We start from the raw sequence: 144179 nt of genomic DNA on the forward strand, positions 1-144179 counted from the left end.
CTTGAGCCAAATGTAAAACCAAAATTCATTTGTCTATATCGCATACAAAGACAAATGAGACAAAAGGAAACGTCTTTGTTCTTGAAGCTTGGGACAGCGGTAAAACAAAGGGCCTTTGGTGATTGACACATCCAGAGAGTCCCCTGCCAATCTTGCACACAATCCATTTCCTCAAGCCAAAGTGTTCTCTTTGTGTGTTGAATATGTTTTGGAACATGCCGGCCATTGATTGACATGGGCGCAGGGGCTGGTAAAACATTACTGTGGTGTGAAGCAAACAACAGTCCGTCTGTCACACTGCCTCAGATGTTTGGCCTGGGGGGGTATTGGTATAATAGTGGTGCAAAAATCTGGACATTCTCTCTTTTGCCCCCGTTCTCTCTCCTTCCTTTCCTTTAACTCATTCATGCTGGATTCCTATTTATATTTTTGACCTTAATTTACCTTATGACTCTCAACCAGGTCTTCTGGCTGCCTGCACTGACATCTGATGTATGTCTTTTGCTCACTTTTTTATGTTTCAGCATTCACACATTTGGTTTTCATATTTCCTTCATGGTTAATTTTCGTGAGCTGATTTGGCCAAGAAGATGCTTTGGTTTTGGATTTGGATTTTAAAGCACATTGGCAGAGATGGCGGCCACCCAAAGTGCTAGCCATTACTCACATGCATCTTGAGAAGTGGAATTATACCAGCTCCTCCGATCACTTTTCCTAAACAATCGAAAATTTGCAATAGATGCAACCTCTTATTCTCATGCATCCACATGTTTAGGGGCCTTCCTTGCAACACTGAAACAGAGATTCTCTGCTGGGCATGTTGCATGAATCTGTTTAGAAGAATTGACACGAACAGTTAATTGGTTGTCCTTTGGCTCAATAACAGCCATTCCATTACATGTTGTGCAAGTCTAAAAATCTATTTGGATAGTATGCAACTTTTTGCAATAATTCACTCCAATTGCCTGCCCTCTTCTAGCCAATTGGCATGAAAACAAGCGCACACCTTCTCATAAACATGACCTCCATGCCAAAATGTCAGCCTCCTCGGGCACAAACTGTGGCTGCAAGGGGAAATTTTTGTGGATGAACCAACAAACAAACGGACCAATGGTTGCAACCTATATAGCTGCTGGTCACTGCTAAATCATCTTGTGGCATCTTTAACCCATAAGAACCCAGACCCAGTTATCCATAAATTAAAGTTATGGGGGATATATCACAGACCAAGTGAACCACGCAGAACATATTTATGATTTGTCTTTTTTTTTTTTTTGTAATTTTGTGTCTTTTTTAAGTAATTTAGTGTTTTTTCAGTAATTTAGTGTCTTTTTTTGGTCATTTTGTGTCTCTTTTTTAGTAATTTTGTGTCTTTTTTAAGAAATTTAGCTTTTTCTGTCATTTTGTGTCCTTTTTTTTGTAATCTTGTGTCTTTTTTGGTCATTTTGTGTCTTTTTAAGTCATTTTGTCCGTCGTTTTTGTGTCTTTTTTAAGTAATTTAGATTTTTTGGTCATTTTGATACTGCCTCCAGCGGCCCCCAGGTAATTTGAGTTTGAGACCCCTGTCCTAGAATATTTAAAGTGTTTGTTACATGGGTGTCACCGTGGGTTCTTATGGGTTAATAATGATCACCACAGTGATGTTGATAAAACCACAGTGATGTGGATAAATACTATGTACAACGATGATAGTGACGTATTCATACTTGTTTAGGATATTGAAACTTCCTTTTCCCCCTTCAAACAGTTGGAAGGCATAGTAGTGACACCCAGTGCGAGTCACCACCTTGCACCTTTCTCTTTCAAAAATGAAAACAATAGAAAAAATGCTGTATATATAAAATGACCTGGTACTTGTGTATTTCCAAAATGTCATATGGATTGATTCAACACTGGCATTACAATTTTAATCAGCGGTGTAGAACCAGGTGTTAAAACGCATGCGGCAGCCCTCCGGGCCATAAGAAATTGGACAAGGCACCAGGAAATTGTGTCTCCTCCAGAAACAAGTGTTTTGTGATTGTTTACCCCATGTCTTTAAATTGCATTTCTTCCTTTTTAATTTAAGCACCTCAGCTATGGGATTGAAGGAGGGAAGGGGCTGTAGGAGGAATGGGGGGAACCTTTTCCACTATTTTTTTCCTCTTTTTTTATCCCTCCATCTTCTCCAGTATTAACCCTGTCTGATGTGATTCCTGTCAAATGCAAATGTCACGACCTGATATGGTCAGCCCACAGGGCACTTTGACTACATGTTCCACACCCAAATTAAAATATGAATTCGAATGGTGTGTGTGTGTGTGTGTGTGTGTGTGTGTGTGTGTGTGTGTGTGTGTGTGTGTGTGTGTGTGTGTGTGTCTGAGCCTGCAAAATGTGCATGCCGCGTGTTTGTGCACATGTGTACGTTTGACTCGGTGTTCTTGACACACTTGCAATTACAAAAACCATAAGCAAAAACATGATTGCTGAGAAGACAGGGAGAAATCAAGTGTGATAAATAAAGTACAGCCTCTAAAATACAGCAGCTTTGTTCACACTGCATGCTTGAGTACCTACTGTATATGAACATGTAGTCCAATCAATAGGTTTGTGAATGGGGGACTTTAGAAACTGCTGTGCACGCACAAATCAGCTTGTAAACAGTAGAGTAAAGGACTGTAGTAAAGATACTACATGCTGCTTTTTCTTTCTCTTCAAAAAACTTTTGTTTACAAAGAGTCATACTTTCTAGATCTATAGTACTTCAGTATAATGAGCACTTCATCATATATTTTACTAGTTCATTACTATTTCAGGGCCACAATCAAGGCCCCCTGTGTCTCAGTGTGTAATTTTTCCACTGAATTATTATTATTTTTTTGTTTTTACCTTTATTCTCATCTGTTTTTATACTTGTTTTTATCCTGGTATACTGTAAAATCTGCATCATTGTAAAAGATGCAAATAAAGGTTAATAAAGGAAAGGGTATTAATAACAGACCACAATTGTTGTGGAGTGGGTAAAAATGTACTGAAAAGTGGAGTGTATGGTCCAGAAGAACTGTACTTGTGTGTGTGCATGCATGTGAGTGTTGGAACATATGAGTGAGTGAGTGCAATGTCCCACTTATTATTTTTTACTTTTTTATTTTATTAATTCTGAAGCCTAGCACACCTGACTGTACTATGAGCTTTTCACCACTAGAGGGAAGCATTTAATCAGTTATGAGGAGCCATTAAATTGATACGAGATATAATACTAATGTAAGTTATGACAAAGGGTATCAGGCCTCTGTAAGAGATGAGTGCAACATTTTCAAGCGTCCTAAGGACTATTTATAGTATAATAATTAATCGGCCTTCCATAGGTTTAAAACCATAGTGCTGAATGCATCGATATTTTCACGTAGTCTACACACATTTGCTGTGAAATTTACCTGCAATATATCAAAGTCAAATGCCTAAATACTTTTTTGACTTATTTATTTCTCCTTTTTTAGTTTAGAGGTTTCATTTAATTTTTTTTGTGGTTTTCACAAAGGCTATAACCTCAACACTCAATATAGGCCCATTCTGTTGTCCACATAACTTAACTCAATTAAAGTGATATGCATTTGTATTAATTCAGATACAAATAAGCTAAGCTTTTAGACTATATTAACCTCTGATATCCTTTGGACAGACTGTATATTGCCCTGTGTGAATAAATGATAGTGATAATGATAATAATAGGCTGTTGCCTTCATGCATCAGTATACAATTTACAGTTCCCACAATTATGCAACAATGACATATAAATCATCTCTAAATATATATCAGTTATAAATATAATAGTGTCAATGTGTCATGTCATATCTGGCTGTTGTGAGTCATTTCACAGAGTCAGTGACTGCACTCAGAGCATCACACCCACTCAGTTTACTTATGAGTATGCATGCATGCACACGCACACAGACACACATTCACACATTCACACACTAAGGACAGATATAGCACTAATAAACACCAACTTTTAGGACGCCCACTCTTCTGCTACATGAAGAGCTGGACACCAATTCTAGTCCACTATTAGGTTCGACCTTTCCTTTTGTTCAATGCAAAGCAGGTGGTACTGCCTCCTCATTTGTAGCCTTAGCTAGCACTGTGCTCCATGGATGGATGGATAGATGGATGGATGGATGGATTTCCATTGAGACAATAAAGTTTATTTTAATCCAAACTTTATTTTTATAACAGTTAAAACTTCACACAGCAAGGGCCTAACAGTCCTTTTTTTAAAGTATGTTTTTATCATAATTTTTTTCAATATCGGGTTTGTAAAGGTGTTTATTTTACAGACATTGTACGCTCAGTGGCAGTTCTACACAGGGGCCACTGCCCCTGTGAAGAAGCCCTTGGCTCCTGCTGTGGCTCGTCAAAATAATGATCGATTTAAAAAGATGAACGACAGAACAATTCTTACCTATTTTTTGTTCAAACAATATCTAATTGTACACAAAAGGAACCCAGAATGTGTACATTATATTACAGTAAAATTGGTCTAGAATCGCCACTGTGTACGCTTATGTAAGCTTTTGTGTATGAGTTGTTAATATTTTGTCCATTCCTTCCGCCAGTAGTAGGGAGGTATTGCAAATCATAACACTTTTAAAATAATCACCTAAGTCATTTTTTGTCAAAATTGTTTTTTTGCCAAAATCATTTCCTCATGATGCCGGCCACCTATGATAAAATCACCTACATCCTCAATTGGTCAGATCAAGTGATTTTACCCCTTTAAGATAATGGCCTATGTCAAGTGTGTGACTTAAGCGGAATATTATGCCTAAGTCAAAATAAAATGTGACTTAGGCAATTTTTTGAACATGCCTTTGTGACTTAAGCGAGATATGGTCACACTTTATTTTGAAGGTGTCTATATAAGAGTGACATGAGCGTGTCATAAACATGACATGGGATGTGTCATGAACATTAATGACACTTTGAAGTAACATTAATGCTCATGATACTTGTCATGTCATGTTTCTGACAGGCTTGTGTGACTCTTATGTAGACACCTTCAAAATAAAGTGTTACCATATCTTGCTTAAGTCACAAAGACATGTTAAAAAATTGCCTATATCATTTATTTCTCTTAAGTTACATAATTTACACACAGTGTTATTACTATGCCAATAGCCATCCTTTGTTACATCCTTTTTTAGTGAAATGATCAATAAATGTCATATGTTACACTTTTGGTGAAGTTTTTTGTGTTTCCTGCAAAACTTGAAAAAAATGAGTTAGGCGATTATTTTAACAGGGTGACGTTGGGATGTTGTAACTTTAAAATTACGATATTTTGAGCGGTTTTGAAGGCAGCATCAAATCGTTCTAGGCACAATGATAAGAAGGATGTGCTGCGCATGCGCCCTGTCAGAAGAGCGGAATCGTGGCTCCGTTAGCATCCAAAGCTAGCGGACTGGTTGGGGGAACACACGGTGTGGAGGAAGGCGTCCTGCGCACTGTAGGCAGAGATATATCAGCGACTTCAAATATCCCCAGCTAATCCTTGAGCTAACCATTATCCCTCCATGCTGTCCGAGGGAGGAAGATAACAGTAATAACCCTGCACTGCCACCTGAATTAGCCACCGTGCGAGACTGATAAGGGAAACTGCGTTTTGCGTGAGGAGTCAACCTTTCAAGCAGAATCAGTTTTCTGTTTGGAATATTAGGAATATAGCTGCAACCTCGACCAACGTGACTTATTGTTTGTGAGAATGAGGTTACCGAGTAACAGACATTGTGCGATGGAAGGAGACGGAAAGAAGATGGACCAAGCTCCTCCGTTCAGAAACCCTTTTGTGCACGTCTTGAAATTCACCCCTCTGGAAAAGGCAAAGGTAACGTTTTGTTTACAGGCAAATGCTTCTCTCCTGTACAGATATGTTAACATGTTGCTGTAGCAGTTTGCAGAACATTAACACTTCAGTGCGACACAGTGGAGAGGCTGTCACCATCATTTAACTTGGCAGTTTTTCCTCATTGCATGTAGTCAGCTGAGCTAGTGTTAGCTAGCCAGCTAGCAGTAGCCACATACATGTTGCTTTCTCCATCCTGCCTTGTTGCCTTCTGTCTTGGTGTTATGCTGGTGAAAAGGGCTGATCGTATTTAAAAAAAAAATAAAAATAAACGCTTAGCTGCAGCAACAGCATGCATTTAACGCGAGTATTTAAAACAAAAAAATCCCAACACCTCTCACCCAGGAATCCGCTAACAACCCACTAGAATGAAATACAGCTATTTAAGCATGGCCGCCTGTCCAGGATGGGCCTAGCTTGTTGCTCTTTAACTGTTGTCATAGCTATCGCAAATGAGCATGCAATGTGGTAGCTTTTACCAAGCTTTGATTTAATTTTCAATATGCCATTTATTGCAAGCCGCCGTATTTGCTTCCCTTGCATTTTTTCCCATGCTTTGTTGGTTATCAGTGCCTCCCATTCAACCATCAACCAACACGTGTGTATGTGGAGAATGGGATGGAGAACTGACAGTCATGTTTGTTTTTATCCCCACCATAACTTAAATATATTTCCCTAGTTGTTGCACGTTTAGCCCTTAGTCGCCCCATAGTTGTTGTTGTTTTTTTTTGCAATTTTGCAGCATAGAGCAGATGCAACCCAGCAATTCGTCGTTGATGTTGATAATCAGATTTAGAGCTTCAATGCTTTTCTGCAGAGGGAGATGACTTGTAGGCAGAAACCAATTTTATAATTTTGAGTTTCAGTGCTAAAAAAAACAAAACATGAAAATGTAAGTAGGATGCAACCTGCTGCAGAAAAAAGACTTATTTAAGATTGTTTTTTTTTTTATCTGATTGATATTGCACACTTGAAAGTTACATTTTGGTTTCTCCTGCAAATGTTGCAACATGTTGCATTAGATGAAGGAAACCTCCACTCATCATGTATTCTTGTGAGCATTATCTTGCTCTTTCAAACTGGGGCTACTTAAATTTGGAGGCACACGAGGAGCCCTTTGTAGTTCACCTCGTATGATCTCTTTGAACAGCTTAAATTGTGAGGGAAGAGTGTGTCTCAACTCTGAGCCATGGGTAAGCATTACTTAGTGTATTGAATTATAAATCCTGGTTCAATGAAACTTACATTTGTACAGCAACATATGGGTTCCGATGAGTATTTATTTTTTTTGCATTGAGTCCATGGGCTTTTGAAGCTATATATGCTACTACTTCTTATTGTATTTGAGTGTGTAGTACATTCACGCTAGAGAAAGTGAAACCAGAATGAGTATAATTAAATATACCTGCATGCTTTCTAAAATAGTTTGAGGTGAGTGCATTGTCTCGCTCTAAAAATAAAAAATAAATGAATGTAATAAATCTTGGCAAAACCAGTTTGCTTTCTCTTTAAAAAGCTTCCAGATTTGAAATTGGAATCAGCTTTTCAAAGTTGCAGTTTGATTGATTTCCAACTGAACATATTGTATTATTTTTTTCCTGTAAGCACAGAACAATATCACATTATTTCTTGTGTCTATTACCTGTCTGATGGTTACCATAAAGATTACTACATACTGTTTACTGTAGAGTGTTAGTAAACAGTGTGGAATTGGGACACAGCTGTGAGGTATTTTCAGTAACAAAGTTCAGTCCAATGGGAGAGCCTCAGTTTTATGAATGGCGCTCCTCTGGCATAGCAGGCATACGCCAGTATCTTGTTACAAGTAAGAATAGTGACCTAGGGAGGTTCACACACAGTTCTTTCCTTCTGGCTTTTTCAACAAAGGCAACAAGGAGAAAGGTATCATGTCAGGTGGATCAAAGCCAAGGGAATAGGCAGGTTTTCAGGTTTCTCCTGAAAGACTGACATAACCAATCAAGGAAATTATCAACAGAGCTATATTCTTAATTTGTTTGTTGACACCAGTTACAAAATCTACTGCTGTTTATTGTTTATTGGATCCCCATTAGTTGTCCCCATGGTGACAACTATTCTTCCTGGGGTCCCTAAAAAGCAAGACACATAACTGTAACATTCACATGCATCATGCATACACAGTACAAGTATATACATACATACATAGTACAAGCACCTACACATACATACTCACACATATACACAGACACATTCAGAGATCAGTAGTGCTGTAAAAGCTTGTTCACTCTGATTATATAGTGTGTGCAAATTACAGTTACAATTGCAGATAAATGCAACAGAGCTTTTTTTTTACTCCTGAAGTACTCTTACACATATTGTAACTGTACATTAAATACATTAAAGTTACATAAAAGTGGTTTCCTGTAAACCCTAATTGCTGAAGCAAAAGTGGGTCATGAAATGATGGAAATTAGTTTCCTCATCCGTCCTAGTTGTTCTGATGGAACTAAGAACTGTTTCCAGCATGTTGCACTGGTCTTGCTTTTGCATCCGCTGCAACATGAGGAAGACGTAATCTGAACTGAAACACTGACTGGAGGAAAAAAAGTGATAGTTCTGCCTTCCAGTTGTCTAGCAGACAGACAGACGAATCCACCAAATAATTTCATGAGTTCAAAGCAAAAAGGGATTCTTGTATGTGTGCCTTATCTGTTGTAAAAATGATGGTGCTGTGTGACAGACTGTCTTTGAATGGCATGAGATGACTCAAGATTGTTTCACCAGCTATTCAGTTACTGTAATGAAACCTTGGCCAGCGATATAAAACACTGTCCCCAAATTATAATTGCATTGTATTTGTAAGATCCTCCACACTCTCCACTATGATCCGACACCATAACCGATACCAATAGAGTACTTAATTTGTTAACTTTTTTTACTACTGACGACTACTACTTCTACTTCATTAGATACCAATCATGTGAATAGAAGCTTTTGGTTGCATAAATGCCATCACCACTCCTCCTCATCATCCAAAAAGGTTTCATACAAATGCATTACATCATGAACTGACAAATCGGTCAAATACATTACAGTTGACTTCTCCACAGCACAGACTGTATAGGTCAAAGTTACCGCTGTAGTGGGCGAATCACATGTTGCATTAAATCGAAAAATGCTTGCAGTGATTGAAAACCATTCAAAAAGTAATTTCTTCATGATCTGAGTACAGAAAGAATTGGCAGGTAGGGACCATTTGACTTGAGAAGCTTCAACACTTCTACCCTCCAGATTATATTAGGAACACAGAGTTTTGTTGGATTAATCCATGCCATGAAAGTTTGCTTGGTTTTTAGATCATGAAGCTACATTACTTCCTGTAAGGACAAAGGCCAGAAAGCTAATAGGCTGTACTTGAATTAAAAACGATCCAGTTTGTAACAAGCCAAATTGGCATTATTGCTCACAGTGCATGAGTCTGTGTGCATTCGACCTTGAGAGGAGTTGGAGGCTTCTATGCTAATCTGTGAATTTTAGTTCTTTCTGTCACATAGAGGGGAAACTACACAGAAAAGAGGATATAGGTGATAAGTAGGATATGTCTGACTAACGGGCACATTAGTCAGTTGACCCAAATCTTAGAGAAACTGTGAAGACTTTGAGATTCTCATTAGTAGGCATACAGTAATTCAGTAGCCTGACCTTTCAATCCATATAAAGATGCTCTTGCAGTTTTGCACCTTGATGAGCTAATTAATTGATCTCCAGAGTTGATTGTCATTGACCTAATGTGAGAACATATTGCAGTGTTTTTGTTACCAATTTAGGTGTATCAGCAAACATTCCAGTCCTAATCTAGCCTTAAAGCCCAAAAGTTGGCAATGTGTCAGAGGGCAAGCTACAAATGTTAGAGTTGATTTAATTCCCAGCTTAGGTTAGACAAGCCTAATTTACATTCCTTGTGCGATTTATTGGGGAACCCCACAAAGACGTAAATCTGTTTTGATCCTACCAAAGCAGCAATGAGTCAATAGCTTATCCCCACACCATATAGATCAGTATTTATATGCACTGGCATCAGAATTGGGCAACTGATGCGTTCCTCAAAAGAGTCGTCATACATATTTATCAGACACAATTTTAAGGCCCAGTTTGCTCAGCTTAAAGCCCAGGGTGAAAAGGGGTATTGCTCGTCATTGAGATCTGAGGGTGTGCTGTTATTTTTTCAATTTCTTGTTTATATGTGCTACTAACGCACAGAACAACCTTCCAATGAATCTGTGAAACTAAACCCTGTCATGCAACCTCTCCATGACCTTAAACCTCAAAAGCGTGAAGCGTCTGCATTCTGAAAACAGGAAGTGCATACACGTGTCTCGAGTAGAGACTCTCTACTACCAATTAGTTCAAGCTTTCTATCGGTTTTGGGTTTTTTTGGCTTCATTTTAAACAACTTCCTGTTACAGTGTAGATTAAGTCGAGAAAAGAAAATAAGACCTCATAGAAAGCATGATTTGTAGCCATTGGAACAGCAGAAAAAGTAGGATAAATGGCGACCAAACTAAAACTCTTGGTTTGATAAAGCAGTCGGAAATAAGTAATACACATAGTGTACTTGTGAAACTCAGTTGAAACAGATGCTCGTATCCACAAATAGGGTCTACTCTCATAACCCTTGGTTGCATATTAATAGTTAAAACGTGGCCTGGTTTCAACCTTACAGGGTCTTCTTCATCAGTGCAGAGATAACCACAACAGACTGGGAACATCTGGTTTACAATTGACTGCAGTTGCTGCTTTGCATATTGTTAGCAATACTGACAAATGGCTACACTATCAACATAGAGTGGAGTTCTGCTGTTTTAGACTAACCTGTGATTTTAATATAAAGAAGGCCAAGTTCATTTACAGTATTGTTCTAATGTAGGCTTAACTTGGCAGGTACAATTTAATTCCCAATTTGCAACATTCCACGAGAATGTTTATTTTGTTTTCACGTTCACTTTTAAGACCGTGACAAGCCTTTATTGCATGGTTTTAGAGATGCCTTTTAGTTCAATGCCTAAATTCACTCTAACCCCTAAAAATCTCTCTGCTTTTGTAGCATTGCCTTTATTTTAATTCCAAGTGACATTCATGCTTTCTCATGCTTTGGGTCTGAATAAATCTTTCAACAAATGCATTATACAGTGGCTCTCACGCATTCCTGGCAAGGCCCCTTTTATTATAAGAATAAAAAAGGTGCTGGTACTTAGTTGTTTGCTCGTTCTTAAGCAAAACTGTATACTTCAGGTTTGTATAAAAAGAAAACTATGTGTGGGAGATGCGTATAATTAATTCATGTGTCTTAAGAGGATCTTGGGAAAATAAACAGTTTGGAGGACTATGGAAATAGAGAGAATCTAGGGGTTGTGTTGCTGCAGTAACAATAGTAGAATTATTGTGTCATTTTGCTGCTCCCTTACCCAAAATTCACGCAAATTACATCTATAATGTAGATAATGCCATCATAATGTAGTGATGGTTGTTGCATAGACCAAAAGTATGTTTTGGGGGAAGAAAACGTGTTTTATGAGAATGACTGGTGCAGTCCTCTGTCAAAGCATTCCCTATCTTGCAATGTTAATATTCTGACTCATGATTTTTTTCAGGAACCTAACACCATATGAATGCAACACAATTTTTTTTGTATCCACTTTGTGATTCGGATCCTCTCCAAAATTTAATAGTTTCTTCCTTTGGCCCTGCTGCACCCTTCCACCAGGTTTCATGAAAATTGGACGAGTAGTTTTCCCATTATCCTGCTGACAGACAGACACGCAAGCCAAGCCTAAAACATGATCTAAAAGATTAAAAAAAAGTGTTACTATAAGACAAACTACTCTCCAGTTAGTCTTCAAATTGTGTTTGCCACTTATTGTCAGGTTGTTTAAAAAGCGAGCTTGAAATTGATTGATTTAAATTGGCCATACTGTCAGACAAGAACTCTCTCTGGATAAGATAGTGCTGATAGGCTTTATGCTCCCCAGTAGTGGCTGCTATCAGGACAAATGTTGACAGAAGATAAGCCCGACTATCAGGAACTCATAAAAAGCTGTAAAGTAAACAGTTACCACAAGACCCAAACACAAAAGATTTTTTTCAGAGCTTTCAATGATAAAGAACAATGAAAAACATATGCTCTATTTAGCATTTACATGATTAGAATGTATCTGGATAAATGAGGGACATATTGTGACCTGAGGGCAGATCCACCATCTGATTTAAATGTTCTAGTACATTTAGCACACACAGCTCTTCATGCAGGATAGGTGGTGTTTTGTATTGCTGGCCTGCCAATGACCACTTTGATCAGAGGCCATGCTGCAGGCCTGTATGCTCCCTCTCTCAACTACATGTCCTGTTTTTTATTTCTTTTACCAGATGCTTATAGTTAATTGCGCCTAATAAAACAAAGCCATCAGTAGATATGTTGCCATTCATTTATTTTTATGCACATTTGAAGTATCACATTAGAAAAGCTGAGTGGAAACAACATCTGATAAAAACCTCAACTGCACCAAAAGTTTTTATTCTTGCCCTAGGTCGTTTTTTGCAATTTTTGAAGAGCTGATTTGCTACATGGGATATGGAAACGCTTTTGCTGAATTAGTTCTGACAGCGTACATTAAACTCACATATCTGATCAGCTGTTCAGCTGTTGCCACCTTTCTAGATAATGCTTATTTGTCTTACTGGCAGGTTACAGCCATGCTGATGAAAGTACACTGTAGTCTAGTGTATTAGCTACAAAACCGGTTGATGGAAACACATTGATTCTATATTCTTTTTCGCAACGTTTTAAAGGTTTGCTTAAAATTTGCTTCACAATTGAATGGAAAGACATCAACTATCTTCTGATGGGCTTTCTTTTATTGTGCTTTTTTGAAGATGTGATACATTTAGCTATGTTCTTGCATTTTTCCACTGAACAAAAATTTTAACATGTCCAGTGTTTCACCTACCACCAATTAGAGTGGTGCCCGCTACAATTCTCCTCTGGAGGTGAGCACACTCCACACCACCAGCGGACAGAGAGCATGCATCTGAAATTATGTTGCCTCAATCACCTGAAAATCAAAAATATTGAAAGAAATGTTCCAAGTTACTTTTAAGGGAATCGTGGTGTTCATGCGAGCTGTAAACCTAGGGGAAACACTGATGTCTTTTAGAGTAAATAGCGGCTTTATACTGTGAAGACTAAAGTCAAGCTGAGACTGTAACAAGATGGTACCAAGATGACAACTGACAAAGGGTTTACTGTATAATTTGGGTCTGTTTCCTCAACCAATTCTCTTTTCCTCTGTCTCCCACAGATTGCATTAATGACAGTCACACTGTTCCCCATCCGTCTACTCATGGCTGCATTCATGATGCTGCTGGCTTGGCCTTTTGCCTTCCTGGCCTCAGTCGGGCGCTCGGAGACCACCGTCGAACCCCAGTGCCTCTGGAGGAGGTTGGTGCTTTGTAATACATTTATGTTCCCGCCTGTTTGAAGGTTGATTTTTATATTTCAGGAAGCACTATAATTAGTACAAACAAATAATTTACCTTTTCAGTATACATAGAACAGGGATGGGCAACTGGAGGCCCAGGGGCCGCATACAGCCCGCACCCTCACTTGAAGTGTCCCTCAGTACAACTACATGCATTTGAGCATGGAATCTTAAAAGTGCAGTGTAAAAATGCACAAAATTACTTCTTGCGATTAATGTTGGTCTGCTGTTCTTGCACTGAAAAAAAAAGAAATCACAGTGGTTATTTTTTATTTGCTTCAATCTTTTTGTATTCCTATTTATATGGTTATACATGCATTTGAGCATGAAATATGTTAAGTTACTGCACTGAAGGGCAGTGCCATTTCAAATATGTTTACAGTCTGTAAACATATTTAAAATGGCTGTTTCATCATATTTGGTTAAATGCACGGTCCTATATGTGGCCCTGTGGTAGTTTTGGATGAAAAATTGTGGCTCCCTCCAGCATTTAAGTTGCCCATCCCTGACATAGAAAATATCATGGCCCAAAAATGCTACTTCATCGGCCCATCTATTGATTAGTTAATTTAACAATCTGTTTCTAGTAGACCTTTACACCTGTGATTGTACAAATGCAACTATGACAAGGAAGCAGACATTTCTGGCATGTCAAAATTTGAGTTGAAGGTTAAAAATAAAATCACTTTAATAGTCAGCTTAACATATCTTTAAAATTTCCACTTCCCCACCCTCTGTCTCAGTGCTACATAGTGTCTGATTGTGTAAAATTCTGTCCAAAAAACTCCCACAGCAGCTACAGGTCTTCACTTCTTAAACACTTGATTCAAAAGAAAGACTAAAAATACAGCCTGAAAGGTTAATGAACATGCAGGTGAATAATGTGATATTTTTATAGTAGACCTGGGTATAGATGATGCTTTTAATTTGAATGTGTGGGTGGTTCAGTGAGAGAGGTCTTTTTTTTTTAGACCGAGTCAAGCTCAAGTGGGCAAGACAAGAGATGAGTAAATGACATTAGTTTTTTGTGTCATATAAATGACACAACAAAAAGATAGTTAGAAACCAAGTCGGAATAGTTAAGAATATAACTGTTTATGCTGTGTTGTTGGGCTTGAGCCAGCAGACCAATCTTCATCAACACTGAGTGAAGTTTATTTTTTCTCCATTGCAATTTTGCACATTTTTAAGTTATCAATGCCCCATGGTTCTTTTAAAACTAGCAGCTGCAATTGTCAGAGCCATTTCAGTGCTGATGCCAGCAATTTAAGGGCATTCTGAGTAAATCCAAGTTCCTGTCCAGGATGTCCATTGGTCTACAGTTTAGCTTGTGACTTAATTTGGCCACAAAGAAAGCAGAGCATCCAGTGAGGTAGAGGCAGAACTGAGTCAACAGGGTAACCACACTTGTCTTACAAATGCAGTGGAAAAGTGCCTCAGAGGCCGTTGGGCAGTGCTATTTCTCACGGTTAAACGGGTCTGTTTTCACTTTGTCAGTACTTACTGACTCTATTGATTTTTTTATACCACAAATTAACTCAAACAACCCAGCCATAAACGTCTATTCCAACTATGTCAAGGCATTGCATCTGTTTCACTATCCAGTGTAGGAGATCTGTCCCTCACATACGCATGTTCTTGCTTCCAGACTGGTGGACATAATCCTGAAGACCATCATGCGGGTCATGTGGTTTGCAGGTGGTTTCTGCAGTAACAATGGTAGAATTATTGTGTCATTTTGCTGCTCCCTTCCCCAAAATTCACTCAAATTATATCTATAATGTAGATAATGCCATCATAATGTAGTGATGGTTGTTGCATAGACCAAAAGTATGTTTTGGGGTAAGAAAACGTGTTTTATGAGAATGGCAGTCTGAGAGTGCAGTCCTCTGTCAAAGCATTCCCTATCTTGCAATGTTAATATTCTGACTCATGATTTTTTTCAGGAACCTAATTATTCCAACACCATATGAATGCAACAATTTTTTTTTGTATACACTTTGTGATTCGGATCCTCTCCAAAATGTAATAGTTTCTTCCTTTGGCCCTGCTACACCCTTCCACCAGGTTTCATGAAAATTGGACGAGTAGTTTTCCCATTATCCTGCTGACAGACAGACACGCAAGCCAAGCCTAAAACATGATCTAAAAGATTTTTTTTAAAAAGTGTTACTATAAGACAAACTACTCTCCAGTTAGTCTTCAAAATGTGTTTGCCACTTATTGTCAGGTTGTTTAAAAAGCTATTGATTTTTTTATACCACAAATTAACTCAAGCAACCCAGCCATAAACGTCTATTCCAACTATATCAAGTCATTGCATCTGTTTCACTATCCAGTGTAGGAGATCTGTCCCTCACACACGCATGTTCTTGCTTCCAGACTGGTGGACATAATCCTGAAGACCATCATGCGGGTCATGTGGTTTGCGGGCGGTTTCCATTGGATGACTGTGAAAGGGCGAAGGGCATTGCCTGCAGAAGCACCCATCCTCACCCTGGCACCCCACTCGTCTTACTTTGATGCCATCCCTGTCACAATGACAATGGCCTCAATTGTCATGAAGGCCGAGAGCAAGGATATACCTCTCTGGGGCAGTAAGTGATCTCATTCTTCATGACAGCATTACAGAATCTGTTTGAACCAAGCACAGTATCTCTATGTATCTCTGTGCTCTGTGCACAATTATTACCCAAACCTCATATATTCACATTCTAGAGAAGGTTCAGTAAACGGTATGCACTTGTGTTGTAATGTACTGTTTTGTAAAGGGCTGGTTCATAACAGTTTGCATGATGCTGCTGATGTTTCAGTAGACTGGGGTTGCCTAATCTACTTTGCAGAATTTCTTTTGTTGTTTTTGAGCTGAAGCCAAGAACCGCTTGGCAAATGTTCACAGTAGTGACATACCAGGAAATGTGTAAACACAAAGAATACACATGTGTTGCTGTAGTGGAAGCGGTAGTTTTTTTCCAAAAGTAAGACCCGTTGACCTCATCTCTGACTCAGCAAGTTATTCTGTAAATTCTTATGACTTTTCACCCTCCTCCAGTATTGTTACATAGTCCTAATGGGGTTGTTAAACTCCCAGTATCTTCACGGTATGAGGAAGCCGAAATTATTGTATTTCTCTGGATAAATGATTACACCGATCGGGAAAGAAAATAACCCAATCGTAACCCACAACATCCCCAAAAAACGAAATGCTATGGATTAAATGATTAAAGGTTAACTCATCAGACAAAATAACCAATAATAACAAAGAATGATTTTATGGGGGATGGAACCTTGCAGTCTTCACATATTTTAACTCTGACTCAGTTCCTACAATATTTAATGTTACAGAATATAGTATCTCAAATAAAATCATCCACCTGCTGTTGCTGCCACTAAACAGGTGAAGGAAGACTTAATTGTGACGACTATCCAACATGGTCTCACAGAAATCCGTGAAATAGCCACGGATTTCGCTTAACTCACGGAATCGCTCAAATTTCCGTGAAACTGACACAGATTTCGCTACAATGCAAGTTAATGACAGTCATATCCCATGGCTATTCCAACATACAAAGTGATTATGTACATTCACTGAGTGAATATTTAGAAAATAAAACATATATTTCTCGCTAGAAATGTGATCAAAATCCATTTTTATGCAGAAACTAAGTCAAAATATTGATTTTTCACTAAAAATGAGAGAACTGTCCGCCATGTTTTTTGTTCTGACCGCTGGGACCTTGAAAGTCACGTGACTTGGAACAAACCAATAGCCACGGGATATGACTGTCATTAACTTGCATTGTAGCGAAATCCGTGTCAGTTTCACGGAAATTTGAGCGATTCCGTGGCTATTCCACGGATTTTGAGTTAAGCGAAATCCGTGGGTATTTCACGGATTTCTGTGAGACCAGGTTCCGACTATCAGTTGTTGTCCTATCACCACTGCCAGTGATGTATCCCTCTGAGTAGCACCACCATTCATAAAGCTAACTGGAGTTTTCATCTATGTACCACTTGAGGCCACATACAAAGATCAAGTAACCTTGCAGTCAGTGCACACACTAGTGTAACAGCAGAGCCTATTAACTAGCTTGCAAGTTCAGTTATCTTTCTAGTTGCCAGATTGATCTTATGCCCCTGGCAGCAGGGCATGCAGTAAAAGGCCTTGGTGTGTGCTATTTTAACCTTCCTTTCACCACCTCCTGCTTTGGCTACTAAGTCAGTGACTGGCCACTTTGTTCCCTCCAGACCAAGGTTTATAGTTAACGAAAACTAACAAAATAACGAAAACTAGAATTGAAAAACATTTTAGTTAACTGAAATAAAAATAAAAACGAGTTTTTTGAAAAACGATAACTAAATGAAACTGTATTTTGTGGTTATAAGACTAACTAAAATTATAGTGAAAATGTCCTTCGTTTTCATCTTTGTCAACTTTTTTCATACGTAAACCTTTTTGGTTGATATGAAATCTATTTCATCTATCTGGTTTTATGACTTAATAAACTTATTGGGGCTGAGATGGATCAGACAAAGGAAATAAAGGAAACATTTATTATGACCTTATTTTGAATCTCGCACCCAACAAATACCCCATTACAAAAAAAACTAAAACTAACACTAAAACTAATAAAAACTAAACTAAAACTCAGCATTTCCAAAAAATAAAAACAAAAATTGACAACGAAATTAAAAATAAAACTAATGAAAAAAACAAAACTATTATAACCTTGCTCCAGACTGAGTAAAGCCTTACTTGCTTGCATTGCAGGATTGAGACCATATTTGGACATGTTTGTTTAGTTTGGCAGATTGTCATATTTGTCAGTGTGATATTTTGAAGAAATACAGAAGACTTACGTTTTCACAATTTATTTTATTTTTTGTTAAGGTTATTCCGTAATGTCACTGTTCAGATTTAGTTTGAGCAGAAATGCTGGCCTTCCAGGAGGAACCAGGCACCAATGCCCGGCCAAGCAAGTGGAATCCAGAATAGGCATTAAGACCTGATCAGCCACAGTGACGTGTGTAGAGTGTCTCTCAGGGTACCAGCTCGAGCACTAATCCCTTCCTGTCGGCAGACAGCTCACAGTTGGAATCAATTTCTTCTTCTCATGCCCTCACTCTCTCCTTTCTCAATTTTATGTTAACCCAAATTCTTCTTAACTTGTTGGGGTTCTCTCTTTTGTTCTACTCTGTTTTTTAGGGTTACCAGAAACATTGTTTTTAGTTTAGTTTAAAAATGTATTTACTGGGGGTTTCCATGCATAACTCAACTATTGAGTCAGAGTTAGCTATGTAGCTAAATTGGATCTTTGGTCCCTGGGCAGAATATGATTAACAAACAATACAATACCTTAGAAGCGATGCAATATAAACAATAAAAACCCAAATAGTTTTACAAACACTACATAAAATATGGGTCATGTTATAAGTGTTGTTTTAAAGGTACTGAAGCTTGTACACTCTTTGACATGGGCTGGAATTGGCTCTTTGTATTTTTTTCAGTGTATTGATGAAGGTGCCCTTAATCTTTAACTTGAAATTCTGCACTATGCAAATATATCTTAGTTGACTTCTCACATAATGCACTGTTGTGCAACGTTGTGTTAATTGCATTACTCTGTCTGACCTTCTAATAAAGTGTTCTTGGTCCAGCACAATCAAGTGGCTAGGCATTGGGAAGTGAAATTGACTGTAGTGGTGTCACTCCAATGAGAACCTTTTGTTTTTTTTTCAGAAAAAAGTTCATAGTGGTGAGCGTGCCACTATGTCTTAAGTTTCAAACATTCAGAGTTGTTGCAGTGTTATTGCAATGCTGTTTTTTTCTGATCTGACTTTTTGTTGTCGGATTGTCAACAGTGTAGCTGTGCCTACCTTGTTCATAATCTCTAATCACAGAGGGAAGCCAGATATTTCTTGCATTTGTGATCAACATGAGACTCATTTAACACCCAGCCTCAAGGAACACATAATCCTGTGTTAAGTACACAAGATACAGCATCTATATAAGACAGTTTTGATTATTTTTTCCCACATGAGATGGGGTTAGGTTGGCTGCTTAACCCTGCTTCCAGTCTTTCTGTAAAGAATATAATGATTGTTGGCAAGCTGTAAGCTCCAGTATTTCCTGATGGGTTTAGGTTTAAACTATCCTACACAGTTTTAATAAAACATTGACTTTAATATCAGCTCTTGCCTTGTTTACTTTTCAGTATTAAATAAATTGTTATATTGAGATGGATAAGTAAACATTTATGGCTAATGTTGTGCCCTCATCAACAACAGTTTCCAGATAACAGACTTTATTTTCAACAGTGCTTTACAGGGCTGCTCATCCAACTCTGACTTTGACAGTCAATATTGAAAGTTAATTCTAATACATTTTTATATAGTCTAGAACTGCATATAGGTAGAAAGTGCTGTTTCTGTCCACTGCAACGCTGCAATGTGCGCAGATCAAGGAGGCGGTCAATGGGTCAAATTATGTCATAATTTGGGTACCACACGCGCTGTGTAACTGGAGCTGCAGGGGTGGAGGGTTACAGCAGATGGTGCTACAAGTAAATGGATGGTTTCAGCTTCGGTGCTCTTTGGGTGGCCTCAGCCTGACAGAACAGAAAAGGTGTGCCATCTATTGAGCCTTTCAGCAAGTGCAGACTAGATTTTATATGATACCATTTGGCCCTTTGACTTCTCTTTTCGTCTCCTTGGCGCAGATGTGGGAGATCCAGAAAAACTGAGAGCAGACTGGGCTTTTCTGTAAGGGTAACTTATAGAGACAGGGGCTAAACAAAGTGTGTCAAACAGAGACTTAATACAGGTATATTCAGACAGACTATATGAGAAAAATGTGTTTTTTAAACATTAAAGCATTTAATGAGCATCATGTGTCCCCTTAAGTGCTTTGTTTAAGGACACCATTAGAGTGGTGGTTGATGTAAACAGAAGCTACGCTCTCTTCCCTTGCTGGCTTTTCTGGAAGTGTTTGTGCTACTGAATTGTTAATGTTGATTGCAAAAATACAGTATTTACTGTTTGAAGCAATATAGGCATGGCCTAAGTCTCACTGAGTTCTTGCAAATTGTGCAAATTCCAGTTACTACCAGCAGTCAAAGTCCCCCTCCCCCTATCCATAAACCTCTAAATGCAATAGATACAGATAATGCAGAGAAGCTGCTTGGCTGTCAAAAGAAATAAAAAAGAATAACTGTTTCTGTTTTCATTTGCATTTTCTCTCTTCTGTGTTTGCTTTCTTTTAGCTTTGATTAAGTACATCAGGCCGGTGTTTGTATCACGGTCAGACCAGGACTCCAGAAAGAAGACCGTGGAGGAGATCAAACGCAGAGCCCACTCTGGAGGGGAATGGCCTCAGGTAAAGAGATGGAAATTCGTGTGCATACTTGAGCATGTGGTTGTGGGCACGCATACACATAACGGGCACCTCATGTTAACATTAATAGGCTTATTTGGGATTTCATACAACATCTATGCTAAACGGAGGAGAGCATCTTAGAGCGTCTGTTATCCATTTTAATCTCTTTTACTGACTTTTCTGAATCCAAGTAAGTTTAAAAACAAATGCAGTGCACACAAGTTTTGGATATGGCTACTTTTTTTTGTAAAATGTGAACCATTTCTTCTTTCCTACAGATAATGATTTTTCCAGAGGGAACATGCACCAATAGATCCTGCCTAATCACCTTTAAGCCAGGTAAAGCTCTCCATCATCATTTTTCTTCAGCTTTTCTCTCTTTTACTTCCTTTTGAAGTCAAACTGCCAGCTTGTTAGCATTCACTAATATTTCACACTCAACCAAGTGGGCATATTGACTTATTATTTCAATTTAATTACACATTGAATTAATGTCCAATTTATCACTCAAGTGTGATGTGTGGTCTTAATCGTTGAGGAATAGGAACTAAAATCATTGTGGACATTCCCTCGGACTGGATTATAACATGAAAATTTAACCAATCATCATCAATCATTGTGACTGATTTTCTGTAAGACACGCATCACTGGCATACAAATAATAAATGGGTATAAATAGGGTTGCAAATGTTTTTAAATATTCAAGATGGTTGGAATGAATGTGAATTTATCGTCAATTAACAGGAATAAATTAGAAATGGAGTGGATATTTTCTCAGGCTGCTTTACCATGGCATATGCAGATAGAAACTACGGTTTTCCTAAATAATAACCGACGTTATCCACAATTTTTCCAAATAAATCCATTAATTTGTCAAATGCATACAGTGTGAAAATAACTAATGAGGAAGCCCACATTGTGGGCTGTGAACAAACTAAAGGCTTAAAGTGAACAACCAAGTTATAATAGAAATGTTTTAGAATAAAGAATGAATAAAAATATATTAATTAAAACCCATCATATTATATATATACACATTGTAAACTGTTCTTCTATCTGATGGTTAACAGAAATATCACAAAAATATAAAATATATTAACTTTAGTAATATAATCATAACTAGTCCTTTGGCTGCAGTGATTTAAATCACCAATACATACCAGAAGATATTTCTTTTTATGTGTATTTCCTCTCCAAATAAGTTCACTAAACCTATTTTTATATTGAAATTGTGCAAAAATTCCGAAAAACATGAAATTCCATTAGAAATGTTTAAATCAGGGGCTGGAGGATTGGCTGTGTCTCTGGATGATGGACTTTATTTGTCAGAAGTTTAATCACCATAAAATGTATACTTTAATACTGCATTTGCTACTCTGGTGTTTTTGAATGCAAAATTTCATTAGTGATGACTGATTGAGTGATACAATTATTTTAAATTAAAATACATCTTTTTTACTCTTGCAGGGGCCTTCATCCCAGCTGTGCCAGTGCAGCCTGTTGTGATTCGTTACCCAAATAAACTGGTAAGATTGTTCATGGATATGTTAGTTAATGTAGCTCAATCACATTTTTGTTCCATACTATCTGATTTCTGTTTGATATTGTAAAACAATTGGCAAATACTAACCTATATTACAAACGAATCACAAAATAGTTTTTTATTAGATATTCCAACTGTATGTACATACAACTATTGCATGTTTTGCAAAGAAATGAGTAAAAATCTAATTGTCGCAGTAGTAGGAGATAAATTCCATTCCGGCACTTGCATGGGCTTTATTGTGTGTGTTTGTATGTATACTATATGCATGTCCTGTAGCCCGCTTGGCATTACCAGAGTCTCACTCAGTGGGTAGGTAAAGATCTTGCCGGTCACATGGTGGGAAGAAAGATATTGCAGTTATATATAGTATCTATGAAGGAGAAAATGTTCTGAGTTATGCAGAAATATTTGCAAACTCAGCAGAATCCTATATGGTACTGTGAGATCCTCCTTCAGTCAACATTAGGTGCCGTGCTAATATTGTGTAGTTCTTTAAGCCCTTGGGGTCAGGTTCGGCGGCAGTATTGTTTTAAATATGGAGGTTACCTTGCACATTCCCAGGCTCAGACTCTCCTGGAAGGCATTCATAGTGTTGCACTTGGCTGTTCACATGAAAAGCGACAGACATGGCTGTGTAGAAAATGAAAAAGAGTTGGAGAGAGAAATTCAACCTCTGGCTCATCACTCAGCTTCCCACAGCTGGCCCAATCACAGCATGATGTGGATTTGAATGTTGGATTTTTCAGAAAGTTAATGACATTGTCAAGCAAAGTGGTTTTTGGGATATAGACTAAACCAAAAAAAAAAAGCTAGGAAAGAACATTAATATTTCCATGTCAAAAACAATTATGGTTAAAAAAAAAAAAATCACATGATCATTAAAAGCATAATCACGTGATTTGTATTTGTGCTGAAAACCCTTATTTCCAAGGTTTGAAAAGTACTTGAGTTTTGAATAAACTGCTTGAAATTATAATTGCGTTACTTATAATAACTCACTTTCTGGCTGAATAGTATTTAGGATAATGAAATAAAACAAGTTGCAGTGAGCCTAATTGCTTTTGCCTTTTTACAGAAAATAATGATGAATTGCAGGAATGTGTTCATTTAATTATGTGTTTATTGTTGAGGTTGTAGTTTGCAGTAGTGTTGTTCTGGACTACATTATATTTTGGGTGTTTCTAATTTTTGTCCTCCCTAGTTGTGTACCTGAGGTGGAGGAATATTGGAATCACTTCAATATAATGCTTTCCAGCACAACACCATCATTAACTATGAGCTCAGTGGAAAATCTATTTAACAGTGTCAAAAGTGAGCATTTATGGAAAAATTGCATTGTTCTGGATTCAATTGTACAGGTTTACTTAAAGTGTTCACCAAGTGTATGTATTGTATATAAATATGTAATTAACCACGTATGTAAGGTACTTGAAAAGCTTGAAAATGCACCTCTTACTGATAGTGTAAGCCTGCTCATCTGCAAAGCTTTACAGATAATTTTTGGGTATGTGAAGGCTTTGTAATCCAGTCGAGAATAGTAATTATGCAGATACAACATGCTGCGGGCATATGGGACTCGTGGCAATTTTGACTGACTGTATTGTTTTGTTTTATTTATGAAACATTTACATCTGTTTATTTAATTTATTATTCAAATTTACTTCCCATTGTGCTTCAAAAACAGCCCATGGCAATAATTAAAGCTTTTATTTAGAAAGCATGAGTTTGCCCTGTTTATATTTCGGATGAGCCAGAGTTTGTCACCTCATTTGTGCTCGACGGTTTGTGTAAGATGAAGGCGTCTTAAGTCAGTAGACACCTCCTCTCCTGGCAGGCCAATGCAGCTGATTTAGTTGAAGTTCGTTTTTAGTCTGGATGTGAAAGGAGCTCAGTGAAGCGTGCAGAGCCGCTTTCTGATAGCTCCACTGGGAATCTGGCTAATCACGATATGACTCAGAAGGCAAGGCATTGCTTGGGTTTGTTGTTAGTGAGACTGTGGAAAACCAACAAAGGACACTGTGAAAGGGAATTGTTTGCAGGATCTTTTAAATCTGACAAACCTGCACTGTCTACTACTGGAGAAGGTAGTGCTAGTCGTTCTGCAATTTTAAGCCACATGTAGAAATCACAAATGGAGTTGCAAAACTTCAGTGATGTCATTCGGAAACGGTGGTTAGGCTATTGAAATCAGTGGAGTCACATGGTTGACACATATCTTACTTGCAAGTATAAAACAAGATGCTAAGTTACTGTGTTCACATGCATTTTTATAACTCTCACATGCAACTTATGTGAATGGGAACACAGATTTTTTTTTTTTAACCTAGTTAACGCAAGTACTTTTCTCTTTAGAAAGTACTTGGACATTCAAAATCCGAGCTCTGGGTTAAGATAATAATACAACAAATTTTTTTAGAAACACTGTCTATTCTTTTCAACCTGTTTTCTTATATAACCAAATTGTCAGATGTGATCAGGTTCATTCTTATGTGACAAGGTCAGCTAATGGTGGTCAGATGATGTTACCATGTCCAAAATCAAATGCCTTAAAGAGAACAGTTATTTATCGTGCTATCAGTTATTGGAATAATTGCCCACTGAATATACGTGAACTGAATAGTAAAGTATCTTTTAATTATTACTTGAGAATGCACTATTTAAATTTGTGAGTAGTGAATTAACATATTTACTGTATGAAAGTGAGAATTAATGTCATAGATATGAATGTAATAACTTATTCGTAATGATTTCTGATGACGTATATAATAATGTCTACAATGTTTAATGTTAAGTGATTTTTGTTTTGTCTTGTGGACCCCAGGAAGACTAGCTCGTCCCACTTTTGGTGACAGCTAATGGGGATCTTTTTAACAATAAACAATAACCATATTTGTATTTAAAATAGCGCTCATGTTTAGATACCCTTCACATTTATGACAAAGCTGGTATAATATTTTGTGTTTTTGAGTAGTCAGACTACGGCAGTGCATGGGAACTGATTTCCTCTCTTAACATGATGACACAGTAACCTGGCTTTTGATGTGCAAATAAGCATGAATGTTTTAGTGCAATAGCAGCAGGAAAGAAGTTTAAAATGTCTCTGAAAATGCCTTGCCTCCTTGTAATTTAAAAAAAAATCTGTTTTAATATTTTCTTTGCTTTATATTCTTTTTTTTTTCTTTTTTACAGGACTCAATTACATGGACGTGGCAAGGGCCTGGAGCGTGAGTGCACAATTTCTTCATTTCATACATGCCGTGCTTCAGTTTCTACTTGCTTTTAAAATGCAGCAGAACATGTGTCTGCATATTATTTATTAATGTGTTTTTTTTTAAGTAAAAGTCATACTTTTAATAATTCACCCCTTATGTAAGCTCAAATATGCATAAAATGTTGAAACGTAATATTATGGGGTTAGCTGTTAATTGTGTTCACAGTCATCACCAAAATTAGATAAATATACAATATTATTATTATTATATTTAGATTAAATATAAATAAATATATATAATGAATAATAAATGGAGATGAATCGCTCTTTCATTCAACATTGAGGTCATCGGACACACTGTACAGGAAGATTATTCTTCTGACTAAAATACAAATTGAGTTCCAGTCACCATCATGTATCACAGTAACTGTTGTCATTGATTACATTCCACAACTTAAGTGCAGGCGACTATTTTGGAAATGAACATTGTCTGAATCTCTGCAATGAGATGTCAAATAGACTGGAAGCAGATTAGTTATGACTTGTTTTACACTACCGGTCAAAAGTTTTAGAACACCCCAATTTTTCCATTTTTTTATTGAAATTCAAGCAGTTCAAGTCAAATGAACAGCTTGAAAGGGTACGAAGGTTAGTGGTGAACTGCCAGAGGTAAATAAAAAAAGGTTAGGTTAAACAAAACTGAAAAAGAATGTACATTTCAGAATTTTCAGAATTATACAAGTAGTCCTTTTTTCAGGGAACAAGAAATGGCTTAACAACTTAACTCTATGGAGTCTTGGGCTATTTTGTCCATTTTTTAATTCTTTTCATGTCTTTGTAAGTCATTTTGTGTCTTTTTTGGGTAATTTTGTGTCTTTTTTTTAGTCATTTTGTGTCTTTTTGTAGTCCTTTAGTCCAACATAAAATGTGATTTTGAATCTTTTTTTTACTTTCAAAACACTATCATGCTCAATAAAGAATTTTAAATGTTGCAAATGTGCATTCATTTCAGAGTACACTGAGACATTAAACTGCATCATTTTCAATTAAATTCTGGAAAAGTTGGTGTGTTCTAAAACTTTTGACCAGTAGTGTACGTCTCTGTAGCATCCTCAGATTACTATGTCCTGTTTTGGTTTTGGCTTCCATCATTATGGTGCCTCTTTAAATGTAGTTGGCCGCCTTCCCAGTACAGCTGAGCAGATCTATACATTTTTTGACTGAATCTCTAAAAGACACACTCAGAATCTAACATATGCAAATAGAGTCTACAGTGACATGTTCATCCCAAACATGTCACAGTGAGTTTAAGGGTAATATCACATCTCCATATGTATACATACGTAAACTGAGCTTAGATGCATATTGTTCTTTAATTTTAGAAAACATAAAATATTCGTCTGTCCAAATCCAGATGTTTAAAGCTGCGAGAAGCATACCCTAAAAGATTGGTGCATATAAACACTGGCAGTTTGATTTTTATACGAAGTGAATGAGCTATCTGAATAACTATGCAAAACAGTTCAAATCTTAATTTGCAGAAAATAGATTATCTCCTTGTCGCCATGAGTTATTATATGATAGCAAAACAATATAGGTCAGCAAATTTCAGAAAAAAGTGGTGCCCTTTAAACACATCGTATATTCTTATTTGTTCATTTTTGTTCATCATGTTTATTTTTGTTGTTATCCAGGTTTAAAATCTTGTGGCTGACACTTTGCCAGTTACATAACGAGTTTGTGGTCGAGGTAAGTGTAAAATTATCCTTCATTTACTGCAGGTATTAAAGTCACTGTACATCATGTCCTGTTTACTCATTGACCACTGCACATGCAGTATTCCAAATTATTGAATGTGTGCTACGTGTTCCATTATTTCCTATGTTTTGAAGATGCTTCCTCCTTTCTGTGCTTCATAAATTCTTAACTTTAATGCAACAGAATACTTTTTTTTTTTTCATTGGTCCAGAATGAATTAAATATGTGTTTTTGTAAATACGTACTTAAAAAAAAAAAGATAAAACATTAATAAAATGTCCATAAAATAATAATTTCTTGTGACGTCTGAGATTTGGCTTATTATTTCTCACTCTCTCTGCAGTTCCTTCCCATCTACACACCCTCAGAGGAGGAGAAAAAGAACCCTGCTCTCTTTGCTATTAACGTGAGACGTGTCATGGCTAAGTAAGTTTACATTTATTGTTCATATGATATGTGAGAGTTCATCTTTTGAATATATCCAGTAATAACTCAACAGGATTCACTTACCAGCAAAACATGTATCATGCGTTACTTTTTTGTTGTCTGTCTCAGCAATTACAAGTGACATAGATATATATGGGATATATGAGAACGCTCATCATTTGCCTAAACTGGTTACTGTCATTTTTTTCACATAAAGCAACAAGCATAGAGGGCCTGTGTTTGTTTAGTGATTGTTTCATTTTGTTTCAATTACAAAATATAAAGTTTTTAAAAACATTTTTTTTTTCCTCTGTATAAGTATTGCTCGTGTGTAATCATTAACACCTTAACCATTATTCAAATTCTGCACCACCAAAATTTGTACCAATGTAAACCATGTTGTGCTGCAGGGCTTAAAGCTCTCAGGCACCGAGCCTGATTTCAGGCAGAATAATTTGCATGAAACTGCACTCTAAGTCTCAATGAATACATTGTACACATTTCCTACTGGAAAACTTTTGAAGCTCACAAGTCTTTTCTTGCTTTTATCCCTGTATGTAGCGCTCAGGTTGCACAGGCTATACTTACTTCCTGTGTTCTTATTCACTCCCACACTCTGTTTCACTGCTTGAAGCCAGGGATGGGGAAACCTAAGTTCTGCAGATGGACAGAGAAACTATTCACAATGTTCTCAACTTCAAAGTAGCCATATCGGCTCCTGCATTGGCCTTTATGCACCTTCAGCAAAGTTTGCATTGATTTGCACACACTGATGTCCCGTCATTGTCTCCTCTGTGCCACGCTCAGAGCCCTTGGGGTACCCATCACAGACTATTCATTTGAAGACTGCCAGCTGGCCATGGCAGAAGGCCAGCTGAGACTGCCAGTCGACACCTGTCTGCTGGAGTTTGCCAAGCTCGTCAGGAGACTGGGGTGAGTCACTCAAACCCTTCCAATGCAACGCTCCCATCGATAACAACAAAGTAAGGGGGCTAAAGGGTGAGACAGGGGCAAAATACTCACCAAACACAGCAGGGACCTGGATTCAATATCTGGCAGCGGTACCTTCAGCGGGGTTTGCATTCCAGCAAACACAACTGATCATGTGCACAGGTGGGAATGTAGTTTTGGATCGTGATTTAGTCGCTGTGCTGTTCCATTGGTTGGTCAGGTGCACTCTGTGGGATTTGGAGGGGAATAGTGTCATCTCTCTGCACATGGTGTGATTTCTTGGTGGAACTCCTCTCTGGCAGGTGATAAGAAGCACCTGGCAGCACTATGTGTATTGGAGGAGGCATATGACTGTCTACTTCCTCCCCTGTCTAACAGTTGGCAGTGACAGGACCACTGATAGTTCAGGGAGAGAGAAAAGGAGGAGAGGGATAGGAAACAGGAGGAGATGTAAATGGTTTGGACAGAATACTGCAAACAAGGCAAAAGAATGCAGCCCGACAAACTACAGTTTCATTAATGTCGGTTGATAAAAAACTGTCTACATTTCCTTATTGACACTACAGCTAAGTTATTAATTAACATTATTGCCCTTGCTGTCACAGGCTGAAACCCAAGAACACAGAGAAGGTTCTGCAGGAGTACGGGAACAGAGCCAGGAAGCTGGAAGGTCAGAAGCTGGACTTGGACGACTTTGCTCAGTTCCTCGACGTGCCAGTTTCAGAGATGCTGCGAGACATGTTCGCTCTTTTTGACGAGGTAAAGACTGTGCAGATGTTTCAGTCACAGCCGTGATGACTTGACAGTCTTCCTCAGTGACTTGTGTCTCTTTGTTCATTATGAATCTCGCATTATGTCACTGCGATACAATTATATAGTTACAAGTAGTTTTGTAATACACATGGTAATTGTATTTATGTTTATAATATTTATATTTATATAGTAATTTACAATATACATGTATAGGTATTTACAATGTAATATAAATTGTTTATAGTATCTATATCTATATATATATATATATAGATATAGATAGATATTGCCCTTGTATATATATATATATATATATATATATATATAGAGAGAGAGAGAGAGAGACCTGTTAAGGGGTAGGACTCGATAAGTTTTTTTTACTTCTTCCTACTCCGTTTCGAGCTTGCAGAAAGTGTCTGTCTTCTCAATTTTTTTTTTGCTTTTTTTGTTTTGTTTTTTATTTATTCATCTATTAATATTTAAACTTGTTTTTTTTGTTGTTGTTTTTTTACTTGCTTGCATGTTCGAAATAAAGACAATCAATCAATCAATATAGAACTTGAGATTTGATATGTATGAGTTAGCAAAACGTGCTTCAGTTTGGGGCATGAATAAATTCAAAATATTGAGTAGACAAATTGCTTCTATAAAAACACTGTTGAGACTGGAGGCTTTATTGAATAGCAGATGCTTTTTTGAAACTAATCGCAGCACCTTGCTTTTCATTCAGGAATACATTTTGCAGTGTAGAACCCAAACAAATAAAGGTTTTAATGCAGCAACGCGTTCATGACCTAAACAACAATCACCCATATGAATATATAAATAAATATCCTGGCTCTCACCCTCTGTCTTCATCTTTCGTAACGCGTTGTTTTCTCTCCTTTTTCCCAGCATGAAGATAACTGCATGGATATCAGAGAATACGTTATAGCCTTATCTGTCGTATGCAGACCTGCCAAAACTCTGGAAACGATGAAATTGGCCTTCAAGGTATGTTCTGTTTCAAGCTTTCCTCTTATCTAACCACCAGGCAGAATACAGTTTGCTGTGCTTGCTTAGGATCAACATGACATTTGCTACGTTAAAATGCCACTTACCGTAGGTCGTCTTGTATTTTTCAACACAGAAAAATGAAAAAGATCTCGCATGCTGACATGTGTTTACACATTTTTTACCCTTTGATCTGCATTTTGTAACAAGGGTCATCCTGGTTTATCGTTGCAACCAAGCCGTGTTTGAGTCATCTTCATGTTTTAACTTGTACTGCTTTTCATAACTCTTTTCATAAAGTTGAGCAAGATCTGTGACCTTAGGGCTCGTGGAATCAATTGAGTACACCTTTTATAAAACCACCAGTTATATAGTTAAAGAGCAATTTAACTGGCTTTTAATGTGGGAACACTGTCCAAAAAGTCCAAAAGATGACACTTGCATTTGTCCCCATTGTATCTTCTCCAGATGTTTGAGGCAGAGGAAGACGGTGCCATCACAGAGATGGAGTTGGCAGTTATATTGAAGACAGCTTTAGGAGTGACTCACCTCAGTGTGTCACGTCTGTTCACCGCCATTGATCCTGAAGACACCGGGAAGATCACATTTGGTAAGAATAAAAGAAACCATCCCAAGGGATTGACCTAAATACTTCTTGAGTGAATCTTGGCTTGGTTATCAAAGCAGTGGTCTTCTTTCCTGGTGTTGTTCAGCCTCCCATGAGGAGCAGTAGATTCAACAACCAGGCCACTTCTTTTAACCCATTGACGCCGGGAAAGCATTATCGCATTTCTACCATTAAAACCGGGAGCGATGTTGCGTCACTCTGCCATTAAGGCCGGGACAGCGGATATGTCATTTTGTAGTATTTGTATTTTTTTCGGTCTCATGAAATGCATCAGAATCATGGTCAGAATACATGCGGGAGTGTCGCAATGCAACATTAGACTTTTCCAGAACTTTGAAATCAAGGCGACTATAGCGGAGGAGCTCAGAAGTAAGTGATGGAAGCAATCTTGATGAAAACAGCGCCGTTTATTTAATTGCTGATCCGACTTTGAACCCTCGGAACCAATCGAGAGGCATTTATGGATGAGGAATATGTTTTAGACGACATATTTTCACGGAAGAACAGACAGATTTGTGGCCATCTGGAGATAATAATAATAATAATATTATTAATAATATATTCATATTATTATTAATAATAATAATAATAATAATTGATTGTGATTATATAAGAAATCATGACTGTTTATGTCTTAGGCCTATATTACTTTATGCGTTGTTGAGTACCCTGAAAAGTGCAATATATAAAATTGAATATTATTTATTATTATTACGATAATTTTTTTTTTTTTATTACAGTTGGGTAATGAGAACTATGTCTATTTCTTCCAATGGTCATATCATGTTTGCATCTTGCTAATGGGCATGTATTAGTATTATGCATAGGATTTTTTATTCAGTCAAATGTAACATTTGCTGAGTTTGTTGATTTTTAAAAAAAACTTTCTTGAAGGTTTGGACAAATAAACTCAACTTCGTATGAAAGCCATGGGTATAAGCTCTCAAATACTTTTTGAATTTCATTTTTATCTGCTACAGAGGCTAAAAAATCTTCTGTTGAATTTCCAGAAAAACTTCAGGTTTTAGGGGGTTCTTTCAAACTCGGCATTTTTTTCCAGGCGTTTTAGGCCTTAATGGGTTAAGTGCAGTCTGTCTCTGGGCATCTTTCAGGCCTTTGTCTCATGTTACCTTTGTCTCTGGCGCCCTCCTGTGGTCTTTCCACAGATAAGTTCAGATGCTTCATGGAGCAGCACCCAGACTTTGCTGAGGACTACTTGTACGCAGAAAACGCAGGTCTCCACAGCAGCCCCTGCCACGCTCACCAAACAAAGCCCAGCCTGTCTTCCCGGAACCTGCACGGCACTGCCACCACCAAAACAGCTAACGGTATCTGCCCTGACTTCAGCCCCAAAGACCACGACGGCACAATAGATGGACTCTTCAAGAAACACAATTAAATAGGTTTAGAAATGTAGTGGGAGAAAAGTAGCACCTCTCCTGGTGAGAGGGCGTTGTGTGGTAGGCAAAGGGTAGCTGTTCGTTAATAACTTGTTTGGACAGTAAGGGACTACATTTCAGTAACCACAACGACTACGAAAATGAAGTTTACCTTACCCTTTTTTATTAGTATTGTGTCCATGAAAATTCTGAGGTTATTTTCAGCCTGGTAAGTTTATTTTGTTATAAATTCCTTTTTTTTTGGTTTCATTTTTTTTTTCATAGCAAGGATCGTCAAAATGCCAAAACAATGGCTGCTTCAGATACAATGCTTGAATACTTGAAGGGCAAGCACTTATAAGAATTCCTGGGGCAATTTTTTCTTTTCTTTTTTTATGTTTTGACTTTTCCCTCCAACATAGTGCTAACTGTGCATGTTTTTAACATGAGGGAAGCAAGAGAAAACAAAAGCCCTGGACAGTGAAGTGAACTAATCTTTAGTGAAATCAGTGTTGGATTCTCTTTTTATTTTGTAACTTTTACCTGTTTCCTCTCTTTAATGGTAGCTGCCTTTTTAACTGAAAGTGCAGAATGCATGGGCTCATGTTATTTTGAGCAGTATTGAGGATTATTTATCTAAAGAAGGGAGGCCTGAGGGGACCAGTGACAATTGTGTGACTACAGTAGACACATTTGAGGTGAACTCGGGTCTCTGTGAGTTGACGGTCATAATTGCTATGAGCCTGTTACATATACAGTGATATATTTGATTTAGCTCAGGGTTCAGTGACAAAAATGAAAAATTTAACTCGTATGATGTCATCATTTTTGACGCTCACTGGGTGATGTGCATGTCTTGTTTTCTTACGACATCAGTACTCTTCTGCCCAGTCATTCCTCATTCACATTAACTTCACAGATTTCTTTCAGGTTGGCAAATTCAAGTGTCTTTTTTTATTGTTGAAATTACACAACGTGGACCAAAAATGCATTTGGTGATTTAATGTCACCTGTCATGTTTGTACTGTCTGTTTTCAGTCAATGGTGTAATGGCTGTAAGGGGGGGGGGGGGTTCACAATGTGTGGCCAGTGAAAGCACATTCAATTAGGTGGCTTTGTTTGGTACTCTAAAGGCGAGGTCATACTACTTCCCTTTCTGTCTTACACTGCTACATTTGTATTCATTCCTACCATTTTCACAGCATATCCTCAGTCTGTCAGGTGTGAAACAATCTAACAATTAAGCAGTGGCCCCTTAGTCACCTGTTTTTATCCACTATTCCTCATGTTTTAAAAAAAAAAAAAAAAAGACTCAAGCACCTTTGTGTCCAAACACAGTCGAGGGACCAGTCTGGGATTGGTAGAGATCCACCTGTGATATTTATTCCTTGTTTATATTCTCAAATAGTGGAAATATTCTCATTGGCACACACACATTTGTCACTGAATGTGATTAAGTTCTATGGCATCTACGGCCACACAGTGTGTCTATAACAGGGTTCAGACAAGGTCCTGAAAGTTTAGAAAGTGCTTGATTTTTACTTATGTTTTCAAGGTTAGGAATAGGCTTGAATTGGAATATACTCCTTGAAAAAAAAGCTTACTTTTAATATAATCTGGTGTTTAATCTTAACAATCACTCATGTGAAACCCAAAATCTTTTATTTTTGTCTCTGTTGTCATAGTGTGTGAACTATAACTTGACTTTCAGGGAGTTCACATTTTTGTGACGTTAAAGGCTTTGAGAATCTGAAAATCTTAGTTATTTTGAAAGTGCTTGAAAAGTGCTTGAATGTTACTCTTAAAAAGCTGTACGAACTCTGTTATAATCACAGGATGGGTGGACCTTTGATTTATTGTTGCTACTTAAAGGAGCAGTGTGTAGGATTAGGGGGGGCTCTATTGGCAGAAACTGAATATAATCATGTTTTTATTCGCTTATAATCAACTGAAAGTCAGACTTATATCTACATACAGAGTGGGTCCTTTCCTGAGGAGCCCCTCATGCTGCACAGCATTGATTCTACAGTAGCCCAGAACAAACAAGCCAAACACAGACTCTAGAGAGGGTCTTTTTGTTTTTGTGCCACTTTAGGTTCTCCTACATGCTTGGAAAGGATGGCATTTAATCCTACACACTGGTCCTTTAAAGCTTACACATTTTATCTCAAATCGAGCATAGAAGAGCTCTTTATTAGCTTTTAGTGGTTTTTAAATTATTAATATTTTAGGTCACTTGTACCTTGAATAATACTGATATTAAGTTTAAAAGAAAAACTCAAATTACAATCAACTTCTGGATGTATTTGCAAATATTTCCCACATAATGCTTGTTTCAATCATTTGCCAACAATTAATTGGCTTTTTATTTTTTTCTCTGACTGGGAAAAACGCAAAATAACCTAATACTAATACTAAACAAACATAAAATAAATATTAGATTATGCTACAACTTCTCTGAAAATGCTTTCATCATGTCATTTTATAGCACAACTCATTGTTAAAGGGAATACCTCTCAAGAGCAGATGAAATGAAACACATAGAATCTGTTTGTAGCCAGTTGTACTTGGGATCATTCACGGTTTGATTCTGTTAGCTTTTTGTTTATGGATATCACAAAATTATCTACAACTTAATGTTTTTCTTAACTATGAGTTCATCGTGTTGGCGAGCCTCGCTTTTCCATCACATTCATGACCATTCATACTGTACATGTGTCCCCATTATGGCTTTCGGTGAAGCAATATTTCACATCTCTTAAGCCTTCTCAAGATGTATGCTTTTGAAGAGTTCTGATATGTATTTTGAATATTCCAAATGCAGGACATTTTGTGAATTTTTGATATACGTATATGAATGATTTTTATTTTCACTGCCATGACAAAGATCTGTGATCTTCTCTCCTCTGCAGATTGTATCGATGGTGAAAAAATGAGCCACATTTTTGTTTTCCTTTGTATAATACTGCAATTGTTTTTTGTGCTGTATTCCTCCTACACAGTGTAAAGTTTTATTGTTGTTATATTATTACTATTATCGCTGAGTTGACTGCTTAGAAACAAAAATGCAGATTTCTTATGGAAACCGATAGCCTTGAATCTATAGAATTTTTATGCTAAAAAAAAGAGAATGTATAGACAATCTTGTCACAATCAGAAGCTCCTCAAAGCGCTGATCTCCAGTGGACATTTTCCGAAGAAATCATGGTTTTCAATTGTACACTTTTTATCCTGTTTGAGCCCTCTCTCCATTGACTTTTTATGTTAAAGGCATGCAGGTTGAAATAAGCAAAGTGTGAGCGTGTCAGGCCTTGAGGTGATGTCTGCCACCACATGACGGGCCGCACAAACACTCCCGACTGTACGCACATATAAACTAACATGTTAAATCACAATCTTTTAGTATTCCCCCTTACTACTTTGTCCTTTTTAAAGTATACATATTTGTGCTTGCACTTTAGATTCTTTTCTTTATTTTTTTAAAGAAATATCACATCGCTGTAAAGCATGTTAAGTTTGTAGGTCACGGTATTGTAGCTCATTTTTGTTAATACGAATAGTTTTTGCATTCATATATTTGCTGCAATAATGGGAGCACAGAGGAAATTAGGGATCACACATTAAAGTAAGCTGTTCCTTGTCCCATATTTGTGTTTGTACTGTAATAAGAGCTTGGTTAGTTTTAACATCATATTACTTATTTGCCTTGTCTCAGGATTGTGGAAATTTTGTAGCTCGGAACGACTTTGTTGAACGTGTAGGACTCGGCACCAACGTACTGATTTGAATGACTAAAAACTGCACCGTGGAATGATTAAGTATTAAATGTACTCCTAAGTGATGTGATTTTACAGCAGCAAGTTATTTATACAATTTGTGCTGTATGTATAAGGGAAACCATACTGTTTTTGTATATAGGTGGGAAATCTGATTGTGAATTTCAACTGAAAAAGACCTGACCCAGAATGAAATGTATCGAGCCACAGGAACCCCTCATGCAGTTGTGTTTGTTTATTTTAAACAGAAATCTCCATGTGAAGGTCTAAAGGATGATATTATATTTCATCAGCAAGTCAAATATGTACATTTATATATAAATATATATTCACATTTAGAACAATTTGGAATTGGGGCTGTATGAAAATACCGGGTCCCCTTCTTTTCACACTTGTTTCACCTCCCCTTTATTTCAAATACCTCTGTAGAGGTGAATCTCATTTTTGTACTTGCTATCAATCTGATAAAATGTAAACCTGCGAGAGATGAACTTGTATTTATGCTACTGCTGCCTGCTTACCACAGTTTGTCCAGCAGCGAGCCTAAGACGAAAGACTTGTGTACTCTTTCAGAGCGATAGTGTCTTTCCGATGGCTTCGTGTCTGCCGACCAAAAAACTGAACTGTTTTCTCTGTAGCTTTACTTCCTGTCTTTTTCTATACTCAACAGGTTTTATTTTATTAATGCATTTTGATGATGAAGAGTCATTACTGCAAGCTACTTTGAATTTGTCTGTTCAGGACTGCTATGATATAACTTGTTAATGTGACTCTTGGATTGAATTAAAAAATGAAATGTTAACACACAGTTGTCACTGTCACAATGGTTCTTGATGTGTGTGTGTAATTGTTCGCATGATAGTAGAACTGAAATGTGTGTGTGAGTTTGTCTGTTTTGTTTTTTTTCCTTTCCTATACCATGCTCAGTTTCCCTTCCTCACCTGGCTTAGTGCATAAATGTCTCCCTCTTGAGGTCATACAGTGGCTGTGCAGTCTTGAGAGTTGAGTACAGTCACATCAGGTTCACTGTATTGAAGTTTTTCATATAATTGCGCTGTTCAAATAGACGTTTGCTCAGAATAAATATTTGAGGAGATGCTTAGAGCAATTAGTATTGGCAAGACCCTGACAGCAGGAATCAATGTCATCAATATCGGTGGACGTGTCTATCAATACCTGTTTAAATGAAATATCTATAATATATGATGTTGATCTTACTAGACAAGTTGAGTTTCCCATCATCAAAGCTCTCTTTTAATAGGCTGTATTAGCTTTCATTGACTACATATTGATGTGTATAGATGATTTGTGCCAATGCCGTTCAGAAGGCAGTTATGTGGCATTGGTTGGTTATTTTATGACAGTGATTGAAGGATTTCAACAAGGAATGGAGTATGTTATTATGTGCCTTCTTTAATTTGTGTTCTCTTTCCCTGCAAGTCTTACTGACAATATTCTTATGGCTCAGTTGGCCCATGACTTTAATATCCTGACAACTACTGTATGGTTTGTCATGACACTTTGTTAAGACATTTATGGTGCCCAGAGGATGATTCCTAATGATTGTGGTGATCCCCTATCTTCGATCGATCGCCTATAGTGCCACAAGCATGTCAGAGTTTTCACTTATACATCTGAAAAAATATATCTGAACATCTACTTACTTATGCTGTACTCCAAATCACATAGTTTTTCTTTTTACTTTTATTACATCCTGCAGCTGGAAAGAAGCATGCTGGCTTACATGTTACAAAACGTGACTGGATGCATCATGGTATGTTTGGCATCGTGCATATGACACTATGTCATTACATACATAATATTTCACTTATACATGGACTGGTATATTTGAATGGTACATTTTGTAGAAACAATCATAGTTTCCAGATGATGTACCCTATATCAATGTAGATCATCACCTGACTTTTACTCTAGCACAACAACGCGTGTTCCTTTTTGTGGTCTCGAGTAAAATATCTTGACAATTATAGGATGGATTGTTTAGATTGTTTTTTAAGTTTGTGTTCATGTCCCCCTTGAGATAAATTATAACTTTAACTTCTCCTCAACTGCTAATATGATCATTTTTCTTTGGTTTATGACCAAATAGCTGCAAAAGGCAAAGACATTCAATGTTGGCTACTTTGTGTTTTGTGCTCACACCATATGTCAGCATGCTAACATGCTAAAATAAGTCCTATCAGCATGTTGTTAGTGTGGCCATGTTGTCATATTAGCGTTAGCTTTTAGCTTAAAGCACTGTTGTGAACTGCCACACAGCTGCTAGCATGCTGTCAAGACTTATTCAGTTATTTGAGCCCAACTACTGAGTGTAGGCTACATAAGGATTCATTGCATTTCCATGTGTGTCACGGGGGATTAGCTGTGCTCATATGTAACTTCAGACAAAGTGATTGTGGCGTTTTCTCATTAACCACAGGCGATGTGGTGAATCATTGAAGTGAGCACCTACCAATGAAATGTTTTCTTTTAATCAAGAACTATTGTCTCTTGCAGATCGTATTATGCATCATTTATGACTGAATGAGACTTCATAAAGAGACCCGCTGCGTCGCTCAGCAGGTAAAATGGTAGTCTGCATTAGGGGGGTAAAGTTCTTATTGTCTGTAATCACTGGTTATGGTCATGACTCAGTAGACAAAGAATTTGGCCTCATTTGGCCTTTTGTATGTTTTTTTTTCTTTTAATTTCTGCAGGAGTTTAGACAGTGCTCAGACAAAGTAAGACAGATGGAAGGAAGCCTGTGGTTCTCAAAGTATATTGAGAGTGGATCATTGTTATTGTATTGTCAGCTAGTATGTTTATGTGCATCTCACTTCTTTCTTTAGGACAGCAGGTGACCAGGGAGGCACCGTATGAGTAAGCTATAAAACAGCTTTTGTTTTGAAGGGCTGTTTCTTAAAGACTCAGCATTACATCATTTGTACAATGCACTTTCTTTTTCGCCACCACTTTTTGCCCTTCCCCTTTATGTCCCTTATACCATTCCTCAGTCGTCTCCTAATAACCCTCTTCCTCCTCCTGCCTCACCATCTTTTCCCTCCTCCTCCTTCTCTTTGCCCTTCTTCTCTCTGGGTCTCAGCTGTTGCATTTATGAAAACAAGACACTCGATTATGTTCACCTCATCGTTGTCTGAGCTCCATCGGAAACCTCATATATCCAGTGTGGCCTACATCGACCCAACAATTTCTGATATGAGGCCCGAGGCTTGATGGATGATTGCACTTTAAAGGTGTGAGTGTTGTGGTGTTGTTGGCGGCGTTGGTGTTGGGGATTAGTGGCCGATTGATCACGGCGATTGGCTTGCAAACAACAAGCTGTCATTCTGGACACGAGGGTCATAAATCTGTCCGTGGGGAGCAGGCTGATTGGGTTATTTAAAGCCCCCGTGCTGTGTTGGTTGAGTTTGAAATGGGAGAGGTCTGGGTGTCAGGGCTGATTGTGTTTAGGCCTGTTGGACATTACAGTTAATGAGATTTCTGCCTATTGGCAAGGTGGGTGGGTGGGTCATTGGGGTCTATTGAGGGGTGGAGAAACAAGAGAAAAAGGGCAACTGGTTTCATGTTGAGTGACAGGGACTGTAATGTTTTACAGAGTGAAATGTGGATTTAGCACAACAATTAAAGCCAGGGAAGCCAGTTTTCCAGAAAAGGCACAGACCCCCAACAAAAAAAGATGTGAGAATTTGAAAATGCAGCCCTCCTCCTGCAGCGCTCACTTCTCTGTCACAAGCCCCTCCCACCAAATGAGCATCGTCACGTGCACAATGACTAATACTACTACTGTGCAAGTACTAGTCAGTACTAGTCATGTGCTCATTCTACTCATCATTCTTTCCAATCATCCTGAACTTGATTCTGATCCTGATGCCATTAATTCAATTCAATTCAATTCAATTGGCTTTATTGGCATGACGTAATAATGTATATATTGCCAAAGCAAGCATCAGAAAAAAAGATAACAAGATAAGGAAAGCAATATTTACAATAAATTATTATAATTCTGTTATTCATTTTAATATTATATAGCAGCAGTTCTATGATAACTAGCATCCCGTAACTTGTGAGCCTGTAAAGCTCTGGCCAGCTATATAAACATGAACTTGAATTAGCTGCAGCCATGAGCCTTTGGCTACAGTTAGCAAAAAGTTAACCAATTGTTATATAGGCTAAACATTTGATCTCCATCACTGAAATGCTTCACCGATATTGACACGTTTTATTGTGTTTATTGTCAGACTCTCTTTTAGACTATCTTTTTGAAAAGTCTGTCTGGTTGCATTGCAGTGCAGGTATGGTTGGCATGCTGGAATAATAACTTTTTCTGCAAGATTTCCACCACTGAATCATGTTTTAACCATCAGAAAGGATGGATTTGCACATCTGTTTTGTAGAACAGCCAATAGGAATGCCCTCTCTCTGAAATAACCTGTGATTGGCTGACGTTTCCTGTCATGGGTTATATGTTCCAAACCTAAATCAGGCTTTTGAATCTAAAGTCTGAAAAACAGCCAAGAAGAGGTGCAGAAGTCTAGTTTTCTCTCAAATCAATTGGATTTCAATATACTGAAAGGTTATTATGGATTTTTGCTGCCAAAAAGAACTCAGCCAGAACCTTACTGCAAGTTATGGGGTTTGACTGACATGCCAAAGTTCAGGGTTTTGTTCTATTTATCTTGAATGATTTCTGTATTTTTCCCAGTGCTTTTTGTTTGTTTGTCTGTTTGGAGTGGATGGGGCTCAGTGGGAAAAAGTTGATGTTGCTTATTAGAATTTGCAAACCACACAAAGACAGTCCCAGTGCAGACTGCATTAACTCTTTATTTATTCATAAGTATTTAAAATAATTGAAAAACTTAAGATGTAAAACCAGTGTATTCAGGAGCTTGAAGTAGCTTTCACATCTTACACCATTCATATCAAACAGCATCTTACTTCTTTGATTTTTTTGTGTGAGTTTTTACTTCACTTCACTTTGCAGAATTAAGATCTTTACTCAAAAGATCATTAATATTATATCTTGAGCAAGATATTCTGGTATTGTATCAGTTATGTTCAGTGTCATATGTTTGAATCAAAAGTCAGAAACAAATGTCATTACCCAAGACAATTTGGTAATTTAGCATAAAATTGTAGTTTTTTTTAAAAATCTGAGATTAGAAAAAGGATCCTGATTTGAGGGAGAACAAAAAAAAGAGACAAACATGCTTATTATTCCGTTGGGATGATGGAAGGTTTTTATTTATAACCAGTTCTAATTATTTCAGCCCTGATTTAAACATTTCATCTCAAACAATGATTCTACAGGATTTATGTTCAAGGAGGAAAATAAAAAATCTTGTGCATTTTCACATGCTACCATGCCGAGAACACCTTCTACTGATCTTTATGTTCTGAATATGAATCCACAGAATATCCATAATGTCCTGACATTATATACAACTTGCCTTAGTATAAAGCATTAGGATCAGGTGGGTGTAGTGAAGAAAGAACCTTACAAATATCACAATTACAAGGTATTTAATGTCATTAAATCTTTCTGGGCACATTGGAATATTTTATTTGTTTCTGTTTATTCCAAAGATTTGTATTTACATAGAAAGAAAGGTCCTCCAGAAAAATACTGAAATCAGGTGAGAAAAAATGCAATGATGGGAGAGAGAGAGGAGGAGGAACAGAAGAAGCCTGGAGGAGGAGGGAGTAGAGTGACGGCGATGGGGGGTGTTTTGATGATTGATTCTCATACAAGAGTGGTATCGCAGACAGATCTCCATACCAGACCACAGGGTACTCTGGGCTCTGTGTGTCTGTCACAGGAGCCAAGGAGGGAGGCTTTTCTACAACTCTTCATAGATCACCAATTCTCTCATCTTTTCCTGTCTTTATCCTCATCTCCTGTCTCTTAACATTTTTTGTTTCAATCTGGGTCTAACTTATCAAGCGCGGTCTGCAGAAATATGTTCAGCAATAGTTTGCAGCGCACTGAAGATCAAGAACATCAGCACAACTGGAATTAAATTGTCCAAACTGACAACTAGAGGAGCTTCCACCCGTTATATTTCAAAGGTGAGTGTTTTTGTGTCCTTGAAAATGTTTCTTCTTTTGTAAAATGTCACATTTTTTTTAAATATGCATGAGTAATTGTACAATCTACAATTACAATTGTACAATCTATACCTTGATTGTTTGTTTTTACTCTTCCTGTAAGTCGCTTTGGATAAAAGCGTCTGATAAATGACTAAATGTAAATGTAATTGTATTTGTTATAATACAGCCTTTGGGTTTAACTTATAGTGTTTACTGTTGTTTTATGCCGAGGCAAAATTTGTGAGTGAATTACTTGCAATTTGGCAACATTTTTTTTTTTGCAATTTAGGTGCAGAGGTGGAAATTATTATTAAAATATTTTCATGGTCCTTGTAAGAGCAGATGGACATTCAGTTTTCACAAACAGTTTTTAGATTCTAAAAAATGATGTAATGAACAGTAATATGGCAAAAAGGCAACTTTTCTATTGAAGAAATTAAAATATATATTTTTTATCACATTATTATATTTATAGAATAAAATTGCCTGATACTGTTACTTTTCCTACTAAAGATCATTTTTAGAAAAAACTTCTGAATGAAAATCTGAACAAAATGTGGTGGACAGCGTGCTGTGGTTCTGACAGGTTTAGTTAGTAGACACTGGGCCAAATCAGCGGGCAAAATGGCGATCAACAAGTGTGAAATGAAATGAGCATGCTGTGATGGCCTGGTGGGGAAGCTCCCCCACGCCCTCCTCTTCCCCTCAGACTGGATCCCAATCTCTGTTCCTTTTCTCCACTCTCCTCTTGTTCTTCCCGTATTTCATGTAACAAGTCAAAATCTTGATATGAATGAATATTTAACAAACCATACACTTTTATTATTTCCCTCTCATACAGACTGCTTTAACATACTGAAAAAAATCATCAGAATGTTTTCTTTACTTTTTTTCTTGCTCTTACTGAAGTGTTGTTTGATCGTATGTCCAGTGATAACCTAATTTCCAAACAGAAATTAATAAAGCTCCACCTTATGTTTTACTAAAGACTCTCCAGCTGCACCTGCCTTCCCTCCTCCTCCTCCGCCACCACACTCCCAAAGGCTGTGCACCCCTCCATGCTGTCAGAGAGAGTCCCTGTCGGCCTGATGTCCTCCGTTGTAGCCCCAGAAAAACCCACCTCCAACACCATGGGCCCCAAAGAGGTCAGTGCAGCTCTGACACACATGTAGTGGATTAATGGCATGCAATTCAGTCTGATTAAGAAAACCTAATTGAATCACAGTATGGGGCGGATGTCTTAATTAAGTGCATTTCTCTCTGGCTTGGTCTGTCTGACTCAATTTATGCAGACCTAAAAAGTGTTGGGTGGGAAAAAGACCATAATGGTAACGAAAGTCTAATTTTCTGGGGGAATAAAATGAACTTAATGACTAGAATTAAAATTGTCTTAAAATTAAGACAATGATAAAACAAGGGTGAGACTTAACATTAAATGACCCTAGAATCTGGTTGATTATTAACTCTTTAGGTGGAGCTGATCCTGGTGAAGGAGCAGAATGGGGTTCAGTTCACCTCAACCGCCATAGTGGCTCCGACTCCCACTCAGACCAACCCCAGTGGGGAGGAGGAGAGGGAGACCTGGGGGAAGAAAATCGACTTCCTCCTGTCTGTGATTGGATTCGCCGTGGACCTGGCTAATGTCTGGAGATTCCCCTACCTCTGCTATAAGAATGGAGGAGGTGAGATGGATTAAAGGGTGTGAGGGGAGGATGTTTGGGGGTGGCTGATGTTTTTTTGTGTGTGTGTGTGTGATCGAGAGATTGTCCTCCTTTTCTAGTAGTAGTGATGGAAGGAACTGAAGGGTTGATGGTGGTGCGTTTGTGCGTGGGTATGTTGAAAGGAAAGATGGAGAAAAAAGTGAAATATAGGATAAAGAGAGAAGAAGGTAAAATGAAAGTGGAATTTAGTCACACATGCTTGCATACTGTATATTTCCACCTTCATCTACTATACGTGTGTGTGTGTGTGTGTGTGTGTGTTTGTGTGTGTGTGTGTGGGCACAGGTTTAATTGTAAGAGGTTGTATCGATGTCAGAAACCTTTCTTTTGGCATTTTTGATAATTTGTGTGAAATATGGGGATTTTTTGTGTGTTATCAGTGTGTGTGTGTGTGTGTGTGTGTGTGTGTGTGTGTGTGTGAGCGTGCGCCTGCATCTGTTTCACCTCCTTGTGCCGCTGGTTGTTGAATTTTTTTTCCCCTACCCTTTACAGAGATCAAAATAGGCGAAAAACCACCACAGCTGCTCTGAATAGATTAGCTCTAACAATCACTGCCACTAATTATGGCTGTTTAACATAGAGCTCTCATTATGTTTAAGAGCTATAAATGACACTGTAGCTATAGTTGAGTGTGACTATATATCTGCAAATTGCCACATGTTGTCATACCTGTATTTAGGGAAAATATTACTGATTTTAATTTGAGGCAAATTATACAAATTATTACTTTTCTCAGTATTATTTGAGCATTTTATGCTCTTTAATTTGTCAGCTAACAATGGACAGATGATGGGGGGGAATGACATGAAACAAATGTTCCCGGCTAGATGAAAAACAGGGACTTTATGGGTTATGGTTGGTGCTTTAAGCCCTTAGCCTCCGAGGTGCCCCGACCTAAACTTACAGTGTTAATAACACACAATAACACATAGTACATAAGTGATTTTCATGATGCTTTGTGATCCAATCATTTGTGATAGATTCTACTATCTCCATAAATCTTGTATAGGCTTTTATAGACCTAAACTTTTTTCAGTTGTTTTATGATAACCAATAACTATCTGCTTTTCATTGCACATTTTTTTTTCACCTTTATTTATTCAGGGAGGGCCAATTGAGAGCAAGCTCTCATTTCCAATGGCGCCCTGATTACAGTACAAATACAATTTAACACATTACACTACATATCAATAATAATATATAATCAACAGAAGCACAATAAATTCAATGAGCACATGCACATTCCGAAATCATAAGATTAATAAGAATGTCTTTAAAATGATTAAAAGGAATCAGTGTATCCAACTGAAGCTGTGACAGTATATTATTCCATTTAAAAGGAGCGAAATAAACAAAAGCGAATTTCCCAACCTCCGTTTTAACAGCAGGGATATTAAGAGCCAGTGGGTTATATGAACGAGTTGGAAAGTTAAAAGATCTGAAGCTCAATAGGCTCGATAAGTAGAGTGGTCGTTTTTTCAGTAGTGCCTTATAAATAAACAAACACACATGCATACCAATAAGATAACCGATAATTTTACATTTTTGTACAAAGAAGTTCATAACCTGTTGTTCAAGCACACTCATCAAATTATCATTTAATATTTCTTGCAAATTACAATAAAAAAATTAAAACATACTTTTGCTTTTATGGAGCATTTTGCGTAAGAATTCAATGAAATGCTTTGATGTAAATCGTGAAACATTTCAATGTATTCTCAATGCAAACAAACTTTAAAGGTGCATACTGCTACCTATGGTTCGAGGGGGTAGATGTTGTGCTTGTAATTTCATTATCAGATTAATATATAATAATATACATTCATCAGCACAATATATGTAGTGCATTCCTACTATTCAATTACAACCATGATTTCAAAACAGTTTCAATAAAACAGAATGTGATCATTTTGTTAAGCATTTTTTACATACATGTTCAATTGAAAACTGTACAAACACATTATATTTTATGTTCAAACTGGTTAACTTTTTTTTAAACATAGCCTAAAGTTTTTTAGAGTTAGGGTTATACAAATTGGTAACTTTATAATTGAAACATTTTATTTTCTCCTGGAATATACACCACCGGTCAAAAGTTTTAGCATACCACAACACCACAATTGATCAATTCTTTATTGAAATTCAAGCAGTTCAAGTCCAATGAACAGCTAGAATGGGTACAAAGGTAAGTGGTGAACTGCCAGAGGTAAATAAAAAAAGGTAAGGTTAAAACTGAAAAACAATGTACATTTCATAATTATACAAAAAGGCCTTTTTCAGGGAACAAGAAATGGGTTTAAAACTTAAAGCAGTTCTGCAGCAACGGAGGATGATCAAGCCTTGAAAGTTGCTAAGTTGCTACAAATTCCTACAGGTGTTCCAACTTTTCTTGACCACTTACAGACTACAAGTTGCTCCACATTTATGGGAACTTCTGCAACAGAGTTGGGAAGAACTTTCTGAAGAATATTTGATTTCCATTGTAGAAAGAATGCCACGAGTGTGTTCAGCTGTTCTATCTGTTAAGGTGGCTACTTCGATGAGTCAACAGTTTAGAATACATTTTCCTTTCTAAATTGATTCTATTATTTATTTTTTAACTTCAATTGTTTATTTGGTAAATGGTAAATGGACCTGCACTTATATAGCGCTTTTCTAGTCGCTTTGCGACCACTCAAATCGCTTTACACTACAGACTGCGCTCATTCACCCTTTCACACACACATTCATACTGGTGGCAGAGGCTACCCTAAACGGTGCCACCTGCCACCATTGGAATTCATTCACACACCGATGAACACAGCATCGGGAGCAATTTGGGGTTCAGTATCTTGCTCAAGGATACTTCGATACTTTCGACATGTAGGCTGCGATGGTCGGGGATCGAACCACCAACCCTTCGGTTGGGGGCCAACCAACTCTCCCAACTGAGCCACAGCCGCCCGTATTTGTTACATGCATTAATTTCAGAGTACACTGAGACATTAAACTGCATCATTTTCAATAAAATTCTGGAAAAGTTGGAGTGTTCTAAAACTTTTGACCAGTAGTGTATATCAGAATGTAATTTTTCATCCAGAGATCACTCTGTATGTGTGTGTGTGTGTGTGTAGGAGCGTTCCTGGTGCCATACCTGTTCTTCATGGTGATCGCAGGCATGCCTCTCTTCTACATGGAGCTGGCTCTGGGACAGTACAACAGAGAGGGGGCAGCAGGCGTCTGGAAGATCTGTCCCATCTTTAAAGGTAGGGAGGACACATAGTTAGACACACAGTCACATGCCCACACTGGTGGGACGTAGACATGTCAATTGTTGACCAGCTTTTACATGTATTTTAAATCTTTCTGTCATGCTATGCACATGCCTGTCTGTCTGATAAAGGACCTTTAATATCTACATGTCTTCCTGCCTGCTTGTCTGCCCACATGCCTGTCTGTCCACATGCCAGTCTCTTTTGTCTGCTTGTCTCCCGTGTTGAGCGGGGCGACAGGCATTGTTTATCCTCCCCAGAACATCAGGTTCTGTTGGCACTCAGATGGAAAGCAAATGAAAATTGGGCTTTTAGACTCCTGTCCTGATTGTCCAAATCCTTCTGTCAAGTAAGTGGCGACGAGCACGCTCTCAGGGTACTTTTCAACACATCGATAAGCAAAACGCAGTTGAGGAGAATGCCAGCCGAACGTACGCTAATGGAGGAACAAACATTACGACCAATTCACATTTCTTAGCAAAGTCATCGGTCGAAAAAAAAATACACTTTGTTCGGTGCAACTTTTTATTCTCTAGACACAGTTTACAAGCTGTGACTTGTGTGTAATCATCTATCTCTGTATATCCTGCTATGGTAAAGTCGTAGTTTTGCATTTAACACCTTATAATGAAAGAGAAACACAACCTCAAATACCATTATTACCAGCAAAACAGCTGATGCTTCACAGTATGATGCTGGTTGTTAGATCCTGTCCTTGTTGGTCTGAAGGTGGCCCTCAGTGTGCACTGTACATGCTCCATCATGGTTTTTCTGTGTATGTGTGTGTCTCTATGCGCGTGCCTCCTGCGCGCGAACATGTGCCGTCTGTCAGGGACCACACTGAGTAGGTTGACGTTCTAATCACACGCTTCACTCTCTCTCTGTCTCTCAGCGGGGGGATAACAGTAATTATTCAAATACACACATACACATGCCCATATTGACAGTAATTATTCTGATCAACAAGCTGGTTTCCTCTCAGGATCAATGCATCTGAAGAAAATGACAGAGAGAGAAAGATGAAGAGATGGCAAGGCTGCATGTGGTGCTAATAAGAGGCATCGCTCCCTGGACAAATATCACATTCACATTACAAAAGGAATCGATAAGGCACGCTTGTGGTCATGGCTTTTTAGCAAAGGTTAACAATTAAATTCCGCCTTAGAAGAGTGGACATGGTTTCAGATGTACAGAAAGGGTAGATTTGTTGATAATCAAGGCATGAAGAGGCAATCTGAACAAGTTGATGTGCTTTCTGTGAGTCCGTAGGCATGTTTCATAGGCCCCTGTACTCAAACCGAGCGAGATATTGTGATTTGTGGTGTGCGCTGCGGTACTGACATCTGCCAGGATGTACTTCAGATACTGTTCAGAACAGCAAAATGCAAGTTTGAACTGTGTGTGGAACAGAGTGCTTTTTAGATAAGAGGACAAAAAAACAATAACCCACTTGGTTAGTTGTAATCACTCCTAAAATGTAAAGAAAAATATGAAAATTTTGTAAAAACAGAAGCTTAGCACCACCACTGTAAGGGGTTGTATATCATTCGGTTCACTTTGTGGTGATAAATACAGTATACTAAAGGTGTGTTGTATACTAAAGGTGAAAATGTCAAAGGTTTGGTTTGTTAAGCAAGACCTAGAGCTCTTTCCTGATCAGTTTACATTCACTAGAATAACAACACATGCAATATTACCTCCGCAAAGGAGGTTTTCCTTCAGCAGGATTCAGGAACAAACTGCTGGTATGATTTTCATGAAACTTGGTGAAAAGGTGTCACATGGTCAAAGAAAGAACCCATCTAACCATCTCCAAAGTTAATGATTATGCATTAATTTGATAGCCGAGAGTAAAAAGAGAGAGAGATGCAGCGTGGCATGCAACAAAGGTTACTGGCCAGACACGAACTGGTGATATTGCAGTGATCTCAGAAGTTGAAATGTCAATTTGTTGGAATGGTTAACAACTCATTGATGTCTGAAACAAAGTGTCCCAACCACAGTTTTGTAAGGGAAGTCAGGCACCAAAGTGGTTGGAAACCACTGGTTTTATAAGCCACGTTTCCTTAGGGGGAGGAGTGGCCACCGGGAAAGTCTCAGGCCACACCTTGTCAAACGTCCACTCACTCTGCATGTTTCCATTACAAAAAGGCCCCCAGATGGATTTATGAGACTCCAGAGGTGATGTATGGTTTTCGATCGTCACGCAATTGCTTAGCGACAGTTTCGACCGTGATCCGTGATCACATATGCGACAGATTAAACACAAAAGACACAAATGTGACCGCCATTGCTAACTGTGCACAATGTCAGCAGCTGATCATAAACAAAGCAGCATGGCTAATTATACACAGCGTCTCCGCTGATCATAAACATCGTGATCATGAATTAACCGGCTTCGCAAACTGCACAGAGTGTCCGGTGCTTGTTGTAAACAAACAGAGATCGCGAAGTGAGCACCTCTTGCAGCAGCAGCACATACACACTGTACTGCTACAGAGCTAACTGTTAGCCTATTAGCAATTTGCAGATTGGTAGCTGGATTTGTCGCCAGTCGCTTTTTAGAAAAATAGTCTCTAAGGGGGTCGAAAAGTCACTAAATATATCAACAAAGTTGCTAAGTTGGCAACACTGCTTTGCCAGCTTTTACAAATGGCGTGTGATGTTGTGGCGTCGAGTTCTACGTCACATACTGCTTACCGTTCTATCCAATCAGCAACCAGGCTTTTTTCAGGGGAGAAAAACGGTCCTGCTCTTCCACAGGCACAAAAAAAGTCCTGTGAAAAGATCGCTCCGGACGGCTCATATTCAAATTAGGGGGGTTTCGGCAAGTGAGACCCGCCTCATTCCGGGTATTGGGCTGTAGTGGAAACACCGTTATACTTAACAATGCATCATATTCTATAAACTTGTGATATGTTTCATTTTTGGAAAAATATAAATCTTAAAAGTTTCTCGTCCTTGTATATATCTGCGCGGATGACTCGGTGACTGACGGTTGATGAGAGATGTATAGCTAACACAGTGGTAACTCATTATTCTTCATCTTATTTTATTTTCTTATTCGTATTTTTATCTCTTATTTTTATTTATTTTGTTGTATTCCTTGTCCGTGTGCTGTGCTGTTTGTTTGTTTTTTCCCTTTTTTTTTTTTGTGTGTGTTTTGTTATGTAAGTGTTTTTTTTTTGTGTGGGGAAAAAAAATAAAATAAATATTAAAAGTTTCTCGTAACCATAGCTGCATGTCCCTCTGAAAAGTAGCTGACTGGAATTATAAAGTAGCAGAAATACTTATATAAAGTACATGTACCATAGTTAAGTTAATGTACTTTTCCACCACTTTGCCACCATGGAAGTCAGCACTCTGTAAGGCTTGACATAGAAAATGCTAAGACACTGATGGGATGTTAGATTCCACCAAGGTGCTCCTGTTTAATATTTAAGGTGATAATTTGTGCAGTGAGCTAGCCAATTTATCCCTCTTTATATCTCTGTATGTGCATCTCTAATACCTATAAATATTAATCATCTGTGTCCCACTTACAGGTGTAGGCTTTACGGTGATTCTCATTTCCCTCTACGTTGGATTCTACTATAATGTCATCATCTCCTGGGCGCTGTTCTACCTCTTCTCCTCGTTCACCAGCGAGCTGCCATGGGTCCACTGCAACAACACCTGGAACAGTCCTAACTGCTCCGACTGGGCTGACAATAGCTCAGTCAGTGACATTTACAAGGCCACACCTGCCCAGGAGTACTTTGAGTAAGTTGGCCTGAACTAAGGCAATAACAATTCATTGTCAATATTTCTTTATTGTAGTTCTGTTTAAGAGTTTAAAATTTCATTGATGTGTAGTCAGTTTGGAGCAACACCATGCTCTTAAAAATACTTATGTCATGATAACCAAAGGTTGAAAAAAAGCTTGCTATGGTGGTTCTACAACATCAATATGGTTGTTTTTTTATTAATGTAACAGCCTTTAATTTATATTCGGTTTGGTAATTTTAAAGATATATATTTTAACTTTTCCCAGTAAAATGGTGTTATCATTACCTTTTGTTGTGGTCTTTCAAGTTACAGCACATATGGAAAATTACATGGACATTTATTGTATGTGTACCGCATGTCCAACTCCTAGAACACTGGAGTGCAGCCATAGACTGTATAAATAATGAACGTAGTCACCGTGGTGTCACCCATTGGTTTGTAGACAGCCCGTTTGAGGCATCGAGTTTGGCATCCTGACTGAGCGAAGTCGCTGCTAATTCATGTTAGCATTAACTGGAATGTTAATTTTGGCTAGCAAAAAACAAAGAAAATATGTTACTTACCTTAGAAAAATGAACAGCAACTCCTCAGATTGTCTATTACTACAACCAAACACTGAACAAGACATTATTAATGAACAAAATGTTCCAATAAACTGTCATTAAATGAAAATACAGTGTGAAAGGGTCAAAGCTATGACACAAAACTGGACGGAAACACGGACAAGGACAAACTAGTTCACGGCTGGATACCATAGACCAGCGATGGGCAACTTAAATGCTGGAGGGGGCCACAATTTTTCATCAACACTACCACAGGGCCACATATAGGACCGTGCACTTAATAATTAAATAATTATATGATGAAACTGCAATTTTGTGTATATGAATATGTTTACAGTGCAGTAACTTAACATATGTCATGCTCAAATGCATGTTTAACAGTATAAATAGGAATACAAAAGGTTTGAAGGAAATAAAAAATGACCACTTACTGTGATTTATTTATTTTTTTTCAGTTCAAGAATGCAGACCAACATTAATTGCAAGAAGTAATTTTGTGCATTTTTACACTTCACTTTTAAGATTTCATGCTTAAATGCATGTAGTTGTACTGAGGGCCACTTCAAGTAAGGGTGCGGGCCATATGCAGCCCCTGGGCCTCCAGTTGCCCATCCCTGCCATAGACATAATCAATATAATAATCTTGTTTATGTCTACGCTGGATATGCATTGCATTTCTTCTCTCACGTTCTCTCCTGATGACGGCTCGCCTTGTTAGTGACCTGTCAATCAAAGGTAGCCACGCCCCAAATCATATGATTATTTATCTTCTATTTTCTTCTAAATGGGGCCATTATTTACACTATTAACATCAAATTGTCTTGAAGAAGATTTTTAATAGCGATTGAGATCATAATGTTGTCCTAAAAAAAAAATCTGAGGTAATAAATCAAGTAAGAAGATTTCTCATTTTGTATTGAAATGAATGGCCCGAAATGCTTTTGCAGATGCCGTCAGCGCCCCCCCCCCCCCCGCTGGAATTTTCGGTAGAATGCAGCTTAAGGCACTTCCTGGTTTGCCTCCCTGCTCAGACCCGGAGGTTGCCGGCTGAGTGCAGCTAATGCTTTACTGTATATCGCCCACACATTTCACCAGCAGGAAGTGCACAAGAAAAAGTTTGATGCATTGCAGTAATGCTGTGTAATGGAGCGGAGTTGGCTCGATGCTCTCAGTCTATAGAATTACTGAATAATTACATTTCACATAATTACATTACATCATCCCTTTGCCTTGATTTAGCCATATCTTAGAATATCTTATAATGAAGTGTTCAGAAATATATATCATGTATGTTTTCCTCATAATCAGAAGTTTGAGTCCATTTATCTTATACAGCCTCTCAGCCTGTGAAGCTGACCAGGTGTCTTCTATTCCAACAAGTGAGGGGTTGTTCTGTTGTGACAGCTGAGACATTTGATCCATGCTCGTTGAAATGGCACCTTGCTATTTACACAGAACCACCTGCAGACAATTTGACCACATCGGCTGATCTTATTCAGACTCATCTGTTAGACTGTCTCTGAAATTATCTGAATCAAGGCGTCAGCAATGTTCCGTCTTTTAGGTGATACATGTTATTTCAACTTTACAGAATGCAGCATGAAAGTACACTTTCGAATCTGTTACTTTTTATTGCCAGTGCATTTTCCTATGTTGGCAGGCAGTCATGATCTATGAGACCTTTTTAATTTACTAAAATGCAAAATTATGCAGCAACAGATGCACCGACACTTCATGTAGCTTCCATCTGGCCAGATTGCCTAGGGTGTTACATGTCTCTTGTCACTGATGATTCCCCAGGTACTGAGTTTCCAACAAGGCCCGACATTGATTGCTGAGCAAGTTGTATGCAGGATATCAAAATCTAGATCCAGATCCAGGTGTACAGCTCAACAGATGTTGCAAATAATAATGTTGTTCATTTATCCTGCTGAATGCACCAGCTATTAGCACATCTCAAATCAGATTATTCAGGGTAAGCTAGATATGTCCTTTGGTAAGGTGAGCTCACAGTGCAGCTCTGAAGGACTCTCAGTGAGGTCATAAGTTTGGCTATACAAAAGAAATGGATGAATCCATTGTGATATCACCCATTGGTTTGTGGACTTCCATTTTTTAAGCTTCGAGTTTGGCATTTTGACCCTTTCAATCTTGTTTTTTATTTATTTATTTGGAGCCAGAAGTGACCATATTTGGACTAGTGGGTGGAGCAAAGTTAGTAATGCTAATGCTAGCAGTTTGGTTGGCAAGGCTCATTTGTAATTGATGTTGATTGAGATATTAATTTGAAAAACATGCTTGAAACAAAATGTACTAACCAGGAAAACAGCCAACTCTAGAGTGTCTTTTAGTACAAACAAACACTGACGAAAACATGTTAGTAAGTGGTACCATAACTTTAAAAAACGAAAAAAAAAGAAGAAAATTTGAAACTAGTGATTGAGACTCTAAACTCAGGAAATGTTTACTGGGTGGTAAATCAGGTGCGAAGTAGGATCATTTTCTCATAGACTTCTATTTTCCACTGGTTGTTTTTATACCAACCAGTGGAATTGTATCAGAAAGAATAAAGGTTTAAGGCAGTTCTGCATTGGATTTAATGTTCAGACTGCTGGCTACATTCCCTTCTTTCACACAGTCTATGGGTCATAAATGCACCCTTGTCTCTGGCTTGGTCACTATGTCACGGGCTTCTACCTCTGCCCAGACTGGCAGATCTCTGTCTTGGTTTCAGTCTAGGGGGTTGAGTGTAGTTGACTGCTAATACACTTTTCTTTCTGGTTAAATTGCATTTTCAGAACTTTAAAATGATCGATTCAATGACTTCTAGGACATTTTCTGCCATCCCTTTGTCCCCCTTTGGAACATAGATGCAGCTATTTCATAAAATTCACAGTCATTTCTATATGAACTCTAAATGGGGACTCTGGAGCGTTTATGGTTCTTACCAGAATCTTCTCTTTCCTTAGACGAGGGGTGCTCCACATCCAGGACAGTAATGGGATTGATGATCTGGGCCGTCCACGCTGGCAGCTGACTTCCTGTCTTGGTGTAGTGATTGTTCTGCTCTACTTCAGTCTCTGGAAAGGAGTCAAGACATCTGGAAAGGTGTGAAATGACACAGTAGCCCTGTTTCTTTATGTTAAAATCACAAAAGTACTATTATTCCTATCCAATAATCTTTAAGTGATTTAAGCTAAGGAATCACAGAAAGGGAATGTTTAAAAGGAAATGCATCTAGTCCACTATAATCTACTAGGCAGTTGTGTGTCTGTGCATTTTCACTTGCAATGTATGCATATTTGTGAATCTGACTGTGTGGCCTTCTTTTTTTGTGTAAATGTTTGGGTGTTCTCTATGTGTGTATCCGTGTGTGTGTGTCTGTGTGTGTGTGTGTGTGTGTGTGTGTGTGTGCACCTCGTGCAACCCTTTCAGGTTGTGTGGATCACAGCCACAATGCCCTATGTGGTCTTGACTGTGCTGCTGCTCCGTGGAGTCACTCTGCCCGGAGCCATCGATGGCATTAAGGCCTACCTCTCCGTGGACTTCCTGAGACTCTGTGACGCCAAGGTGAGTGTCGACATGAGAGAGAGAGGGGGGACATGAGAGACATGAAAGTGGTTGGGGGTGCAGGAGAAGAAGAAAAGGAGGCATGGAGAGGTAACCGTGGCTATAGAAACACTTTAAAGAAGCTTTGAGATTGTATACACTGGAAACCTGAAAAAGTGGAGTTGCTCTGGAAAGAGTTCTTGTCTTGTAACATATTTCCTCTTCTATATTGTGCTAATGCACTAAGCTAGACTTAAAATGGCAATAGTATGTTATGACTAGAGCCCAATTGATATAGGATTTCTGAGATTAAACTTTAATATACACCATTCAACAATTCCCTGACAAATTACATCATCTTTCATTTTCATCTACAGGGTTAAATAACAAAAGCCTGAATCCTGCAAACTTACATAACAAAGTTATGGGTGAATGCATAAAATCCAAAAGTTAACTGCAAGTTTTCTTTAATTGTTTGCTGTAGACCCAAGGATTCAACGGTTTACAATGTTACGTAATGTTAGAGAGGCATTTCCTCAAGGTTTAAAAAAAAAAATTGAGAAAATTGTTTGTGTAACCTGTTTCTAATATGTTCCTCACCTGTGAAAGCAGCTATCACAGCACTGAGGAGCTTAATAAGTAAGCATGCAGAGAGAGAGAGAGAGAGAGAGAGAGCGAGAGAGAGGGAGAGAGAGGGAGAGAGAGAGAGAGAGAGAGAGAGAGAGAGAGAGAGAGAGAGATGCATGGCAGCAATTGGAGAATTAGATTAGATAGATTCATGGAGCAGTAATTTGCAAAATTACCCCCTGTATTCACTAGCGTCTTTCATCTACAGCCGTTGAATGAGTTTCCTGCAATTATCCCTAATAATGGCTTTTTTCCTCTCCTGTGCCTTTTGTTTGCCGCTTCACACAAGTGTGCTTGTTCTGTCTCTCCCCAGGTCTGGATTGAGGCAGCGACACAGATCTGTTTCTCTCTGGGAGTGGGGTTTGGTGTGCTAATTGCCTTTTCCAGCTACAACAAATTCAGCAACAACTGCTACAGGTAAAGACACACAGAGAGAAGAAAGGGGGGGGGGGTTCACAGAGACAGACGGAGGACGGACGGGGAGTTGCTGCTAAACACACAAGGACACACAAACACACACTTGCAACATAAGCAGGTGAATTACAATAACCTTTGAAGCTCCTTGAAACCCGATATGTCTTTGACAGCATGCTGTGCAACAGACAGCCATAACACCAATCAAAACTGTCGCACTCTTTGAAAATCATCAGCATCCCGCAGGAGGCTTTTATCTCCTTTTTTTGCCTTTTTAAATGTTTTTGAGAACCGACACATGACACTGTCCACTTTGGGGATTCCTACTTGAGCATAATACCAAATCAGTGAAAATATATTTCACCAAAATGACAAACTGGTCACCAAAAAAAGTTATAAAGATTGCACATTTCTGCATGTGTAAATTTAGCATCCTTATTTCCCTTTCACACACTTTCACACATCAGGTCTCTATTAAACACTTATTTGTTAATTTCCTCTACTTTTGTAATCAGAAGACAAGTGGTCGACTTTCCAGTCTGTCACAAATTAGGCAAATCATTGACTACGTGATTCATACATACAATGTATCAAGGTCCTATAAACTATTCAGACTCTAGCCAGCCTTAGCCCACCCCATGACATACTGTGGCTGTGGCTCAGTTGGTAGAGCGGTCACCCACAGATCAGAAGGTTGGTGGTTCGATTCCATCTTCTTGCCCAGTATCCTTGGGCAAGATACTGAAGCCCAAATTGCTCCTGCTGCTGCGTTCATCGGTGTGTGAATGAACTCCCAATGGTGGCAGGTGGCCACTACCAGTGTGCCCTGGTAGCCTAGGCCAGCTATTCTCAACCTTGGGGTCGGGACCCCAATTGGGGTCGCGAGATGATTTCTGGGGGTCGCCAAATCATTTTGGAAGTCAGCTCTGTCTCCACTGTGTTAAAGTGTTCATGTGTTAATGTGTTTTTGGTCACTTAATGTCTTTTTTTGGTCATTTTGTGTCTATTTTAAATTGGGGGTCGCGACTCAAAAAGGTTGAGAACCTGGCCTAGGGCCTAGGCCACCAGTATGAATATGTGTGTGTAGGATGAATTAGCGTATTGTTTAGTGTAAAGCGTGTATGTAATCTTTACATTCATATTCTGAATTATTGTTATTTTTTTCCCCATCTCATTTGATTGTTTTCAACCAGAGATGCCATCATCACCAGCTCCATCAACTCTTTAACCAGTTTCTTCTCCGGTTTTGTGGTCTTCTCCTTCCTTGGATACATGTCCCAAAAGCACAACGTAGCCCTGGACAAAGTTGCCAGAGACGGTAGGATGTAACTTGTCTGTGGACTCTGTAATTATTCCAATTCAACAATATTTTAAACAAGGACTGTAGAAACCTAAGGAAACTCAATGTCTGGATTCAAATGACACCAATGCTGTTAGTAGAACTGTTACTGGCACAATTAAAATGAAATATGTTGCATAAACTATACTATAGTTTATTCTCCTGATTTTTACAACATGTACACTGCAAAAAAAGAAAAGTTGGGTGAACTCAAAATTTCAAGGCAACAAACTTCGATAAAATTTTAAGTTGGACAATTGAACTAAATATTTTAAGTTTTGCTTTTGAGTTTGCTCAACTCTGAATTCAGATTTTTGTCAACTCAACTGTAAATTGCACAAATTTATAATCTTACATTGTAATAACTTTTAATCCTTACTTCTGCTAACTTTTGCAATTTGCTGAATTGGCACTATTGTAACGTTGCTATGAAATATCAGCTAATGTTGCAACCACAATTTTGAGTTAGCATTGATACGCTAATGGCTACTCTTGTAGCTGTAACAAGCAGCGCCGCTAGCATCAGTTAGCCGCTAGCTTTCGCTAATGAGCGAATTTTACAACAAAGAAATTAGCAGAACTATTGTCCCTTGTTGTGAACCCCAACTTAAAGATATAAGTAACAATAACTCACAAACTTGTTTTTGAGCAGACAACTGGCTTCTTTTGTTGTGCTAACTTACATTATTGCCCTAAATGTCAATAATTTATATTTAAGTTTTACCAACTTAAAAATACAAGTTGGCTTTTTTGCAGTGTATGTTCTATCTACTCTTCTCCGTCCGTCTGCTTCTATGTTAAATGCTCCAAATTCTAATTCTTTTTTTTTTCTGTTGCTTTTTTACCTTCCTTTCTTGAATTTGTTGTTCTGTAGGTGCTGGCTTGGTGTTTGTCATTTACCCAGAAGCCATTGCAACATTACCTGGATCATCAGTGTGGGCGGTAATCTTCTTCATCATGCTGTTGTCACTGGGCATTGATAGTGCTGTGAGTATACACCCGCCCGCCACTTCATCATGTACCGTAACATTGAATGAAATGACAGCTTTCTTTTGTAGACGTCCACTCCATAAAATGTGAAATGAACTACTCTCATTTGCAGTCTTTGTGTGCTGCTCCAGTGCAGCAATTATGTAATAAAAAGTGGGGCATTTACAATGATTTAGCAGCTCAATTTTCATGTCTTTGTGTTTTCTTCTAATTCTTTTGTCTTTTGTTGTAGATGGGTGGGATGGAATCAGTGATCACAGGGCTGATTGACGAGTTTAAAATCCTCCACAAGCACAGAGAGCTGTTCACCCTCTTCATTGTTGTCTCCACCTTCCTCATATCTCTCTTCTGTGTTACAAATGTACGTATCATACTGGGCAGTACAATTTCACACATACATTTTATGATGGTCCTAATCAAATAACGACAAGTATATGCAAATGCAATGAACTGAATCATCAGAATATTGTTTTTTTTACTCACTGTTACATCTGTAATAAACCTTATTATAATAACACTATACCTTTTTAATATATTTTCCCTTTTTTCCAGGGTGGGATGTATGTGTTTACTCTGCTAGACCACTTTGCGGCAGGAACATCGATTCTCTTTGGAGTGCTTATTGAAGCTATTGGCATCGCCTGGTTTTACGGTGAGAATGATGGACAGGAGAAGAGAGGAAGGAAAAACAAATGATTCATGTTTTCATGGTCAGCAAAGCTGATGCTATATTAAGGTTTTGATGAAAAATCTGTTGGTATAGGTGTGCTATGCCACAGTGCAACATAGTTTGATTAGACACAAGGATACTGCAGCTAAAAAGTCTATTCCCATTAATAGTTTTGGCCTCTTCGGTCTCTATGTGTTGTTACCGTACGGGGATATACTGTAGCTTTAGTGCTCATATGATCTCACTGAGGTTAAATGGCCGGCATTTCGAACACTGCCAATGTTACCTCTGTGTTCACTGAGCAGTTGTAAGCCACCACATGAAGGAAATTGCAGCTGGGGAACACACAATTCCCATTTGTCATGGACAGGAGTCAGCTGTCTAATAGCTAGGTTGTCAATTGTTGTGGGTGGCAAGTGGGGGTGACCTCTGAGTCCCTTTCTCTCCAGATGTCTAGATTCTAATGACGCTCGGTTTTACACATTTTTCCCATGATCTCTACAATGCTATATGTTTTATATGTATTACTCTTCCCACACAAAATAATCTATAAATGACTATTTATTTCTGCATGAGATAAGGGTTTTCTGGATTGAAGGTGATCCCTTTCTAAAGATTATTTATCCATTTTCAAAAATTCTGTTTAACAAATGGCATCAACCCAGTGATTGCTACAACAATTTATGAGACATAATTGAGCATGGGATTGGCCATAGCCTGTATGTAAAAGCTATTTTACTTTATATGTTATGCAAAAATTTGTACAACGTTGCAAACTCAATCATCTCTCAACTGGAGCCTGTCTGGATTGCAACTGACACGTAGTGTTGATCAATCACATTTGTGTGGGTATAGGTTGTATGCCTGTATGCCGGCATACAACCTTAACCCTTAATAGGGCACTCATTGAAATACTTGCAAATTCCAAATTTCAACCCTAGACAATAATGGAGAATATTACATACAGCCAGAATGTGTAAAAAAACATATGGACCCGGGGGAAGGGGGTAATATTTTGAGAAATAAGTGGCAAATCTACAAGAAAAAAATGCGTAAATTTATGAAATTTGAAGTGGTGAATCTGTAAGAAAAAAGTTGTTTTTTTTCCCCACTTTTTTCTCGTAAATCTGCAACTTTTTTTAGAAATATTAGTCAAGTTCTAGCCTGATCTTTGCTGATTAGCTGGAAGAAATCCATGTGGTTCTACAACCAAACAGAGAGACATGGGGACCCCATTTTGGATATCCACTGAAGTTAACAAATATAGTTCTTCGCCCGAAAAAGGGTTAAACAGTCCAGTGGATCGCAAAAGAGACTGAACGCATTGCCGTGAATTGCTGCCTCAGAATCCAATCTGCCATCATCTGACAATGATTTCCCTTTTTATGAGCTTTTTAAAAATGTATCTGCATTAATATTCAGATTAGCCAAAATGTCATCTATGTCCATCTCTATTCTCATGTGTCAAGTTGCTAATTGGCTTGTAGTGACCATGGCACAAAGGAGGAAGTCTTTGCTCGGTCTTGGCTTTTTGCTTTCTTTCCTGTAGCTGATAGCTGGTTACCTTTGCCCACCACTGCCAGCTGAAAAGTTAGATTTCATTGAGTGTGAAAAATGCACCCATTTGTAAACTCCTGCATACACAAAATATTATAAAAACTAAATCTAAAGGTGGGGGAAATGGTTGACCTGAACTTCCGTATTGAGTTTCTTGTCTCTACTGAACCTGACTGTTGAGGAATCCATAAAGGGCTAAATACTAACCAGGCCCCAGGCGGTGGGGTCAGCTTATTGCCCCACTGTGGTGGGTCCTGACCTTGGCAAGCCAGATAAATCAAGCCTAAGGCTTCAGTGTGCCTTTTTCCCCATTCTTATAAGTGTGGACAGGAACCCTTGATCCCTGGCCACTGTGGTCTTTCGTTCTGCTGTCCACTACATAAGTACATTTAGTTGTGCTGAATACTTGGTCGTCAGTCCAGATATATTCCTCTGCAGTGAGAGATGCCTTCCAGGCAGTAAGAAAAGATTGTACAGCTAGGTTTATGAGAGAAAGAAAGTCATGATAAGGTAAAAAAAAAAAATAGTGCATTAGCCTATTACAGTTGGCTTTGCAGATCCTCATAGTCACTGCTGCAAAATGGTTGAACTGTATTTTTAACCACAGATTTCTAAATGGCCAACTTTTGATTTAAACATATGCATAGGGACCTTAATACAAGTCACTGACTACCTTGACAATAGTTTCAGTACTTGATATTTAATTTTAGCAAAGGCTATATTCAACCATGTCTTAGAAGTAATATCAAGTATGTCCTTGTATTCCAGGAGTGGATCGATTCAGTGATGACATTGAGGAGATGATTGGCCAGCGACCAGGCAGGTACTGGAGACTGTGCTGGAAGTTTGTGAGCCCCTGCTTTCTCCTGGTGAGTCTCTACACAGATTTATTATACATTTAAACCCATGCCAAGACAAGTCAAACATAGATAGCAGCAGACTGTGAGACTGAGTTTAACCTTGGTATATCATTGGTATAAAACAAGACAGTTGTAAGGGTAATTCTGTAATTCTTAATCAGTGCCTGTCCTAATTTGGCCAAAAGATACATTTTGGAAAACACTTCTTGTCTAGACAGGATCAAGAAATTCCCTATAATTCTTGATTTGAGGGTAGAAGAGAATCTGAGGTAAGATTCAGAATTTTGACAATCAGTCAGATTCTTGTTTCAACCGGTTGTATTTGTATTTCTACAAAAAAAAGTTAAAATATTCCAGACACTGGGGCTGCCATCTTGCGCATTTGATTCTTAAGGTGGCCCAACCAATTTGGCGCGTGGCCCCCCATCAAATAACTCATTAAAAAGACAACTAGCTAAAATAACAAAAAACATCTTCGGTGGGCCAGTGTCCCATCCGCTAACCTGGAGGTGGCCAGGTACCTATTCTGCAGCCAGCCACCAGGGGGAGGTAGAGATATTTTGGCTTCACTTTTGGGGCACCATGTCGTCCATTTTATATACTATACAGTCAATAGTTGGAATACATGACTTGGCATTCGATTCACCTGACCCTTCTTCCTCTGCATGGCGACATGGTTTTAATTGGTTGCCAACCATAATACTGCCACTATTTTTTGCTGCAACTATGACACTTTACGTAGACCAGAATCTAAGACAATGCATGAATAAATGAAGAGTGAATCTTCAAACTGATGGTTCCTCAGGTTTTTTGGCATTCAAATACTTTTATTCCATAGTTTATGGTGGTGGTGAGCTTTGCCACATTCAACCCTCCAAACTACGGCACCTACATGTTTCCTCCATGGGCCAACATGGTGGGGTGGTGTCTGGCCATTTCCTCCATGTCCATGGTGCCTCTCTACGCCATCTACAAACTCTGCACACTGCCTGGGAAGTTTTGCGATGTAAGTCTGAGCTTCTTGGCCAAAATACAGTGAGGGGAAATTAGTTATTGTACTTTCCTGTAAAAATGTTAATCTTTCATTTTTTATGAAATATTAAATATTCTTTTTTTAATATTTAATGCACAACTTATTAAAATCTATCAATTTGTCCTCTCCCTGAAACAGAGACTGGCTTATGCCATCACCCCAGAGACAGAACATCATTTGGTAGACAACGGGGAGGTTCGGCAGTTCACAGTAAGTCGTGTATTTATTATTATTGTATTGTATTGTTTATCGGCTGAAACCTCACATGTCTGTGGGAATTGCATGAATATAAATATTGATGATTATACAGATTTTTAGCCTATTTATTGAAGTCTGAAATATATTAGTGTGTTTTATTTCATGGGTTTTTCCATTTTTTCCCACAGCTGCATCACTGGTTGGTTGTCTGAAAAGGAGAGCGAGAGAGAGCGAGAGAGAGCGAGAGAGAGAGTGAGAGAGAGAGAGAGAGAGAGAGAGAGAGAGAGAGGATATTGGGTGGTGAATGCATGCTCAGCAAACGTCTGAAGAACTAAGAAGAAAGAAAGAAATAACCATTTATAATGATCACGATGGTGGTGGTGGTGGGAGCAGTTTAAAAGTGCCGACAAAAAAACTCCTAGACATTGTAGTGTGCTTTCATTTCAACAGTGGATGTGTGAAGCTGTGCATTGACCCTCTCCACCATTGTGTTTACACTGGTGAATGGGATTCAGTCAAACACATAAGGTGATGTTCTAAATGCTTCTTCCATAAATACGAAACTCTTCCTGAATAGAATTGGAATGGTGTTTTTGTTTTTGTTTTTTGAGAAAAGATGTATAATTTAAAAAAAATCAAAATTTAGTTTATGTTCATGGGGTGAACATGTTGATTTGGAAATAACACTTTTTAAAAAGATTATCTGTATTTATGCTTTTTTTTGTCAAGAGGTAGGTGGCATTTTTTAAATTTCTTTTTAACATGTCATTCAATTATTATTATTATTATTATTATTATTATTATACAAACATTATGTAATTACTTCTTAGTAGTCATGAATGCCATAGGTTTCACTGAATCCCAGTCAATGTCCTATTTGTTCTATTTGTTTCTTGACTTGCTCTTCTTAAAGACTGTTATAAAACATACAATTCCTGCAGAAAGAACAATTGCTACATCAATACACCAAAATAATATCATCTTAACAAACTAAAACTATGACCTGAGCTTTCTTACTTAGGATTCATCAGTTACAAATCAATAGTATTGATTGTCTGAAAGAAAAAGTCACTTACTTTCAACATGTTGCTGCGTTAGTGATGAATGGGCAAACAAAAATATAATCTGACCAGTCGTGCAGTTGGATAGTCATGTCAAGTGCTGGTTTACTGTAAATGCTAAAACTGACTCAGATTTAGACATCTTCCCCAAAGCTCTAATAAGTGAAGAACCATTCTGTTGTAAACTTGTCAACTTCCAAAAAATCATCACTGGCACACTAACAAAAACATCATCAGCTACACTGCTGGTTTAATCAACCAAAGACTCGAATAACTTATTTTAATCAGTAGACCGCTTGATTGTTAACTTCATCCTACCGGGTCAATCTCTCTAACTATTATATCAAATTAATGCCAATGCACATTTCATTTCAGGAAACTGAACTAGCTGTGTGTCTTTATCCCCACAAAGTTTCAGGTTGTGATTTATGATCGTCACATTCCCAGAAAGCATTAAGCTTTAATTTTACTGTTTACAGAATCTTATTAAGTGTTTGAAGACTGTTTAAAAAGCTGCTTTTTATTGAACTCCAAAATAATAGTCTGTAATGTAATATATAACATAAGTTAAGTTATATATCTGTGTAAGTAAATGTAATGTAGAGGGGCTTGTATCGTATTGTACTGTATGATATTGAATAACAAGACCAACAAGATTATATATATAAATATATATATATGGATTATTGCTTTGTTACTGTGAAGTTGATACATATTAGCCTTAAGGATCTTGATGAGAATTACATGGAAAATCCATATAAACTTTCTTCCCGTGAACTCTTTTTGTTGAATTGGAAAACTTTTTTTTTTTTTCCAAACTGGTCAGAAATGACTTGTTGTCACCTTGTGGTACATGTAACACACTAAAGGGTTAATTATGTCCCAAATTGTATGCCTGTGCTGCTGTACTGTGCCTTGTGCTGTTTATGACTGTATGACTTTGTTTTGTACTGTCAAATGAAGTATAATTAATTAAATTATTACATTTAAAGTGATCCTCTCTATTTTACCCTTTTATATCATTTTGTGAATAAATTATAATCCATGCAACTTTTTATACCACTGCAGTGGCTTTTTAAGGTCTAAAGGGATGCATATAAAACTACATCCTTGTTTTTATGACATTAGACCAACAAGGCAAAATTACCACTTGTGGTTCCTTTTTCATTTCATTGAAACATTTTGGTAAGTATGTGCACCAGCTTCAATATTATCAGCTGATTAAATTGCTGTTATCACTTGTTATCAGAGGCAAAGATTTGAGGTTATAAGGCCAAACCTTATCATCTGTCAGGTGTTGTAGTAACAGAGTGGGACAAACACAAGACTTCTACACAGGACATCGCTAATCACGTCCCGTGTGGAACCAAAAGTTAACACTTTGACATAAGATTACTTATGTAATGTATGTAACATACAACCTGGTCTCACAGGAATCCGTGAAATGGCCACGGATTTGCTTAAGTCAAAATCCGTGGAATAGCCACGGAATCACTCAAATTTCCGTGAAACTGACACGGATTTCGCTACAATGCAAGTTAATGACAGTCATATCCTGTGGCTATTCCAACATACAAAATTATTATGTACATTCACTGAGTGAATATTTAGAAAATAAAACATATATTTCTTGCTAGAAATGTGATCAAAATCCATTTTTATGCAGGAACTAAGTCAAAATATTGATTTTTTTTCACCAAAAATGAGAGAACTGTCCGCCATGTTTTTTGTTCTGACCGCCGGGACCTTGAAAGTCACGTGACTTGGAACAAACCAATAGGAAAAAATATTAACTTGCCTTGTAGCGAAATCCGTGTCAGTTTCACGGAAATTTGAGTTATTCCGTGGCTATTCCAAGGATTTTGAGTTAAGCGAATCCGTGGCTATTTCACGGATTCCTGTGAGACCAGGTTCCAACATACTTACCTTATGTGAATTAAAAAAAACACAGGACTTTCTCCCAGGATATTACTATTCATGTACTGTTGTCTTATTTTAACTTATGTACTCAAGATAGCTTACATAACATACTGAACCTTTATTGGGTATGTAAAGTACTTAACTTATTATGTAAGTTACCAAAGCAACATACTTTTTTCAATCCAAACAACAAATTACATTTTCCTAAATCAACTAAGTAATTGTTTTGTTGCCTAAGCCTAACCCAGTCGTTTTATTTAAATTCATTATTAACTACATGTTTAAAAACTGCAACAGCTTAACAGCGTGCAGGTAGGTGCAAGGTGTTCAAAACAGGTGTTATGTGAAGCTTGATTCCCAAATAAAACAAATCTGATATTCAAAAGATCCACGTGACATTTCATATGATCTTGATTCATACAGCACCTGCTCTGCAGATTCACAAACCATTTCCCCCCCAACTGCTGTGATACTGAATAATCTATATCTTTATTCTACCACTGTACTTAACACATTTCATATTCATTAAGTTGTAAAATACATGCGACAAAATGTTCCATCAGTGTAGGTTTTCTTTAGATCCTTAAAAAAATATATACTCAGCATCTTTAATGCTATTTGCCAACTGAACTGCATTAAATAACTAAAGATAAATGATCAAACTGTTGTGATCAATATTCCAAAATGAGACATCTGCATGCATGTCTTCCATCCAAGCAGAGAATACACAGACAGGGAATTATAAGGACAGCCCTAATGTAGTGCACAATAAGCTACATATAATTGTTGTGGGCTTTTTCAAGATTGGTCAGCATGACCCTGAATAGACCGTGTTCATTACTGTAACCAGAAAGTCAAAGCACACTGTCACAGGGACAATCGGCACAAACAGAGGACTCGATATCACAGCAGACAGCATTTGGGGATGATTGGTGTCTAAAAAGCTTTCAGATATATTGACAAATGTTTAAATCAGAGTACGGCCACACCGTCATTCTTGAGTTGGGTATTTTTAAGGATTACACTATTGACCCTATAAGAAACCAGTTATATTTATTTAGGGCAGGACAGTCTAGCCTCCTGTTGTGTGTGTAGGTGTAGTGTCCTATAATTATGGTCTTACTCAGTCGTTTCTTATTATAGTTTTTTTATCGCCCACTTAGAAGAGGAAAAGACAGAAATAACTACTTTGTGGATTAAATGTGTCATCTTTGTCATTTCATCCTATTTCATCCCCGACCAAGCGCAAAATCCCCCAGCACCATTTGTCCTGTGTGTGTCTAAGTTTGCTTGATATGCCTGCAGTATCGTAAAACAAACTGCAGCGAGAAGGATGATAATATTACTGCAACAAGCATATATATTTGTATTTAGGTTTATTTTGTGTCCTTTTAAATGCAGGTTTTTTAATGTAAAATATTCACTTTTTAATTATTCTCTGTAATCCACAATAATTAAACCACTCAACAAGCCTCTAATGTTGGCACACAGCTTTCATAGAAAATAAAAATCCCAAAATAGATCTTAAAACACAGCCTAATCTGCAAGGCAAAAACTAAAATATGTGCTGATTAGCTGAAAATGGAACATTTACATTAAGATACATTCATAAAAACTTACTCTAACACCATTGAATATGTCTAAGTAATAGTAAACCTGTTAATGTCACCAATACCCTTACTATTATTTGTTCTTAATAAATCTGTGTGTGTTTTTATGCTGCATTTCCTCCATTTTTTGACACTGGTAAAGGGCTCTGACAGATGTCAGCTGTGTGGTTTTTCAAATGTTGTCAGGCTAGGACAATTGCAAAGCAATTTTGGCCATGCAAGGATCGGGTTTAAAAGGTGCCATTATCACATCCAATAAACGACGGCAATTATGTATAATTTCATGTCTTGCCACAGACTTTTAAACTGAAAGGGTATACACAAGGAGAGGGGGAAGGAAATGGGATTTTCTTATTGTTTAGAGGTGCACTGAACTATATGATATTGGCTTTTTATTAACAATGGCTATAATTCCAACAAAATTTAATGAACATTTTAACAAGATTTTGAGAAAGTGTATGCACATTTTAATGCAAATATTACCAGTTGGTTCATTGTGATAAGCAGCAGAGGGCGCTGATTTGCCAGTCAAAGCCAGAATAGTGGATAAAAAGATAAGCATGATGTAAATATGGCATTAATGTTTCATTTCAAGTCTTTATTGAAGAAGGTTACCGTTTCTATAATAATAATCTGGTCTACACAGATTTGATGTTAGTCATATTTTATCTCTGCAGTGAGCTGGAAGCTTTCACGGACATTTAAGTCTCATGTTTCACGCTGCCATGATCAATTTTTGCTTTTATCATTACATTAAATTTTCTATGTTGTACTTGTACCTGGCTCCAGGCTCAAGACCAAAGTAGACAATGCTTTTGGGGTTGCAGCAAACTAAAACTTTGGAGCTCTCTTCCATTCGGATGTAACATCTGTGAACACTGAAGACACCTTTAAAAAGCAGCTCAATGCAAACTTGTTTAGGCTTGCTTCTATTTACTTTCTCATTTAATTGTATACTTGACCTGTTTAGCATGTTGCTTTATGTCTGCATTTCAATGTTGTTGCTTGCCTTTATTTTATTAATCTTTCTTTAATTGTGAAGCATTGGGCTTGTTTTTTGTTGTACACTGCCCTCTACTGACAGAACACCAGCACTACACATCACTCCATGGAGAATATTTTTTATTATCACAACAGTCAACAGGTTCATGCAACACCACAGATGCCTGAATCCACAAATACAACACATTGTTGGCTTATCTTCTCCAAAAGAGCCATGGATAGAGAAGGCTTGTCAATCAACTGGATAATACATTTTAACATTTATATCCAATTCTTCCAGTTTATCCAGAAATTAACTGCTGAATTAACACATTTGAATATGCTGAATGTATATATTTCTGACTGTGAGATGTTGAAAAGCAAAACAAAAAGTTTGATGCTAAAACATCAAAATGTCAAAAAATACATTCAGTGAAATACTCAGCACTACAATACCACCCACAAATCCAACAGAAACCGCATATACAATTAAATCTCATAAGATTTCTAACAGTCTTTGCAAAAAGAATAAAAGTTAAAATATCTAATCAAAGTATCTGATGCTCTGTTGTGAATCCAGTAATACATTGCTGTTAGCCTCTGTCCAATAATTTATTTTAATTTAGTATTTTTTTTTAAATTAGCTCCCTCTAAAGCATGACTGCAATCCCTTCATGATAGTCTCAGGTCGTTTCCTGTTGTACATTTTATAATAGTTGGAGCACAATAGACATATTTCATCTTCAGATGCTCTTACTTAGAATGTAAACTAGCACCATCATGTGGACCCAAGGGCAAATTGCATCTAAAGAAGTATTTGAACAATATAGTAGAGCTGATTTAAGTTACAACAAGCCAGATAATTATTGTACATCATTAACATATTCATTTGTATTCTAAATATACTGCAGTTCATTTGAGGCTTTTGGCCCTGACTGACCTTATTGCTGACACTCTCACTCAAGGTGGCCCAGTGGAGCAGCCAGGGTGCATCTGATTGCTGCAGCTGATGATGATGAAAGAGGTCATGACGACAATAAGGTGAAGAAGAAGCTGTAGGAATTGGTTTTGGTGAGGATTGGCACCATACCAGCTGACAAAAAATATAATTAAACTGTAGGCTATTGTAGCTTTGCCACAACTATTATATGGTAGAATATAAGTAAATAACTATACTATTGTATAACTTCAGATAGTGCATGGGAAAAAGGGTTTCCATGCATTTACACTGGACTACTAAATTACATTTACAACTAACAACAACAGGTGAATCCAGACATAATTCATCTGTCTTTTAATTGCACCAAGAGGAAGCGTATACCACTTGACAATAATGTGTAAAAGGACAGAGAGTACAGCTGTTTGTGTTGTTACGCAACACAATTATAGTACACAGAACAAACATGTTGTTAGTCCCACTTTCTAGATGTCACCGCCGGGTTTCCAAGTGGTCTCCTGATACCCAATTAACTTTCTCACGTGGCAGTTGGACAGATTTACACCGTCTAAGTCTTTCTCATTGGTTCCAATGCTCTTTGTTTTCTGCTCACTGAGCTCTTCATGCATCTTTGATTATGTTTCCTACGCCTAGACAGACAGTGTGCATTTAATTCAAAAAGTTGTTTTTCTTATCAGTTAATGATCGACTACCTGTTGATTACGCATGTGGGAGGTCTCTGGTTATAGGTGAGAGAACAGAGGCGTGTTCCCATAGATACATCCCAACAGATGAGCTCCCATGATACCCAGCGCACATCATGGGGAAGCTGCAGAGACCCGTTTGGCTTTTACCATCACCTGCTGTGCAGCGGCGCACGCAAAGCGGACAACTCTGCGCAGTTTCCTCTATTAAGGATTGAGATTCTGCAAAACTTTAGGAGGGTTGACATTTGTAACATCAGGACACGCTAGCAGCTCCATGCATGTGCTTTTATTTTTTAATCCGTCACCTCTTTAACCTGTGAGTAGCCCTGAACTTGTCCAAACTGCTGTCCTCATCGAAGATCTGCGTGCCGCGTTCAGCCCCGTTTAACCCTACACATTTGGCCGGGATGGACCAGCTCTAATGTAATTATAATGGCTTCTAATCTTTTGTCTCGCAATTGGGATCAACCTGTTGTAAGTTTATTGTAACAAAGATCTATCTCTCTCTCTCTGTTGCGCGCCGGTTTGCTTTTACGCGCAACGATGAGTTCGGATAAGCCAAACTTTCTATCCCAGCCCGTCGTGAAGAACGTTTTCATGTACAGAAACGGCGACCCATATTTCGAGGCTCGCCGAATAGTGATAAACCAAAAGAGGGTGTCCAACTTTGAGACTTTGCTGAGAGAGGTGACCGGCGGAATCCAGCCCCCGTTTGGAGCGGTGAGAAACATCTACACACCGAGGGGAGGCCACAAGGTGGACTGCTTGGAGAGCCTGCAGAGCGGGGAGCAGTACGTCGCTGCTGGGAGGGAGAGATTCAAACGGCTGGAGTAAGTCTTGACAAATACTTGGCACACTAATAAGTATTTTTCAATTGGTTTCCTAACAGGAACTAAGCTGTGGGTGACAGGCTGGTAATGCATGCTGATCACTTGCAATTACTGTTAGTTACTGGGCTCCACAGTCAGTGTTGTCAGTCACACATTGTCTCCATATGTCATTTTAGTCACTGAGCACCAATCATGATCTTAAAGTTTATGTGACTCAACAGTTTTGCCTCTGTGCTGAGTCACAGCGTGAGGCAGATGAGATCAGCACTGCAGAGAAGCGTGCTCTGCCCTGACCTAAAAATAAGTGGACTTGTACTGCAGATAATGAGATTTGTGCAGCGAGGTATTCATAGAATGCGTTGGTGAAGGAGTTAAGTGTGGAAGTGTTTTGGAGCCAAGTTTGTGTGCTGTCACTGTGCTCCTTGACACTATTATAGTCATCATCAGGTTGTCCCTCTCATTGCATACCACCTTGTTGCTTTGGAAATATTTTAGAAAACTAGAGAAGACAAGTATAAATAGAAGACTGCTTCACCAATGAACTATATCTTTGTACTTATGCACAATCAGGAGCTACACACTGTGATAAATCGTGATAAAAATCAGATATTACTTTTAACTGTTATGGCTAGCAGCAAAGAAAACCCAAGATGATGGACATTTCTCACTATAAATAAACAATTCAATGCATTTGCAATTTTAATTCATTTAATATTTGAATAATTCTTAGTTTGTGAGCTACATGATACCTCTAAAAATGCAATGTGCTGTGTATGAGTAATATTGGGTAACCTCCTCTTTGTGTTTGTCTGTAGTTACCTACAGATTGGCTCGAGAAGGAAGAGGATGATGCAGACTCTTCCCATGCACGTAAGTTCAAAAGTTGTGTAAGCAAGTCTTCTTTATTGAAGCGGACCCAGGTTCTAAGAGGTCCCTTTACTGCATGGCTTCCCCTCTGTCTCCCACTTCCATTCTCACTGTCACTATCAAATAAAGCATGGAAATGCCATTGCACATGTCAGGTCAGTAGAGAGAGGTGAGTTCCTGCTGAATGTAGTAAAGTGGTTTTAATAAAGCAGTGCAGTAGCATTGTGCATTTACTTTAAGACTTGACCCCAGCTTTATAAAGATCAAAGAGAGAAGTGTCGTAAGAGATGAGTATTGTAATAATAATTTCCAATCTGCGTCATCTTTGGCATCATAACAACACAATCTTGAGAAATGGAACCTGTTTACATAATTTACACTGTGCTGTCAATCACACAGACAGTCCTGAGGTGTGGTACATCCTCACATTTGCTTGCCAGAGAACATCCTCAGGTTCCACTCCCCTTCAAAGTCCTTAAGCTTATCAGAAAAAAGCAGTAGTAGCTTCACTTGACTGACTTGATGAGTGAAATCCAGTACTAAGTCTTTGCTAGACACAAAAACAAGGATCACACTGGGCATATCCTTTTAATTGTTTTTATTTCGAGCTGTGTAAGATCAGTTTAGGTTTATTAACCAAATGAGAATACACATGGTAATGATAGAAATATTGTTAAATTACTTTTATTTTTATTGCCTTATATTAGATTTTGTTTAAGAGATTAATGAAAGCCTTCACTGGTCATGTTGTGGGAGGCAGGGTTTCAGTTACGATATCCTTACTCAATCCAACTTATCAACATTTGAAACTGCCACTAGATGCAAGATACATGAGGATTTGCCTCTGCACTCCTGCCCCCCGCCCACACTGTAAAGGTTTTAGAAAGATCATTTAAGCAAGGTGTTATGTTAAGCATTCCTCTCTTTTGTTCTCTGTGAAGAATCACTTTGTTGTTGTCTCAATGGCCATGCATTATTGATTTATGGATCATAATCATCCCTCCTTTCAATGCATCTTTAATCACCAGCTATGAAGTCACGGCCAAAACAAGATCGGCTTAAAACCTAGTTCGCGGGTGTTTTGTTTCTGTTTTGAAAGTCAACTGCAGGTCCTCTGCAGGTAAGGCACATTAATGTGTACAAGTACCCATTTCCAAAACCTTATTTAATAGGTGCAAAGGTTTGATATGTTACTTTTAGTCAGAAAAAACAATGCACACATTGAAACACATGGTCTTTGTCAGAATACTGTGTACTAGTGTCCATGACCCCTGTCCCTGTCCACATACTGCATTAGCTGCATGTGCCCTCCTTCTCTCTACTAAATTATGTTACTCATACAAAGTGAATGAGGAACTGCGCTCTATATTCTTGATTTTGCCTTATCACTTTGTATAAGCTCATTCATCACAGATAACCTCAAGGGCTTGTTGTTGCTGCTGTGATTACATGGCGAGCATAAAAAGAGCCAATTTAGTTTACAAGGACCTGCGTCCCCCTCACTACCCCACTTAACCTGCCTGATTAATGATGGGAACTCTTAGCTGGCTGGGTGATTGGCAAGATTCTTTCCTGTCCTTGTCCTTGATTTTGGAGCATTATAGTAAGGAGAAATTATAGTTGGCCTCAGTATGTGGCTAATTATGACCCCAGCTTCTGGTAATCGTCCCTGCGATTGAGAAATACTTCCTTTTTTTGGTCGTACAAGATCTTTTGTTTTTACATTAACCTTTACCTTAAAATGCGTCTTTTTATTGCTCTATGTTTGATTAGGTAGGCCTGAGAGGACGCACTTCAAGTTACAGTAAACAGTAATGTTTGTAGATTTATGCAGCAAGTGTTTAAGTAAGACGAGAATGGTCAAAGTGATTTTCACAACCTCTCAAAATGTAGTACCCTGTTATACAGAAAATCCTCACATCCTAAATTAGCACTGACTTTGCCTGTTAACACCTTTGCAACATTTATTCTGATTGGCCTAAAGTATCTGACAATAAAACTTAGATATTTTTAGATCACACAAAAAATCAGTAGACAAAGACAGGATTTTTGAAAAATTTGGAAACACTAACATTGTATTTTCATATAAAATATGCATTTTACACTGCAAATGTGTGGATATCTTCAACTTGCCATGAGTTCATAGATACCAAATTCTGACGTTTGCACCTTTTTTTCCATCATACTATATTAAGTCTGTGGGCAAATGAGACTATTGTCTTTTTCCCAAAACATAATGCAGTATTTCAATTCAATTCAATTGGCTTTATTGGCATGACATAACACTGTATATATTGCCAAAGCAAGCATCAGAAAAAAAGATAACAGTAAGGAATATTGAAAGCAATATTTACAATAAATTATTATAATTCTATTATTCATTTGAAAAGAAAAGAAAAACTAATAACAATAAAAGAAAGAAATATTTACAATCATTGAATTACAATCAATATATCATTCATACAATCTAACTAATGCAGTACATCGAAAAACAGTAGTCCAATGTGCCCAAAGTATGACAAGAATAACTTGTTTTTCAGCCAAATAGTTAGACAGACTTTAAAATGTTGTTGTGCTTTGGCAAGCCCAGAGAACACTTCAACAAAAGGAAATAAAAAATGCCAGTTGCAGGCACAAATAATAAAATAAATGTAGCTGCATCTAGCATCTGTGCTTTTTGAAATCAAGTGTGTGTTTGATGTAATAACATTTATGAGCTGTATTTAAAGGACATTGTATTCCATCTGTGCTGTTAAAGGTTATTCTGCTCTACTGTAGGTTTTATCATTTTCCTTTTTAAATCTGTGTAAACTGAGCACTGGCAATATAAAATGATGCTTTTTGACAAATGCAATGTGTAAGTGGACACTAAAATGAGCTGAGGGGACATTTCCTACTGTACAATCAAAGATCATGTGACTTAATTGACAAATTATTGTCAATAGAAAAACAAATCCAGTACTTCTAATGGCTCCCTAGAGAGTGATCCAGGCCTCGCCTTGCCTGGTTTCTGTTTGTTCCTGGCTTGGATCGGTTACTAGCTATGTGGTTTATACCAGTCCCTGTGGCTGTAGTGCACATAAAAGTGGTTAAAATGGAGGTGCAATTGCATTATCTGAATGAGCAGCATTCATTATTTTGGCAGTTATGTTGATTTAAATGCTTTTTAGTTAATTATTAATGATCGTCTGTGTTATTAGAACCTCACTTTTGTACTTTATGCAGTCAGTGTTGTGTTCTGGTCTTACATCTTTGTTACTGTTATGCCACTGGATGTCCTACGCTTTTTTGTTTTTATGAAGTATGTTTTGAACTTCTGGCCTTCACATCTCAGTTGCCACGGTGCACTCACAGGCCCCCAGAAGACTTTTAATATACCTCCCTTCTTATCTTTCTCTCTCTCAGAGGATCAAAATCTTAGAGTCACAGTGTTATGGGACGGGACCTGCAGTGCTCACTCTTTGCAACCTCAAAGGATCACTGAGGGCTCATTCTTTTGCTGTCACAGAGATGAGAGATGGATTCTTTAATGTGTACAATAGCTCTTTCTCTTTGCTGTCAGGGCTAAACGCGTTTGATGTCACATAATATTCTGTTTTTTTGTACTGTGTGCTGAAATCTCTTATGGCAAAGGGAGAAAAAAAGTGTTTTTGAAGCTAATTTTTAAATGAATAAACATCATTGTCTACAATTAGCACATCAAACTGTTGCCCCTTTGGCTGTGATTTCCCAAACAGTTCTGGCTCTAGAGCAGGGGTGTCAAACTCAAATACACAATGGGCCAAAATGTAAAACTTGAATAAAATCGCGGGCCAACATTGAACAAATAAACCTTTTAATATATACCAAACATGTTTTGCTTTAACATTAAATATGGAACCAGCAACGCTTATAAACATACAATATATAACTAAATAGTGCAGACATGCAAAAATTTCAAATAAAAAACACATCAATGTCATTAATTTATTAAATAAAAATTAAATAAAAATCGTATGCCTCTTTTCTATTTGCATCCTTCTGATTTAAATATCAAAATAAACTTTTTCAACAGGTTAATACATTTAAAAATAAAATAACAATAATAAATCTAGTATAAGCGGTAAATGCGCTGTATAATACCGGCGGGTCAGCTTTTATAGTACAATAATTATATGATAATTTGGTATTGCCTTGCGGGCCAAATAAAATTACACTGTGGGCCAAATTTGGCCCGCCGGCCAGAGTTTGACACCCCTGCTCTAGAGGATGTACAGTAATACCCCTGTTGCCTGCCCTGACATGGTCAGCTATATTTAGGAGCTTAAATGTTGTCCTTACGAACTAGAATAGCCCCAATGACCCCAGTGTCTGCGCTGGTCCCTAAAGCAAAAGTCCCGAAAGTTTGTACAGGTCTGTTGTTCCAAATATCCACTGGGAAGAAAGAGCTGTCCTTCCCAACAGTGATCTGCTAACAAGCTTTCAAAGCAGTCGGAAAGCCACCAAAAGGCGATTCATCAATATATTCATCAAGCACCGTGCGTCCATGGGTTCATTACCATCAAATTAGTGCTGGGTATCATGGCAAAGCCTTGAAGTGATGTGGAAAGATAGCACTGATGAGATTAATGATAAATACATTACCCATGTGTGAGCGTAGTGCCACGGTGATGGATGGTGTCGGCATTAGCCACATGCTAGTTACATCGCTAAGATGATTGATGGACGGATAATTGTTTAAAAAAAAAAGCTGATCATCATGAAGTGATCAAACTTTTTTTTTCTTCCAATGCACATTAGTGAATGAGGTCCACTTCTCAATGTACTGTACCTCTAGCTTTATTGTCCATATCGTGTGTTTGTCCTATCATATCATATCAACTTTATTTATAGAGCCCTTTAAGACAGCGTTAGCTGATACAAAGTGCTGTACATGGCAGGACAGACCAACAATAAAAACAATAAAAACAAAGAACAAGCAAAAACAACTAAAACAAAGTGAGTCTCATGCTGGGTAAAACAAAAAACAGTAAATAAAAGTGGGTTTTAAAATTAATCTCGATTTTAAAATTAATCTTATTTTTAAAAAACCACAAAGAACAAATAAAAACAAAAAATAAAACAGAGCAAAGGCTCATGTTGAGTTAAAAGCCAGTGAATAAAAATGGATTTTAAGATTTCTTTTAAAAGCGGACAGTGAGGAGGCGTGCCTGATGTGCAAAGGTAATTGGTAAAGTGTGTGTTTGTGTGTGTGTGTGTGTGTGTGTGTGTGTGTGTGTGTGTGTGTGTGTGTGTGTGTCAGGTAATCTTCAGTTATCTTTGAGAGCTGTATGTCTGACATATTTTATTTATTCTTTTAATCCCTCTTTCCCAGATCAAGCCAATGCCCCCGAATCGGATCATTGTGTCTGCTCGATTCCTGAAACCCATCAAGGAGCCATGTACAATATTGTAAGTTAAATTTTACCTCGATTGCACATTAACCATTTTCATGCTGTTTTGCTTTTGTCTATGGAGATTCATATGATATCTAGTTGGTTACCCCTCTATTCAAGTATGATATGTATGCAACTGTTAATGCTGATTTTAACCCTGACAGACTGCTGATTTCTGAACTCATAGAATATACTTGAACTGAACTTAAAGAGGAACTGCACCCATTTTCAGAATCCGTACATGGTATTCCTACGGTCTAAGACAGCCCCAAAATATTAATAAACATGCACAACTTTTACCCGTATCCAAAAACTAGACTCCTTAAACTTAAATTTGTAATTTCAGTATTTTGTATAATGTATGGAAATGCTCTGAAGATGTTATAAATGACACTGAGAGCACCCGGGGTTAAGTATATGGGTACATTACTGGTACTACAGTAGAGCTAATTTAGGTTTAAACAAAAATAAAAACAACCTTTCTGTTGGTCTACAAAACCAGTCTTGCATTGTCTGTGGAGCAGCTCCAGATGTTATACTTAAAGGCATCACAAGTTTGAGACTTTTGTGGTTTTATGTTTTGAGAGAGAGTAGCTCAGGTTCACAAATATTGACTGAACTTCCCTAGACCACGAAAATGACCAATGGAATTCTTAATTTTAGGTGGTGTTCCCCCTTAAAGTGAAACCACTGGCTTCACTGAGGGATAATACTTTACAGTAACCAGTCTGTGTCAGTGTTTGCTTTAACCATGTACATTTTCTCTTAGTGTGGTAGCGAATGGCGATGTGCTGAACCCCGCCATGAGGCTGCTGATCCACCAGAGGATGCTCGGCCAGTTTGAAAGAATACTCGAGATGATCACAGAGAAGATGGGTTTAAGAGTCCTGGGGGGTGTCCGAAGGTACAGCTAAAAAAATGTTTTTTTCCTACATTGTGATACAATTTTTGTCTTTATTTGGTAACAAATTAACTCAAGACAGAAATGTCCAACTTACAACACATGTTCTTCCATTGTAGTAGATGATCGCAGCATTTTTATTTATTTTTTTGGCATTTAGTTGCATAAATTTGCATTTTATCTACTATTATTATTATACCGGCCTTATTTATTATTATTATTATTATTACTATTATTATTATATATTTATATATTATATATCATATTATTTTATTTATAATTATTTTAATTATTTATAATTATTTTAATTATTTATAATAATAATGATTATTATTATTATTATTATTATTATTTATTTATTTATTTATTTTTTATTTTATTTTATATTGTTACTATTTATTTATTATTACATATTATATACTATATACTGTACTATTATTACAATTATATACCGTCTAGTCACCATAGCATTGTTGCCATCATATCATCTGTATCATTACCATCATCTTGTCAACCATCCTACCAACTGATCTGCTTTTTTTTTTTAACTTGTGTCCTTGTTCTATTCTGTGTTTTTTTTCTATTGTTGTTTTTATTTATGCTACCTCAGTATCTTATTCTATTGTATTTTATTGTATTTTATCGTACTTGAATACCTGACTGCTGTGACAACCGAATTTCCCTTCGGGGATGAATAAAGTAATCTATCTATCTATTTAAAGAAAGAAAGTAACAGATTTCATTCAATTGCTCAAATTGACATTTTTGAATATTTTTGCTGTGTCAAAAACACAGTATGTGCTTATTAGTGGTTTAAAAATCTTAAGAAATTACCACTTGATTAATTATTGATGGGAGGGTGTTTTGAAACTCAGGTGTGTCTTGTTTTGACAAACTGGAACAAACACATGATGGAAACTGTGGGGCTTTTGTCTGTGTGTCTGTTTTCCAGTCTCTACACCTATGAAGGCCACCAGGTGACTGATGGGAATCAGCTGGAGGGTGGTCAGCTGTATGTGGCTGTGGGAAGAGAAAGGTTCAAGAAGCTGCCCTACAGTGATCTTCTCTTCAGCAAACCCAGAGGGACAAGGAGGGTCAATGGGTAAGCGCTGCACTCTGGGAGATGTAATAAAGTAAAAAAAAAAGAAAAGTAAAACACTATTGTTTACTGAAGCATACTCTTAACTTTAACACTTATCTGCTCTACTCTACTGCCCTTACTTTTTAACTACACAATGTTTGACTTGTGCTTTTTATTATTTTATCTCTTTTTTTTATCCGGCTGTATCTTATTTTATCCTATTTATATTTTTATTTCTATTTCCCTGTTTTAATTGACTGTTTTTACTTTTTTCAATTGTGTCTTGCTGTTTTTAATGTGTATGTAAAGCACTTTGAATTACCTTGTGTTGAATTGTGCTATACAAATAAACTTGCCTTGCCTTGCCTTGCCTAATAAAGTTACCTGTTGTCAGTAACACATCTGCATTTTTGCAAACCTTTCCCAACATATTTAAATGTCAAGTCAAGTCAAGTCAGATTTATTTATATAGCGCATTTACAGCACCAAAGTGCTTCACATAAAAGTGCAAGAAAGTGCAATAAAATACAGAATTGACAAAATTGACAAAGGTAACAAAGAAAACAAAAAACAAAACAAAATTTAATTTAGAAATGTCTTTGTCAACTATCAAATAAATACTTTATATTGAGCAAAAAGTTATAAACTTTAGTGTCCATCAGTATGTAGATTATTGCGTCCCCTATGAAGAGTTGTGGAAAAAATTCAACACTATGGCTACCAGGGATGCTTCTTGGAGACTGTTCAGTTTATGTTTGTCTGTGCTGTGTGGCAACTAATTACACCTCCAGGGCTAATGTCTGCTTTTCCCTGAAGCCTACATCCCCTAGCTCCAAATATTATTTTAAGGATTGATACCTTGCTGCAAGTGATGTCTCTTAAAGTTTGAGTATTTTTTACAATATAGGTAAGAACAAACTCAAGAAGGAAATGTACAATATTGACCATTTCACATGCACATACACAGATCCATCTTAAACACATTATTTTTATTCATATTATATTAGTTATTTGTTTGATTTGAACATTACTTATCAATTTTATAGCAAACAGTACTGTGTTAAACTTCCAACTTTCATTTTCAGATGAAATTTATTTTCAGATGTCAGTTTATTTAATCATTGCTTTAAGACCAGCACTTCATATCACGTATTTATGTTAATAATATAGTTTTTGTCTGTTTTGTTTAACAGAATGAAAGCTTACTCTCTACCGCCTATCTACAGATTCTCCAAGCAAAATGGAAATGTAAGAATTGTATATCTTTTACATGACTTATTTTAAATACAGTACAGGCCAAAAGTTTGGACACACACCTTCTCATTCAATGCGTTTTTCTTTATTTTCATGACTATTTACATTGTAGATTCTCACTGAAGGCATCAAAACTATGAATGAACACATATGGAATTATGTACTTAACAAAAAAGTGTGAAATAACTGAAAACATGTCTTGTATTTTAGATTCCTCAAAGTAGCCACCCTTTGCTTACTAGAATATAAGACATGTTTTCAGTTATTTCACACTTTTTTGTTAAGTACATAATTCCACATGTGTTCATTAATAGTTTTGATGAATCTACAATGTAAATAGTCATGAAAATAAAGGAAACGCATTGAATGAGAAGGTGTGTCCAAACTTTTGGCCTGTACTGTATATAATTTTCTTTCGAATTAGAAATAAGAAGCTTTCACAGCTGGATTTTCCAATGCTGTGTATACTTTGATCGTTGGTCTTGTTTTCCACAAGTTTCTCATCAACTGAACTAGACTTGTGTTTCCTCTAGAGTAAGTCTATGGTCCGGTGCAGTGAAAGTGGAGATGGAGACTCCAAGGCTTCTCCTCCGTCCCACAATGGCAGCAACAAGGACCACCTGTCCTCCATCGTCAGAGAGATCTCTCAGGCCAGACTCATGTCCCTCAGGAAGAAGAGGAGTGGACAAAGCATGACCCTCGGCATCGCTGACAATGGTAATGCACAAACAAACAGCTCAGTATATAAAGGAACTTTTGAAAAAAGAGATTTGTTGAATAACGCAAGAAAGAAAAGACACCTTATTTCTGTAACAATGAATTAGCTGAATTCCCCTATTTTTATATTATGCAACAGAGGGACTACCAGAGTAAGAAGGGTTAACCCTTAGCCCAATTGTATTCATTTTTTATGATGTTAGTCCCCTTAGTAGCATTTTAATGGCCGCAGTGTTTTAACTTGAACTTACTGTATAAAATGGGATAATCACAGCCTCATGAAACTTTACAACCACAAACTAGAGACCTTGAGCATTCAGAGGAGAGCTTTCCTATCTATTTTTAAAATAGAAGAGTTTCTGAGGACTTTCTTAAATAGAAGTGCTCACCACTGATACCAAATCACAGTGATTTATCTATTGTGGTCCTCAAGGTCTTTGTGTCATTTGAAGAGATTTTTGACATTTTTCTGGTGTTTTCAAAATGGTTAAATTGAGCAAGAAAGCTAGGTAACAAATGCTATCAACCAAAATTTGCTGGACTTATGACACATAAATAAGAATAGAAATGGCTTTCATACATTCATGAATTAATCTTCTTAGCCCTTATACACAATAAAGTTTCGACATGAATATGAGCCTAAACAAACACTTTATTGCAGATTTATGACGAGAAAAAATCGACACAAAGTATTCTCAGTGCATCTCAAATTAATCTTCAGGTTTCAGCTTTTAGATGGCGTATATTACTTCTATGTGTCATCTACCTGCTATCTTCCCCTAAATATCCCCTGTCCCCCTTTAAAAAAGACATATATGGGTCTACAGTGGGTTGGATTGTCATTATCTTCATCATTTATAATCATCGTTTTCTGTTAATACTTATTGACGTGCACTATTCAAAGTGAATGAGAGTTTTGTGTGTTTCTGTTTCTATATCTACAAAATAGTGAACCACTGTGGGCGTGTGCTTAGATCTGTGGTTGCATGTGCTCGTGCAATCAAGAAAATGAGTTCCTGGCTTAAGGACACTTCTTACGACATCACATTCTATAAGTACTACCTGGCCTTTTCATGTCTCTATTGCTAAATTGTCTTCTTCCATAAAACATTTTCATAAACATGCACACAAATGTGGTATATATACACTCAGGGTTATAGGATATACAAATGCATGATGTAATGCATGTCCTTTAAAAATCTTATGTAACCTGCTGCATTCTTAAACGCCCACAGAGTGGCACTGTTGCTCTGTAAAAAAAAAAAAATAAAGCAAGAAATATTGAAAGTAGGTCTAGCATGATGACATTAACTACTATAACAAGAAACACATTACGTCACCTTCTGGTCTTATGTTCAGTTTACTAAAATATCCGGCAGAAACTTCAGTTTTTACTTTTGTGCTCATAGGCAGCTGGCACTCATCTGAACCTCATATATTTTGTTTCTCTGGGACCCTAACAGATGTTTTCCCTGACTGATATACATCTTATGTTATATAAAATTCTGAGAGGGAATTGAGAGCATTTTTTCCCTCTTGCTTTTTTTGTAACTTTTACAGTAAAAGGGATTTTGATTTTCCGCACACTGCTGCTGACCTTATTATAACTCCTACTGCGGTATGAAGCACCATTACGTCATCTCGGGGCTCATGATAGATGTTGCCTGTTTGCTCCTCTGGCAGGAGAGTTGACAGCAGAAGCCCAAAGGAGCGTGGAGAATTGTGTCTGTGGTTCAGGGGAGCTGGCATTTTGCATCAAAAGAGAGCACTGAGGAATGTGTGTGTGTGTGTGTGTGTGTACATTTGAAACCTGTAATGTCACCCTCAAAATCCTCTGCGCATCAGATTGTGTGGCATGTCGTATTACTGGCGGAGAAAACCATGTTGCATTATTGGTCCCCTTGGGTGACATTGACCAAAGATTGAATTAACAGACAGACAGCTCGGAAAACAAGATCAGGCATTAGAAAAGATCGTTTGAATGGCTTTGGAGAGCATATCACATTCTCATGCATCCTTCACTGTTTGACCTGTAAAGTCTTTTTTTTTTTCAAATGCTGTCTTGTTTACAAGGCGCAGTATTTCTTTATGTGTCTGGCTGAGTAGCTCGGTGAAAGGTTTGTAATGCAGCCTCTGTGTCTCTGTCCGTGGTGCTGAATAGAGTTTTGTCCAATAGAGCAGATTGAGGCTTCCCAAATGTATCTTTACTCTTTTTGTTCATCTTCTCTCCCAAAGCAAATCAATGCTAAGATGTTATTTGTGCATTTGGCTTCCCAAAAGCAAACAAGTGGTCAAATCATATCTACCCATTCAGAAACTGAAAACAAATTGCTTGTGCACCCATTAGCCGCTAAGTTAGTGGTCATGTTTGTCCAGTTTAGCTTCTCAATAGGGGCACAGTGTTCATATTTCAGCTTTGTTCAGTGATTCACAGCAGCAGAGAGGTGTTTTTTGGTGTTTTCATCCCTATGGGAAATCCTGCCCTGGCTGAGGTAAACACATCCCAATCTGGTGCCAAAAGGAACACAGCCAAAAAGTTGTCTGACTGGCAGAGGCTGTGGAAAGAACACAGCATGAAACCCACACTTCAGATCTCTTGTGTGCTGGAACATTGGAATGAAAACAAAAGATTATTATAAAGGTGTCATGTCATTATCAATGTATTTGTGAAAGAAGGAGGGGGAGGAAAGGATGGAGGGATGATCGAACTGAAAGGCTTTGAAACAGGCAAATGATCAAGAGAGATAAAGAGAAGACGATTGAAACGGAGTGACCCCGTAACTGGAGATTCTCCCTCTGTTCTGCCCTGACTCTGTTGTGACAGGGAGGTTAGTTTTTGTGTGTGTCTGCGTGTGTGCGTCGGTACGCCAGTCCCCATTATTCACTGTCTATCAGCTGCTGGGAGCCAGACTGAGGATAACTCCAGCAGTTTCTGTCTGGTGTATTGTAAAGCTTCTGACTTTTCTGCTTCATTAGAGTGAACACAGCGGTGAGTGACAGCAAAGACAAGGGGGAGGCAGTGCGACAACTCATGCAGCAAAGGTCATGGAATGAATTTGAACTTACTCTAACAAAGACATTTGGCTTAAAAGACTTAACCAACAAGACGCATTGCCTGTCGTACGCTTCACCCAACATAGTTGTACTTCATGGGAGCCATTTTAAATTGAGTAAATTATTGGTCCAATTTGGCCAGTGATCAAAAACACATTCAGGTTAACCAATCAGCAGTTGTTGCTAACCTCAAAATAGAAATAGGATGTTTATCAGTGTTCTCTTTTCTTAAAGGGCCTTTGTGACCAGTTCGGTTAATGGCTCCCTTGAGGAGAGTGGAGAGAAGAAGAAGTAAAAATAGAAGCAGCAGGAATGAGGGGAAAAGAGAGAAGAATAAAAGATAGGAAGAGAAAAGGATGTGTTTTGACAGGTGAGGGGAGAAAGGATGTAAAGAGAAGGGAGAATAGGTTAAAGAAGAAGTAATAAGAGGCTGTGGTGATGAGGGGAGGGCATTATGAGGAGGGAGAAGAGAAAAAAGGAGTAGAGGTGGAATCAAATACTGAGTTTGATGAATAGCCTAAGATGTAGAAGCATGAGCACTGAGTGGAGGGGGGGTATTGAAGGGTAGAGGGATGGGTGGGGTTTGGATAATTGCCTTTCATTTGGATAATCTCTCCATTTAGAGTCATCAAAGCAGAATTTTACTTGCCTCTGCCCCTTGCTGGGGCCAAATTGCTGCTCTGAAAATCAACAAAAGAGCCTAGTACTTCAAGAAGGAAAGACTGACAGAAAGGTATGGACAAGAGCAAATAGAGAGGAGAGACAAAGCACAACAGAAGGGAAAGAGAAGGGGGTACTGATTATCTAGACTCGTACATGTGTTGTATGCACTGCATACATTAGTGAGGAGACTTTCTGATTTGCCACATTATGTGTGTGTCCTTGTCAGGTCTATTCTGAACATGGGAGGTATCTGATAAAAAAAACAAAAAACAATGTTCTTTCGGTAGTGGCGAGAAGTCAACCAAGAAATCTACAGCATTGATACGTGACATAGAGGTGCTGCAGTTTGAGTATTGGCACAGAAATGCATGTTGTAATCCATTCGATTTTTTTTTTCTCTTGATTTTTTTAGTAATGGTTGCAGAGCTGATTTACATTAATTTACATTGGAATAATACCTCCATACTAGGGGTTGATGATACTGTGGATACGGTTATTGACTTGTCTGAGGACTCCCTGTGAAAACCAAGCAGCAACCTTTGGGTCTGAAAAGCGAAGTCAATAGGGAAGTCAACCTGGTCTCACAGGAATCCGTGAAATAGCCACGGATTTCGCTTAACTCAAAATCCGTGGAATAGCCACGGAATCGCTCAAATTTCCGTGAAACTGACACGGATTTCGCTACAATGCAAGTTAATGACAGTCATATCCCGTGGCTATTGGTTTGTTCAAAGTCACGTGACTTTCAAGGTCCCAGCGGTCAGAACAAAAAACATGGCGGACAGTTCTCTCATTTTAGTGAAAAATCAATATTTTGACTTAGTTTCTGCATAAAAATGGATTTTGATCACATTTCTAGCGAGAAATATATGTTTTATTTTCTAAATATTCACTCAGTGAATGTACATAATCACTTTGTATGTTGGAATAGCCACGGGATGACTATGTCATTAACTTGCATTGTAGCGAAATCCGTGTCAGTTTCACGGAAATTTGAGCGATTCCGTGGCTATTCCACAGATTTTGAGTTAAGCGAAATCCATGGCTATTTCACGGATTTCTGTGAGATCATGTTGGGGAAGTGCATTCTTTCTAATGGCCAGCAGGAGGCAACTCCACTGGTTGACCAAAGAAGTCCAGTTGTATAGAAGTCTCTAGGAAAATGAGCCCACTAATTTCAATTACATACACGATAGAGCAGGGTATGCTTTAGGGCAGGGCTAGCTTCTTATCCACCAATTGATGATACTAAAATAATGTACAGCTGCTTATAGTTTCAAAATGTAAAACTCAATGCTTCAAAAGAGTACGGCAGCTACGTCTATTTCTTTTATGGAGTCTATGGAGAAAACACATATTCTGGCCATTTTTATTGTGTCTCTTTCTGAACTGTCTTTTTAAATATTCCAGGTTTATTCAGTTGGAGAAAATTCCACCTTGACACAATCACCTCAGGCTCTTAACTTTGCACCACAATCATAAGCCACAACGCTATAAAAGACTTGTAAAGACTTGATTTCCAGTCCTGTAAATCAAAAGTTCCACACAAATCTAAAAGCTTTCCAGTGAATTGTTGATATCACCATAGCAAGAATCTGAAGACATGCACCCTGATGCTTTCCTCCCATTCACACAGAAACACAATTGTACCGTTTCAATATATCAGAAATTTTCATACTTTTGTTTCACATCTCTTAGTCTGCAGCCGGAGAGTTGCTAATAGCTCAGGTAACTCTGCTCCGGGCTCGCATTGAAACCTCAAGGACATCCACTTTACACAAAACCTCGTGTTCTGAGTAGCCTGCTTCCTCCTTTTAACGAACAAGGCTACCTCTTTTAATAGAGCAGTTCAATTCATTCCACACAATGCCTCCACATTATGTCCATTCCTATAATTTTCCTTGAAGAGGTTTTGATTTGAAGTCAAGGAAGTTGGGGTATTTTTTTTGTAGAATAAAAAACTACTTTCCAAAACTCAAACATTCTTCGTATTTTATGCAAGTTGAATGTAAGAGAAATAAAGATTGCTATGCTTGGATGTCGGCGCGTTTATGCACGCCTTTGCACATGTACAAGCCATCCAGATCAACCTTCTGCCTCTGGTGTCATAAAATGTGATGCTGCCTCTGGGAATTAGCCCTGTTAGCATATGTATCTATAATGCCTGTCAGAGAGAAATAGGGTTCAAAACAGCGCTGGGAGGCAGGAGACATGTACACAAAGACGCTGTGTGTCTGAAATCGTGTGTCTGTGTCAAAAAAAGAGGCTCAGCAGCGAAGGATGAGAGATTGCAACATTTAAAGGAAGTTATTTCCTTGCCAAGTTCTTAGAAAGTGTGGTTTGTGAACACTGCTTTAACAGCATTTATATGTGTGTTCTGTGCACACGCTTGCATGTCACATTTCAGACAACACGGTCATCCTTCCCAATCCCCTCCTTCATTCTTCCTCTCCTTTCATCTCTCCCTTTTCACTACGGCAGAAAAAAGGTTCTTCATGACCCTTTGATGCAGGATTACTGGATTAAAGTGCAGGGTAGCTGGACTAATCTGCCACATTAATCTGTTAACAAGTGTTTCAGCTGTGACATACAACAGTGCTGGCTGTGACATGTAAAGTATAGGGTTAGGGTAACGTGTGACACTTTCAATGACACAAATTTTCTTAATTTCTGTCACTTCTAATCTAGCCTGCTCTCTGCGTTTTTGCATTTTTTATTTTTTTGAAGGTTTAGCTAGTAGACGCACATCTGGAGGAGCTGTGATAGGAACATCAGCATCTGCAGGGTTTGTACCAGCCTGAGACACTGAAACAGATTTGACATTCAACCCTAAATGGCAAGAGTGAATATCTGACATTTGTGGAGATCTGAAGTTTACATCATGTGTTGGAGCTGGGCTGAGGAAGTGGCTGTGTTGCCAGAGCAAAGTGCTTTGTGTCCATCACTGTCAATTATAATGCAGTCACACAAACACTTTCAAATGCTGTGCTTGTATGTCAATTTAGTCCTAAGAATGCAGTTGCATTAGGGTGCAAAGAGAGCATTTAAGCATGGCAAAATATAACTCACATGAAGAAAATGTAAAAAATATTAAAGTAACTGTTTCTTACTTAGGGAGGGCTCTGCTTGTGTTAATAGAAATGTAATTCAAGACATAATTTAACAAAAAAAATAGCAACCATTATTCAACTAAAATATTCAGTCATACTGAATGTAGCCAAAGTTATTTGTTGGTAAGACCTCCGAACATTCATAAATAAAATTTCTGTATTTTAAAGCATTAAATTTTGTTTTGTTTTAAGAAGAACATTTTTTTTCCCATTTATCGCAAAAAAAAAAATTCCTCATATAGCACTAATTAGACTGAAGTGATTCAGAATGAACCTTTCATATGATAAAGACATTGGATGCTAAGGTTTCAGGCAACTGTGAAAAAAATGAGAGAGAACAAACTATGAATTATTAAAATATTTAACTAAAGCCACGACCTTTATAAATATTTCTCTGGCTGTCTGACTGCAACATTGTTAAGCAGAGCTTTCTCTCTTTTAATGTCAAAGCTATCTGAGCACAGGGCTGCACACTAATAGATGAGAGGCATTTTCTACACTACTGAATAAGTTCACTCTAGATAATATGATGTGTTTATTAACTCTTAGGACAAAAGGGATTGTATACAGTAGAACTATTAACTATTAACTATACGATTTAGATATTTAATTCAGAGATTTTTGCCCGAAGCACAGTTTCCACCAGGCTCATTGATTGAAAGCTTTTTAAGGGACAATGTAGCAATTTAACATTTCCCTTCCACAAAGTTGAGGGGTTCAGAAGAGACAGATTTAAGATATACAGAAATTAAAAAGTGAAGCAGCAAGGGCAGAAATATTGTAATGTTTATACTGTAGTATGGGTCAAGCTCCAAAACAGTGGAAACCTATTTTTTTAAATAATGCAACTTAATAGTATCTATCAATAGAAAAGCTTCCTCCAGAGCCATAGAAGGTCTTTTAAAGCTTTTTTACATGCTAAGTAGTGTAGTAGACTCAACTTGGTGCATTAAAGTGATAATATGCACCTTTAGTAAAGCTGTTGTATTGACTATTGAGTCACAAATTTGGCATTTACAAAGCATTTTGGTGTGTTTGCACTAAACATGGAGCAAATTCACATTGGACAGTCACATCACATTTGTGTTAATTGGCATTACTTGTGTAAACAATGCCACTATTCCCTATTCCAGCTATTCTCAACCTTGGGGTCGGGACCCCAATTGGGGTCGCGAGTTGTTTTCTGGGGGTCGCCAAATCATTTTGGAAGTCAGCTCTGTCTCCACTGTGTAAAAGTGTTCATGTGTTTTAGTCTTTTTGGTCATTTAATGTCTTTTTTGGGTAATTTTGTGTCTGTTTTTGGTAATTTTGTGTCTTTTTTTGGTCATTTTGTGTCTTTTTTGTCATTTTATGTCTTTTTATGATCATTTTGTGGTCATTTTGTTTCTTTTTTGGGTCATTTTTTGCTTCATTATTTCTCCAAAATTTGTTGTATCAACTGAGTTTGTATGATCTGAACTGTGCGCGTGAGATTGTGTTCAGTGAGCGCTGGTCGCGCACAACATGCATGTTAAATTGGGGGTCGCGACTCAAAAAGGTTGAGAACTACTGCCCTATTCCATCATCACCCATGACCAAAATTACCACTAATGCTTCTTACCTGTTGTGGAAGTCCCAGGTATGTCAGAAAACCAGACGCCTTTCAGAGGTGCACACAGATCAGTGAATGTCACAGCTTCTCCAAGAACTTGCTGGATTATTGCTGCTATGGTGCTATTAAAGCGTTAAAACTCAAAATAATGGATCAAAAGCATTCCAAAATAACTACATGGTACTGATGAGTAAAAAGTTTGAATTTGTGCTTTATCAGGTCTGACAACAAGATAGACAAGCAACAACTCTTAAAATGCTTGTTCAGTGAATGGAGTTTGGATCAATCAGAGGTAAACTATGCAGGGACATTTTAAGGCTAATAGGGCTTTGCAACACAGCAACATGCAATTTCTTTGTTGGAGCTGAAAAAATGTAACTAGTCATATGATGTTTCCGTGTCTTTGCTTTGACTTTGTGTCATCACACGAAAGAATTGCTTCATGTTTTGTGCGAACACACCATTGGCATTACAAATATGATAAGTTTGATGTGCTCTGCTGTGATTTACCAGACTGTTAACTGCAAAACATGCATCACCCTAACCTCAGTGATTCTCTTGACTCTTCACTGCATGCTATTTTGTCGCATAAACCTATGAATGGCATTAAAATACATTGTATATATGCATGAGAGAGACAGAAACAGATGAACAAGCGAAATATCCAGTCATCAGATTTTACATTAAGCAGCTGGATTGTTTTTCTGTGTGTTACATCACTATAAACCAACCGAGCCTTTCTCATGGTGGCCGGCCATACAGTCATTAAATGTTTTAACAGGACCCCGGCCAGTGACTGGAGCACACTTGCTGAGTGGCAACATTTCATAATTACCATTCACAGTTACTACCCATGTTGTTTTACACCCCGCCATAACTCAGCCATGTGCTGAGTGGGTTAAATCAGCTGGGTGTAAATAAGCAATATACTGTACTGTATGGTGATCTACAGGGCGTGTTGCATGGAGTGATTTAAGCACATTAAGTAGTACGTCAAGTGTTTATTTAACACTGGAGAGCTAATCCACTGAAAGTAGAATTGGCTTGAAGAGGCCATGCCAGCGATTTTTTTCCATGCTTTGGTTTATAAGCATAAACAGATGTAGAACTATAACCTCTGCCGTTGATTTTTTAGAAGCAGATTTCAAAGAGCAAAGACTTTGCCCTCCTACAGACAAATAAAAAAGCACACAGGCATACTATTGACCATGGCATCAAAAGAACATGTTTCCCAGTGTGCTTTTCACAGCAGATTTTAGCCTTTCAGAGTTCACAGTTCTACAGTGTCTCATGGTGCAAGTATCAACAGCAGAAAGGATGCAACAACAAATGTGTATTCCATCAAGTGGTGGAGATAAAGGCTTGATTTTGGTCAGTGTTCCCTCTTTTTAAGTCGCACATTGGCAAAACTACCTACTGTGATTGATCTATTATGAATATTATCACTATAAGTTTTCACAGTAAATACTGGATACAGATATTTTCACATGATTTTCTCATAAGCAGTGCAATAAGTTTAATAAATACAAATGTTTTCCATTATTTTGTGTTCACTCTGAGCTGGAAACCATCACTAACATGGTTTTCTAGCAATGTCTCCAGACTGAGAGAAACTTTATTCGGTTCAGTAGGAAAAAATGACATAACAGCTTCCAGAGAAACTGGAATAAATGATTTGCACAAACAGAAGGTTTCTTCAGCATAGTGACTCCACAGCTGTTGAAAGCAACACACATCGACAACAAAACTATTTGTGGTTCCATTTGCAATGAATGAAAAAAAATGTATCCATGCCATGGTCTGCTACACATTTCCTGTTGAGTCCAGAACATGATTGCACTGTATGGATTTTACTCAGAAACTCTTCCTGGATGAGTGGAAAAGCTCTTAAACATGATATTAGATCCCACAAGTCTAATACACTTGGTTGCCCACTCTGGAGGACTGAAGAAAACTCTGATGTAATGCACATTAATATTGTCTCATTTGTGATCCGATTTAAAAAAACAAACAGAATGTGATCGTTTAAAAAATGTTTCAACATATATCCAGTTACTGTACCAAGACAGTATAATATCTAAAAAAAACTGAAAACTGATTTTTTTTTTCCAACTTTTTTCGGAATCAGGGTTGTAGCTCTTTCAAATCAAATCAAATCAATTCGAACTTTATTTATATAGCACTTTTCATACATAGAAATGTAACACAAAGTGCTTTACAAAAAAAAAGAATAAGAATTAAAAACAGACAATAAAATGACAAAACCCACCCCTCCCTCCCCCACATACACATCTGTATGTACACACACGCACATAGACACGCACGCACACAAACACACACTCAGACTCACACACAGCACAGCATTCATTTCATTCTGAGCAACAAAATAAAAGCTTTTCACACTTCATTTTATTACCCAACTCCCTGCTGAGCTTAAACTCATTGCCACAACTTCTGCAAAAAAAATAAAAAAAAAATAAAATAAAATATTGGCTTATATCTTGTTGAATAAATGAAATGATGCACCTGTTTGATAACACTGTGCTGGGACTTGATTCAAAAGAAAGAAAAGTTCTCTTGCTGACAGTATAGTTGGTTCAGGGTTCATCTGAGCACAGGAAACCACATGGGGTTGTTTTTGCTCTGATACATATCATTGTTTTATTAATTGAGTTGATGAGTATAATGCATACATATTCATGGAATAGTATTTACATCATGTTACCTGGTGTAAACTGCACACTGGATTCCCCCAGTGTGTTAGAATTGGATGAGCACATCAAATGGAAACACAGATCAAAGCAATGCTGCACAATGTAACTGTATGTAGCTGAAGTGTACAGACAGAGATCACAAGTCCTGTTTTGCTGTGTGTGTGTGTGTGTGTGTGTGTGTGTGTGTGTGTGTGTGTGTGTGTGTGTGTGTGTTACAAACCAGTTCCCTAAAAGTAAAATCCTGCAGCAGTAAGGCAGAATGTGTGTTTTAAAGAGAGAGATGGAGTTTTCTTGTCGAGAAGTGGGAGGTTATTGTAGTTTACTACCTGCTATCACTTCATCTTCAGTTGTGTTTTATTACATTTCTCTGGAACAACAGTCATTTATATCTTTACCTTTCATAAGAATGGCAGCAAGAGCCATTTACTTGAGTAATTATACACACTTAGAATTGCATCCTTGTTTTACCTCTCACTGATGGATGAGATGTTGCATTACTTCTGAAGTGCGGGTGTGCTCTGTCTGAGTTTGTGTGTTAATAATGCACAACCAAGACAAGAAATGTGTGTGTGTTTGTCTAAATATGAAAGAAAAAATGGCAGATAGACATTTGCACACAAACTGTCAAGCCATTTGCAACAGCAGAACCAAAATCTACTGGATTTAATGAAGAGCAAAGACGGGGAGATTGTAAATATTGTGTTTAATTTGATTTAGCATTTTCATGAGCCCGTGCCTCATCCTCAAATCACGTTAAGATGTTTAGAGTCGTAGCGGCTCATCCGCTGCTTACTGCTTACACTCAATCGTTCGGCCCTCGCCCTTAATGAATGCGGGCGATTTCCATAAAATATTCTTAAAGAGGTCCGTTATTATTACCATAACGTTTCATCTCCCACCATAGCCAAACTTCAATCAGTTTTGCATTTGAAATGCATTAAATGTCTCCATAAACTCTTCTAATCTCTACCCGAGTCATTTTTCTTCTTTAACTGGTATGTGTAGAAAGGAAACTAATATTAAACACATTAATTACTCTGTTCTGTTTCTTTTTTTTCCTCCCCACTATTCTTTTGCTGCTTATTTCTGATTGGAAATTTCAGTCTCATCCAGTGTTTCAAAACAAGTGTGTAATTATGTTGTTTATCAGAGCGTATAGTTGTATTCCTCTTATGATGTTTAGGGTTAATTACTCCAAGGCCTTTGATGCACATGCTCACATGGAAACTGAAGAAAAAAAGTATTAATTTTGCACTCCAACAAACCTGCCTTGCTGAGCTGATTGCTTCAATAGAAATAAGTGTGTAGCTGGTGTTCAGTTGTGCTGTGATGTCTTCATTTAAACACACAATCCACAGTATCACTATGCAGTTGTTTGGACGGTAAATGATGACAGATGATTCCTCTGGGGGACTGGCCAATATATGTTCTTATAATCTTGCAGGCTGTTATTACAGCAGATTTATTTGTTGCTTTGTTTCCCCTTGTGTCCAATTAATTAGCCGTAGGTACTTTATTCAGCCTGTCTTATACTTTATGTCTTGGGTAGAGTATAATCGACTGCAGCTTGCAACAATGTTGATAAAAATATGGAAAAATTGAAATTAAACTAGTAATTTAACATTTAAAGGCAGTATCAGAGATACACATCAGCACTGGTGGTGAATCTCTTTTTTTTTTGTGTGTGTGGGTACCATATTACACAAAATCAATGGTTGAAGTCTACCTTCATATCTGTGGAGATGTTTTCTGGCTCTCTCTGCCACATTTTCATTGTCTGGAGAAGTTGTTTACTCTCCTGATCGAGCCAGTGGTTTTCCTCTCCACCACCAGGTGTCACTATTGTACCGTGTTTTGTTCAGGAAAGGCTGAAAACGCAGCTGTGTGGTATAAAAGATGTATAATTTCAACAAGTCACTTACTGGAGGATGAATAAAAGCGTCCTTATGTATAGGAGAGGTTTTATGGATTTCTGAAATGATGTAATTGGCTCTGACTGGGCTGAGGGTCATGAAAAGTAGTCAGCAATTTTCCCTGTATTAAACCTATGAAATTACATTAGAGAATGAGATACAATCTAATAGATTTTTACATCACAAAAGTGGCATTAAGTTAATCTACTTTAACCACAATTTGTTCCCTTTGAGATTGTTTTGCATTCTGCTGCATTATGTTTTGTCTGATATTCAAAACATAACATGAATGAAAAAATATTATTCATGTCTTTGGTGCAATTCATACCATTTTGTTACATCTATGTCTCTATTTTGTCTGATTTGGCCGAGAGATGTCTGCTTTAGCCTGTGTAAGATAGAATACATCTCTATTAAATTCCCATAACTCACCCTCTTGTTATAGCCCTAACATGCCCATTAAGGACATTAAAATGAAATGTGTTGATTTCTATATATCCATAGACTTGATATAATAAGTAGACATAGCCCCTGTGATGTCACTCATTAGTTTTGGGAGGACACCAAGTTTTCAGCTGACACTAGTGCTGGCTTTGTTAGCAAGTTGCATTTGTAATTCAAAATCTTGAATTGTCTTGTCCTGTCTTGAGATGCCTTTTATACAAACAGACTTCATTTTGCAACCAGTGGAGTCGCCCCCTGCTGACCATTAGAAAGAATGCAGGTTTAAGGCCAACATGGTCTCACAGAAATCTGTGAAATAGCCATGGATTTGCTTAACTCAAAATCTGTGGAATAGCCACGGAATCACTCAAATTTCCGTGAAACTGACACGGATTTAGCTACAATGCAAGTTAATGACAGTCATATCCCGTGGTTATTCCAACATACAAAGTGATTATGTACATTCACTGAGTGAATATTTAGAAAATAAAACATATATTTCTCGCTAGAAATGTGATCAAAATCCATTTTTATGCAGAAACTAAGTCAAAATATAGATTTTTTCACTAAAAATGAGAGAACTGTCCTCCATGTTTTTTGTTCTTACTGCCGGGACCTTGAAAGTCACGTGACTTGGAACAAACCAATAGCCAAGGGATATGACTGTCATTAACTTGCATTGTAGCGAAATCCGTGTCAGTTTCACAGATTCCTGTGAGACCAGGTTCATTAAGGCAGTTCCTCATTGGCTTAATTTTCCATATTCGGCTGCTCCTTCCATATATCACTCTTTAATATGCTTTAAATAGCTTTTTGCTTTAAAAACATTCACATTTTCTGTGAAAGAACTCACAGAAAAGAAATATAACTGCATTTTCTCTTATTTCCAGATGACGTGGAGTCAAAGGCTGAAGATGTAAACACTGAGAACAAGACCCACCAAGACCACCCAGCTGAGGAGGTAAGAACATACAGCTCTCTACATAAAAGGCTCGTACAGGAGCAAGCAATTACATTTTAGTGAAGTGATGTATGATGAGGCCCTCACATAATGTTGTGGGTTCAGTGCTTTGAGTGTTTTGTCACATTTAATTTTTTCTGTCAAACAGAATGATGTCCTTTTATGAGCCAAAATGTTTATTTCAACTGCTTTTACTAATTATCCCATGTGCATCCTTGGGCACATTTTTTTCTTTGTATTGTTTTTTTTTTTTTTCCACATTTTGGAAGATCAACCTCAGGTCCTGTGTAGCCAAATTACTAACACTCTTACAGACCCTAAAGGACAAATATTCTCAATGAAACCCATTAAAACCACAATTTCTGATCCCACAGCCATTGCAGCATTGTTCTGTTGCATCAGCTTTTAATCTGGAGCCCTGTCTTCAAAATTGTAGCTTTTATTGTGTAATTCACCAGATTCAGCCATTTTATCATGTTTGCCCTATAGGACAAAATCATGCAATTTTCTTAATTTCTACAAGAGTTAATGCTGCTGTATTATGGATCACAGCAGTGTTTGATGTAATGCATTAGAATCAGTATTGTTGCTTATCATAAACATACCCCGGATTAAAATATAATATCCCCCTTGCATTTAGTACACAGAAACTAATTTGTGTGTAACAATGAATTTGTGTTTTTTTTTTTTTTTTAAATCACAACATTGCCATAACTTAACAAACCAGCATTTCAAGTGTTAATAATTTGAAAAATTTAATACATTTTTGGTCATGGTTATCTGGACAAAAGTTGGTTAAAAATGTATTTCAGCGAAAGTGTAAAATTATATCAAAATATTTTTATATAGTATTTTTTGGTGCAGATATTTCTGTATTTTAAGCTAAAATAAATTTAAATTGATGCATAAGGGTTAATACTATAAGCTACAGAAATTGTGATGAATATCATCCATATTTTCTGCCAAGAATTAGTTTGATTTATATTTGCCAACTCAGTGTTAGATCATTACTTGTTGCATTTTGATTGGCATGCCATAAAAGGCATTTGAAAGAAATACAGAACACTTTGGCCCCACTTGATTTGTAAGTGCTCATGACTCAATAGTGCTGTCACTCTCTTTCAGTACAGTGTAGGTCAGCGGGAGAATTATTGTAAACAATCCAATTACATTGTATGCCTGTTAAAGTATTTAGAGCTATAAATTGTTTCTGTGGTATTATTCCATTACAGAAATCTGCAGATGAAGATAAAAAAGAGAAGGGGGAGGAGGGGGAGGCTGCTGCTGAGAACACCACAGAAGAAGACACTTCCGCTAGCAAAGAAGAAACAGAGGAAAACAAGGAGACAAAAGAGGGAGAGGAAAAGAAAGAGGAAAATGATGAGCAAAAAGATGAAAAAGAGGGAGAAGCAGCAACAGCAGGATCGGAGGAGAAGGAGGAGGAGATAAATGAAGAAGTGAAGGAGGAGGAGATAAATGAAGAAGTGAAGGTGGAGGAGATAAATGAAAAAGTGAAGGAGGAGGTCACACATGAGAGTAAGGAGGAGGTTAAGATTGAGGAGCAGGAGTCCAGCAATAGCAACAGCGATAAGACCCAGGACAGTAAAGAGAAAGAGGATGGAAGCCATACATCTTCTGAGGGTAAAAAGGATGAGCGAGACGAAAGTGTAGAAGAAGAGAAGCAAGATAAAGACAGTGGAAAGGGGGAGAGGAGCAGTGAGGAGCGAGTTAATGATGTAGACACGGGGGAGGAACAGAAAGAGACAGAAAACAGCAATGACCCAGGGAAGACTCAGTCAGATAACGAGACAAAAGAGGAAGATAACAGCACAAGTAGCGGTAACCAGGAAGAAGATGTGAGCAAAACAAAAGAGGGAGGTGCTAAAGAGTCAGGGGAAGAGGAGAGGGAGGTGAACGGGGAGGTCAACGGAGAAGATGATGATGGGGAAAGTGGAGCGGAGCTGGACGTGGATGAGAATGCAGCCAAAGATGCCACAGCAAGTGGAGAGAAAGAGGTGGATGATGGCAAAGACAATCCAGATAAAAGCACAAAAGAGAAGGATTAGGTAAGAAATGTGCTGAAAATAGGGAGCAGTACTTCACAACAGGATCAAAGCATAATGAAGGTAGCAGAGCAAATTCACAGAACGCACAAGCAAGAAATGTTTACCTAGACGGCCATGTAGAACTGAAACAGTGTCCAAGAAAATAGTAGAAGCTTTGAGCGGCTGCTAAATGATGTCAGGTTTAAGAAAAAAAAACACAACTGAAATATCAGGTATGTATTCAAAAGCTATATATATATTCATCAAAACAATATTCATAACTATCATGTCTAAAACAGATAAAGAAAAGCTTTATATTTATTTTTGTTGTTTCAGTATACACTGTCTGTGAGCACTGTAGTGACTGAAGCTGGGAGAAGTGAAATATAATCCATTAAATGTTACAGAATTATGTTTATTTTCAACAGGGATGATTATCGTTGATTGTTTTTCAAGATTGTTTTGTATGTATGGTATTTTTTGTCGATTACCCAAAGAAGAAAGTGATGCACATGAACTTTTTTTTTTTAGTAAGTTTGGATAAGCTATGTGTAATATTGTAAGCAACTGTATGTGTCTGAATGTTACTCCAATCATAATCCTTCATCACAGTCATTATGTCTTATGCATATTGGTTTATTTACATCTTCTATCAGGCAATAATAAAGGACATTTCAGTGAGATACCTTAAGAAAACACTTGCTATCACTTCATTATAAGTTCACTGTAATCAAATTTGTCAAAATATAATGAAAATAAAAACAATGCATTAAGTGTGTCATCTTTTTTCCGTCAGCGGATATGAACAGTATAGATTTTACTATAGACAGTGTTTGTCACACTGGAAACAATCTGAAAAGTAAGAAGAATTATTTAATTTAGGTTTGCTGAGTACTTTTTATTTATTTATTTCAAAAGCCTGTACTTTGACTACAGCCTGATTATTTAAGTGATGTACTTTCATTTGGGTATAGGTTTAATACAAAAGTAGTTATCTGATAAAATCATTTAGCATCTAGAGTCAAATTAGTAATCTGTAGTTATTATTGTTGTCGTTGGGAGAAGTATTGGAATCCTTTAAAGGTAGCAAAATCACTAAATTTCATAAAATCAAAGTAATCTTGTCATGTTATGTAACATTTTTATTGTCGTAGCTCATTTAGTGCTACTTTGTCTGTATATACTTGGGTTACATTTACCATATTTGATTTCAGTCTGCAAAGTAACTAGACACCTGTAGTATAAAGAGCATGTTTGTTATATAATGCAAAGTCAAAGTAAGGCAAAGTACTTGAGTAAATGATGCATATAGTGACAGTCATAACAGCACATGAACAATATGTTTCTATCATTCTTCTGTCGGTCAGAAGAATACATCTCCAGTATTCTTGTCAGACAGTTTTTTTCATACAAATCTGGTGAAAATGTGTGCACAATGCTGCAGTGATAATGTGTATTATCTTTATCTTTATCTATAACCACGATGCAAAACATAACAAGTAAAAGTCTGCATCTTTAATTAGAAAGACAGGCAGGATGAGGTATGAGATATGTAACATGAACACTTTTTTCCCCCTTCTAACACGTTATTTCTAACACATGTTGTCATTTTGTTCAGTCATTTTGCCTCCCTTTTTTCCATTTAAACAAGGTTGCATAAGCCACTATGACCGGCCTCCCACAGGCAGGAAACCATAGTGTGAACTGTGAACTAATTCTGGCCTTACCACCCTCTCATCCCTGCAGCTGTTCAAATTGGGATCCATGCAGTCAATGTGTTCGTGAGTCACCATCTCACAAGAGAGCTGGAGAACAGGGTGAGAGAGGAGGGTGAGGTAGAAGTAAAGAGCAAGAGACACAGAGGGAGGTGTGTGTGTGTGTGTGTGTGTGTGTGTGTGTGTGTGTGTGTGAGTCATACAGCCTGGCTGGTCGAGGTGATGATCCTCAAGGTGCTATTCCTGGAGTTACCATCAATTCTGTCTTATCTCTTCTGCTGGCTCCTTTTACTGTGTGTGTGTGTGTGTGTGTGTGTGTGTGTGTGTGTGTGTGTGTCAGTGGGGGTGTTAATAAGTCCCTGAACAACACTGACACCTTTCTGCTATCCTTACCTAAATTACTTTCCTAATTGATTACAGTAAGAGGTTCTACACTGTGTAATGAAGCCTTAGTATGTTGGAACACATTTGACAGTCTGGAGTCTTTAATAATGAAAACCAAATCCTATAATTGCTCATTCTTGCTCTTGTTTTTCTCCATGACATTAAAAGGGACACTTTATCTTTAGAACAAAATAGACTTGCTTACAGTGTATGGAACTAACCCTGTATTTTAAGTATGTTAAGATTTAAGTTTTATTTGTTTGGCACAATTTAAAACAGCAAGACAGTTTTTATACAATTACAACAGGGTTGAAAACTACGACGGCATATTAGGGTCAAGTATGAAAACAAAAAATACGGACCCGGGGGAGGGAGGTAATATTTCGTGAAAAAAGTTGAAAATTTTACATTACATTTACATTTACATTACATTTTACATTAAAGTGGCAAATCTACGAGAAAAAAGTAGCAGATTTACAAGATTTAAAGTGTCAAATCTGCAACTTTTTTCTTGCAGATTCTTTATTCATCTCTGAAGTGTGTCTGTGTTTGTGCTTGCCTATACAAAATAGCACTTTAGTTACGTACTGAAACTCCATAATAGGTGCAGCCCTCTAAGACCTGGGCATCAATGGCTCCATAATGGCTTAAGAAAAAGTCTGTGTTCAGATTCCGTGACAAAGACAATTTACACTTCTGTAAATTTGCGACTTTTCTCTCGTAATATTACCCCCCTCCCCCGGGTCCGTATTATCTTTTTTTTTTTTCATACTTGGCCCTAATGAGCCATCATAGAAAACGCCATACAAGTACAAGACTGGATAAAACAGAGACATATTCACTATAAATAACACCAATTTAAGCCGTTCAGATAATGGCCCATGCGATAATTATAATAACTTCTATGTCTCTTTAGGTATAACATATAATCAATTATGGAGATAACCTGATGTGTATACCACTGAAAAGTGGTAAACAACATTCAGAACATTAATGAAGCAGCAATCAAATATTTGCTTTATAGAGATAAAGTGGAATAATGGCGTCACGGCCAGAGAATGAATTCACATTCATTGAGTTTTGTAATTCAGATTTCTCTGTTCTTTGTTTCAGTAGCCTGTCTAGCCACACATGAATGTCAGTGCATGTTAATGTATGTGTGTTTCTCCATTTGAAACGGTTGTATTAATGTACTGCTGCCTAGCTAATTGGCTAGCTGATTGCACTGTTGCAGTTGTTAGCACTGTTAGCAACATTAGCATGGCTAGCAATTTCGGCTCAGCAGAATGTCAAACTCAGGTGAGAACAGTGTTGAGACACAGCAGACTCACACTGAATTTCTTTCTGATTTGTTTATATGACCTTTTAGAGTCGATTGATGACATGATATTTAGTTTTCTGTACTTGCATGTTTCTATTAAAAGGATACATTCATCACACATTTTGAGCTGCAGATATTTCAATTTTATTGTGTTCTTTGAAAAATAGACATAGTGTATATAGACACTGATATATATTTGTTCATTATCCAATCCAGCCTCCAATATGTATGCTTTTTTAAATAGTCACTGGGAGAATCCACTGTTACATCAGGAAACACTTAAAATGGACAATGGTCAGATTCCTGTCAGAGCAGAAAAATAGCCATTGTGGATCTGGGATTGTAATGCAGAACTCAACTTTGGTCAAAGTTTGGTCAAAGGATAAAAATAAACACAATTCACAGCATGGAACTACAAGTCAGCACATTTATTGATCACTTATAACGCTCTGACCACCCTGGAGAGTTTAGTTTGTAACAGCCTGGTTTTTCTTCTTGTATTGTAGGTTTGCAGCTTAACAGTGGTTGTGTATATTCCTTTAAATTATCTTAATTATCAGTGTGTTGTTCTTCATAGTTAAAGCTACATGTCTGTGTTGTATCTGAGACCGAATGTGTTAAAATGACATCACAGAATACGATTGGAGGTTGTGGGACATCAAAAGGTCAACTTACATGGTCACAATAGCTTATATAATATATCTTAATAAATAAATCAATGTTAATTATTTTGTACAGTATGTTACGGCATTGTTGCTGCATGAATTTGAAGAGGATAAATAATTTGGAAAGACTTGCAGCATTGATGCACAGTAGGAGGCATGTAGCTTGATGGCACTTGGACTTTTTGTCTACAACAAAAACATCTTTCTAACCAAGCATTTTAACAACATTTCTGTGCAATGAATTCAAAAGAAACAAGAAGCAACAAAAAACATAAGTTAATGATCACAATATTAATATATATATATATATATATATATATATATATATATATATATATATATATATATATATATATATATATATATATTTAAATACACAATAAAGCAGCAAAACATGACCATTAACAGCTTGTGCTTGTAAGTCAAAGTTACAGGGTCAAGCTTGTTTAGAATAAAAAAAGGAAATAAAAACCATCTTGATGAAATCTGTCTTTCATACACAATATTCAGCTTACTTCATAATGTAGTTTCAAGTTCTGTTTGTGAACACAGGAAGGCAGTTATTGTGTGGATCCAGACAGACTGTAAACAACGATGTAGCTGATGTGATCTCACCGGAGAGCTGGATGTGCCCTCTTCATCGCCCTGTTATGCAACATAATCTGTCACGTTGTTTGTCTTGCTCAATGCGCCCCTACTTTATCATCATTTCAACACGCAGCACCTGCACATGGCTTTTTTTTTCTCCAACTCATATTTTCTAGGTGCACAGGGAGAAAGGAAGTGCATGTTTTTATGATGAATCCTTATTTGTATCATCTAGAATGTAATGTGTTTGATTAGGATTTTTCTGAGGGACTGACTATGTTGTTCCGTCTGATTCGATGTACCTTTCATCAATCTGTCTGCTCTCATCTATCGATCCTGTCTGGAGATTCACTGAAGGAGACAAGGTCAGAGGCCTAATAAGACAGAAGAAAATGTCAGTGTGAAATCTACCCTGAAGGTCTATTCTAATCTGTGTTTATCTCTAATCTGTGTTGATGATGTGTGAACTTCTAGCAAATTATGATCTGACTTCTGTTGCCTTGTTGTTGCATGTAAACAAAACTTAAAATATTGAGCTGAAGCACATGTACTCGTATTGAGCATGTGTGATTGATAGCTCTCACTGAGCTTTCTAATGAAGTTGCGTGCATACAAGTGCACACAATACACACAAAGCATTACATCTGCACATAGAAACCCTCATACCTTGATGTCCCGTTAGACACCAGGAAGAGATAATGGTTGTTGTGTTCAGCGCTTCTTTTGATCATTTTCTGCTCAATAACTTCAAACAACACTGCATCTGCTGCTCGAAACCCTCCAGCAGCAACACCATCCTCTTTTACAAAATGTGAATCCTCTCGACAGAGAAATACTCAGTGGAAGCTATGCTGTTGTTGTTTAGCGGCTGTGTTCTATTGATTTCTTCCTGCGGTTTGTTTTCTGGGTAGGGCTCAAGACCTGCGTTTGCTTTTGTCGGATCACTGTGAATTTCACACACTGACTCAAACAGAAGGTTTAAACTTTGCTCAGTGTAATTACCTCTGCACCTATATAAACTTAAAATCAAGCCTTAATGTCAAACAGCAAATAAAGATGAACTTATACTATCAGTCATGTAAGCTGACCTTTCAGAAGAGAAAATGCACACGTAGATCGACAAACGCACGCACACACACACATGTTCGCACTCACACACTTTCTACACACCAATCAATCATCACACACACTTCTTCACTTTATGCCTTCATCTGGACTTCTGTCAGGTTTCTGACTTTGTCGTCACTGGTTGGATGTTCTGGACTTTGGAAAGTGTGACTGGTACCTTTCCCTCTCCGGGGGTCGGTGCTCTCATTATGGGGGTACCTGTGGCAAAAGCAGGTCTGCTATATGATGTGTTCATACCAAGGTTATTATAGTTAACGAAAACTAACAAAATAACGAAAACTAGAATTGAAAAAACATTTTCGTTAACTGAAATAAAAATAAAAACTAGAGTTTTTAAAAAAACGATAACTAACTGAAACTGTATTGCGTGGTTACAAAACTAACTAAAACTAACTAAAATTATAGTGAAAATGTCCTTAGTTTTCGTTTTGGTCAACTTTTTTCATTCATAATTCAGTGTTTCTATTTGAACATGCAACACATGGTAAATATGTTTACTGAGACTTGGATGTCTACACTAGAACCAAAATTCAAAACACCCAGAACTGTAAGAGTTAATAACCTTATTGGGGCTGAGATGGATAAACCAAAGGAAATAAACGCAAAATTTATTATGACCACTTTGAATCTGGCACCCAACGTATAGCCCATTACAAAAAAACTAAAACTAACACTAAAACTAATAAAAACTAAACTAAAACTAAGCATTTTCAAAAACTAAAAACTAAACTAAAACTAGCAAACTCACTCTAAAACTAACTAAAACTAACTGAATTTGAAAACAAAAATTCACAACAAAATTAAAACTAAAACTAATGAAAAATCCAAAACTACTATAACCTTGGTTCATACAAAGCAGCTTGAGTACAGTTTAACAGTAAAGAAAAAAAAACCCTGTCACTACTCCTTGGAATTTCATTTTAGCTACATTCTATTGTGTGTCATAACAACAGACTAGAGTAAGAAGCCTTACCAACTGTCGCATGCAGATCTGCCAACCTCTCTTTAAACTTCTGCTGCAGGTACAGTTCTTCTTTGGAGTAGCTTTTGGCAAAGGCAGACAGCAGGAGACCCACAGCCATGGAGGTGCCTCCCACGCAGAACAACACAGCACCAGTCAGCTTGCAAACATCCAGTGCACGGTTGAAACTGACAGCGTGGCTGTTCAAGAAAAAGACGGTTACAGTTACAGGTAATTTATAAAAAAAATAGTAACTGTGAGTCCGGAAAAGGCAAAAATCACTAATGCTCTCAATCATGATCATGTGTTGGAGGAAAATAGAGTACAGATTACAACTGTTCTGGCCTTTACACACCAGGGGTGTAACAAATCAATTACACTAAATTGCAAAATCCTCCCCTGTGAATATTTCATATTGTAACTAGCAGCAATGCAAAATTTCTACAGTTGCAACTCTTGTTGAATAATAGGTTTGGATAAATGTGTGCCAGCTCAAAAAAGGATGAGTCAACATTGTTCTCTTTTTTTAATGAGTTTCTTTTTTTTGAAAAAATGAGTTATTTCAGTTCCCTCTGGTAAATAGTTATACAATATGTAGGGCTTTTATTGTGAAAGATTGAAACAGAAGGATCTGGTATGTGCAAGGTTAAAAGGAATATTAAAAATGTGTCTACGGAGCTGTCGTGACTCCATGTTTTTATCCCTTCACTTCTACATTCTGACATAACGTCCGTCCAACACATGATTGGTTAATATGTTTAATTATTGATTAGTTAAGTCATTGTTATTAGGCATTAATGACTAGAACAACTTGACACTGTGCTGTGTGCTGAACTGCATGTAAAATGAATCGTCAGGTTCCCAGCTTTCAGATGGTGCACACTACTACTAAATTACACTTTTTCTCTGTATTGTTTCAGTGTTGTTTATTGTTTATTATTACTGTCATTGTTGTTCTAATTTGTAATTGTTTCATTGTTGTTCATTATTACTGCCATTGCTGTTTTATTATTATTGTTTTGTTTTTAATTGTTTATTGTAAGGTGACCTTGAGAGTCCTGAAAGGCGCCTATAAATAAAATGCATTATTATTATTATTACTATGTAACATAAAATCAACTGCCCACCACCACCAATTCTGTGTCCAATTGGGTCCAAAGACAAGGGTTTAATTTTGTTTCCCTCTAGTTATGCAATATGTATGTCTGTTTGTAAATTTGCCTAATCTGGAAAACAATTACCTTACAAAAAAAGAAAAAAATAGGCCACTATAAGGCCTATCATGTTAGAGAATTGTTGTGTAAGAATGTTAAAGATTATACCAGTTCCCTTACATTAATATACTGTATTTTTCTTTTACCTGTCAACAAACAGGAGATCATCTTCACCAAAGGCTTCGATCCTGGCTGGAGTTGCATAACCCACCAAAACAACGATGAGGCCTGCAAACAAGATCAGGGAGCCGAACGCGAGACAGACCTGGTGGAAAAAGGAAACATCTCTTGCAATTACCCGTATTTACAGCAGGTGAGATATGATTTTGTTTGAGCTAGCTGAAGGTTAACCTCACCTTCCAGAGTAAAGAGCTCCACCTGCTAGGCGATCTCTGAATCTGAAAATCTTCATCACGTTCCCAGATAGAAGCTGTGCACTCCTCATAAAACTAGAGAAGAGATCAGAGAGATGGGTTTTACATTCCAAACATGGAAACTGAAACCCAGAAGAGATCAAGATCTAAAATCCTCAAGTTTTAAAAAGAAAAAGTCAAGTGATTTCAATCTGAGACTGGAAAGATGAAGGGTGTGTGATAGAAGGGAGAGGTTGAGGCGTGTGTGTGTGTGTGTATGTGTGTGTGTGTGTGTGTGTGTGTGTGTGTGTGTGTGTGTGTGTGTGTGTGTGTTCTTGTACTTCCTACATAGTGAGGACCAGAACACGTTTTTAACCAACAGAGTGAGGACATTTTTGCAAAGTGAGGACATTTCGGTCGGTCCTCACTTCTTTAAAGGCTTTTTTGAGATTTCAGACTTTGTTTTAGGGTTAAGGTTACAAAAAATGATAATTAACTGAAACTGTATTGTGTGGTTACAAAACGAACTAAAATTATAGTGAAAATGTCCTTCGTTTTTGTCTTTGTCAACTTTTTTCATACATAATGAAGATGGATAAGGCAAAGGAAATAAAGGCAAAATTTACTGTGACCTCTTTTAAACTCCCACCCAACAAATACCCCATTACAAAAAACTAAAACTAATAAATACTAAACTAAAACTAAAGCACTTAAAAAATAAATAAATACTAAACTAAAACTAGCAAACTCACTCTAAAAACTCATTAAATCTAACTGAATTTGAAAACAAAAATTCACAACAAAATTAAAAACAAAACTATTGAAAAATCCAAAACTATTATAACCTTGCTAGGGAATTCACTATTCCAATGAGGGTCCTCACAAAGATAGAAGTACAAGGATGTGTGTGTGTGTGTGTGTGTGTGTGTGCATGTGTTGTACCTGGTGTAGGTAGGAGCGGACTCCATACTGCTGGCAGTTCCCGTTGGCTTGAGCTTGCTCACCGTACTCCGACCCACAGATCTCTGAGCAAGAAGTCATGCTTCACATCTGTCTACCTGCTTCAGGACACACACACACACACACATATACACACACAAACACATGCATGAATGCACAACTGCACCCGTGCGGAAACCACCCACACAGCTTGTCTCCTGTTTTTGCATCAACATGCACACAGTTGCATTTGTACATTCATAAACACAAGCATGTGCCCTAACACACAGTACCAGAAAGTTACGTAACATTGTACTGAAGGCATGGGCGCCTCAGTACATTGAGATTAATGATGCATTCACCTTGTCTGCTCTTATGAAATAAGCCATGAAATGTTAGATCGTCCTTTTTAGATTCAATATAGCGCCGGCTGAATAAAGAGAGTGCTGACATGCACAGAATTCACCTTCTTCTCTTTTCATATTGTGTTTCATGCAAAAAAAAATAACATACACAATCCCTTTTTTCTGCTGTGCATCAAAAATGAAGTAATATATTTAATATGTTGCATTCAACAAGTTTTCATAGAAGATATATAAAGGTGTATGACATTTAGCATGCTTTTCATGTGATAAGACAGCAAGCCACATAACAAATTTAACAAAACAATAACTGTAATTAAGAAATTATATGTTATATGTGATTAATATGTTAAATGTGATACGTTCTGTAAGATAAAACTTAATGGGTTGTTTACAGCAGCAGTAGAAACTAATTTGTCCAATTTTTTTTTTATACAGGATTTAAATGTTTTGCATGAATACCGTACTGGGATTCTTAGCTTATTTTTTTAAATTGCTAAACACAAAACTGTTGGAAAATTACTTTAAAAGACATTAAAAGAGATGCTCTAGGAATTTTTTGCAATCCCCAAAGTATCCATTCAGATCCAAAGGGCATTTCACAGCTCAGTGCCTCTATAAACACACATTTCAACTTTCTGTCGGCTAGCACTAAATCTCAACTGCTGTTTATGTTGTACCACCGATTGGGACTAAAGTATTGATCCTAGTGTTAGAAATGTTTCTTATAAATGCCAAAAGAAGTAAACAAGAGATAGACACATGCCTCCAAGAACACATAATGTAGTCTTGTGATCAATGTAAAAAATAAACTGTCCCAAACAAAGAAGTAATATTTATAACTAATGAGACTTAATGGGCTTTCTGGTTCATCAGGATAGGAATATAAAGTGACGTAATGTTACATAACGCAGTGGTTATGCATACTATAAGGAATATATTTGGGCTAGTTTCTGGAGGTATGTTCTGATAAACTAACATTGGAACTATTTTCTCAGTTATATGCAGGTGAGATTAGTTAGCATAAACAGTAAGCTGTGCAATAATAATCAGGATATTAAGCACAAAAGAGCATCTTTGACCTCCAGCCTGTGTTGCTGTCAATGTCATTACTTAACTCCTGTGTAATTATACTGTGGTAGAAAGGCCTTACTTTAAACGCATGAAATATTAATGAATCTATAACATATCACCAGTGTCTTCCTTATTTTTACTCCTCATTGACATATACACATTCACATGTATCTTGTGACGCTATAGTCAAATATTTTTTTTTATTGGTTCAAAAAAAAGCTTTACATTTACTTTGACACCCCCAATCCTTAACCCCTTGATTTGGGGTTTAGCTATTTCATCGAATTGATCAAATGTTAATCAGCACAAAGGCAGAATCTTTTTTTCTGAGTTGTTTTAAGATGTAAACATTTTGGAGGGATCACATAAAAGATCGCAGCTGAGATGTTGTCTTTCTGTTCTACAGACTGTCTTTGTTTGCTGAGGATCCTCATAGACGATACAAATAAAGATGATGGATGTTTGTAAATGTATAGAGAAGATGTGACTTCACACATTACTGAGCATGATAGATGCCAGGGTTTCAGCCAGATAACATAATCTGAGTGTAAGGAGTGAAATGCTGCATGAGGATGAGACATGCTGTTCCCTGGTACCTCGTGTTAATCATATTACTGCTTTATTTGTACCTGCTGAGGACTGTCATGAACATCTGGCTCTGGCCAGATGCTGTCAAGTCTCTCTGTACCCATATCTGCATATATTCAACAAAGTTTAAATATTCATCATCCAGACAAATAATAAAATATGCAAAATATGGAAACATGACTCCAATGAGGGCTTCATCTATTTCTATTCAAACATCAAACGTATGCAGGAAACACATGTTACCAGGAATTAAAAAAATTAACTGCCTAATTTTGCATGTTTTGATATGCACAAATTTCAGTGCTTTTAAATGAAATCAATGCCCTTGACCTTATGCAGTCTAGGGCAAAATTCAAGCACACAGAAACACAAACCTGAATAGCATACAGCTTATTTTATTGACTAAATAAGAAGACTGCAATTTAATTTAACTGTGGCTGAACAACAACAAAAACAACAACATCTATACAACAAGTGAAATTGACCAAATATATATCATATGTATATGAGCTAACAGGTCGCAAATGTACAGAGTCAATGGTAAAGTGATTTTCTGTCTTATTCAGTTGCATCCTCTCAAATTATGACATCTTTCCTCATCCACAACACACTAGCTAAATAAAACTCGACCTATCTTGACATAAGTCAAATTAGGGTTTAAAATGAAATCACTACATATCAACACATTCGTCAAAACGCAGATGAAAAAACCTAGATGTAGTGACACTGTCTCCAAGATGTCGTTGAACCAGTAGCTGTCCGTGGTGCTGATCGCCATTATTACCATCCAGTCCTCAGCCCGGCAGGAAAACACACAGACGTCATATGTGACGCCAGTCTGAAAACAGACCTCATCCCAACCCCCCATGAGACGCAAATAGACATAACACGCTTTACAATTAAATTTAGAAAGACGGACCTTGCATCATTTGGATTAAATCATGTCGTCTGACGTTTTAACCACTTGGAAAATGTCATCTCTAAATATGACATCTGCAAGTACAAGCCTGGAGGTGAAGTTTTATCTCAGCTGGTTTTGATCGCCATGCCCGAAACGCTCATGAATTAATATTTAAGAAAAATCAGCAAATTGGTAAAAGGTCACAACATAAAGTTTCGAAGACGTTTTTTTCGACATTTTTCCTAAATGAACGCTCCTTTCCAGATGTGCAAGATGACATCGCGTGCAGCGATGACACCAATGAAGGAGTCCATGCAGGAAATAAGAATTCCCGATATAATATCTACAAAATAAACAATCCATCTGAGCCTCCGCAATGCTAGAAATCTTACTAAAAATGATTAAAATCGTCATTTACCTGTCATTACCAGCTCGGAGAGTGATCACTCGCTGCTGTTCCTTCAGCCGGGTCCCATCACTCTACAGTCACCTCTCTCTCTCTCTCTCTCTCTCTCTCTCTCTCTCTCTCTCTCTCTCTCTCTCTCTCTCTCTCTGTTTCCATCGATGATTCAGATTCTCACGCCGTCTACTGCGCAGGCGCCACATCCATGACAATATATGATTCAATGGGGAATATAAATAACCTGGCAGGAAGGGCTATCAGAAGAGAAAGACATTCATTCATTCAAGATGCAACAGTCATGGCAAGATGAATAACTGAATGAATGAATGGATAGATAGATAGATAGATAGATAGATAGATAGATAGATAGATAGATAGATAGATAGATAGATAGATAGATGGATGGATGGATGGATGGATGGATGGATGGATGGATGGATGGATAGATAGATAGATAGATAGATAGATAGATAGATAGATAGATAGATAGATAGATAGATAGATAGATAGATAGATAGATCAGACCTCTATCATATTATGCAACAATTACCATTCCAATATACATTCAGTTTCACCCATATGTACATGTTGGAATGTATGGACCCCAAATTATTATCTCCAGCCCAAAATGCATTACTTTGCACATCCAGTCAGGCTCAATACAGATAAAGATAAAGATAACTGATGAAGATGACTACCTATGTGTGGGGGAAAGGCATATGACTCATGCATCAAAATCCACACAGGTACACTATAATGTAACACACACAAGAATCGTCTTCCAGAATTCCAATCACATTCCACTACAGTCTATTTTTAGCGCTGTCAATGACGTACACTGTTGAAGGAAGTGTTAGTCACCATCTCAGTGCGCCTCTCAGGGAAGATACGACCTAACGAGACTTACCACATCACGACTCAGGTATAAAATTTCTCATCAATAAAGAATGAGCGTGACTCTGTGCTGTTTAGTCAGACTCAGAACATCAAAATTAGAGAGACTTTTTACTTTCCAGGTTTATTAAAAGTGTGCCTTAACATTTGGTTCATTGTTTTGTAGAATGAGCCTTGATTATGGATATGACTTTCTGTACAGTCATTTGGGGAGTTTGAAATGTCCAAATGGTGAAGTGGGAACTCCAGTAGAAAGAAACCCCCTGTATAAAATACATTGGGAAACCAGCCAATAGGTTAGGTCAAAAGAATTTGGGTTGATTAGAACTCCAATTACTATTACCCCTCTGAGTTTCTAACTAAGTGACAGCTAAAATGAGGGATTCTTCTATTCTAATGGCTGTTTAGAAAAAAAACGACTTACAATCTCATAACCAATCAGCTATCACCCTGATGACCATTTTAGACTCTAATTGCCAATATTTCTTCAATGCAGCCAGTGAATATTTCAATATGAGAGTCCAATAAGCAACTTTGATTGATTTCCTTTTGTAGGTGTTTAAGATCCAGACATCATTTTGGCTAATCTTTATAATAGATATATGTAAATTAATGCCGAAAAAAGCTAATAAGAAGCTAAATTGTTGTCAAACTAAAGCTGATGGATTCAAAAACTGCCTTTTGCCAAAGCCCACTTAAACAGGATTGGTCAATACTTCTTGGCAAGGGAAGGCAAGGCAAGTTTATTTGTATAGCACAATTCAACACAAGGTAATTCAAAGAGCTTTACATTACAACATTAAAAACAGCAAGACACAATTGAAAACAGTAAAAACAGTCAATTAAAACAGGGAAATAGAAATAGAAATTAGATAAAATAATAAAAAGCACAAGTCAAACATTGCATAGTTAAAAAGTAAGGGCAGTAGAGTAGAGCAGATAAGTGTTAAAGTTAAGAGTATGCTGCAGTAAACAATAGTGTTTTTAGTCCTGATTTAAAGAAGCTGACCTCAGATCTACAGGTAGTTTGTTCCACAGGTGAGGAGCAGAATAACTGAAAGCTGCCTCACCCCGCTTAGTTCTTGTTCTTGGGACACGCAACAAGCCAGTTCCAGGTGACCTAAGGGGTCTGGATGCTTCGTAGAGAGGTAGCAGATCAAGCAGGTAATTTGGTCCGAGGTACTAAACCACATCAAGACCTCCTTGTACTAAACCACATCACATTGTTGAGTATTATGGACATTGTTGAGTATTATGGACAATAACATGCATCCTTTGCACAGTCTAGTGTGTAAACAAAAGAGTGTTTTTAGTTGGAGGCTACGGCAGCTGAGCTGCAAAAAGGACAGATTCAAGAATATGTTTTTACCTACTGCAACTGCACTTTATAATGACTCCCCTTTTAGTAAGGACAGAAGATTTTTTTTTCATATTTATTGAAATTTTATCTTAACTGCTTATACTGTATTTACCAAACTGTATTTTTGCACATGTATATTTGCACACCTGTTTATTTATTTCCACACCTGTATATTTGCACACTTGCTGTAACTGTTATTTATGAGTAACAGCTACTAATGCACATGGACCATCCATTCACCTTCTTCTATACTAGGCTATGTATTGTGAGCTCATGTTCTGTAGGTGGAATATGTATGTATACATGTGTTGTGTTGTGTTGTGTTGTGTTGTGTTGTGTTGTGTTGTGTTGTGTTGTGTTGTGTTGTGTTGTGTTGTGTTGTGTTGTGTTGTGTTGTGTGTATGTTGGCTGCTGGAACACCTAAATTTCTCTGCTGGGATGAATAAAGTATTTCTTATCTTATCTTATCTTATCTTACATCAGGACCTCCTGGTACTAAACCACATCAGGACCTCCTGGTACTAAACCACATCAAGACCTCCTGGTACTAAACCACATCAGGACCTCCTGGTACTAAACCACATCAAGACCTCCTGGTACTAAACCACATCAGGACCTCCTGGTACTAAACCACATCAAGACCTCCTGGTACTAAACCACATCAGGACCTCCTGGTACTAAACCACATCAAGACCTCCTGGTACTAAACCACATCAGTACCTCCTGGTACTAAACCACATCAGGACCTCCTGGTACTAAACCACATCAGGACCTCCTGGTACTCCTCCTGGTACCTGGTTGATGGACTACAAATGGAAACCAGAATGCTTCTGATACCAAAATCTTGTCCTGTTGCCTACAGATTCTGCATTTATTTGCAGATATCTGTTCATAGAACACTGGATTACGGAGCAGATCTGGCATCCACAATTTTGACTCAGGAAGCAGAGCAGACCTGGTCTTTATTGATCAATAAGCAGAATTTCTATTAGCAAATTAGGCAACCTATATTCAGAGGGCTAACCCAGGAAAGTAATCTAGAAGTCTTGACCACTGAGTCAAGGATTCGACAGAACTGTCTGATTATGAATGAGGAGCTGAGTAGACATGTGACTGTTCCAGATAATGAGCTGAAGCAAGAAAATAGACATTGACAGCTCATGGGAAAGTGTGGAATAGCTTGTCTCTGTTAACAGGCAAACCAGGAGAGGTTAGTATGCACACAACGTTAGCTGAACCAGAGGCAGTAAAAGGAAATGAGACGGTGAGAGCAGCTGTCACCATGACAATGATCTTGGGGATATTTCTACGGTGAAGAGATGCTGTAATGTCTCGAAGGAGAGGTTGTGTTGCGAAGTGATTCAAATGAGACACTTGCTTGTATCAGGTGTCACTTAATTCATAAACATTTGCGTGATTTCCAAACATGGATTGTATAAAAGGTGCAGAAGAAGCCCCTGTGACGTCATCCATTGGTTTGTGAACTACAGTCTGAAACCTTGACGTGCCATAAAGCGAACCATGCTTTATTTTAAAACTATAACGATTGAGACCATAAACTCATAAACTAACTGTTTAGTTAAGTAATAAATCAAGTGAGAAAGAGGGTTATTTTTCCCATTGACTTTTACAGGTGTACTGGTTTTTGCAACCAGTGGATTTGCCCCATGCTATCCATTAGAAAGATTGCAGGTTTAAAGAACACTTGCCTCACTTTTTAAGGCTACGGCCACTCACAGTCTATGAATAAATCATAAATAAAGTCATAATTAAATGTTAAAGTGTTGTTTGTTATAGGTGTTTGCTTGAGATTAAATGAAAACATTTTATCTATAAATGAAAAATGTTTGTACATTTTTGTGTATGTCAAAGATGAATAGATTCATTTGCAGACATGGTTATTCAATAATAAGACATGAAAAAAATATATTTATAGAAAGTCAGATAAATCCCACTGGTGAATGTTCAATGACATCTGCATCTCATCTTATTTGCAATAACTGGAGTGGCTCTTACATATTTGTTGCACTGCCGATGAATCACAAACAGATGATGATATTTGAAGGACAGAGTGTGTCACCACTTTTTATCTGATGTGTGTTGTGATGTTATTATCCATATTATCCTGGATAGTACAAAAAAGTACAGTAGATTGTTAGGCATTGAAGTTAAAACACAAATTCACCTGTTTGACACAAAGCTCTTGTGTGTAATTGTTTCTTGAGTAGTAGCATGTGCACACGCACACACACACACACACACACACACACACACACACAAACACACACACCACATACACATCCCACATAGCCTGAGCAGCTTACCTTTTAAAGTTATTAGTGTGTTTTGAACCAAATCCACTTCAAATAAATAAATCAGCTCAAGCATCAGTGACTTTTAGAGATACAGATATATTAAATGCAATAAAGTGTGATAAACTAAAGCTTTTCATTGCACTATGTTTAAAAAGGGGTGAGTTCATATCTATTTGTTATTTGTTAACAAAATAATGTGTGCTGCCACATCATAAAATGACTTGTGCATGTGCTATCACATTGCAGCATACTAATGCACTTTTGTTTGGAAGAAAATGTTCTGTCATCTCTCTCTCTCTCTCTCTCTCTCTCTCTCTCTCTCTCTCGCTCGCTCTGTGTACAGGCTGAGCATCTCGGAGCAGAGAGGCGGTTTCTATGGCGACGTGAAAAGGTCACCTTCAGGAAGTTCTCTGTGAGCGTGTGCAGAATGCCAGTTGGATAATCAGGCTTCCTGTAATGACTGATAACAGACCACAGCTCATTAGAGAAAAAGAGAGAGAGACGGGTGGGGGGGGATCGGGAGAGATGATTAGTCAAAGAAACAATAGAGCATTTATACTAATGGTGTGCTGCACTTTTAATGCGAAATGCAGTGCTGTTGTATACTTTATTCATGCATAAAGTGATACAAATCGATATAGCGGAAACAGCAAAGCAGCCAGGGAGACTAAATGTTCACTGTCCCCTCTTATTCAGTCGAGTGATGATACTGTTGGCATTTGGCTAAACATGGTGAAAATTTCACACATTTATCTGCTAAAATGTTTTTAATGTAGGCCATCTTTTCCTGGTTGGCAGATAATTTAGCCAGAAACAAGAGGACTTATCTGCCATGTAGGGCAATGCTACCTGGCTGCCTGGCAGGACATTGTGACCTACATTAGCAGCAATGCTGCAGCTATTGCGACATGAGACATTTTGTTCTATACAGTGGTATTTCAAGAGCTGATTACAAAAGCAATAATAATCATAACCGGCAGTGATAACCTGCCCAGAACATTAAAGTAATGAAGCCCAAATCAAGATCTTTTGTCCACAGATATTTTACCAGGCCATCAGAGAATGTCTTCTTCTAACCCTGTGTCATCTCACACCACACAGAATATGTTTTCATAAAAGTCTCAGCTTTACGTCTCATTAAATTGTGACTTAGAAGACCTTGGTTTTACATGCATCCATGACAGAAAATGTGTTTTTCTTCACTGCTCTGGAACAGGGTGTGGGTTTCAGCCAATCTTGTAGTCATTAGTTTTCTTTTATTGTTTGCTGTAGGCTACCTTTTGGATTAAATAAGGACATGTTTTCCTTTAATTGTGCTTGATTTATTTTTCTCTATCATGCTCAACTTTACCCGTGACTTCACCACTTGCTTGCTAGATTACCTACAGACCAAAATACACACAAGGCAATAACGTTGTATATCACTGTGTCCATCAAATATACAGAAATAATTATATAAAAAAAGACTTAAATCTTTGTTGGGGCTGCTTTATTTGTATTTTCATACACATCCTAAAACATTTTTAACATTGGGAAAAATATTATTGAGACTCTAAAAGTCTGTGCAAGAGATCTACTTTTAAATGTACATAATATAAATAAATAAACAATTAATGGCACAAAAAATTAAAATATATAATGTATTAGATTATATATTATGTATTATATTATATATTATTATTAATATTATTATTATTATTATTATTATTATTATTATTATTATTATTATTATTATGTACTAAATCAACTTTACTATCTGGTTGCTAAAGCTAAAATATTTATTTCATTTTGCCCCCTCAGTGTTTTATTATGATTTTGCAATAAATGACATAATGTGATAAACCATGCATGCAGTTGAACACAGCACATTATTTGCTTTACACTTGATTTACACCAGTAATTACTTCCTACCAACAAGGCTGACATCTACTGGGCATCATAGGTTCTGCAGCGACAGTAAATAAATACTGTGTAGATATAGAATTTGTTTAACCATATCATAACCTCTTATTATCTGTGTTTTGTGCGTCTTATGTGTTAAGAATGTGTAATTTTGGCAAACAGTCTTATTTTATTAGTTCACTGCTTGCAAGATTGTGATGTTAATACATAAAATATCCTTACAACTACAGTGGTGTAACTTTAATAACCATTTTGTGCATGAAGTGTTTGAGATTAAATTAACAGGTTATAACTGGAGCTTTTGGCCTATATGTTAAGGCTTGTGCAATATTTTAAATTTTACATGATTTATTTATTTTCCTTTATGCTGCGCGCATTATAACAAGAATAAAAGACCTGGAGTTTGTATGACGTGTGCATATAAAACTGAATCTATGCCATTTCAAGTGTTAGTCTACCTCAGCCAGTAATTAATAATTCTTTATTGTTAGATTTCTCAAATGAGATGTACTCCACTGCAAGTACACATGGTTTCAGCTGACTTGCATTAGCCCTCCCCACCTCTCTTATATTTTATGATAGATGGGAGGGAGGGACACCTGATCTATCCATCTCAGGAACCTTAGCCTTGGTGTTGTTGTCCATTTTTCATCTTATTGATTCCTCTGTCATTCTGCCACACCAGGGCTGGAAGCTCGGACTTTCCACTTGGGCCATGCTGTATTTCATAAACCATTGACTGGAGGGGCCAAAAAGGTGTCGCTCTGATGGAAGTGATCTTTCTCTGTGGGACAAAGCTGTCAAAGTTATAGCTGTACAGACATTAAAGTAAGGCAACATTTACGCAGTCTCAAAGAATGGTAGTACATGTGAGGGAAAATATGAAAAAAAAAACTTTTGGGAAACTGCCAGGTTGCCTATGGTTAAATTAATTGTTTTTAAATCATCTTTATCCTTAAATCCTTATCTTTTCTGTGTTACAATAATGAAGACATCACACCAAATAACACTGACATGGCACATTGCTCAGCTCCTTACAGTGATTTTGAAAATCTGGGACCGGTCAGTGCTGTAATTTGTCCAAAATTAGGAGTCCTTCAAGCAAATGCTATATGCAAATTGTATTGCATCTGATACCCCACCTACCCACCATTACTAATGATATCCATATATATTAAACTGTGGCCAAAGGCTATCTGTTTTACGTGGCCTTCAACAAATCTAGTTATGAGAAAACATTGCTCATATTTCCTGTAATCATTTATTAACAAAGTGAGAAGCTTCAGGGGAGATACAGAGAATCAGGTTAGATTGGTAAAGCCACAGTTGTGGATTTCTAAACACATCATTCACAAGAATACTGTGAGGTCGGTGTCTATGAGCTATACGGGTAAAATGTAATTCTGCGACATTTTTCTTTATAATGAAAGTTTAATAACATTAGACACTTGGGCTTCCAATACAAATTAAACTTAAATCTATCTTGTTATACATTTCCTAAATCAAATTTCATATTAATGTTGATTTTCTTTAGGAAATCAGGAGGCAAAATGGAAGTCACAGGTAAACAAAACATTTGAACAAAATCATATATAAATCTGCTTATCGTATTATTTTCAGGGGACATAACCAAATTGTTTAACAGTGTTTTGCTGTGACACAAGTATTTATGCAAATTCAATTTATGTTTGCCCATTCCTCAGTTTTAGTCTAGCAATTTACAATTCCAGGATGTCTGGTAAAGAAAAAAATGTTTTTATTTGAAATATGATAGCAGACAGATATTAATTATTATCATTCATAAATAATACCAAGTGATTTGTTTTAGCTTTTTGACAACTCTTTACCTACAAGCTGCACATGTGCACACATAGTTTCTGGGGCTACAGCTCGGTGATCCTCAGCTACCCCCCAGACTTTAATTGTACCATTTCAGAAATTTGCACTGAGTGGTCATCAGTCACCGGCCTATGGGGGTTGATGTATAGGTCTGAGCTGTAATAGTCTCTGCTCTGCTCTCCAGGCACAACATCACTTATGAGAGACACACTTAATAGCAATTAATCATGCTCGATCACACCCTGTAGACTCTAACACACAGACACACACACACACACACACACACACACTTTCATAGTTTCAAGTAATTTAGGTGAGTATTGTCAAAAATGTTTATCTTCGGCGACACCAAGTTTGGATGCTACAGTGTTACATGAGAATGGGCGTATTTAAAAAAAATGGCAACACTTAAGTGATGTTTATAGATGGTTTATAAACCAATTATTAACCAATTACAAAATTCTATACATATTTTAATCTTTAAATGTTTTCAAACAATTTCTTAAAGGTATAAGAATCATTTTGTAATCATTACCATACTTAATATGGTGTTAAAAATGTTCAAATGAGTGCAAAACTACTAATAAACTAATAATTATAATGTAATTGTTTGTTTATGGTAAAGTAACTATCAACTTACATTAATATACCATCTATTTGGCATTTATAAATTATAGTTCAACATTAATACATTTTCTATTTACCATTCTAAATGGCCTATATACGGTTTATAAATGATGATTAAACATTAATAAACTATCTGTTTACCATTTATAAATGATGGTTATTGTAAAGTGTTACCAAAAAAATAAAAAATTCCCCCCGTTTGGCTTATGCACTGCCTGAAAGAACTTACTTCCTTATGGACTCAAACTTAACCCATGACACTTACTCATCTGTTGTCTTTTGACTTTTGATCTTTGCTTGTGTTGTATAAACTCTCAAATGTATGTCTCTTTGGATAAAGGCATCTGCTAAATGAAATTGTAGAAATGTAGATTTAAGTCGTTCCATCTCTTTGTCCCACAGATGCATGCAACAAAGAGTAAGAGTAAGCCGCAAGAACAGAGAAATCTGTTGTCTCTCCCAGAGAGAGGTGTCCGACAACTATTGTGATTCGTCAGAAATTTGAATTTGAATTTCACATGTGCTGCAGTAGGAGGTCCCTATGACGACTCTTGGAGTATGAAGTGTCCTGGCCAGAACTAACTCTGTTCTTGTTCTTGCCACCTCGAGAAACGAACAAATTTCTGTGACACATTAAAGGTTTGAACGGATGATACAGTGACTTAATTGCGTTCAACTTTAGCAATTATGGGCTCCTCTTATTTATGCAACCACAACAGCAAAAATGCAACTCTTTTTTCTTCTTTCCTCCAGAGGGCAGTTCAACTAAAGAAGGAAAATGTACTGCTGCTCAGAAACCTGTACCCTGGCCTTGTGAGTGTCCCTGGAAAAGAGGTTTGGTGTTTTAGTAGGTGAGCATCTGTCTATCACTACCTACAACAGAATCTGTAAGGCCTATAACTTTCTTTTAAATGTCTAATTCATGATTTGTGTGGCCTGCACTGGCATCCAAGCTCCCAATGCCAATGAAGCTTTTGTAAAAGATAGCAAGTTTTTTAAGCAACACCCAAACCTGAACTGAACCTGCTGCATGCCACTTTGCACACTGCAGCACCTCTCCCATCCACTGCTCTTTTTGAATTCTGTAGATCCATCTGCCGTTCAGTTTACTCTCCTCCTCAACCCCCTCTACTTCGGTCCTCTTCCCCTCTCTCTGTAATTGGTCATTTAAATGAAAAAGCCTCAAATTGGAGGATTAGAGGTGCATGTCTCTCTCTCTCTCTCTCTCTCTCTCTCTCTCTCTACAAGTCAGTAAGAGAGAAAGAGAGAGAGACAGTCCCATGGTGATATGGCAGACAGTCTCCAAGGGATGTCCTTAAGAACAAAAGCATCTGGAGGAGGCCTCCTTTGCTCTCCCAGTTACCGTGGTTACAGGCTGGCAGCTTGTGTGTGTTTGTATAGTGAGTCTTTAATGTAAGTATTTACTATCTTGTGCAGTTGAAATATCCTGATTGAAAAATTCATGAAAGATTCATGATGAAAAGACGGTTTTGAATTTCAGAGACAAGGCCGAGTGACTCACATTTTTCGGTTGTGATGAAGGTACAGTAGCAATTGGTGTGGGGAGATTCAGCGAGGAATTAGAACAAATGTTAGTCAATGGAAGGCACTCAAAAGTTTAAACGTCTGCCTGAGTGTGTATTCGTGTGTGTCTGTGTGCATGAATGTGTGTGTGTGTGTGTGTGTGTGTGTGTGTATGTATGTGTGTGTGTGAGAGTTTGCCGGCTGGCAAGCAACTGTCACCACGTGGCAACAGCCAACCACGCTTCACTGCTGGCCGCGCCAAGCTCTCCAATTACAGAGGCCAGCTCTGCCAGAAGCCCCCTCTTTTCCTCTCAATAGATGGGATGACTGGGCTGCATCCTCTGACACACACACACACACACACACACACGCCTCTCTCCCCTCTCTTCTCGTGGTGCACCTGCCTCCCTGCTCTCCAGGCCAGCTCAACTCCTATCAAAGGCGCTGAGCTCTTTTCTTCCAGAAAGCTAATCCAACACCTGTCTCCGGGCTTTATACTGGGAATAGAGGACTGTGTGAGTGTGAATGCAAGAGTACAGTGTGTGGAAGGGAGAGTGTGTCTTTTTTTGGGAGAGGGAGACAGTTTGTGTTTCTGCTAGATCAAGAGCAAAAAAGAAATAGTGTGTGCGTGGCTCTTTTATGTGGGGATTTGAGAATGGACATATGGCGACTACAAGCCAGACTGTATTCTTTTCAGTAGTAATGGAGTATCAAAGTGCATTTTGGGAATAGATGGGGTTTTATTTTGCAGGGGGTCAGATTAGCAGCAACACAGAGAGCCTTCACTGTGCTGTGAATGATACCCACTGAAACTGTTGAATGTCTGTTTTTTTGGCAGAGACTGATGATGTACAGTTTATATCCCAGACACATTATGCAACAAATAATGCTGCTGAAATGGCATTCAACAAGCATATAAAGTTGCATTATACACAGACCAGACTCTAAATCTTACAGGCTATCCTAACATCTCTATTTAAGGGATGTAATTGTCACATGGGGGCCACTGAGTTACCATTTGAGGCAGAGTTTTTCATGACTTTTTAGCTCTGGGCTTATTTCTGTCTCACCCTGGGTTTAGCCTCTTTGAATCATGTTACTTCTCATGTCATATGGGAGCTCGCAGTCCTAGAAACCATGTTGGTAAGTGATGCATGATGCATAACTGTGTACAGAACATGGATGTTGTTCTGGTCTTGTTGCTCCATAAACATGGGGAGCCATTGAAATATTTTGCCATTTTTTACAGACTTTAATTTAACAGGACGACTCACATCAGGCCCTCTGAAGATTCGCCTCCAGCAGCAGGGGTCTCTCAAATTGGAAATTGGAGGTAAAATAAATCTAAGATTGCTTCCCTCCCTGTAGAGTCCCAGAAAATGGCTGCAGGGGAGATATTAGAGAGAGGGCTGAGAGTTAGAAGGATAGAAGGTGGGGGCAAGGAAGAAAAGAGAAAGAAAGAAAGAAACAAGGAAGGGAATAAACAGTGAAGGTGAGAGGAAATGGAGAGAATTTGAGAGAAAAGAGGAGAGAGATAGAGTTAATGGAGCTTTATTCACTTTAGCCATCGGGGCCTGAAATAGTCATTTTACCGGTAAAGGGTTCTGAAACCTCTGGTGCATGTCAGGGAACATGCATGATTCTGAGTGCATGTCTCTGCTTGCAGATGTTTCATGGATTTCACAGCATGTGGCCATGCACATGTGCACATGGGTGTATACTTTGTTATATATTCCTCCAGTCACTGGGGGAAAGATGATTGGACACACTTAATCGTGGCATGCCAAAGTCCCAACATGTGTCGCTGAAAATGAAACAAGGTTTATTTGAATCAGAGCGTGATCGGTGATCGGTCACACTGCACACACATGAATACTACACTGGCAGTTGGTCGTTGCATAGACATGTCCTTACATGAAAAGTACTGGTTAGATTATAATCTAAATGTGTTACTAGGTCAAGTCTCCGAGATAGCAGGATGCATGTCCAATTGATTGGCCACAAGAATGGAAGATAAACTCATAGGCATGTGATATGAAATTACAGTGTCTATGGGTTGTCAGATATTAAAGTTCTGATATGTATGGAGGCCTTTCAGGCTATTTTACCAAGGCTAATGGTTCATATTTGACATAAAACATGGTTTGTATAACATTCAGAACACTTATAGGAGAGCATCATAACAAAGGGCAGGCTCAAGCTCGACAAGACCCCAGCCTGCTCTCCTAGAATTGACACTTTAATGCAACAAAACTGCATTGTCAATCATGCATAGAGGGAAGCAGATTATGTATTTTTGATATATGAGTTGTTCATCTACAAGTCAAAAAACAGGATTTTAAACAAGGATACCAAAAAGAAATTTTCCTTTTTTTGTTACAAATTACGTAACATACTTATTTTAACCCAAACCATGATTTTTTTCCTGAAGTTAACCAAGTATTTTTGTTACTTAAACCTAACCGGTCTTAAACCATTTCACAATGTTAACCACAAGTTTGTGTCTTTGCATTTTAAAAGCTCCTTAAAATTTGCACAGATATTGTGTTGACACTATTTGAAAGGGCATTTATATGTTGCTCACACTTTGACAACCTTGATCTGATTTCCATGTAGAGAAATCTTAAGTGGGTGAGTAAATGCAAGGAAACATACCAGACAATTATTGATTCATTGTTTTAATTGAATCATGTAATTATGTGGTTCTATGGATAACTGTCAAATTCTAGAGGAAGAAAGATGAAGACACCACCACCAAAGGAGGAAATCAGAAAAACCTACCTCTTCTGAGGACCATATTTAATCCCAGTGGACATTATGATGCAGATTACTGCGCTGACCCTGGTGATGTTGGGACTCCCCTCTCCGTCCCCTCAAAGGACACAGTGAGCCCTGTTACAAATGACCTATGATCATGTTCCCCAGAAGATGAATCATGTGCATACATGATTCATCTTCTAGTTTTCCTTGTGCATGGCATGTGTAAACCACCTTAACAGTAAAGGCATATCATAATTCAGTAGTCACCCTCAGGACAAACTTTATAGTTTTAAATTAACTACAAAACAATGAATGCTGCTGGTCTTGTGGTATGGCTCTTCACATGAGGCAAAAACGATAGTTCTCACATGATATCTAGCCAGATAAAAATGAGTCATGATAAGAAAAAAACATTTTGGGACTGAGCTGCTTGATATCTGCTTAGATATGCTGAGATCACTGCTTCATAGGATGCACATTTATTAAAATGTATTTCTTTTAAGGCTAGTACTTTGCATTTTAATCCATTTAAATGCTTGGAGATAGTGCTGAATTTCAATATCCGCACCATTAGATCAAACAACAATGTCAAGAGCAAGAGGGTAAAGTATTCATTTGGATTAAGCTAATCTGGATGTATTAGTGTTGCTGAAACAACACCTTTGCCTTGATGACAAAGAAATATACTCACGCATAAATTGCCTCACCCTCTAGCTCTAAATATGTATATTTACCAATTGTCGCTTCGCATCTGATTCCTCGTATATTCACAGAAACACACAAACACATTAATCCCTTCCTTTCTAAACCAAACACACTCTCTTGAACCTACTTCTACACACAGAAACGCATGTTTTGTCTGTACACACTGTATTGATGTTTACCCTTTTGCCTTAACACACACACAGTTGCATTTTATGAGTGCCAAAGAGGTAATTTATACTCACTTTTCCATTGCAATGAGATTATAACTGTGTCATCCGGTACTGGCTAAGCAGAGCTGGTGTAACTGGAAGCATGATGAAAAAGGACAACTGGGTCTTTTCTCACACTGACGCTCTCACTCACTCACTCACACACACACACACACACACACACACACACACACACACACACCAGCCAGGCTGTTAAACTCATATCAGCAGAGGCTCACTGGATTAGCATATCTGGGTGAGATAAAGAAGCAGACGATGGTTACTTAACTTTGACTTAATGTCCCCCATCTGCCTCTTTCTATCTCTTGCTCCTGCTGTCTGACTGTCTTTGTCGTCCCTTCTTTCTGTATAAGTGAATGGCTTTTTCTTCTTGCCCATGCTCATTTTGTCTCATTTTATGACTAATTGTCTTACTGTCTGTCTTTCTCTCTGTGTTTCTCTGCGTCGCTCTATTTCTCTCTCGTTTTCTTTTTTCGCCCTGTGCTCTCCCTCCCTGCTTTTGGCAGATGATGATATCAATGAAAGCACATTCGTATGACAATACATTTCTTATCATATTGCATCCACCGTGAGGCTGGGGATTATCTATTTGTGTATTAAACTGGTCTGTCTCTCACTGCACACCACTGACACTGCAAATCGAGGACATCTACCAAAAAGTAAATTTACAAAGTCCACCTGCACGCATAGACACGCACAAAACGTTGGCACAACAGAGGACGTAATAAACACACATGATTACACGCACTAAAGGCAACACATGCATATGCATAGACACATGCACAACACGCACAGACACAGGGATAAACAAAGTTTATACTCCATGCTCAAGAAATGTCACGGTTATGTACATGAGATAGAGGACCGTGACATTTTATTCCCATTTTTGGAATTTTGGATTATCCAGATAAGGATGAGATGGAAAAACGTTGCATGGTGTCTACACAGCATATCAATGTGGTTTAAATGGGATATTCCATAGTCCCCTAGTTTCCATGCATGTGTAAAATGCCAATTGCTTTTCTTTTATACACTGCAATATGGAGAACTGCAATATTATTCTGTTTAGGGCTAGTATAGTAGATACATAAGAAATAAATGTCAAATCTAAAAAATGTGACAGCTTTGCAGTCAAAAAACACTTTAAAACACATTTTACCACAAGCTATCTCTTGTTAAAGTATTACAAAAATGCATGCTAGAAAAACTCAACTGTGTGTGTGAATCCATATGCCCATCTCTATGACATTTAGCCTGTTTTGAGTTTAGTTAAATTAGATTACATCCATCATGGCTTAATAAACTTTTGGTATTTGAAAGTCTAAGTCGGCGTAGAGTTAACATCCCCTGATTGCCTGATTCGAGCAGACTTTGTTTTGCATTAGAGCTGGACATTACCAATCACCTATGATAATGAAATCAGCCCACATTACATTCCACAATTTCACCTCTTGAAGTCTAGAATCTGAATAACTCTGATCCATGGACATGAATGTTCCATTTGAATCAATGGCAGTTCAAAATGTCACAGCCATACATAATCATAAGACTGACCCAGGAGTGATGGTTAAGAAACCAACTGCACTGAAACATATGAATCTCCATTTTGGAGTAAGTTAGTGTTTTCATTTGTCAGAGCCTAATGGTGCTATTAGAGAGCTCATTGGCATTTGCTGCACCACAGAATGAATTCATGCATATGGCTGTTCATCCCGAAAGGGGATACACGTGTACAGGCACCCACACAAACATATACATATACTCACATGCAGTCGGTAATACATTTGGCTGCACTCTGGGGGCATAATGATAATTTATTCAGTTCACTGTCACCTGTCAGTGTAATTGAGATTTGCTTGCTACTGACCACCCATACTGTCTGTCTGACTAAGTCCCCAGGGTAAACTAGTGATTGTGGATGCAGCCAGATACAGTAATTCAAATAGATAGCTACTTATTAAAACCCGTATACAGGCATGTTCTGTACATGCATACAAGAATGTGTTTCCAGGCACACATTAATGACTTTGGATCTTGCAGTGACATTTCATTGGACGGCTGCAGAGAAAAACGTGCATGCACACAAACATGATTGCATCAACAAAAATGTAGACATACATACATACACACCTACGCACACATGCAGAGAAACAATAATGACTAGAAATGTAATAATTCTTTAGGGTAGCTGCACAGTGACACAAATATACATTGACATACTTTATGCAAATTTATATAAAAAAATACTCATGCACACACAAAAATTGGCAACAGTGGGAAGTCAGTATTTGCAATGAGACATGATCTACAGTCATTTCACCAATGATGTAATTCCCAGTGGACTAAAGTAAATGCAAAATGGAAAGCATTGCATTAGGGCACATTGTGATGGAGCTCATTCTTTAAGTCAATTTTAAATTATCTTTTCTAACACAGCATATGCTTAAAAATAAATATACCTCCAACTGTTTTATACAACTGTTACTATGCAACTGAGTGTATCGACATATCTTACTTCCTCTCTTGTGCCTTCTCCTCTCTGATTTTAAGATACCTCCTTTTCTCCTCCATTTCTTCCTTTCCCTATCACTCCTTCCCGCTCTCTTCTCTAATTTACCTCAATGACGGATCCCCCACCTGCCTCAGATAATAAGATACTCCCACTGGCCTGCGAGACTCATTCCCCCAGCATCCATCACTCCCCGAGTCACATTACTGCCCTTTACAAGCACCAGGATGTTTTTCTCCTTAATTGTAGCCGTATACATACCTCACCCCCCAGTAATAATAAATGGTCTTGTCCTCCATTATGGCCATTAGGGAACTCACACTGAGAGTAGCATGCCGCCCACAGTGAGGAGGGCTTGTTTGGAGTCGGGTGATGTAGCCAAGGAGTGGAAGAATGTCCCAGGGTTCTGGAAACACATGTTAGGACATTCAGTATCTTGACTTGGACTCTTGTCTTTTTCTTTCTCTCGCTCTCAGTTCCTCTCTATCTGTGTCTCTCTCTTGTTGTTCCAGACAAACACACAAGTAAATAGAAACACCAGGTTGGAGAGGAGAAAAGCAAAGGAAGAACTGAGTCTCCAGGGATTGAGCAACATTATATGTCTGCAACCAGATGTCTCAGACAGCGAGCCAATTTCTGTCCAACAATAAGACAGTAGCCCCTTTGGCCAGGAGATGGCAGTATGTTCCCATCATATTGCACACACCTTGGCTCACACTGTACTGTTAGAAAAGCAGGATGCTTCTCAAAAAAATATTAAAAATTGGATGAACAGTAGGGCTTGAATGAAAAGGTAGAAGTTGAATGACTGGCTGTCTGTCTTTAAGCCTGGGCTTATTACTGTTCTGGCATTTATATAGTGTCGGCATGCTGACCATGCAAACATGCTGAAATGTCACAACAGTTAACTATAGTTACAGAAAGCCTAATGCTTGATTTTAGGTGGTGATTTTTCGTGTAAGATTGAGAAAGAAACGCTGTTAGTTTGTAGTTTTTTTTTTCTGTCTTTGCTATTTTAAGAGCGAGTATTACGTCCGCAATCAAACATTTTAAAAGCAGAAATCAAACATCCGGGTGCATCTGTAACTCTATATTTGCTCACTATGGTGTGTACAACACATTAGAAGCATCAGTGGTTTAGAGTCCTGACATTTTTTTTAGTTTTGGTTCATGCTTTTTTTTTCGCTTTTGCACATGTGGCTGATGGGAATTTATGAATGAGACCACTGTGAGTGGAGTAGTAACAGTAGATGTCTGCAGTGTCTTCATCCTCCCACTGAAATAAACTCTGTTGTTGTGATGTAGAAAACTGGTGATGTCATCCTCTCCTGTGAAGAGCAAACAGGTGTAGACGAGGATGTGGAGTCTCAGCATATTATGTTGCACTTTCACTGAGAACACTTGTTTCAGGTAGAATGTGTCAAATTCCTAAGTGTCTTAACTTGTCGAGGTGGTAATTAAGCAGTAGCTGGGAGGAACCAGCCATTTTTGGCTTAGATGATGACTCTCTGCTTAGCCAGTTCAATGTTTTTTTAATGACCCAAGAAATACATCATTATATTGAATTGCATATTATTGATATCAATATCAATATCTCCTTTTTTTCTAATTTCTCTATTTTTTTTTCTTAAGGTTTTTCCTTAACACATTAAAGTATGTATTTTGAGGATCTGTCACTGGCCATTGAGACAACATATATCATTTTAGGCTATTCAAATATAAAGGGGGAAAAACAATTAATGAGCATAAAATAAATTAATAAATAATACTTTTTAAAAGCTGACTTTTTGGCAAACTACTAATTGCAGAACACAATTTGTGTTATTTTTAACCAATATTCACCTGTTTTTGTTTTGCCTTTTTATTTACAAATAAAAGACAATTTTCTTAAATATTTTGCAAATACACAATGCTCTATTTAAAGTCCAACATACACGACTCAATGTTGTGTCCTTGTCCCCTTTTCTCCTTAACAGCACCCCCACTTTCTTTATAGATTGATTTCATGTGTTACACTGAGACATTTCATCTCTTTTTCAGCAGTCTGCTGTCATGTCTGTCGCTATATGCGCCTGATACCAACAGGCCAATTTACAGATGGCGACACAAGAAACAGACAAGGAAATCATTACGGACAGATTCATAAATATCGGCTGCTCTGTTTCTTTTAATGGTCAGGAGTCAGAAGTTTAAGGTATGGGAGTCCTGGAGCTAAAAGACTCAAGGATAGATCAATGTCAGTCGTCAGGGGGAATGAAAGCCAGTCTGGTGGAAAAAGGGAAAAGAAGGAAGGAGCTTCAGGCACTGAAAAGTCATATCATAGAGTCGTCAGGGTGGGCTGTGGTGGTTTCAAATCATGAATTCTTTAATGTACTAAGTCCAAATGGTCCCCTGTGCCCCCGCAGTGCCTTGCCTGGCAGTCTGAAAATAATTGAGGACTTGAGCTAGAGCAAAGGGAGGGGCGAGTAAAGAGAGGGAGTGAGGATGCGGGACAGGGAGTGGAGGAAGAGGGAGAATGAGAGAATGAATAAATGACAGAAAGAGAGAGATGGAGACTCCGCTCTTTACAAAAATTACCTTACCTCTACACTTACACAGGTCTCTTGTGACTCAGGGGCCGTCATTTGTTCAGTCCTCCAGCCCTCTGTATCACTCACACTGATGATAAGCTCGGGTGGAAGGTGGAAGGTAATCTAGTGGCATTTCAGGGAATGGACCTCAGAGGAATACTTCTTTCATCTGAGGTCATTAATCGCAACATCCAATCACCACGCTCGTAGATCAATAGCACAGTCGCCGTGCTAAAAAAAATGAAGGCATGAAAAGTGATGCTGAAGTATAAAACATGTGGCATATGTTCCCCCTCAGCGACTTTACAGCTGGCTGGGTCAGTGAGTTGGTGCCGTGTGGCCTTTCAGATCATCATGAATGAGCTGATCTAGAGGTTTGGTTGCTTAGGCTGTGATTAAGGACTTAAAACTGCTTGCATGTCGACATCTGATAAGGCTAGAATGGAAGTTCTTTCTTTTTGTGAGTGTGTTTCATTTGACTTCTGATTTACAGCTGCTTTGGAGGATCAGATATAGAAAACGATGTCCCTGAAAAGGGAGTAATGGCATTTGTTTAATAATGAAAACTGCTGCAAGGCTTCTGCAGTTAAACAGGGGTTCTAAAACCAAGGTTAAAAACATTGCTCTAGGCAGCAATCCTCGATCAGTGCTGTTTGGGAGCCTTGATAATTGCCTTTCCTGGTTTCTCAGTTCAGTGAGTACCGGCCACTAACTCTCTTAGCCGGTTGGGTGTTCATTAGAAGTCCTTATTCAGTAGTTAGAAGGGATATGAGTTTTCAGCCAGCCCATTAAAGGCCAAATGTCACCAATTTAACTGTGCGCAAGGCTCATAAAAGAAGTCATGCATGCTATTGATGTTCAGTACCTTTCCATTCTTCATAACGAGCTGCCTGCACAGAACTGCAGTGTGTAGAATGGATATCTCTGACTTTAAATGGATGGATAATGAGCATGCCTATTCCGTTACAATTGTGTTTGCCCGCCATATATAGAGAATTATTTTAACCCTTGTTTGTTGGATTGGCACTCACTCGGTTTGGAAAGACCAATTTATATAAGGTATAATCATTATCCTGGATAAGCCTCAAAAAACAGCAAAGTAACTCTAATATCCCAATTTGCACTCCGTTTATTGATTTGTTCGGGTACGCTGTTTATCCAACATCTATAAGAGGTAGGATCTCCATTTCACCTTTATTTATTTATACTCACAATATCAATTGGCACTTCACCATGTTGTTAGTTCCCTGTTATCTACTTGAGACAGCAAGACTGTATGGGTCTCTGGTTGCAAAGTTATGTAAAGCCCTAACAAGAGTGAGAGTCTACAGTGCTTTGAGCTCAATTCTAACAGCATACTAATGTGCCGCTGTTAAGCCGGTATAATGTTTATGTTCACTATCTTAGTTTGGTGTGTTAGCATGCTATGATTTGCCAATTAGCACTTAACACAAAGTGTAGCTGAAGCTGAAGGGAATGTCATTAGTTTTGCAGGTATTATTGTCATAAGTATTGGCTTTAAACATGCATTGTTTCTAATGGCCAGCAGGGCGACTCCACCTGTTGCAAATAAGACGTCTGATTGCATGAAAATCTATGAGAAATTAACCCTAGTTCTATTTTAAATGTATTACTTAGGTAAGCATTTTCATTAAGAGTTCATGGTCTAAATCACTAGTTTTAAGTGTCTTCAATGTAGTATTTTGTAAATTATGGTCCAATTTTGAGCTAAATAGACGATAAAGTAGAGTATTTAGGGCGTGGCTACCTTGTCATTGTCATGTTGTTACAATGGTGCGCTGTGTGTTTTTGTCTTAGCACTTTGACCCTTTCACAGTGTGTTTTCAGTTCATGAAAGAACATGTTTTGGTATCCTAAAAATGTCTGCTTCAGAATTTGGTTGTGACCAAAAATCAGCCTTAAGAGAAGCTTACCGAGCTAGCTAGCGAGCGCTAATGTTAGCTGATAACGATCATTAGATCAGGACAGCCAAAATGCCAAACTCAAGGCTTCAAAACAGTAGTCCACAAACTAATGAATGATGCACAGTGACTATTTCTTTCAAACAGTCCATATGTGTACAACATATCTTACCAATCCATCATGTATACTCTCTGAGATATTTCAGTCTGGACTGAAGCAATGACTGACAGATCGATTGACTTTTCCATCCCTATGGCCATGCCGCCACCATGTCTAAAAACATTGGCAAGCATCACAAAAAAAAAACAGCTTTCCCTTTTGGTCTCAAGTCTTCCAATCTGCTGCAATAGTGTAGAGTATACCGCAACAACATCAACCCAAATACACTTACTCCATGTGTTCAGCATGAGGGGACAAATAACCCACATCAGCAGGCCTCTCAACATACCCAAGGGGAGAAAGAAAGAAAGGGATTGGGTTATTCCAAAGATGAATGTGCCTTGCAGCTTTTGGGCACACAACACAAAACCAGCGAAAGGGAACATCGGCATCATTTGATGAGGCATTCCAAATGTCTCGAGGGGACTGAATTGCCAAGGGCTAAATGACAAATATATGTTGTTGGTGGTAGAGAGTGATTCTGCTGGCTGCCCTAAGGTGCTCGGTGGCTGCCAGCACTATTCCATTTGTCCTTGAAGATGTTGGCTGAAAATGTTGTCATCTGCTTGGGTTGTCTTTTGTGCCTAGTTTGTGTGTGTACAGTACCTACTCTAAATCTCTCTTCTCTTGGTATTGGACTCTCACTTGATTAACTCACTATGAGATTGTGTGTCTATCCTGCTACCTTAACTCTTCCCTGCCCTTCCCCTTTCCTCTATCCTTTTTTTAGTCCTCTATCACATTATGTGTATGTGTATGTGAATTCTCAAAGGCAAAAATACATTTGATAAAGAACTGGCTGAGGGTTTAAATCTACTTGTGTGTGTCCTGCAGCAATTGGACAGAATATGCAAAACAATGCAGTGAAATACATAAAGGCCACACAAGAAACGTAAAAGGTGAAAAAGTTTAACTCTTAGTCCTCAAGTTCAAGTCAGCTATAGATATTCAATGAAATTCTTATGAAACAGTTTCAGCATACTGTAATACAGCTGCCTACACACATGAAACTTACCATTTTCATAAACTGTACCATCTATACTATGCAAGACATTGTTCCCATTTCAAAGTTTTATTATTCAAAAAGGCTCACACTTACAAAATGCATGGAAATGAATAATTCTACGTGGGGAGACTTACGTACTCCTTTCTTTTTTTATCTACCTATACGCCTGAATTATTGATATAAGTCTCAGAGAATTTCTTCTCCGTGCACGACGTGGATTATCTATGCATATGCCTAAAGACAAAACAACACTGTAAAAACCTCCATCAGAGAGTGAAAGCGAGAGAGATGGAGTTTGAATATTTACAGTCAGTTAATGACATTTCCATTCTGTGGGCTTGTCAGAAATAACAAAGCCTTGCATTTACCCTCTGCATCTGCTTAAGTCTCTTTTCCTCCTCCCTGTGCCCCAAGTGGCTCAGAAATCCTACTTTATAGCGGAGAGGTGTCAGAATTTTAAACAGGCCCCGTCTTTATCCCCTGCTTCCCCAAGCTCTTTCCCTTTAATTCCTGGAAGACTAGGCCGCGGTCGCCTTTTAACCCTCACCTGCTCCTCTGCTAGAATAATGTTGGCTTCTCTCTCTACTCTGTGGGGGAGGGAGGGTGTGAGGGGAGATGATGGAGAGAGGGAAAGGGGAGGTATGAGGGAGAGGAGAGTGTTCCAGACAGAAGAGAGAGATAGGGTTAAGATGGGCGGGAAAGGGTGGGAGGTATGTGTGTGTGTTGATGTGGGGAGTGTCTGTGAGGGACTGCATGTAAAAAAAAAAAAAGGGGAAAGAAAAATGGAAAATACTGGCAGAGGTAGAGACAGGAGGCATGGACGGACAGCAAAGGCTGGAGTTATATTATTCTCTGGTGGGACGCTGACTAGCCATTTATCACGCCTCACTGTGAAAAGAAAAGAAGGGAGAAGGACGGTGGAGGGTTTTTTTTTTCCATCTCTTGTCAGACAAACCTGATGACAAAGCACTATCCACACACCAGGTAACTTCCCCATTGTGAAATTGGAACAACTCTATACAAAGCCAACATAAGGGGTGATGATTGGCCTACATTTTAGGAAAAATAGATGTGTGTCTTTGTCCTCACAACAGCTTATATGAGGATGTGAATGTGGATTATACAGAATTTACCATGTAAATGTCATAAAATTCAAATTTAACACATTTCACATAACTCTGACAACAGATTTTGAGACTATTCTGTTCAGAGAGCTGGTAATGTCAAGATTTGTACTGATCTTGACATGTGTTGAGAATAAATATCACTAAAATAATAATTGTTATTATACCTGATACATTTTCTAATATATTTTAACTTTGCTTTGTCGAAAATCTGCTTGGTGTTAAAAGGAATAAATTGGCAGAAGTTTCCAAATGAATTGTCTATAAATGATATTCTGCTGTATGAGTAATTGCCTGCAATTCACTCCCCTTTGAGTCAATCTCATGTGTGAAGTCAACGCTGTTAATTAGACCTGTTTTTATGTTCAGGGAACCAGCTGAGCCTGCCTCTTTCTCTTTCTCTGCCTCTCTCGCTCTCTTTCTCTCTCTAGCGTTTGTACTTAATTACTGAGGGACTGCTGTCTGCACCAGCGAGGCATAACAAAGAGATGTAATGCCATTAGCAAGCACAAAAAAGGAGAGAAATTTAATCATTTTTCTTATTCCTATGTCTTAAGAGAGTAGAGTGGTTAAGATACACTTTGGTACCAGTGATATTTCCCTATGTCTAGCATTAGGACTGTCATTACATCACTAGAAAATTATTTCGTCTGATTAATGTTCTTACTTATGTGTATAAATGTGTATAGTGGTATAAGATTATGCTAAATTAAAGAAAAAATATAAGGTTAATGATATATTGATGTTGATACTAATAGAGTTAGATCTAAACAGGTGTAAATAACATCAGTGGCAATATAAAATTAATGTTGCTAAATGAAAGGAACATGTTGATCAAATGAGCCAAGTGACTGACATTCTCATTAGTGTATATGATGTTGGAAAAAGGATGTTTAGGATAAATGGTGATATTGAGCACTTATAAAGTGTTTAAATTATAATGATGTAAGCGGAATGTGCAAAGTACAGAGATTGACATGAAGCACACAATGACACCTACTGGGTGTTGGAAATTGGATTTACACCACAGCAGTTGCTTCCATTTGTTGTTCAAAGAGCACAGAGCGACAGTGCAGATATTGAGTGGCAAGATAAAGCGCACACAGGCTCCCACGTACACACAAGCTGAGAGGAAGTTTTACAGGTTTTGACACTTTTGATTGCATTTGACACCACAGAAGTCCTCAGGACATGTAACGTGGAAATTATCCATTGATTACAGGCTCCTGTCTGGGGTTTTTTATATGTTGTGAATTGAATCAGCCGTGGCTTTGCTAAGCTCTGCAATACCTGAGGTTATGAAAGAGAGTTCATAATTTAATGCGGCCATAACAGCTTGAACAGCAAAAGCAAAGGCAATCATGTAGTTGAAACTCATATGTTTGGCTAACTCAGTTCCCAGAGGTCCATTGCAATAGCTTGATTTTGTTGATTACAGTAATAGCATCGATTCCTAAAAGATGATAGTTTTCTTTATTGCATTAAGATTGCTCTGATGTTATTTTATACATTTAAGAACAAAGATTGGACTGGACATGTGTCATTATTACACATTATACAGAAGTCTGTGATGTGGGATTTACACTGCAGTTTACACTTTTGCTTTTTTTTCTGAAGACTAGTGACCACAGGGTGAAACAATGCTTAATAATGCACTGGTCAATTATGAGATTTGGGGCTATTTGGGGCAATTCCATAACTACAGTTATTAGACATCCCAGCTGTTAGTGACAAAAATCTGTCAAGAGACAATTACATGTCCCAGTTTTCATCATTCAATGGGAAATTCTCTTGCTTTTCACCACAAGTTGCTGCTGACTTGCATGAATCCAAAAAAACAAAACAGAAAAAAAAAACTGTTAAGCTACATAGTGTAGCTCCAGTAGCCTGCAGCTGCACTTTTTCCAGACACAGAGGAAGTCAGAGATTATGAAAAAAAAAACTGGAAAATCTTTCTGCTTCCCTGAATTTAGATTTGACCACATGGCCTTAGTGTAATCCATTCCTAAAAAAATATGACAGGTTTTGCTTTTTTTTTTTTTCAGAATTTTGCCCCTGTTAATTATAACATTATACCTGTTTCATCACTGACATAGACATTTATCATGTCCTGATGAAAATGCCTATGTGCACACACATTACTGTTGAATGGGTCTTGGTTTGGGTTCTCCTATCCATAATGTGTTCTTTAAGATAAGCGTAACTAAAACATCCATGCATACTGTAACTATGCTCACCTCTGGCTTTTGGATAAAGGTTGGATTCACTCCTTTTTCTGGAGTTATTCAGAGTGAGAAGTAATGAGCAGGTGGTGAGGATACTCACCAGGCCCCAGCTGAGCTCTTAGTGTTGGAGAGTGTCCAATGTGAGAAGGTCACCTCGATGCTAATGTGTGTTGCAGGGTCCTTCTAAACACTCCACCTCTGGACTCTAAACAGTAATTCTTACATTAATTTAGCATTCAGTGTTCGCATTGCCAGTGAGAAAACAGTTTAAATGTTTTCCTTTACTTTAGTGTCACCACCTTTACATATTATTGGCTGGTGTGTTGGATCAGATGACTATGGAACAGACATTGGTAAATGTTGAACTGTGAAATAGAAAAGTAGGTCTTCCAACCTTATATATTCAGTACTATATAAACTGAGGTGAGTTGCTGCCAAAGACTTTAACTATCTCCTAGCCTGGGGTCTTTCTCAAATAAACATACAAAACTTCTGCAACAGTTTGTAGACGTACATATCAACACCTAAACATTAGCTTAGCTTAACTATAAATGGGTCTAATACAGGGGTGTCAAACTCTGGCCCACGGGCCAAATTTGGCCCGCAGTGTAATTTTATTTGGCCCACGAGGCAATACCAAATTATTATATAATTATTGTACTATAAAAGCTGACCCGCCGGTATTATACGGCGCATTTACCGCTAATACTACAAATCCCACAATGCCCTGCTGTTGTTTTGGCGCGTCAATCAGGACAGGACCCTGAAACGCGCTCCTCTGTGACAGTCGTCATAGCAACCTCAAGCTAGAGCTGTCTCCGAGCTACCCCTTCCCAAAAATGGCGAAAAGAAAGGCAGAATTTGTTAACCTGTTGAAAAAGTTTATTTTGATATTTAAATCAGAAGGATGCAAATAGAAAAGAGGCATACGATTTTTATTTAATTGTTATTTAATAAATTAATGACATTGATGTGTTTTTTATTTGAAATTTGATTTGCATGTCTGCACTATTTAGTTATATATTGTATGTTTATAAGCATTGCTGGTTCCATATTCAATGTTAAAGCAAAACATGTTTGGTATATATTAAAAGGTTTATTTGTTCAATGTTGGCCCGCGATTTTATTCAAGTTTTAAATTTAGGCCCATTGTGTATTTGACTTCGACACCCCTGGTCTAATAGATCTTAATGTCAGTTTACATTTGTATGGCTAGTCACACTATGAATGAATGAATGAATGATGAATGAATGCTTTATTTCGGTTACAAAAAACAACAACAACAAAAATCAAAAACGAAACAAAACAAAGACAAAATAAAATCATGTTTTTTACAAAAGAATCCATCAGACAGCAACCGAAAAAGGAATAGGCTGAAGCCCCAAGGCTTATTTTTGCCTTTCCTGTACCATCTACATGTATACATTATATACATTACATTAACTGAATAATTCACATCGTTACAAAACACATGATAGCTTAAACTGAAAAATCAAATCCAATCAAATTTCATTGTAACCCTTGATAATTTTAGATTTTAAAGTCTTCTTGAAAACTAACATAGAATTACACATCTTTACTTCATCATTTAGTCCATTCCAAAATTTTACACCCAAAACTGACACACATCTGTATTTGAGATTAGTTCTGACTTTCACTAACTATTGTATGTAGCATGTTTCATTGCAAGCACAACACATGCTCCACAGGGTCAGTAAGCCTGCATCAATGCAGAGTGGAAGTGGGTAGGGAGAGGGAGTACGGGTAGTTTGAGAAAGGCCCTGAGACTCTTCCTGAGTGATATGAAGATTGAGATCAATAGGACAGCAATTACAGTCTTCATGATCATTGTAGAACCAGGAGCATGAAGTCCATTATGCCTTGTCTTCTAACCCAAGTTTTGTTCGCAGCCAGAAGATGATTTAAGCAGTCCATAAATTAAATTGGTCAAAATGCCAAGTGTCTACTCACCTTTCAGGTCTAGGTGGGGAGGTCAGAGTGGGGTCACAGCTTCTTCTCAGTCAAAGAGAAAAAGCAGAACTGCCTCAAGACTGAAGCATTTGGTCAGTATGCCTTCCTGATGAACTCTGTGGAGGTATTTCAAACAGTCCTTACCTGGAGAAAACCCCAGGGCAGACCCTCACTGGATAGATTATACATCTCAGGCAGCCTGGGAACACCTCAAGAGCTTATTGATGTATGAGGCTTTAACACACACTGCACCATGAACCACCTCCACAGTTTCAATCCACCTGTGGACCTTCATCACATATCACCTTCCTCCCCCTCACAATATTTTATATTACTCTATTAATCATTAAATAATGGGTAAATGCCTGTATTAAATCATGACACATGTATAAACATTAATGAGTCAATCAGTAATAATTTGACAATATCATTTACTCAACTAAGGCATGTGAATGAAGGAATTATGCTTTGTCTTTAACATAAGAAAAAAGACATTAGACCAAATGGAATCTCTTTTTGCAGATCATTATGGATAAAACTCGGAATGTGCATAGATGTCTTTATTCACACATTCGTTAAAAAAAACAAAATACAACATACACATTTATGCATCCAGGCAGTCAATCACACATATGATTCAATGCAATATAGTCATACCATCAAAATATCTCCAGATTTGAATATGTCCAAAGCTTTTGATTGATGGCTCGGACTTAAATAAAGCTATTTCATTTTCAAAGGCATCATGCAAACTGTATTGAAAGTAGGGATTCCATTCATTAGACTCAGGAAGTGTTTGAGGCAAATTCCATTAGACTCTGTGTCTTATATACTGTAAAGTGAGAGTCCCACCATGCATGACTGCATTTTACACTTTCAAATGTGTGACAGATTCCCATTCATCAAATGCTAAAATAATACAACCTGCCACAGGCAACAAAAGATCTCATGGATCAAACTGAACACACCTTTTAAGAGAGACTTGGGGGTATGCTTTATGAATTGTTTGCATACATGAATGGTTAAGTTGATTCTTAAAGATATTATTACCATCAACATTAAAACAGGGAGTCATCTGTAAGTGCTCATGCTGGGGGATTTCCAACTAAGTTGTGGAAGGTCACATCAGCCTATGAATTAAAATAATGATTGATTAGTGATGAATATTTCTTCTTAACTGAAATTAATTTTCTCAGAACCCAGGGCTATTTCTGACTAGTGTCGTTTTGTTGTTACAATTATGACTTGTGATTATAACATTTGTTTCATTTTGATTGACACAAAGTATCAGATGTTCAGAATAAATTACAAAACATCAGATTGTAATTGGGGAGCTAATCACTATTCCATGTTAATCAGAACACCTGCTATTTAATATGTGCAGTGTTATTAAGAGCTTAAAGGTCTTAAATTAATTTTGCTAGAAGTCTGTGTCAATCACACCCATTCTGTTAGGAAAGAATAGATGATCTGTCTCTATGAAAGAAAAAAGTTACAGTCCCATCTTGCAGTGTGTCACCAACATGACAACATTAGACTCCACTGTGCAGTTCAAAATGTGCCTGTTTGGAACGGGTTGAATGCTTCACCAGTATTGCTGCTTGCAGTGTTAAAGTATATCTGTCATTTGCTTATATCTAACTATGTGCGACATACATTGCTACACTGCAAAAAAAGAAAAGTTGGGTGAACTCAAAATTTCAAGGCAACAAACTTCGATAAAATTTTAAGTTGGACAATTTAACTAAATATTTTAAGTTTTGTTTTTGAGTTTGCTCAACTCTGAATTTCTCTGGCACGATTGTAACGCCGCTATGAATGTCAGCTAATGTTGTGACCACAATTTTGAGTTAGCATTGATACGCTAATGGCTACTCCTGTAGCTGTAACAAGCAGCATCGCTAGCATCAGTTAGTCGCTAGCATCAGTTAGCCGCTAGCTTTCGCTAATGACCGAATTATACAAAAAAAAAATAAGAGTTAGCAGAACTATTGTCCCTTGTTTTGAACCCCAACTTAAAGATATAAGTAACAACAACTCACAAACTTGTTTTTGAGCAGACAACTGGCTTGCTTTGTTGTGCTAACTTACATTATTATATATATGTAGCGAGCGATGGAGAGCGAACTGTATCCATTATGCCATTCAGCGTTCTATTCTAATAATATCGTATTATGATAGTTAATTATAAAATATGTTAGATATAATATAATATATTGTATAAGATGGCAAAAAACACAGGATTTTCACCCAGAAGGCTTGTTGTTCATTTCCCCTGTGAAACAGAAAGTCAACGTGGTCATTTGATGTATATAAGTTAACTCATCAGTGAAATTCTCTCCGTAACTACATTGCACTTATGTCACATTCTATGTCCTCTAATTACCCACAGAAGTAGTTATTTTAACTCAAACCATTAAGTTTGTTTTACCGTTCTTAAGCAAGCAGTTTTGTTGTCTTAACTTAACCAAGTAGTTTGGGTGCCTAAACCAAGCGAGTAGTTCAGTTTCACATATGTTGATAAGTTCTGAGGTTTTTAAAACAGCATCCAATGTATGAGGATATGTTGCACAGTCTGTATATGATGCAGTACTTATAAATATGTCACAAGTGTGAAGTCCATTGGATAAACATTTTTAGAAACATTTTGAGAGCTTAGATTTTATTGGTCAGAGGATGATATTGTTGCTTATGTGAAAGATTACTAACTGACAAAGTAGTCACCACAGTGCAGTTGTTGCTGGTTGAGGCAGTCTCTTTCCTGTTTTAATTGAGGCCCTCCTTCATGCTTTAAGTCAACCCCCCTTCAAGAAATCCAGCCTGGGGACTAACAGAATAAATACATGGAGAAAAACACAAAAGCTAAGCCAATTTCCTCGGTAATGGTCTAGTTTCTCCACAGACATTCTACTATGCTATCACGGTTAAGTGGAGAAGGAGTTATATTAAGGTGAACCATATGCTTTAAATCTGTTCCTGCACTACATTACTTGCTCCTTGCCTTTCTCTTTACACTGTTTGTAAAGATGTTGTTTCTGGATTGCATTCAGACTATATAGGATATTATTCATAGTGTCAGCCTGTTGACCTCCATATCTTTAGCCAGATATAACACTGCCTGTGAAAGCAACATGTGAGTCATCCTTCACTCTCTAGCCTCTTTCTACAGGTAAAATATGACAGTTAAGATCACATGATGAAGTGGGACATGGTCAGTGCTTCACGCTGGTGGCTGGCTGCTGCTGTTTATGACATTAGCATATATTGAAACGCCTCATTTTTCATTTAGTAGGCATTAGTAAGGGTGACCTTCCACTGTAAACTACTAACGGGCATTTTGATTATCTAGATAGCATGATAATTACAGTTAGAATAAATGACTCCATAAGAGTATTAAATCATACCCATGTAATATGTCCACAGTAATCCGTGTATTATCCTCATAATGCCATTAGCAGTCATGGTGTTCAGCTGGTGTTAATGTATGTACTGTGTTGTTGTGATCATGCAGGGAAAGTTTGTTTCAAATGTGCCCACAAGCTAGTAAGAAAACTAAATTAAACAGTACTAGTTTTATACTATTCTTACATTACAAAGAACTTTCCTTGTGTCAGACATACATTGTATAAAAGAGGTGGACGTAGCCTCCAGGTCTGTCAAGTGAACCCACTGTGTAAGTGCCTTTAACCTTCATCTTTCTAATGGCCACCAGGGGGTGACTCAATTGGTTGCAAAAAGAAGTGAGACTATACAAAAGTCTATGAGAAAATTATCCTACTTCTCACATGTTTTTTTTTTTAATCTTTGTTAACATTTTCACGCTTGTTGAAGTCATCTTCAATACAGCATTATTTCTTTTGGTAAATTCTGGTACCATTTAGAGTAAAATAGACAATTTAGCAGGTTTGCTTTAGTGCCTTGTGATTGGCATGTCGCTACCATGATGACCAATCATTCAGAAAATATTTATCCATGGCATTGTGTACATTTTAATATTTATAATCTTGTTTTGGTTTACCTAGAATTTGGAAAGCCAACTTTGTTAGCAGTAACGTAGCTGGGCATGTTTTCTGGTTTCCAGTGAGATCCACTCTTGTCCAAATATGGTAACTTCTAACTCCTGACAAGATTGCTATGGCCAAAATACAAAACTCAGTCTATGGTGTAAGAAAATTGGCCACCTTTTACCAGAGGTGGGACCAAATCGTTGTTTTTTCAAATCACAAGTAAGTCTGAAATCTTTGCACTCAAGTCCCAAGCCAAGTCCAAAGTCAAGTCCCAAGTCCAACAAAGTGCTGTCTTTCATTATCATCAGCTGTGTCAGGAAAAGAAGGGAAATGAATTTATGTGTGGCACGTTTTTAATAAAATCCATTTTAATCTTTAGGCTTGTGGGTAGGTGTTATATTTACGTCTAAGTGAAGTCAGAAGTCCAAGTCATATTTTGAGACTTTTTTGAGTCCAAAGTCATCAAATTTTTGACTGGAATCTGAATAAAAACCAAATCATGTGTCTTAAGTCCACAGCACTGCCTTGTAGCACGATAATGTAAATATGACACATACTCACATGCTCCTGAATATTTCCCTTGCTGTGTAAGTATGACAGACGGTGTGTCAATTGCAGCAATCAGGTGCTTTTAGCTCAGACTGTACTAAAGCTGTAGAAAATTACAGGAAACGTTTTCCCTGCTTACTCTAATGATTCTCTGCATGTGTGTTTGAGTGTGTATATCCTCCTGTGTGTGTGTATGTCCACGTTCATGGCCACATGACAGATGTATAATTTACTGCATGTATTCACAACGGCACAATGTATTCATTCAACTGCATTGCATTCAACCATACAATAAGTCCTTACAGTCAAGACAGCAGTACAGTATATTTTGGATATGTGTGTGTTTCCACTGTATCTGTCCTTCCAGTTGAGTTAGGACCCTGATGGAACAACAGTTCTTTGTATGGAGTTGTCACAGAGGGTGAGTGATGGAGTTTGGGGAAAACACACTTCTGTGCACACACACTTACACTGAACTGTGCATTTTGTGTGTACATATGCTAGTCTCTGTCATACTCTTTCATGTATCCCAACTTTCATGAAGTTATAATTGCTGTTTATGTTAATTAGTTAACAGGGAATATTGCTAAAAATGCATTTTTTTTTGATATAATCAAAGTAAATATAAGCTTTATCATAGTGCAGTAACTTAAAGACCTATATACACCATTCTGTTTTTGTGTATTGGCCACAGTATTATATATGTATAGAAAAATGGTGCATACTGCTGTGTGCAGTTTAGTGGTGCAGTCATGAGGAAAAACACATAAAACAACCACAGCTATATGTAGCCAATTTACTTACAGATTTATTAAAAATGAAACTTTAAAAAAAAACCCACTGTGCTCATTCAGACTAGTAGCCTATGGCCCTGTAAAGAGCCTCTGCGTGTAGCATGGAGTGACGGTAAAAGGCATCCTTAGGAGGGTATCTTAAGGTCATCACCATCCCTCGCAGCTCACTGGAGCCATAAGTTGATAAATTCAGAGGGGCATTTGCCCTTCAAGCCGCACAATTTGCTAGCGGCCCTGCCTCTGTTAGGCCTGCCCTAATCTAATGCCAACTGTCTGCCTGTGAAGAAAAATGGAAAAATTGTTTGTGAAAAATGAGCGTCAAACCCTTTCCTCCGCCCCCAGCCCCTAATCAGAAATACGGTCAGCAGCAGCATTTATTGGGCCTGGGAGAATTTCTTATGTTTGGCCCTCTAAGGAGAAGTAAATGCAGGCAATTATAGATGAAGTGATTTAACATGCCAGCGTTTCTTCTCTACATAAGTGGCTTATTGTAAAGAGCAGGCTAAGGGGCCAGAGCATGCTAAGCACCCTATAGCACTACTGCTGTTATGACTGTGGCCACAGCAATAATTTCTGACAATGTCTCTAAATGGAATATGACAAAGGGAATTTTTATTCCGTGCCATATTTCTTGGAAGTAGATGGTGGAAATGGCTAGTAGAGAAAGTGAAAATATGAACAGCTCCACTTTCAACTGAAGAAAAAAAAAAAAAAAACCCTTTGTAACTGCTTATATTTGCCAGCAGACTCCATCTGTCCTCATCTGTGTGTGCTTTAAACCTCCTCGTTAAAAGAATAGAATTAATATAGTATTTAGCCAAAAGAATCAAGACACCATATTAAAGTTAGTCTTTCTCGCTGTTGTCATAATCCTCATTTAATTTCAAGTAAAAGCGATTTAATTAAGCTTAACATTTGAGTACTTATCCTGTGCATGTTTGAGTGGATTCTGACTAGTGTGTGCTGTGTTGTTCTT

At 37.7% G+C, this 144179-nt stretch overlaps 4 protein-coding genes across 5 annotated transcripts; 3 read left to right on the plus strand and 1 right to left on the minus strand.

The window, feature by feature from the left end:
* Positions 1-5420: 5420 nt before the first annotated feature.
* Positions 5421-36999, plus strand: LOC131976294 (lysophosphatidylcholine acyltransferase 1). Its single transcript, XM_059339252.1, has 14 exons — positions 5421-5863; positions 13216-13355; positions 15778-15992; positions 20658-20770; positions 21049-21109; positions 22238-22296; positions 25506-25540; positions 27222-27276; positions 27629-27711; positions 28519-28644; positions 29268-29421; positions 30310-30408; positions 30877-31018; positions 32203-36999. Exons 1-14 carry the CDS (start codon positions 5741-5743, stop codon positions 32433-32435), a joined length of 1638 nt encoding a protein of 545 aa, XP_059195235.1. The 5' UTR covers positions 5421-5740; the 3' UTR covers positions 32436-36999.
* A 6351-nt stretch (positions 37000-43350) lies between these two features.
* On the plus strand, positions 43351-63110 carry slc6a3 (solute carrier family 6 member 3). Its single transcript, XM_059339443.1, has 15 exons — positions 43351-43444; positions 43771-43981; positions 47134-47265; positions 50817-51033; positions 54572-54710; positions 55038-55172; positions 56092-56195; positions 57386-57510; positions 58406-58518; positions 58754-58882; positions 59074-59173; positions 61517-61617; positions 62447-62614; positions 62780-62851; positions 63028-63110. Exons 1-15 carry the CDS (start codon positions 43358-43360, stop codon positions 63049-63051), a joined length of 1857 nt encoding a protein of 618 aa, XP_059195426.1. The 5' UTR covers positions 43351-43357; the 3' UTR covers positions 63052-63110.
* Positions 63111-70154: 7044 nt separating this feature from the next.
* LOC131976571 (doublecortin domain-containing protein 2-like) lies at positions 70155-98722 on the plus strand. Its single transcript, XM_059339670.1, has 9 exons — positions 70155-70885; positions 71701-71755; positions 77106-77182; positions 77936-78070; positions 79020-79169; positions 80342-80396; positions 80936-81119; positions 95499-95569; positions 96802-98722. Exons 1-9 carry the CDS (start codon positions 70599-70601, stop codon positions 97633-97635), a joined length of 1848 nt encoding a protein of 615 aa, XP_059195653.1. The 5' UTR covers positions 70155-70598; the 3' UTR covers positions 97636-98722.
* A 3405-nt stretch (positions 98723-102127) lies between these two features.
* On the minus strand, positions 102128-110311 carry nrsn1 (neurensin 1). 2 transcript variants are annotated; one of them, XM_059338277.1, is made up of 6 exons: positions 110226-110311; positions 106886-107004; positions 105947-106039; positions 105737-105855; positions 104389-104576; positions 102128-103613 (listed from the first exon to the last, which is right to left on the minus strand). In XM_059338277.1, the coding sequence occupies exons 2-6, from the start codon at positions 106982-106984 to the stop codon at positions 103510-103512; spliced, it is 603 nt and encodes a 200-aa protein (XP_059194260.1). In that variant the 5' UTR covers positions 106985-107004; positions 110226-110311; the 3' UTR covers positions 102128-103509. The 2 variants fall into 2 exon arrangements, with proteins under 2 accessions (XP_059194260.1, XP_059194261.1); XM_059338278.1 differs by having other exon boundaries at positions 106886-107001; positions 110226-110295.
* Between the last annotated feature and the right edge of the window lie 33868 nt (positions 110312-144179).

The sequence above is a fragment of the Centropristis striata genome, chromosome 8, assembly GCF_030273125.1.
Source record: "Centropristis striata isolate RG_2023a ecotype Rhode Island chromosome 8, C.striata_1.0, whole genome shotgun sequence".
NCBI classification, from domain to species: Eukaryota; Metazoa; Chordata; class Actinopteri; order Perciformes; family Serranidae; genus Centropristis; species Centropristis striata.

What these genes read in the sequence shown, in the direction of transcription:
- LOC131976294 (XM_059339252.1), top strand. Translation starts at nt 5,741, where the DNA reads ATGAGGTTACCGAGTAACAGACATTGTGCGATGGAAGGAGACGGAAAG. An exon ending in TTCGTTACCCAAATAAACTG is followed by an intron (nt 22,297 to 25,505) that starts GTAAGATTGTTC and finishes TCTTTTTTACAG; the next exon opens with GACTCAATTACATGGACGTG. An exon ending in AAGCTCGTCAGGAGACTGGG is followed by an intron (nt 28,645 to 29,267) that starts GTGAGTCACTCA and finishes TTGCTGTCACAG; the next exon opens with GCTGAAACCCAAGAACACAG.
- slc6a3 (XM_059339443.1), top strand. Translation starts at nt 43,358, where the DNA reads ATGCTGTCAGAGAGAGTCCCTGTCGGCCTGATGTCCTCCGTTGTAGCC. An exon ending in GATCTGTCCCATCTTTAAAG is followed by an intron (nt 47,266 to 50,816) that starts GTAGGGAGGACA and finishes TCCCACTTACAG; the next exon opens with GTGTAGGCTTTACGGTGATT. An exon ending in GGACAAAGTTGCCAGAGACG is followed by an intron (nt 57,511 to 58,405) that starts GTAGGATGTAAC and finishes GTTGTTCTGTAG; the next exon opens with GTGCTGGCTTGGTGTTTGTC.
- LOC131976571 (XM_059339670.1), top strand. Translation starts at nt 70,599, where the DNA reads ATGAGTTCGGATAAGCCAAACTTTCTATCCCAGCCCGTCGTGAAGAAC. An exon ending in GTCCTGGGGGGTGTCCGAAG is followed by an intron (nt 78,071 to 79,019) that starts GTACAGCTAAAA and finishes TCTGTTTTCCAG; the next exon opens with TCTCTACACCTATGAAGGCC. An exon ending in TCTCCAAGCAAAATGGAAAT is followed by an intron (nt 80,397 to 80,935) that starts GTAAGAATTGTA and finishes TGTTTCCTCTAG; the next exon opens with AGTAAGTCTATGGTCCGGTG.
- nrsn1 (XM_059338277.1), bottom strand. Translation starts at nt 106,984, where the DNA reads ATGACTTCTTGCTCAGAGATCTGTGGGTCGGAGTACGGTGAGCAAGCT. An exon ending in TCCGCTCCTACCTACACCAG is followed by an intron (nt 106,040 to 106,885) that starts GTACAACACATG and finishes TCTCTTCTCTAG; the next exon opens with TTTTATGAGGAGTGCACAGC. An exon ending in GGAGCTCTTTACTCTGGAAG is followed by an intron (nt 105,856 to 105,946) that starts GTGAGGTTAACC and finishes TTTTTCCACCAG; the next exon opens with GTCTGTCTCGCGTTCGGCTC.